Source organism: Brachycentrus maculatus, unplaced genomic scaffold (genome assembly GCF_059751285.1).
Source record: "Brachycentrus maculatus isolate JH-2025_06_01 unplaced genomic scaffold, ASM5975128v1 h1tg000060l, whole genome shotgun sequence".
Classification (NCBI taxonomy): Eukaryota; Metazoa; Arthropoda; class Insecta; order Trichoptera; family Brachycentridae; genus Brachycentrus; species Brachycentrus maculatus.
This window is the reverse complement of record NW_028280814.1, coordinates 473,115-617,293: the sequence shown is the minus strand read 5'-3', so window position 1 is coordinate 617,293 and position 144,179 is coordinate 473,115. Positions and strand designations below refer to the sequence as shown.

Genomic DNA, 144,179 nt, shown 5'->3' with positions numbered 1-144,179 from the left:
GGTGAGTTAAGTTTATAATCTAATAAATATTTTCCTCATCCTCAAAGGACTAGTACATCTTCGCGGTACCTTTCACAAGCTAATATGAGAAAAGCACTATGTATTTCCGCTATTCTCTTCCTATTTACTGTTTCTATTCCATTTTCCTTCCTATATGGCAGTGATGTCCTTCACATTAAGCTCCTTCATTTACTCCATCTCTACACTCCACTCCCAGATCCAGTAATCTGTAACGCAGGACCAATATGTCTATGGTAGTCAAATATCTTATTTGAAAAATATATGTATATTAAGCAATACAAAACTCTGTACGGAATTTTTTTTAACTATAATTTTATTTTTCATCATGGTTTTTTGAATTTATGATGGTAAAAGATATTTTGCCATGCTATTACAAATATTTTCAAATTCCAGGTTGCATATCATGGAACGGAATCAACTAGAGGAAAAGTATAAACTCGAATTGGCAGAGAACAAACAAATGTCAATGCAGATCGAACAACTTAAATACAAATTGCTGTGTAAGAAATTTGCTAAATGCCATCCTGAACGCCTCAACAAAACACTCCCGCCAAACTCCATGTGTCAGTCTATGCTGAGTGCAGCCAGTTACAATGAGAAGTCTCCGTGCTCCACCACTCGCAGAAAGAGATGGGATATTGCAAAGAATTCACTCAACCCAAAGTTTGGATCCACCGGCAATTTGAGGTCTGACCAATCACTCGACTCGGATGTAACTTTCAATTCACCTTCGGTCAAAGTTTACCAACTTCAGAAAAAGAGCAGTTCCATGTCATTGGGATTGAATTTGGAAGAAAAGTCACTTCATTACGATCATACTGATGAAAATGCTAACGTAAATGCTAATGTAAATGTTGACAAATCCAAAAGGGATAGCACTCTCTTGGAATACATGAAACCATTTGTGAATCTGATAGAAATCTAATTTTATAATTCCATTTTGTTTTTTTTTATTAATTGTAATAGTGAGAACTTACTTTGAAAGAACAAACCAGTAATCAAAATACTTCTCGTACTCCAAAATATATTTGTATAAACCTATACTATACATGCAAGGGAGTAAAAGCAGAGTTACTACAAAGGAAAGTTATGCAATAATTTATACTTCTTTTTTACAAGTAAAAGGACTTTTAATATTGTTCACGCATATATTCATTTTAAACTACAGTACAGTACATTTTACGAGTATATTTACACAAACAATTTCTTTTTATTAATTACTTTTATTTCGATTTTCTTTAAATTATATCGAGTCTACTATTAAATGAAGGTGTTTAGTTAAAATCAAACATTTAGCTTTATGGATATAACAAACAAACATACAGTGGAACCTCTCATAACGATCATAATTCATTCCTGAATCATATTCGTTAAGCAAAACATTCTTTGTTTTGACTGGCATGGAAGTCCCGGCTCACAAGTGAATGTCGTGAAAAAGAGACCCTTTCTCTGTAACTTGTTATGCGAAATATCTTTTGAAAAAAAAAGCACCCTTTTCACTTTTTTTGCTCATTGAGAGGTTCCACTGTACTTTAACCCTAGATAACTAAAGTATATTTGTAGATACAATGCCATTTGTGGATCGCACAATATTGACATATGTAGTAGCTGTGCGGAATAGCGATTTACTGTTAAATGTCTCTTACATTCATTCCTAATAAACAAAACTAAAGTGCCATGTAACCAGTTCCTATTTTTAATAAATACTTTTGATTATGTTTCACGTTTTTAATTGCGTAGTCCGCCAGATGAATGTTTAGTTATTAAGGGTTAAAAAAAAGTTTTGTACTATGTAAATGTAAAAACATGGTGAATGTCAAAACTAAGTATTAAAAAATTCACAAAGTTTGAATAAATGAGAGTACAGAGTAATATATTGTAAGTATTTTTTGAGTTAAAAACTATAAATGTATTGTAAATTGCATTATATAATAAAAAATACATATATCAATAAATATTTCATATTAATAAAAAAAATGTCTTTATTTTTCTTCCCCTTTTATTTGTTTCCAATCATATAGTAGCATTTTTAATTTATTATTAGATTAAAACCAATATTTTTAGCTTTTCCACTTTTTTATTTGACCAGCGACCGGGTTTCGTCGTTACCGACATCATCAGACTGGTGACCAGTCTGATGATGTCGGTAACGACGAAACCCGGTCGCTGGTCAAATAAAAAAGTGGAAAAGCTAAAAATATTGGTTTTAATCTAATAATAAATTAAAAATGCAATTCCATCACGAAGTGTCAGTGGATAATATAAATCTATATAGTAGCATATTTGGCTATCACAAACGAGGTCCCGAGTTCGATTCCCCGGGGATCATAAAAATAGAAGTGAAATTCATCACTATAAGATTTATTCAATATGACACTGGACTACTGTAGACTACTCCCAAGTCTAAAAGTTATGTAATTAACAAGTGAAGATTGGTAGGAAGAATGAGACTATAAAGAGATAAATAGGCAAGTATAAATACAACTCTTGGTGTTAAAAATTAATTTCCCTAAAGCTTTCCGCTTTCAACCATTTCTTTTAATTTGAATTTTTGTATTTTTCCACTCGGAGTCACGGGAAATTTGTCAACAATCTTCAAATGTCGAGGAACCTTGAAGTTTGCTATGGTTCCCTGGCAGAAGTTTTTCAAATTCTTGTATTCAAAGTTAGCTCCTTCCCTTAATCTCACACTGGCGCAGATCTCTTCCCCGAGGCGGTCGTCTTTAACTCCAAATACCTGAAACCAAAAGGAGACTGTACCACAGAACTAAATCCATCCCCCGACTCAATTTATTAAACATATCGCTTCATGGGCAGTATAAATTTTGATAAAAGTGATTGAAGCACAGACCTTTTCAGAGGTATCTGTTAACTATGTATTTAATATTCCATTTTTTTGGACTTGGCTACTTTTTACAGTGTACTAGAGATATAGTATATCTTATCTTGTTGAGTGGTAAAGAGTTGAGTGGAAAGTCTAGCCTTTGAGGCTATATGCTCGTTCTTCACCACGGAATTGTATTATCAGCCCCTATTATGAGGTAGAAGGTGTCTGACTTCACAATACATATCATGTGGTGTGTATATGCTATTCATACTTACGTGTGTTTCTATTATATCAGGATGCGTATTAAGAAAATCCTCAATTTCCTTAGGGAATATGTTCTCTCCGCCTCTTATGATTATATCCTTTAAACGACCTGATATTGTACCATATTCATCGTTATGTAATACAAATTGGTCCCTGTAATCAAATCAAATAGCTAAGTAATCGATAAGTTTATGTTAATTCGAGTTGAGAGTACAGCTAAATGACATTCTTTTTTGTATCAAACTTTTGTTCACCAAAAAAAAACATGTTTAGTGAAGGAGTCACAAAATATTAATATTAAATTTAAATTTAATTTTAAGTTTCAGATAAAAATATATTAAATTTATTTTTATAATAAAAGAGTTATTTGTACCACTTATTATTAATCACATTTTATTAACTAAATTCTTCTGTAATTTTTTTTTGTAAAATTTTTAGTTAAAAATTGTACTACATAATTTCAAACATTGTGTACATATTTATAATATGCCAATTTTTAATGTAAAACTTAGTACTTTAAAACTAAAAGTACTAAAAAAAAATCAAGTATGGCACAGGAGACCATGTGTCCATGCCACACAACAGGTCTAACACACCTATGTATGTATATGGAGAATCTCATGGGTTTTACATTTGGTTAATTACGAATCGCTCTTTCTCCCACTCTCATGCACTCGCACTTACTTACCATTTATTGTCTCAGTCTTACGCATACCTTCTCAACTCACACATTATTTTACCATTTTGTGGAATATAAATAATTAAGTGACATATCGCTCACTCCTTTCAACAACGTCATAATTCAAAAACTCGATTTTTCAGAAGATCGTTTTTAAAGTTTAAGAATATTATAAAATGTATTAAAAATAAATATCTATTGTATATTTATTTTTAATACAATAAATTTATTTTTCTTCTTCTTCTTACTAACTAACTATTACGCATCTTTGCAAAATATTCTTTACCTTTTCCACATTAATGCATCTCCTCATACATCGCTCACTCCTTTCAACAACGTCATATATAAAAAAAAATCGTCAATTTTCAGTTGTGCATGTTTTCGGAATGCCCAGAAAATGTACTATATCCCAGCAAAAGCAGTATATTTTTAACTTAGTATTTACCCGCTACAGGGCAGAAAGTGTTGTTTTTGCATTTTGAAGAAAAGGTATTGTTAAATTATTTTTTTAAATATACTAAATATTTTTCAAATGAAGAAAAAAACATTCAGGTTTTACCTAAAAAGTTCTGTTGCACAGTAAAAAGTTCAAGAAGTGGCTTGAATTTATTTTTAATACATTGAAATTTATTTTTAATTTATTAACTTTGAAAACAATCTCCTGAAAAATCAAGTTTTTTTATATATCGCTCACTCCTTTCAAGAACGTCATAAATAAAAAAAAATGATTTTTCAGGAGAACGTTTTTAAAGTTTATAAATATAACACAATATATTAAAAATAAATATCAAGCCACTTATTGAACTTTTTACTGTGCAACAGATCATTTTAGGTAAAACCTGAATGTTTTATCTCCATTTGAAAAATATTTAATATATTTAAAAAAAAATAATTAAACAACACATTTTCTTCAAAATGCAAAAACAACACTTTCTGCCCTGTAGTGGGTAAATATTAAGTTAAAAATATGCAGCTTTTGCTGGGATATAGTACATTTTTTGGGCATTCCGAAAACATGCACAACTGAAAATTGACAATTTTTTATATATGACATTGTTGAAAGGAGTGAGCGATGTGCCAATGCCACACAACAGGTCTAACACGAGAATCTCATGGAATTTACATTTGTTTATTTACAAATCGCTCTATACCCTCCAGTCCCATGCACTCGCACTTACATACTATTGATTGTCTCAGTCTTACGCATACCTTCTCATCTCACACATAACTTTACAACATATAACAATGTATAAATATTATTGTGGCATATAAATAATTATATGACATATCTCTATTTCATCTAAAAGCAATGAACGTCCTCATGTTACTCACTTATCTTAGCAACAAACCAAATTATTTCAATGTGATGGCAAGAGATGTCGCTAGTGTGATGATTCGAGATTAGCCAATTCACATTTATCCACATAGCAGTATCAAATAGTTGGCTCAACTTACCCAGTCTTTATCCACTTGTCAGGGGTAATCATTTCAGCCGTTTTTTGAGGGTCAGCGACATATTCCTGCATGATGGAGTAACCCCTAACACACAACTCTCCAGGAATACCCATTGGAACAATATCACCCTTCTCGTCTATTATCTAATAACAAAGTATAATTATTTTTAGTTCAATTATAATTATATTTTTGTCCACCTCCGTAGTGTAATGGTCAGCACGCTCGGCTACCGTTCTGTAGGTCCCGGGTTCGATTCCTAAGGGGGGTAAAATAAATATAAGTGATTTTTTCACTGTTATATTTATTCAATATTACCCTGGATTGGTACCTGAAGCGGAGGGCTGATCACCTTTCCTTCATGCGTAAACGATCAAGATAACACTGCGTTTATATGACGCAGTGCCCTATGCACCATTGGGGTTCGGATAAGGGTTTTATTATTATTATAATTATAAAGTTATGGGTTGTGGTCCAGTGGTTAGTGTCGCCGACTCTTAAGTCAGAGTTTTTCGGTTCGAACCAACTCTACCACAATTTGATACCTATTTCTAATAATGCCGCTAGATTTTGAGAATCCATATCAATGAGAAGGCGTGCAGGTCTGGTGGTGCCATTACTACAAAGGACGTCTACCATAGCGGTACCTAATAAAACTGTGTGTGAGTTTTGCATATCCTTTATTTTCGTAGACATATTCATACTACAAAGGTCTTTCGAGCTTTCAGTTTGTTTGTTTTTTTTTTTTAGTTTAGTTTCGTACTGTGGCGAAACCATTTTTGGTTTCTTTTCATTATTTTTATTTGTTTATTATCTTAATTTAATTTTATAAAAAAATGTTGTAAAACATATATGGCTGACTAAGTATTGCGCCCACCACTTAGTCAAGCTGGAATAAAGATTTATTATTATTATTGTTAGGCTCACAGTAATAGTATGAAATTGAAATATTTGTGTAGATAACAAAAACACAAATATTTCTATTTTTTTAATAAAAAAAAAATATATATACACCCCTGGACAAAAAAATTTACGAGTCCTCAAAAAAACTAAAATTGACACATAATGAATTATTCTTGATATTTAATTAGTTTTTTTTGTATTGTTTAACATATATGATGACTACTCGTTACTTCAAGGTTAAAATGAAAGATCTTACTCATGAATTGTACTTAGAAATTGCCATTATATACCAGGTATCAGATTATCCGAACCTTAGAGACCCATAACGGTTCATTTATGGTCGAGTGTTTGTGATGGAGTAATAAAAGACATGTAATTTTTTAATTCATATTTAAGAAGAAGGTTCTAATCGCTTTATTTTAAATTAAGGTATTTTACATTTAAACATATTTATAACATTTAAAAATATTTAATACTTAGTGAATTCACCTTTATTTTTTATAACATGTAAAATTCTATTATTTAACGAAGCGTAAAGCGAATCTTAAATTTCTGATGTTATTTCTTCTTCCTAAACTTGAATCAAGTTTTTTTTTAATTCCTCAATGTTTTTTTTATTTTTTTTCCCAACTTTTTTTTTCATAATCGCCCATAAATTTTCTATCGGGTTCAAATCAGGACTATTCCCGGGCCACGTCAACGATTTTAAGCCAATTTTATCCTTGTATTCAATAATCTGTAAGAAAAACAATAAATTATTTATCAAGTGGTCTACAAAGTGCATTAAAAAATAAATATTTGTACTCACAGTGCGGGCTCTATGGCACGGCGCAGAATCGTCCTGAAAAATCGGGTCCGCGGTATACTGCGTAATGTCCTCGATTGTTGGAATAAGATGGTTTTTCAACACTTTTTTGTACTGGATGGCATTCATCGTACCCTGTATAAAATTTAGAGGTCCCGAACCGTACGCTGTCATGCACCCCCAAATCATGACGTAGGGTGAATGTTTAACGGTTCGAGTGACGCACGACGGATGGTATCTTTCCCCAAGTTTTCTTCGAACTATCTTTCTGCCGTCTGGACCAAAAAGGTTGAATTTTGATTCATCGGAGAAAATAACATTTTGCCAATCCTCCAAGGTCCAATTCTGGTGCTCCTTCGCCCAATCCAGTCTAGCTTTCTGCATTTTGTTCGTCAGTAATGGTTTCTTTGCGGGACTTCGTGCTTGGAAACCATGCTCCAACAGCCGCTTGGACACTATTTTTACTGAAAATGTTGATTAGCTAGTAGACTGCACCTTTGCGTGTATTTTAAGTGCCGTTAAAAATCAATCGCGCATAACAATTTTTTTATTAAGCGATCTTCTCGGGCAGATGTCGCGCGCCCCCATCCGCTTCCTTTTTTCCGTTCTATGGATCCAGTTTCTTGGAATTTTTAAATAAAAACCTCACTGCACCTTCTGAATACCCAACTCGACGAGATATTTTACAATTAGATATGTTTTGTTGCGACAGTGTGATTATTTTGGATTTTATCGCAATCGACATTTGCTTTGCACTTTCCATGATTGTTGTGTTATGTTCCCTCAAACGCGGGTAAAACAAAATTGTTGAGACATTTTAAAATGTAAATATTGTAGAAAGGTGACACAAAGTGTCTTTAATTTATTGAACAAAAGAAAGAGGTATCGATAAAGGATTTCTTAGAAAAAGAGTTCAGTAAAGTCAAGGCGTGCGGTAGCAAGTAAACTCGTAAATTTTTTTGTCCTGCGGTGTATATATGACCGAAAGTACAATCTTACTATACATCATTCCAAAATAAGGTGCAGTAATCTTACTCATTCATTGAGGGCTGCCATTTTGGTATAGAAATTGAGGATTGGTACTTACTTTAGCTTCACAATGTCCATAAAGTCTTCCAACTGTATCAGTTGCTTTGAGAACATCATCTCCTGGACCAGATGAGAAAGCTACACAAACTTCTGTCATCCCGTATACTGACTGAAAAGTGTTAATGAAATAAATCAATAAAGGTGATATAGGTGTAGACTTATAAAATGAGTGACTTAATTGTTTGAAATATTAACCGTATAACAAAACGTTTCTTAGTTAGCGAGTTTATTTTAATTTTTTTCAATTCAATTTCAGTTTATTTATTTTATAGTTAACATACACATTACAAACTTAGTATCAGATCAGAGGTGTATCAGTATAAGTCACGTTTTTTTCTAAAGGAAACCTCTTATCGTCTTATGAATATCGTCCTCTTCCGTAGTGTATTTAATTAAATTCAATTCCATTTATTTATTTTCAATGAACATAAACTGCTAAAGGTGTAGAAGAATCCCGCTTCGGAAAACTCCTTCAGACACATGGAACTGATCAATATCCAATGAGATATTGTTCAACATAGCGGTAGCTTTTCTTACAGGCATAACCATCGGCAGGTTGGTCTTGTGTATAGGAATGTGAAACAATCTATGTCGACGCTGTCTTAGGTAACTATCGGGAACATACAGGCCAATGTTCCGGATAATTTCAGGATTATCGATCATACCGCGCAACAATCAATAAAAATGCATTATCAAATACACATTCCTTCTAGTCTCTAAACTATTGTAGCCAAGCATACCCTGGAGAAACTCGGTCGGGTAGAGCCAAGGATAATAGCCTAATATTTAATATACCTTGAGAGATTTCACTCTTAGATAGTCCGTGATTTGTTCCCCTAGATGCCTAGAGCACGGAGCTCCCCCTGTGATGGCTGTCTCCACTCCCTGTATGGGTCCATCCCTGCTGCCGACCGACCCTCCCTTACTACGCTGGTAGTTCACCAAATCCACATACATTGTTGGAGTACCGGTCAACACCGAACACCTAATCCAATATAAATAAAAACATGAAGGATATGTGTAATAATTATTATTATTTGTTGTTTTTTTTTTATTTTTAAATTATATACATTACATACAAGAGATACAATAATAATTAACAGCATAAAGGTTTTACAATAAAATAATTACACCTGGACTTTAATTAAATCACTTTCTACCTTGTCCCTTCCAATGCGAAGCAACCATCGAAGGACACTGTTCTTAAAGACCTGATCACTACTGGAATTCTTAATGGTTTAGGGCAGCAAATTAAATATCTTTGGCGCAAGGAATGAAAAAGTTTTTTGCGCAAAACTTGTTTTAACGGATGGGCCAACATAGTTTTTATTTAATGCTGCCCGGGTTAGAATAATTTGTTGAGTTCTTGATAATATAAAAACCTCTTAAGTTCACTTAAAGTGTATGATTTTTCTGAATAGTTATAATAATAAAAAGTACATTAGTAGGTACTTGAGTAAAGCCTAAAAATATTCCATTAATTTTTATTTTATTTTATAGTAGTATTCGGAAAGCGAGATGGGATTGGATAATTTTGGTGCAGAATACATCAAGAATGGTGGCAAAGACGTTCTCACATGGTTCTTTAAACCGTTGTCTCCTCTAGAGGACAGTTATACTCCTGTCAATTGGAGAAGGGTAGTCATAATGCCTCTTTACAAGGGAAAGGGATCTCGGGTGGAATGTGGGGGCAATCAGTCTATTGAGTGCTGTTGGTAAGATGTATGGACGAATCCTTATTGAAAGAGTAAGAACCATAACGAAGGACAAAGTGTGGGATGTTCAGAGTGGATTTATGAATGGGAGATATAATGGAGAAGTTTTTGGGTAAAACCAAAAGCTTATCGGCGTATTTGTGGATTTGCAAAAAGCATATGACCAAGTTGATAGAACGAAACTATGGAAGGTATTATCTGAGTATGTAGTATAGCAGTAAACTCATCCAAGGCATTGCAGCTTTGTACCAGGATAGTACGGCTATTCAAACTTAAAACACAGTAAGGGACTTTTTTTCGCATTTTTTGACTAAGTAGAATCTACTTAGTCCAAAAATGCAAAAAAAAAGTACTACAAAAAAAAAGTCCCTTACTGTGTTTTGAGTTTGGACAGCCGAGCACTGCATGCATTAGGGTAAGTGGTTCATTTTCATCCTGGTTTAACATCTCTAAAGGTGTTAAACAGGGATAATGGGTGTAATGTCGCCGTACCTGTTTAATCTGTACATGGATAATTGCATGAAAGAACCGAAAGGTTTAAATGTTGGACCTAGAATGAATAATTTGACTGTCTGATCCGTTTTGTATGCTGAAAATGCTGTTTTTCTGGCCAACAGCAGAGAAGACCTGCAGGTATTGGTGTGCAAAGAAAGTGATTTGTCGATGAAAGTTTGTAAATCCCAAATTATGGTTTTTGAAAGAGATAAATGTAGATCCGAGTGTGAAATATTGGTAGGTGGGGAAATTATGGAACAGGTAATTGATTTTGGGAAGTATGTTTTCTAGGGATAGAAAGATTGATACAGATATAGAAAAGAGAGTGAATGCTGAGAACAGAATAAATGGTGAACTAAAATCAGTTATAGCAAATAAAACCTATTACTGAAAGCTAAACTTGCAGTACACAATCCTGCTTAGCTAAGAAAGTTTGCTAAGATAGAGTGGTGCGGCGTTGTATTCTCTTTGCCTACCCTTACAGAGAAACGGCGTGATGGTTTGTTAATGTTAGTTTCATATTTGGAGTGTGTTAACACACAACACCATTCCAGATTGTTTTCAACCATTCCTTTCCGGGAATATGGGCGATATCATTACCCATCATGTTGGTTGATCAGCCACATTTCCTAGTTCAACTCTACTTTACTGCCCTGGTTGCCATTCTGTCCAGTAAATAATGACCCATTTGTTTGCATTTTTTCTTGATTCCCACATTTCTGATTCAGTCTCTTATAAAAATCTCTAGCATAAAAGTAAACCATGTGGAAACTTACTTTTCCTCTGCAATCGCTTGCAATGTTTTGATAATGTTATAAGTCTGTGCTGGGATGACAATAGTAGTTCCGTACTGAAGAGCTGCTGAAGCAGTTAAAAGACCAAATGCATGAAACAAAGGGATCTGTAAAAATACTTAGATTAATCGCAAGATGAGAATATAAATATGTATCATAATTTAAATTCACAAATACCTATGTTCAAGCTATAGTATAAACCAGTGATTATGAACCATTTTGAAGTCAGGGAGCACTTTTGGTCATAAGGAAAATTTGCGGTACACCAAAACTAAAGATTCAAAAAACATAGAAAGATAACTTTGATTAAAAATAAAACTGATTATTTTATAACAGACAATTTAAAAATTACATTAATTAAAAAATACATGAAAACGTAAATACTCCAATGAAACTTTTTGCGGCAAAAATAATTTAATACGACACCTGAGCTTGTCGGCATTTACAAATTTTAGCAAATTAGGTCTAATATTTGATATAGCTACTCTCATTTCTTCATCCAAATTGCTAAGCCTTTCGCGTTTTTTCATTTTAATATAGGTTAATGTCGAGAAACCTAGCTCACATGAATATGAGGTTGAAAACTGTAGTAAAATTTTCATTGCCATTATGGAGAGAGCTGGGTATTCATTTGTCTTAAACAAATATTCAAAATTCATGAGTTAATTCTGAGACTTTTATTTTAAGAGTGCGACCTGTTGATAGATAAATTAATTCTTCATCGTCTTGATATTTGCCAACATTAAATCTTGGTTTTCATAATTTATCGGAGTACTTGTAACAAGCCTGCGGAGCACCAGTGCTCCGCGGAGCACAGGTTAAGAACCACTGGTATAAACAATTACCAGAAATATTTACAAGAACACCCAATTCAATGACCTGAAAGATCACAATTTGTTACTACAATATTTCAGGAATAGATTATAATCTATTCCTGAAATATTGTTAATGTATTCAAAGAGAAACTGACAAGAGAAAAAATAATACTAAAAACAAATTTTTAATTCTGATGTTGACTAAAGTTTATCTGATTATTTATGTAAAAATGTATGTAAACATAAAATGTAATCGTATTCAATATTAATAATTTAATATATTTCCACTTTTACTCCATAATTATCAAAACATTTTAAATCCCTTAGACAAAAACATGTCTAATACCAACCACTATTACAGTTTCAACGAATGGGTTCCATACAAACAATAATATGACTGTGTCATCAAAACTTGATGTGATACAAGCTTGTCACCATATAGACTTAAGAATAATATAGAATAAGAACGATTAACTAAGTCCAAATCAGTCATCAAAATTTCAGTTACAAAATCATTGTTACGTTATTTAATACTTGTACTTTGCTGTGACCATTGCAAATTTGAATAAATGGACACTTTTGCTTATATTCACAAACTCTACAAATATTTAAATTAGCGTACGTACGATATGTACCTAACAATAACACATACCTATTAATTCTATTAATTCAAGTATTTTTACGTAACCTGTATACACATCTTCTGTTCCTTTTCTCCAAACTCATTCCTGTAACCAAACTCCCAGCTGTTATTTACATAAGTAAAATGTGAGAGTAGAGCAGCCTTGGGTTTCCCTAAAAGTAATTTTATAAATTATCCATAAGTAGTAACAACACAAACTTCCTAGATTTAACATTTTTTTAAACTATCAATGTAAACAAGATATCGTAGTCATACAAGAGAAAGTGACCAAGTGCATTTTTTACAAAAACGTGATTATTGACAATTTGATATCTTACTAACTTGATATTGCCCTGAAAAAGTCCCAAAGCGATTTTAAACTTCGAAGTATAATATATAGACTTGTTAAAACTGCATTGATGTTTATTTTCTTGCCAAGCAAAAGTGACTTAAATGGCTCTCTTGAACATTTTACGTTTTGTTAGCTGGTCACTTTCTCCTGTACGACTACGATATTCAAATTGAGAATGCCAATTCAATAACAATTTCATTCTCACTCTATCACCTTCAACATCTACCAATTGTGTAATAAAGTGCGTGCAGAAATATAGAAAAAATGAATTTATTATCATTTTTTTATTATTTTTTATTATGATGCCAAGGGATCTTGCATCCCTTATGTCACTGCGACCATATTAGATATATTGTGACCTCCCTCTGTATCATAGCTCACTCTCAAGACCTACATGAGTCAAGTAGCTCACGACCTGTCTTGGTGGTAAGAGATTCACCTTCTCGGAGTTCAGTAGTGGCTCTACAAGGATGTGATTTTGTTGGCGAGCGAGTGCGTCACAGTTATACAGAATGTGAATTGGTGTTTTGTTATCCTCCATACAAAATCTACAGACTGTATGTACGTATTAGCATACAAATACAAGTTTTTATTAATTTTTTATAATTCTGGCCAGAATGTATACTGTACAAAGGTGTGATTGTCAATTATCTTGTCCATTTTAAGTGTGATATTGACTTACCTGTAGTACCAGATGTAAACAAAATGACAAATCCAGAATCTGATGGAATAGAATTTTGCATGGGGGAAATAGTTTGCGCAAGTGTTGGACTGCCTCTTGATAAAACTTCCTTGTATGTGAGCACTCCACTGAAAAAATAAGCTTAATCAACCTCACCAATATTTCTTTCTAAATGTATAAAAATATATTTTTGTATTGAATGGTTAACACCACAGTTCTTCAAACCCTTATCCGCACCCCAAAGGTGCATAGGGCACTGCATCATATAAACGCAGTGTTATCTCGATTGTTAACACATGAAGGAAAGGATTCGACTTCTTAATCCCGCATTCATTGTTTTCCCGTATTCATAGTTTATTTCAATAGGTCCCTTTAAAAACGATAGATAGCGGTTTAAATGTATTTAATCGCTTTTGTCTGAATGGGGACATAATTATGATATAATTCTTTTATTTAGTCTTACTCTAATTTCTTATCATCCAAGGTAATGACTGACTTCACGCTTGGAAGTCTAGCACTGTTCAGCTCCCCGGGAATACATGTGCCGATCTCCGGAGCAATATTCTGAATCATCTCATAGTAATCCTGGTTCTTGAATGTGCATGATATTGCCAAGGCCTTGACCCCAACTTTCTTCAGGCAGAACTCCAGCTCTTTTTCTTGGTAAGCGGGATTTATCGGAACCTGAAAGATGATTTTATCTCCTTTCAAATCCTAATTACTGACATTATTAATAATGAAAATATTATATGTAGCATTTGTAAGAAGCCAACTAGAATATAACTCAGTAACCTAATTATAAAGTTCATGTAAAAAAAAACAAGAAAATACAACAACAAATTAAATATTCCAGTAGAATTTATAAATTAAAAAAGAATTAATATCCTTTCTTAGTAATCTTAGTATTCAAACTTTAGAAAATAGAAGAAAACTAAACGACCTACTATTTAAATTTAAATTATTAAATTCTATGATAAATTGTTTTTTGACTCCTGCAACTTATGTATAAACATTTGAGTACATAATAGAAGTACACGCAGCAACTCACTGTTTCATTATCGTCAAACTAAAACAAACTACAGCTTGCATCTACCCATTTTTTTTTTGAGGTCAAGGGATCCTGCATCCCTTATGTTACCGCGACCATATTAGGTCTATTGTAACCTCACTCTGTATTACAGCTCACTTACAAGACCTACGTGAGTCATGTAATTCACGACCTGTCTTGGTGGTAGGAGCGTCACCTTCTCGGAGTCCAGTAGAGGTCCTCCAAGGATGTGACTTCGTTTGCGAGCGAGTGCGTCACAATTATAGCGAATGTGGATTGGCGTTTTGTTATCCTCCATACAAAATCTGCATACTGGGCAGTCATGAAGTCCAATTTTCGTCATGTGTTTCCTCAGTCTGCAGTGACCTGTCAAGGTCCTGGTTAGGATTCATATTTGTTTTTTGCTAAGCTTTAGAGCTTCTGTAGTAAATTTCCGCGAGTACCCCATGATCAGTTCATTTGCGTGTTGCGCGTGCATCTACCCATGCGTAGAATTCAATTTCTTGTAAACAGTACTATAAATCATATAGATATATTCGACACTGACTTCACTCATTTCAAACAGCAATGTCTGATGACTCTAAATTCAAACGACATGTGAATATAATATTCTTACGATAACTTTGCGTGAAATTTTTTCAACACTTTATACATATTAATCGTACTGTGCTTTGTTTACTCTTTTTACCTTTATATGTATATATTTTATATTATGTTATGTACTTTAATCTTTAGACGCTCATGCGCCGCGTTCAATAAGGGTAGCGACCTGCCCAAATATTTTGTAAAATATTTTGAAAAATATTCGCGCGACTTGCCACCATGCGTAGCTGTTATAAAAATAAATACATCTCTAAAATTAGTCGTCCTATTTAGGTAAAATTAAAAGCATTATCAAAATAAAAGATTGTTTATAATTCACCGTAATCAAGCAGCTTTGTTTTATAACAGTCCACTTAATAAAACACAACGCATCTCCCAAGAGTCCACCTTGTAATGCAGGTATAAACACTAATATTACCGGAGTAAAATATTTACCGGAACAAAAAATAAAATGATGGATCGGTATCTCAAAGACATTATTTAGGTAAGGTAATATTGGGCGTAAGGTTAATATTATATAATAAATAAAACTGGGCCATGGACAAAAGCCAAGAGATCTGGTCCAAAAGCTCAGGGATGAAACACGCAAAGGAACTGATCGTGGGGTACTTGCGGAAATTCACCACAGAAGCTCTAAAGCTTAGCAAAAAACAAATAAGGATCCTAACCAGGACCTTGATAGGACACTGCAGACTGAGGAAACACATGACAAAAATTGGACTTCATGACTCCCCAGTATGCAGATTTTGTATGGAGGATAACGAAACGCCAATCCACATTCTCTATAATTGTGATGCACTCGCTTGCAAACGAAGTCACATCCTTGGAGAACCGCTACTGGACTCCGAGAAGGTGAAGCTCCTACCACCAAGACAGGTCGTGAGTTACATGACTCACGTAGGTCTTGGGAGTGAGCTGTGATACAGAGGGAGGTCACAATAGACTCAATATGGTCGCAGTGACATAAGGGATGCAAGATCCCTTGACCTCAAAAAAAGGTAATATTCATATTTTGAATACTATAGTCATAAACCAGTGTAATCCAATAGCGAAATTCATCACAATCACCGGTCCTGTATGGGACCCGTGGGCATTGAACGATGCAAATCCGCGGTCCCTCAAAGGACCACTGGGCGGTTAAAGGTTAATATGTATACTTACGTTGCATTTTATTGCTGTGATTGTGCATGTAAAAGGCATTCAGGCGTATATACCAATAAATAAATAAATAAAATAAATAATTACCGCAACAAGTCCTGCTCTTGAAGAGGCAAACAAGGTAGTGAGCCATCTTACTGAGTTTGGGGAGCAAATTCCAAGCTTATCGCCTTTTTGTAATCCACTTTCAATCAACCCGGCTGCTAATTTATCAGCCTAGAAATATTTACTTTTACAAAATGGTACAAATTTAAAACCAATTACACAAAATATACATGGTAAAGGTATCTAATAAGTAAACCAAATTAATTAGATGTTATTGTTATTTAACTTGATAAATATCAAACAAGTTTCAATTTTGCAGTAAAATACTTTTGGGTATAAATATAAGCACCGCAACGTCTGTTTCGATAACATATTCTTAAGTTAAAACATAATCAATAAATATAATTCAAACCTTATGTATTTCAGTCTCTAACAATCCATTCTTGCATTTCCTTATCCACTATATAAGTCCAATGTACAACATTGAAAGACTTTTTTTTTTTTTTAATTATTTATATAAATATATATCCAATGTCTGATGTTGAAAGCCTAAATTTTAAAATATACTTATTTTATAAACATCACAACCCAAATTGTCAAAATTTCTGTCAAAAATTAAATAATTGTGTGGAACCGCGTTTTTCTTTGAAAAAATGAACGGCTAGATTTAGAAATTATTCGAAGTTCAATAGGCACTTATTTAAGTTACTGATGTTGCTAGAAATAAAAATTAAGACGCAGTGCTTTCTATATCAAATATGTAGGTAGTAAAGTTTTATGCAACGCGTGTTTTTGTAATTATAGTAACTTTAAACACAAAGAGTAAATCCAATCACAAATAGGGAATAGGTTATAAAACTTATAAAGTTAAAGCCTAAGTAGGGCAATGATAAGCGGTAGCATAAGACGTAGCTAAATTTCAGTCACTTGGATGTTAAGTGAAAAAAATAGTTTTATGCAGTGATCTAAGTTTGGCAACATCTAAATATAAACAAACATCGACTTTAGAAATGATTATCTGCACTATAAACGTTAGTGTTTTTAAAAATAATTATTTCTTTTTAGTTAAGATAATAAAGAACAATCAAAATGAATTCGATTTTTTTTGGACAAGTCGGAATGAAATCAGCTGTTTCACAATCAGCTTATACCGAACCCGAGATTATCGTTAAATTTGATTATACATTATATTAAATCGACTGGATTTTTAGTCTCCTGACTTCGTCCAGCAATCTCAAAATAAGTAATAATACCTAGTGACTGATCTATTATGCACAATTTTCGATCTTTTTACTGGAGATGATTTATTCTTCGTGGGCGATTAAAAACAATGATTTTAGATTCAATGACAATACAGGCGATTATTCGAGATACAATTTGTATCAGGTTGAAATTATGTTTATAGTTTAGACCTAGACTTAGACCTAGACCCTTTTCCTTAAAATAAAATTTTCCTGAAAATAAAATCCTTGAAAAATCCCATAAAAAAAATCGTCATTGCCTAGAAGTATCTAAATTTATGTACAGTATCATACTTGAATTCATACATCGTAAACTGTAAACTAAATCATACATCATAAAATGTAAAAAAAAAATTAAACGATTACCGGCATCATACGCATGTACAAGGTGGCACAAAAGCGACCCGTTGTTTATTGGCTGTAATTTTTTTATGGATATGTAAAACAAAAAAAAACGTTCCAAATACAGGACTAAAAATTGTAACATCGGGTTACAACGTTTGTGCCACCTTGTTCGTGTATATTAAATTGTTGGCGTTGAAATAAGAAAATATATCATAAACTTCAAAAAAAATTACAAACCTCTTCGAGCACTTGACTGTAAGTCATAGAGATTCCCTCACTACGTGATATCACGAAAGGTCTGTGTGGCCATTTATTAGCAGCCTTTTGCAAACTTTGTCCCATATTCTCATACTGCAGGGGTCTACGACCAAGTACATTCAAGTAGCTTGGATTCCATTCCCCAGATCCACTTGCTCTGATAATTTAAAATTAATATCTGTCAGTATAAGTCATATTTTGAGATGCGCAGTATAAAAAATGTGTCCAACGACTGGAATTATTCATTAAAAGCATTGTTAATTTTGTGGTATGGTAATATAACACTCTCCTTATCATTCACAGTTCACTTTGTGTAATACCACTTTTAAAAAACACTACTTCTTGACTCCCGATTTTGGAATAATCATTCCATCATCAGGTTAAATGTAGACTAAAATGAACTTGTTTTGGTCTGATATTTATACAAAACTAAAATTTTAAAGAAAGAGAGAAGACAAATGAATGACAATGGAAATATTTTTACCGGTAGTTACGAAGTAGTGTTTTTTAAAGTGGTATTACACAACGATGAATGATAAGGAGAGTGGAATTACCCATATTTATGGGCCCATACAAAGATCATTTCCCTTTAAAAATTCACGTGGACATTTGTTCCCAGAAATCTGGGCCAGATTAGCAACTGCCAACTGGTATAAAATGTACTAAAAAACTGGAAATTACAAGAAACTGTATTTTTTACTACAATATAAAATATGTTTATTGTAACTTCTCGTAACGCATATTTTATAAGGTGTTAGAAATAAATTAGTAAAACATTTTTATTTTTGACAACTAAGTAAAAATAAATTAATAGTAAGTTGTGTAATTTTGGGATTGGATTAACAAATGTTATCTACCGCGAAAGTTATTATTATGAAAAAATATGCCAAGATTATGATATTTATATGAATCATGTAGACATTTGAATGGATTGTATAATATGTGATTATTTCATTTTAATCTTTTCGAATAGATACATCAATCTTACTCATTTATAAAATAATCATAATAGAAATATTCGGTAATAGGCTATTTTCACTTGGGGGGAATATATCGGATTTAACATACTCTAATCAGTGTTGAATGCAGTCAAAATGCGATCTCTCAGAAGAATGTGCGACAAAACGATTTATGATAGATGTGCGAATAGTGAAATAAGGAAGGAATGCAAAGCTGAGATAAGCATTATCGATAAAATAAAGAAAGGTGTGTTGAGATGGTTTGGACATGTAGAACGAATGAGTGAGGAAAGAACGGTAAAACAAATTTATGAGGCGAATGTAAGTGGAAAAAAGAGCAGAGGAAGACCGAGAAAAACATGGCACGATCAGGTATGCCAAATACTTGAAAGTGGTTAGGTTAGGAGTCGTTACAATCGGCGGGTATGTATGAGGAGATGCATGAACGTGGAAGAGGCGAAGAATGTTTGCAAAGACAGAGTGGTGTGGCGTTCTATTCTCTCTGCCTACCCCTACGGGGAAGCGGCGTTATGGTTAGTTAGTTAGTTAGTTTTTTAATCAGTGTTTCCCAACGTGGGGCGTACGCTCGACTGGAGGGCAATTTGAATGTCTTGGGGGGGGAGTTAATGCGAAAATCATTAATATTTGTTACATTATTGTCGAAAAATGCATTTTCCAAATTAGTACCCCACATAAAAACTCTTTGCAGCTCACATCAAACCCAAGGATCGCACTTATTTTCTTTCGAGTAGCAATGCAATATAATATACTCCCTTAAAGCACCCTTGAGGTAGTATTTTACGAAAATGGCGCTTTATAAATTATTCAAAATGATATTTATTAGTGCACTCGTATATACATATTGTTTATTTAAGAAAATTAAATAATTTTAATATATTGTGTTTGCGCATTTTTTATTTGAAGCAATTTTTTATTCAGAATATTTTAAGGTCAATAAAAATTTCATATGGGGGGGTGGGGGTGGAGATTTTCGAAACGTTGATATGTGGCATGGACCATATACTATCTTTTTTTAAATTAAAATATAAATAGTATTTTTTATAAACACCCGATATAAAGCATTATAAAATATCTCAAGATACAATATTTTTTATGTTTAAAGTAAAAAAAAACACATTTTTACGTTTAAAACATATAATTGGTTGAAACAATGTAGTTTTATTACATAATTATGCTATTTTAACTACTACTAATAAATAAATATTTTTTATATACGTTTTCGTACAAAATATATAAGGTTCCTTCATGTACTTTAAGGTATAAAAAAGGTCTTAAATATTAAATGCCGCATGGTATAAATAGGGTTAGGAAACCCTGCTGTAAATGGTATAAAATATTTTTGTAAATTCTGTCTGTATATTTTTTTAATTTACTGGCAAAGCATCCCATTTTGGGTGATACCTGATCTGTCTGTATTTATAAACATAAGAAATCTTGATAATATCCTTTACCATTTTCAAATGCAAAATTCGCTTATCGAAATAAAGCATTATGTTTTAACAACACATTGCATAATTACGTGTGTGTCAAAGTACTCACAGGAGTCAGTAACAGGATAATTCAACTCCGCGGTATCATCATTATTTCTTAATAGGGGTTACAAGTTCTTAATAGGGGTTACAAGCTTAGCTATTTTGAATCCAGATATTAAAACAACTCTTTTTGTCATACTTATTGACGTTACGAATTGTTTGTTTTTTTACATTAAAATGTAAATACCAAGTATTTTTTTTATATACACTCGATATATAACATTATAAAATGTTTCAAGATACAATATTTTTTTATGTTTAAAGAACAAAAAGCCATTATTATGTTTAAACCTTTAATTGCTTGAAACAATTGACTTTTATTACATAATTATATTAATTTCACTACTACAAATAAATAAAAAAAAATTATCCACGTTTTGGTACTAAATATATTAGGTTCTTTAGTACCTACGAGGTATAAAAAAGGTCTTAAATTTAAAATGTCCTACCTTCTTATATGAGCGATGCATTGGGATACAGTATATTTCCTTAAGATGGTAAACTCTTTACAGATGTTTTTCATTATCAATACTCCAATACTTTTACCGAAAAACATTAAAATATACACCGTCAAGTTTTCAGTTCACCGGAAAAAAAATTGTGCTCTTGATAGTAGGTCATCTCACTATATAAACCATCTGATGGAGAGCGATCATGATAAGACTAAGCTGAAGTAAACAGGAGAGATGTGTCCTACTGTGTATGAGCAGAGTAAGCAAAATACATAATTATTTGCTCAGCACCAGGGCCGCCTTGTCCGTGTGTGTAATTATTCGCAGACAAGTGATTTATCATTAGATTACGCTTACTAACGTGTTATGTGTTTTCCGGGGATTTTCTGAGCTACCACTACTGAAAACAGTGAAAACAAACAAACAAACCGCCCGAAAAAGAGCACCAACCATGTTTACAGTTTGTGAGTGTGTAATTTTACTTTAAGAATGACGCCATCTGCCATCGAATTACCTCTCAACTAAACCAATAAAAGATTCCAAATCCAACTTTTCAATCATGTTTTCTAAGACATTTTGCTTCTGAATTATCGATTACGATTATTTAAAATATACAAACGGCATTTCCAACTTGCAAAATAGGGATCTTTAATTAAACTTTATATGACTTCCAAAAAAATATGCATGTATAGATCCAATTCGTATTGTTTTTATTTTCTTCATTATTTTAATTTTTAAAAACAAGTAATTTTGGACAGAGGCGTTATTTTTCGCGCTTCTCGCGACGGCTCTGGCTAGCACGATACGAGATATGAGCAGAAAATATGAGATAGTGTCGAAAAAACCTAATATACGAGTTCATAATATAGTCTATTGTTATTATTATGATCCTACTATGCATTCGATAATTAATATATATTGGAAATCGTATCATAGAACATTAGTCATCGTCAACAGTAAGTGTTATGCTTCTATCAGGACCAGCAAACGGCTTTATAAAATCCACATTTACGAAATCACTTTCGATCATTTAGATTTTGTATGTGCATTAACAAACTTGCATATGGTATTTAAATAACATTCATCTCGAGTTCTAAAACAGAATATAATCTTATAAACATGTAGGTAAGTGAATTTAGAAAAATTATATCTGGTGGTGTCAAAAGGCTGCGTAATGGGAGGGCATATATTACGCCGAGGGATGTGAAGGAGGCGAGGAGTGTATGTCAGGACAGAAGAATGTGGCCTCCCATCCTTTCTGCCTACCCCTGCGGGGAAATGCCGTAATGGTAGTAGTAGTAGTATATCTGATAAACTTGTTATTTTTATTTTGTTCAACAATAGAATCGTAACTTCAATGGTATGTTAATTCTATCTTACCTTTACTTTAGAGGCTCTAAAGTAAAAAAATCAAGAGGCTCACATTTGGATTTTCAGTAAAAATTTTAAGTCGATTTGGTTGACACCAATACTGAGTTATGTCTATAATATACATTTTTAATGAAAAAACCCACTCGCCGTTAAGTTGTAAGAGTCTCTTAGGAAAAAAATGGAAGAGGCACGGAAAGTATGTAAAAAATATACAGAAAAACATCCATGTCACAAATCCTTCTTGGATTCTTTTGAGACTGGCGGGAATCAAACTGGACGCCAATTTGCAGTCAAGCATCTACTCAACTAAACGCGTACAAGGTATTAGTTTATTTTAAACTTATTTAGAATATATCGTAATATAATAGAATAAAAAATTGCATCAAATTAGTTTTGCACCAAAATTTTTATGAGCGCTCTATAACGATATATAGCAGGTGTTAATATTAACGAATTCGTAGAAAGGAATATCTTAATAGAATTGTTTCCACACAACTTAGATCGCTAAATAAATTGCTTTGGGTGCATTGGCACTAACGTAGTTTAGTAATTTAGCTCGAAACCATGTCTACAGGCTTCGCAAACAGGCAATTTATTTATTTGCCTATTTGCTACAAATCTTTTTAATTAAGAACTAGAGCCATGAAGGTATAAAAGAAAGGATCGATGGAATTCTCACTCGCACACACGGAAGGCACAGAGAACTACATCAAGCCTTTCTTATGCATTTTTAATTTTTTATATTATTTACGGCTAATGCCTTAAACAATATTAAACTCATATTGATAAAACGGGCACAAATGTGCAACAACACTGGCGGCAGCCGCTTGACGGATATCATCTTTACAAATAATAATATTTTCTGGAAATCTTTTTTTGGACCTTAAAAATCAATGGAATAAATTGTAAAGGTCCAAATAAAGATTTCTATCACTCAAAAACTTTTTTTTTTATTTAGCAAAAACGTTATTCAAAAACAAAATTAGACGATTAATTTTGCGCCACCTCATATTCGTTTGTATACTGCAACTGTCTAGTTTACAAACGTCAAATATGATTGACGTACGACGCCATTTATAAAAATTATAACATCTTCCCATAGGGTGATACATTTTGCGCCATCCTGTATGTTGGCATTCGTATGCTGGGTGAAATGTTGACAGATGTGGATTTTTTATTTGTGATGATGCCATCTTTTGAGAATCCACTAGATGAAAAATCCAGAGGCTGAAAATTTTTATTTAATGTTGTCTTTCTTTTGTAGCAGACCCCCAAAAACTTTATTTTTTTGGGGGTCTATCTAATGTTGTATTACTGTGACGAGTATTATTATATTATTGTGCGCCCCTGTATAATAATAATTTTTACATATTTTAATATTTATTATAAACTTTATTGATCCATAACGCCTTTCTTATAAATAGAATGTTCTATCAAATAGAACAATTTCTCGTACAATACACAATTATAGATACATATTATAATATATAATTTCTCGGTATTTGCCAACAGTGGATTGGTACAAATACGTATCATATTTAATTATTTTATTTCAGAGGTTTCGTCTTTATTCTGGCATTCGTAATACTGCTTGATAACAATTTCTAACTAACTAACCATCACGCCGCTTCTTCGCAGGGGAAGGCAGTGAGAATAGAATGCCACACCAATCTGTCTTTGCAAACAATCTTCCCCTCTTCTACATTCATGCATCTCCTTATACACATATACCTGCTTATTATTCCGACTTTACTGTTTTAAGTATTTGACATACCTGAAAATACAAAGTTTCCCTCTGCTTCTTTTACCAACCGCATTAACCTCAAATTTTCAGTTCAGAATTTGTGAGAAACAAAGACATATTATGTGAGAAATACGAGTATGGCAACAACCTATATCAACAATCTATATTCGCAAAAGGGTAGTACAGTAACCCCCCTATAACGTTGAGAAAGGAACTGCGTTATTGGATCCCTCCAACTGCGTTATTGGATCCCTCTAACGTTCCCACGTTATAGAGGTTTGATGTTTTTAAATTGTATTTCAATTTTAATGACTGATTTCAGTCATTTCCGCTGGTTAAAATGTAAAAATATATTTTATATGTAATATTAAACCCCTCTAACTTTCCCTCCGATAACGCGGTACCTATATCAGCATTGAATCATAAAAATTTCAAATAATATTTTATACAATACTACAGTAGTAAAATCGTTTTTTTTAGTAATAGATTAGGTATATTATATTTTACTAATCCGTAAAAAAAATCGTGTAGATATATGGGCATATATGTACATAATATAAATCTTTTAGTTGAAATTTTTACATAGTGACGTAATATGTACATTCAATGAAATTATTTTTATTATTTATTCGTATGAATGTATTAACATGATATTATATAAACGTGTCATTGTTTGAAGGGAATTAAAAGATATATTGTGTTCCGTATCAATAATACGGAGTATGTACAATTTTATACATAGATAATAATAACAAAATTCCCACATTGTTTAGCAACAAAATGATTCAAAGACAATTATGACAGCATACAAAATTACTGCGAAATGGTATTAACGATAAATCGGAAAAAAATACTAAGGTTTGTCGATGTCATAATCATCATCATGTATAATATTGAATTAAATGTATAATATTGAATTAAATCCTGTCCGCCTCCGTAGTGTAATGGTCAGCACGCTCGGCTACCGTTCTGGAGGTCCCGGGTTCGATTCCCAAGGGGGGTAAAATAAATAGAAGTGATTTTTTCACTGTCATATTTTTTCAATATTATCCTGGACTGGTACCTGAAGCGGAGGGCTGATCACCTTTCCTTCATGTGTAAAAACGATCAAGATAACACTGCGTTTATATGACGCAGTGCCCTATGCACCATTGGGGTGCGGATAAGGGTTTTATTATTATTTTATTAAATCCTAATAAAAGACGTCGGATTAAATTAAAAAAATTAATTACCTTGTCGAATTGTCCTCGAAAATCACTTTAACCGTTAGATTTTTTATACTTTCCTTACCCTTGTCTGCATCCAATGCTGCATAGGGCACTGCATCGTACTGACGCAGTCTTGACCGTCACTTATATAAAGCTAAGGTGATCTCTCCCGCTCTTCAGAGATCAGTCCAGGGTAATATAAAATAAATATTACAGTTTAAAATCACTAATATTTCCCCCCCCCCCCTTTGGGAACTGAACCCGAGACCTCTAACACGGTAGCTTAACGCGCTAAACAACCCGAAAAGCTTTCATTTGAGAGGCTTGTCTGTAGGTAAGATAGTGAGGATAGGGAAGGTAGATGTGAAAAATACATCAGAAACACCCAGAAAAATAGAAATTAAATCTTTCTATTTTATAATGATTTTCTTTTCAATTTTGAGTGGGATCTACGATTTACACTATCAGATAAGAACATTATGAATTCCATAATTTCTGGAAAAGTATTTAGTATTGATTAATAAAAATGATTTTTGCTCTATTTTTATCATTATCATAATGATATGATAGCCGACTTAGAACATCGCAACACAATAAAGGATAATCCAATTCAAAGTTTTTTAATAAAATCAAAATAACAGGTGATCACACTGATTGTTAAGCTAATAAAAATCTATGAATTAATTTTTAAATCAAACAGATTTTTTGAGTCTACCAAGTTGAATTTTACTAAAAATACATGAAAATAAATATTGTGACAATTGTTTCGCCTAGTTATGGCATTTTCAAATGAATCTTTGAAACATTCGTTTGAAAATGCAAAACTGTGTTTGATTTAAAAATTAATTCATAAATTAATATGGAGTACTACAAATTAAACGCCAAATCAATAAAGACTGATAAAAATCATCACTTTGACCATACAACATAATTTAATCTTTAAAAATAAATTCAGGGAAAAAATAAGGGTTATATTTAAATGGATATACTTATGGGGTATTATGTGAGAGAATTAAAGCATTTTTAGAGTATCAACTCCAATCAGAATCAAACAAATATAGTGTGTTTTTTTAGAGGTATAAAAATTAAAATTTTATGGTGACACCCGGTGTGTGGCATGTTGCGCCATCTTATTGAAACCACAGCTCCGTCATTTCAATGCCATTCAACTGAGGTCCGAAGAAGTCAGAAATCATGGTTCTGTAGCGCTCTCCATTGACCGTAACATTCTGGCCGGCAACATCTTGAAAAAAAATGTGGGTCAATGATTCCACCTACCCATAAAGCACTCCAACAGTGACTTTTAATTGATTTAAAGGCGTCTCGACTAAGGCTTCTAGGTTTTATCCACTCCGAATTCAGCAATCCTGCTTATTGACATATCCATTTGACCAAAAATATGTATCTTTGGTGATCAAAATTTTGCGTTAAAAAACGAGGATCAAGCTGTATATTGTTTTCGGCCCATTCACCGAACCTATGACGTGCATAATTGTCATTCAGTCTATTCATGGTAAATCGGCAAAACGTACCGACTACAAATCAACTGTCAACTGGTAAATTGACAGTCTGTAGAAACAATGTTGCCAGTTTAAAAACCAAACCTCAAAAAACACCCAATACATATATTTGTTTGGAAACAATAGTTAAATAAAAATAGGTACTTAAATTTCTTTTGTACTTGTACAGAGCTGTTTGCCGTCATAAAATTTTCACAAGGCTGACGTCTATTGAGAAAAACTCGTATTATATCACAATACTCGGAAAAGTGTGTTTTATCGTACCAATCTACAAAATATTATTCGAGTACTAATTAGTACTTGAATAATACTTATCAGATTTACTATGTAATATCATACAGTATTTGTTAATATGTATTGTGAGATATATTCTCATATTTTTGCATTTTATAAATGTCTTTTTACTACATTATGTGAGGAATATCGTTTTAATTTGGAATCAACAACAAATAAAAAGTAACAAGAGGTGAATATAGTTTTTTTAACGATCAAGTGGTCAAAAAAACCAAAATTAAGGCCTAGCAAGTCGCAACTTAATTTTCTCTAAATCCAGGCAACATTTTACCGTGTTTTTTTTAAAACACCGTTTTCGCATTGAAAAAGTAACTTTTTCGAAATAATTATATGGCTTTGAAAATAAAAGAGTTATTGAAAGGTAAGGTATTAAAAAATATATATATAGGATTTAAAAATATTTTCTATAAATATTCAAAAAACAAAAAATATCCAATATACATTATTTGAAAAATCGAGCGTGAACAGATATGTGACCTCTCTGGTGGTCTCTGGTGAAATAAAGTCTCTGCTTGCGAATATCCCCTTAATAGCAGGAACAATACCGTATTTAACAGGATACAACCCCCTGTGACTTGCTGAAAAAGAGACGGATATATAAACGTTTATAATTTATAGGGGCATATAATTTTTCGCTCCCTTTTAAGTAAGTGCATGAGAAATCGTACCTAGTGAATCTGTAGTAGGTCCGACACTGGGGGGGAATGGCATTTTTCAGTCAAAAATAAAATAATTAGTTTTTAGCACCTTGAACCGCAGCTATGGTTATATTATTTTTTGACATCTCAACATAGATGAAGAAGAACATGGGCAGTATAAAATAAGTCTGGGGATTTACGGGACTTACGACGGTGATATGCTAGTTAAAGTGATCACAGTGATTACACACGTGTAACATTCACCAATTCTACCCACGATTGACAATACTCTAATTCTTGATAATACTCTAATTCTTGGAAGTTCTATATATATATATATATATATATATATATATATATATATATATATATATATATATATATATATATATATATATATATATATATATATATATATATATATATATATATATATATATATATATATATATATATATAATATATATATATATATATATAGACACTTGAATCACTATAATTTTTACCAGAGATCTTTTAGTGAGATGAAGAAGCTTTTGTTTTATTAAGCAGAAACTCTTTTATATATTCTTCCATACTCTCTTATATTTTCTCTTTTATTTTTTATCCTTCCATAATTCTATAATTTTATCCTTCTATAATTTTCTTATCCTTCCATATTCTCCTTCATCTATGTTGAGATGTCAAAAAAAAGATAAATAACTCCTTTAATTGGAGACAATCCTAATTTGTGAACAAGACTTAGGATACACTCAAAATGTTGTTATGGTTAAAATTGGTAATGTTATGGTTGGTAATTTAGTAGGTAGGTATTGCATTCATGGGGTGAAAATTAAGCTCTGTTTACGTGTTCAAGGCGTTGTATAATATTAATATGTACGTTTAAAACATTCACTAAGGCTAAACACTTTAATTTTTATTTACATTTTCATACTGCATGCTGCATTGCATCAAAATTTTCTGCTTATAGCATTATGGCAAAAACTTTTATTTAAAAACGATAATTAGTGTATTTTTTTCCTATACACATATTGTCTAATTAATTTTGGGAGTGTTTTTTACTGTATTACTTTTTCCGTTTTCAAAGTGATATGTTTTAATATGTCGTAATAATAATCTACACGAAGTCAATCTTAAAATATCGCGATAAATAAAGTTGAAAATCGTTTCGCCATGAATTTATTGAAAATTAATATCAATCATATGTCAGTCTAGTGTAATAATTTAATATTTTTAGATTTATGTAATATTTTACGAAGTATCTTGGGGGAAACCAGTTAATTTACGGGGCTTTCGACTTGTCATTGGCTCGCTTAAGTGATCACTTTATACGCTTACACAAGTTGACCATTATTGAATGTATTTCTTTCCTGGATTTTCAGTCTTCTTTTTCTTTTATATGGTGTATTTGAAAAACTGATTATGTTCAATAATTGTAATTCCAAAACATTACGTAATTACTTAAACCAGACAACGACAGACCTCCATGTTCCTTTCATATGAAGGAATCATTCGTTTCTGTTTCAGTCATGTATATCTTGGTATATAATATATCATCATATTTTAAGGAATTGTATAATATAATATATACAAAAGATCGGGCGTGAACTGACATGTGACCTCTTCGGTGAAATGAATTCTGTTTTTGTGAATATCCTCTTAACACGACAGCTTTTTGTCCTAGCATATTTTTCAAATATGAACTTAGATTATTTGTATATTTTTCATATCTTTCCCGATTCCACCATTTCTTTGAGGATGAACTTCTGTATTTTTCCAGACGCGGTTTTTGGAAAGTCCTCAACAATCTTTAGGATTTTTGGTATTTTAAAGTGAGAAATATTCCCTTTGCAAAAGTTCTCCAACTCTTTACTTTCAATTTTCTTGTCGCTTCGTAACTTAACGCATGCGCATATTTCCTCACCAAGCCGATCATCTTTCACCCCGAACACCTGAAAATTTATAAGCATAAATATATTATAAATACACAAGGAATTCTAGGTATTATCTTATGATATTATCTAGGTATTACTAGGTACGTCCCATTTTTGAAAGGGAGAGACTTAAATTGGAAACAGAATGTACAAAAGAGGGTATTCAGTTGGCAAAAATTGATAAGGCAATGGAACATAAGGATCTATCAGATTTGGTGGTGTCTTATTTGAAAAATGTGACAAGACGAATAAGACAAATAAATGAGCTGTGAGACGGATCTTGATTGATGGATATAAATTAAATATGTATGCCATAAATCTTTAGTGCATTATTATTTGCCTATTGGCAAGGAAATTTCCAAGGCAATTATCAAATATGAAAAAAAAAAGTACATGTGCTTCTAAAATGTCTGGATGTGTGTTGAGAAAGTCTTCTATCTCTTTGGGAAACACGTTCTCTCCTCCTCTGATAATCATGTCTTTAAGCCTCCCGACCACCCTGCCGTAGCCATCTTCTTGGAGAATGAATTGATCTCTGAAAGCATTTATTGCATTTTAAGTTTTTTTTTTAAATCAGTCACTTTTCAATCCAATACATTTCTAAGACCGCGGCTAAGATACGAGCGGCGAGCGTCAAACCGCAAGCGGTAGAGTCGTACAGCGGTAATCTCAAGTTTTTGTTTGCACTTAAGGCCCTACATACGTTAAATAGCAACTTTAATTTCTATAAACCTAGGTAACTTTGACGCATTTGATTTTTTTTCGTAAAACATAGTTTTCGGATTGAAAAAATAAGTTTTTTTTGGAAATAAACATATAATTTTAAAAAGAAAAGAGTTATTGAAAGGTACGGAGAAGATTGGAACATTGTAAATGGGGTTGATAAACGCGAAAACACCGTAAAAATATGAAGTATCCCAATTTACAAATAATGAATAAATGGATAAAAAATTACCCTGTTTTCATCCATTTGTCTGGCCCAATCATTTCTTGTGTCTTTTCTCGATCTCCCCAATATCCCAACATGGTGCAGTAGCCTCGAATACACAGCTCTCCCGGAACACCATAAGGCACCACTTTACCGTTAGAATCGACAACCTAAAAAAATTAAATAATTGCAATTATTATATTTTTATTTCGATTTTATTCACAAAAATTTTAAACGTCGGTATTTGAATAAACTATTACGTTTTTATTTTAAAGATAAAGACTTTTGTTTTGAGTAAACACATTCCATACTATTTTCGTAGATCAATGTAGCCCATTATTAAAAATGGGAATCATGTTCTGAGTCCACGACATTAATGACGGGACCACAAACAATTCTGTTATATTGTGGCTTATCGGTTTACCTGAACCTCAGTATGTTCTTGTACGTGACCAACAGTTTGTGTAACTTGTTCTTCAGTTTCTTCAAACAATGACTGGAACGATACTGCAGAATTTTCCGTCATTCCAAATACTGACTGGAAAAGAAAATATAAGGTTATCTTTACGACCATAGTAAATTCTGAATTTAATCTAAAGAAAACGTCGCATGTATACGTATATGTAGTAATATTAGAATTAGAGGATGGATTTTTCTATATTTTTAATGATCCAATACATTAAATTACTTAGGACCAAGCTTTCATTTATTTTTAACCGCAAGGTTACAGGGTTATACAGTTTTTCTATGAAGTGGGAAAGTTGATATCCGTCTAGTGGATGCCACCGGTGTTGAAACATATTTGTGCCCATTTTATCAATCTGTTTGTTTACAATTGTCAAATACCATATGATTGACGTAAAACGCCATTTGCAAAAATATAACATCTTCCGTTAGGGTGATTAATTTTGCGCCACACTGTATTTGTCTATATTTCAATAAAATAATAAAAAGATACCTTTATTTTGGACACTCCAATGGAATTTTTTATTTGATTGAAAAGTTTTGGGGAGCACGGAGCTCCACCAGTTATAGCGAGTTCTGGAGAATTCATTGAAACTCCCATCTGTTGTTTTTTACTTAATAAATCCACATACATTGTCGGAGTTCCAGTTAATATTGTACACCTAAAAAAATATTAAATTATGCTTATGATGACAGATTTAAAGACATAAGGAATGAGGTGGAAGCAAGGGGTCAGGAAGAAAATGAAGACTTAGATGAAGTTTTATCTCCAACAGTGAATGAACACGGATTGAAGAAAAATGTGAAGAATGAATAATTTATGATATATATTATTAGATTAAAACCAATATTTTTAGCTTTTCCACTTTATTTTTATTTGACCAGCGACCGGGTTTCGTCGTTACCGACATCATCAGACTGGACCAGTCTGATGATGTCGGTAACGACGAAACCCGATCGCTGGTCAAATAAAAATAAAGTGGAAAAGCTAAAAATATTGGTTTTAATCTAATAATATATTAAAAATGCAATTCCATCACGAAGTGTCAGTGGATAATATAAATCTATTGAATAATTTATGATAAAATCACACCTCAAAATACACACTGGAAATCATTTGACCAATCTAAGGAAGTATTTTATAATATAATGATATTTTATTTATTTATTTAAACTTCATGTATGGAAATAATTACATTTAGAGGGTAGATAGTACCTACTTGAACAAAAAAAAATACAAATTGATGAAAATAAGGAAGGTAAAGGCAAAAATGAGTTTGAGGAAGGAGGTAGAGGTATTCATTACTTACTTCTGTTTTATGCTAGCCTTGACAGACTCCTCAGGACTGTAGCCCGTGGAAGGAAGAACAATGGTAGCTCCATGTTGTAAACTAGCCAATATCACTATTACCAGCCCAAAAGCATGAAACAATGGAACCTGATACAACAAATACTAGATTATCATCACGAGGATAAAATGAGTCATTTGTAAAGACAAATTATAAAAAGACTTGACTCTAATTAATTTATTTTGACAAACCTGAGTACATATAGAATGATGCTTCTGCGAAAGCTCGTTTCTCTTCCCGACGAGATAACTGTTGTTAATATAGTTGAAATGGGAGCACAATGCAGCTTTTGGTTTCCCTAAAAATATTTTTTTTTTATTATTTACAAAAATACTTATTTCATACTATTTCTGTGAGCCTAAGCGGCTCATTATTAGAAATAGGTATCAAATCGTGGTAGATTGGGGTCGAACAGTGAAACTCTGACTCAAGAGTCTGCGACACTAACCACGGACCACAACCCGACACAATTTAATATCACCTTAGACTGGTTTTGACTTGATTTTCCACTGTAATATTTATTCAATATTACCCTGGACTGGTACCTGAAGCGGAGGGCTGATCACCTTTCCTTCATGTGTAAAAACGATCAAGATAACACTGCGTTATATGACGCAGTGCCCTATGCACCATTTGGGTACGGGTAAGGGTTTTATTATTTAATTATTAGACTGGTACAAGAAGCGCACGGCTGATCACCTTGCCTTCGTGAAATTAACGATTAAGATAACACTGCGTCGCTACAATGCAGTGCCCTATACACCACAAGTGCGGATAAGGGTTAAAACAAAAAAAAAAAACAAAATATCGCATTACACTTTGATATCTCAACATACATGAAGAAGTATTCGGAAGTATGGGTATTACAGGGCTCGTCATAGGCTCGTCAAGTGATCACTTTACACACGTGTAACATTCACCATTCTATCCGCGATTGACAACCACACTACTGATTTTTTCGGAACTCCTACATATATCGTGATTCACATGACGCATTAGTGCGAATTCACTGGAGCCATCTATGGTTGGTTTGAGAAAACTTTTATGCAGTGGAGGCCTTTGTATTGAAATATTATAAACAGAATGCTTTAATTTGTTCGCAAACGAAATATTTTTGTCAACTCATTCTTTTTCTTTATACGACATGTAAAAAAGTTTGATTTTAATATTGTACCTGTGGTTCCCGACGTAAACTGTATGTTGCATCCATCGTCAGGTTGAATGGAGTTTTGAAGGTGAGCTATTCCTTGAATAGATGCTGGAGTAGCCATAGAAATCAATTCCGAATAAGTAAAAGTTCCTCTGCAAGATATTGAAAGAAATGTCAAATCATCGATAAAAAAAAGTAAATTTGAAACAATAAATGGGTGTATTAAATCAGCGTTCGTTAAGTCGCAACTTAATTTTCTCTAAATCCAGGCAACACTTTACATATTTTTTTTTTTCTTAAAATACTGTTTTTGCATTGAAAAATTAATTTTTATTTGAAATAATTACATGGTTTCGAAAAAAAATATTTTTCTCTAAATTCACGTAACATTTAACGTGATAGATTTTTTTTATAAAACACCATTTTTGCATTGAAAAATTAGTTTTTCTTCGAAATAATTATATGGTTTTGAAAGGAAAAGATAATTTTATGGTATTGAAAGGTGAGGAGTCAAAAAATTATAAATTCCGTATATACGAGTATATGTTTTCTAAAAAAAAAATATCCATAAATCGGGCTGAAGAGACATGTGACCTCTCCGGTGGTCTCCGGTGGAATGAATGCTGAGCCCTAATTGACAATTTGTTTAAAAATATATATATATATATCAAACCACTCACGGGAGTTTCTGATCATCCAGAATGACCAGAGACTTGAAATCAGGAAGGTTCGGACTATGAAGTTCTTCGGGACTGCTCTTCCTCAGTTCTGGCATGATCCCCATCATCATGTCGTAATACTGCTGCTTCTTGAAGCTACTCGGCATCACCAAGCACCTCACACCAACCTTCTTCAGGCAATAGTCCAGTTCTCTTTGGGTATAGGCTGGATTGATGGCAACCTGGGAAATGCCGAATAGAAGATTTACATCGTTTCAAGAACTTGATACACATATATATAGGGAAAATCATGAAATACGCAAAAAAATGGAAACATTTATTTGTTAACTATATATGTGTGTCGGTGTTCATGTAAATACATATACTCGTACATATTCATTTAAAAATCCAAAAACATAATTAACATTTTTTGCAGACACCCACCAAGCCTTGTGTGTCTTGTCTGCGGAGTTCTGAATGAAATGGGTGAGAAAAGAACGGTATAATAAATTTATGTGCGGGTTTATAAACGAATGTAATTGAAAAAAACGAGCAGAGGACGACCGAGAAAAACTTAATGGCATGATCAGGTATGTCAATCACTTGAGAGTGGTCAGATTAATCAAATTATTGATATTTGTAATTTTTTCTCTCCAGACGGTTTAAATGACACTTCATCAAAATTGTTAGAGTTATCTTAATCGTAAATTATGCCTTAATTACCAGAGCAACATAAATTTTAAATGTAAACATTATTTAGAATATTAAGTTCGGTACATTTAAAAATATATATAATAAATACCATGATGAGTCCAGCTCTAGCGGCAGCCATCATGGTGACAAGCCACCGTGCAGAGTTGGGACCACACAGTCCTAGACGGTCCCCAGGACGTAGTCCAATTTGCACCAGACCCGCTGCCAAACGATCTGCCTGTAAATGAACATTTTAAACCAAATAAAAGTAGAACAGACAACAATTATTAAAATAATATTATAAAAAATATCAACATTATCAACACAAACCTTTTTTGAAAAATTCCCAGTACTAAGGATGGCATATATCCACAAAATACATCAATCTTACAACTTCTTAAAGAAAACTCTCTCAAAACCAAAAACAAACATATCCCAAAGATATAAAAATAATTTTAAAATACCCGAATGCAACACAAAACAGTACCATCAAAATTACGTATAAGGAATAAAAAAAATGAACAGCCTCCCTTTAGAAATTAAAAATATAAAAGACAAAAAAAAATAAAAAGATACGAACACTACAAACATATACAGACTATACATCTATACAATAGAAAACTAAACATGATAACTACATCCCTCGTGCCGCATAAATATATAAGTTTTCCTGTAATATACTATTTTTTTTAATGTATTACGATGGTAATTTTTAGATGATATTTTTTTGAGGAATAATCTGAAGCAGCTGTTTATTACACCTATTTTTTATACTTATTGTCTAATTTATATAATTTACAGTCGATTTTCTAATTTCAACAAGCAATTTGATCTGAAAGTGATTTCATCAAACATGCAGAAAAGACTATTATATGAATCCGATGTAAACACCAATATTTTTGAACGTTGGATTTTAAAATCAAAGAAAGGTATACAAATCAAAATCGTCTATTTTTCTAAACAACCTTCTAAAACTGGCTTTGTCTCTGAGATATTAACTTATTTTCCAAGGTACCTGTTCTAGGACTTGCGCGAAGGTAAGATTCTGCCCCATCTGGCAGTCCACGAGACACTGGCGCTGTGGCCAGATGTCTGCAGCGCGTTGGAGAGTCTCCCCGATAGTCCGATAGATCAAGGGCTGCTGGCCCAGCTGGTGATGATAGCTCACTCCGGAGCTGCTGGCACCCGATGTCAAGCCTCGTCTTCCCCACACACATGCACTGTCAAAGGAAATTGCCACGTTACCTCATGACCGATTGACTTATGCCATGTGGAATGTTAACTTCGTGGTCCCGTGGTAAGTGTCGCGGACTCTTAAGCTAGAGTTTCTGGGTTAGAACTTACTCTACCACAATCGGAAACCTATTTCCATGTTTTTTTTCATGTAACGCGGTGGAACGGCGTTCTGGCATCTTTTTTCACAGATTATATAATTTTTTAATTAAAAATAAAATTTAAAATGATAAAATAATATGGTATTTAATTATTTAAATTAAATACTATATTTTAAAATGATATTTGAATACATATTTTTTTAGTAAAAACTTGACATGAAGTGAGTTCCGTTGTTTATTTCTAATAATGATCCGCTTAGGCTTACAAAAATTTATATGAAACATTAAAATGATATAATTTAGTATCCGGTTTTTCAGTTACATAGTTATAAAAACGTTCATTTCAATAAACACCAAGTAATACATAAATTAATTAGCATATAAGTGTTAAATGTTATAGTATTATACTGAAAAAATACAAAAATTAAAGAGAGTCATGAGATTTTAAATGTGGATGGTCTTGCGAATTGTAAGAAGTATTACCGTCAAGCTGCTTTCCCTTAAGAGTAAGCAGAGAGAATAGACAGCCAAACTACTCAACGTTATGTTTTTGCTTCGATTCCTCTATGTACATTAATACATCTCCTCATATATGAACGATGATTTTTTCGACTTCTGATTTGTTAAATTCCAATTATGTAGTGTACTTCATAATGCCATGTCTTTTTCGGCATTTATCAGCTTCCAGTTACATTCCTACATTCCAGTTACAGCTACATTCCTTTCATAAATCCCTTTCCCCGTTAATTGAATACGAAAATAGGTAAAACATTTTAAATCACAATTGGTCCCGGGGGAAGATTTATCATTTTTTTCAGAATCTAGAAAGTAGACACTTTAAAACTTGTGTGATAATTCATTTATGTTTTATATCAATACGCAGTACTAAGTTTAATTTCTCAGTATAAAAAGTGTAAGTTCAATATCATCAAGGTTCATTATAATTCGTTGACAAATATGTAATTCCTTAGTTTTACTGACATTCACAGTAATATTATACATTTATGATAAAATTACCTATTGACGATAGCATTAACATAACATGCATTTAAATATGTTGTGCATATTAATTTATCACGTGTTTGTTAACTGTCCCAATTAGAGGAGTACAATTACAAAAGTGATTATAGTATTATTGTATTAAATCTATTTTAACTACGTTACAACCGACTTTCTTTACTTAAATAAATAATAATAGAATACGATCAACATTTAGGAAAAAAAACTTAATGTACAAATGGTCAAAACTGTATGATAAGATGCTAAAAATATTGAAGAATTAACGAATCGGACAAAATTTAAATACAAAAAAGGTTTCAATTATTGTAAAAGTATTATATCATTTATTTTCAAAAATGTAATCGCTTATAATTATAAAAAAAAATTGTAGTTGCATATAATATGTATTTGGTTATGGGATATAAAAAAATATTCTTTAATGTAAATTATAAAACTTTAATATCAACGAACATAAGGAAATAATAAAATAAAAACAAAGTAATAAATCAAATGACAAATAATGACAAACATTTTTAAAAAATCGTTAAATATTTCGATCAATTTTTGGTTTAATATTTTCGTGCATTTATTGAACATTATTTTCAAAATCTAAAGACTGAAACAATCAATATTCACTTTTTCACATGAATATCTGTGGTTTTCAGGATAATTTTGAGCCAAACATTATTCTGTACATACTTACTCATGGTCCTTTTTTACGATTTGTCACCTTAACTCCTATTACGTATTCTATATATAATATAATTTTATTTTAAAATTTTATCCAAATCAATATTTAACATTCTTTACGACGACCGATTATATAAAAATTATCAATAGTAATTTGGTATCAATATATCATCATATCGATGAGTTTTCAGAAAACGAACATTTTATTTTGATTCGGCAAAAAAGTTTAACATGGTATTAAAAAAAACGTAAAGTTGTCGTGTTTAATTTACTATTGTAAAATTGATTGCTTATCTATTGTACTGAAAAAAAAAATTCACAATAAAGAAAATGTTAAAAAAATGTTACAAAAAATAACTACCGACATTATCTATATCGATTGTACTTTAAAGATTTTTTTAAACAAATATACTGACCTTCTACGCCTTGATGAAAACAGCCCTCGAAGAATTTTTGATACTGAAGCCATCATCGATATGTTATTCCATAAAATTTAATACTTAATTTCAAAGTTTTCTTTAAATTAAACACGCACTTCTTTCGATCTTTAAACACGATTATTTATTAGATTTAGATCACGAACTTAATTTTATTTAATACTGGACCTTCATGAACAACATTGAAAAACAAAACAATATTATGTTGTTTCGATGTATTCCCAGAAGTCACATACTTAGGTTAATAGTGTTTATAAACACATATAATTAAGAAACACACATTCAGTTTGTTAAAAAAATCATTTCGGTTTTAGAGGCAAATTGTAAAATGTCTCTATTACATATGAATTTTATCTTGAATGATTACATATAAAATATTTTATTTTGCTTCAGTATGACTGTGCGCTACACAACTGATAACCAGCTGATAGCAGCATTGTTAGAGTACTGAAGTTTGTAATTATGAACGTACATTAATTTACTAACCAGTTGATATAAAAATTATAACAGAAGTATTACAAACCACATAAGCATAGACTAGAAACAATTAACCTTCCCGATTTTACAATTTCTGAAATCAAATTATTGAAAACAAACATATTTTGACAGATGATAACTTATCGCATATAAACATAATACTCGTACATATATCAGCATTACATAATGATAAGAATTTGTAAAATTGTACTTTATTCAATTGAAATATATTTTTAGTAATACATATAGAAATTATCGCAGCATAAAAAAAAACAAAATCTACTCTTAAAAAATCCTTATCATTTGTTTGTATATGTGCATATAGTTTCCGGTAAAGACTGGAAGGAGGAACACCATATTGGTGAGAATTTTTCTCAGATCAATCATGCATCAGACGACGTGGTGTCGATTTGATAGTTTTTAAATTTTGCGCTCCAGATTTTTTGTTTAATATTTGGGATACCAATGACGTTAGTAAAGAAACTGAAGGACAGCAGTATTGGATTCACATATATGGGAATGGGAATGGGGAAAGAATGGTAGATGAGAAAAAGAGAATAACAACAAAGACTAAAGCATTCGGGGTCGTTTACCAATATTTCAAATGCATTTATAAGTTAGACACTACTAATGTTCACAAATTCCAATATATTTTTTGTACTAACTATGAAGTTTGTCTCCGGAATTTAGTGTTTAGTACGTATAGCTATCGTGATGGGAATCTCTAGTTCAATTCCGAGCGGAGTATAATAATAAATATATAATAATTTGAATATTTATTTTAAATTACTGTCACACATGACACATCACCACATTTAAGATTACTGTGCACACGACTGATCACCTTGTCTTCATGGTAATAAGTATCAAGTTAATACTACATACATCCTATGCAATGCAAGTGCTGATAAGAGTTAGAAGAAGAAGATGAATCGGATAGTAACGTAAATTTATACATTTATTTTTAGGTAAAAATAAAATTATAACCATTTATTCTGAACACCTTGTAGATGTAGATATCTATATTTTTATCAATTAATGATAGTGTAATTATTATCAACAAACGATAAAAATGCTATAATCACATTTATTATTTAAGTACAATATTTATTTACTACTGCTCATTTTTATATTTCGTATGAAAAAATCTTTGTATTAGAGTTATATTATGGTAATTAAATTTACAATACATCAATTATCTTAGGACATAATAAAAAAAACATGGAAGAGTTTTCTCTTGATTTTTAGTAATCTCTAATCAAAAATCGACTTTAAACGAGTAAATCTGTGTATTATGCCAAAGATGTTTGCCTCTGCTACAGAGACCGCAATACTCATTTCGAGATTATTTTTTTTCGGAACTTTTCAGAGAATTACCTTAGAATTAATTTAGGTAGTGTTTACCCTCCATTTGAAAATTTTAAAGTTTAATCTTTAATGACGATTTTTTTGTAAAGAAAACACCTGTTTTTTTACCACTTGAGTTATATTTATTTTAACGACTAGTTTCGGAAGCTACACATGCTTCCATCTTCGGGTCTAAATATAAACTGTTTTTATTCAGATCCGAAGATGAAAGCACCTGTACCTTCCGAAACTAGTCGTTAAAATAAATATTACTCAAGTGGTGTTTTTATTTACAATATCATCATGTCTTATCACAACGTGAATGCCGAAACAATAAAAAAAAACTTTTTTTTCTTAACAGATTTTAATAAAAATATTCCCAATTTGCATGTAATTCATGATCAATTTATTTCCCTATAAAAATGCCAGATATTTAATTTTTTAAATAATTTTAAAGGTGATTTGAAAAATACTTCCTAAAAGTACCGAAAACTTTAAGTGCAATCACAAATGACAAAGATATATAAGAAAGGTCGGAAAAGTGGGTGAACTTAGTATACAAATCATTTAACCCTAGAAATGTCTTGTGATAAATTTAACCCCATCTTTCAACACACCACACACACTTTTACAGCATTGTTCGTCTCTTTATGCTGGGTACGTTTTACAGCGGTTTTCCTTAAGACGGGAACATTCTAAGTGCGGTTTATTCTCATAATAATGGTTACGGATGTGGCGTGCAGACTTGCCCTAGAAGAAATTTCCCCCATTGTTCCTCTCTTTCACTCACATGCAAAAGAAACACAAAATTCTCCATCTCTTTCCCACGATCCGTCTAGAAATAAGCAAGAAATTATATGAATATCATGGAGATTTGTTAAAAGCACCACATCGTTGGAAACAAATTAAACAATTATATACTGCATTTTTTATAGAGTGCCATAGTTTCATATAATTTTTATTTCCATTTTTCAGCGATTGGGAAAATATTATCACGCGAATCATTTATTCAAATAACATCATTCTATATTTTTTATACAAAGTTTGGAAAAGAGTTTTCTTATTATATTTTACTTCCAATTTTCGGAGAGGCAATCTTCGTTTGTTTATGTCGAATTTAAAAGGACATCACAATGAACCTTTTTCAAATATGTTTATTTCGCCATCAATTGGCATCATTGACAGGCGCCGTGGCGTAGAAGGATAGACGTTCTTCAACTGCGAATCTGGCGTCGCGGATTCGACTCCCGCCAAATTCCGAAATGAATTTAAGCAAGATTTATTTTCAATTGATTTGAGTGTTTGTGATGTATTTTCCACATTTACCTATATTATCCTTACTATCCTAGCTGCAGACAACCATAAATAAATACTTAATTTACGAATCATAAAATTCAATTTAAAAAAACTGTAAATAAATACATATCCTTTAGCATATCTAAAATCCTTGTAAATAAATACATGTCCGCCTCCGTGGTGTAATGGTCAGCGTGTTTAGCTACCGCACTGGAGGTCCCGGGTTCGATTCCCAGGGGGGGTGAAAATAAATATTAGTGATGTTACACTGTAATATTTATTTAATATTACCCTGGACTGGTTCAGTGATCACCTTGCCTTCATGTAAGTAATAATCAAGATAACACTGCGTCAATTCGATGCAGAGCCCTATGCACCATTGGGTGCGAATAAGAGTTATAATAAAATCCTTGAGCCTAATTTTAATATCCCACTTCTGTTTTAAAAATTATATACGAGTAGTATGATTTTTTATTTTAGTATTATTGATATATGGAGTACAAAAAACATTAAAATATTACAAGTTTTTAATAACGGCAGTTCGTTAATGTAAATTGATTAACAATAATCTTTTATTCCCCTTTTTCGATCTTGTTTTATTATATCATAATATAATACAGTTATGAGTACTTCTTAAGTTTCAAAAATTAACTATTATTTGACATTTTTATGGATAAAAAATGAAATAAAAATAAAAACAAACAACCGGACAAATTTATTGACTATCTGACCTAAAAAAATCTGGTGGTGTCAAAAGTCTGCGAAATCGGAGGGCATGTGTGACTGCATATATGAGTGTATGTTAGGACAGAAGACTGTGGGGTTTCGTCTTCTCTGCCTCTCACCCCTACAGAGAAACGGCATGATGGTAGTAGTAGTAGTAGTAGTATATTTCTATAATTAACTTTCGCATTTGGTGGACGTGAAGTTAGTCAAACTCTGTTACTAATCAGATGGAGCATATATTATTTCATTTAGTATTCTATAAGGGCGAACATTTAAGGGTAGTCACGCAAGGAGAAAATTTAAAATTGAATAATAATAATTCTCATAATGATGTTCCGCATAAAGAGATGTTTATTGGGCGGAAATCAACTACGGTTAAACTTTCACCGGTTTCAGGAAAGGAAATTAACACAATCTGTTTTAAAATAATGTTTTCATAACATTTATAAAGCGTGATTATTATTCTACCAAAGGGAAAAACTAACCCCTTTTTCAACATTAGAAATTTTAAAACAAAAAGGTTTTTTTTGCAATATTTTGAGTTTATTCAAATAAAATAAAAAGGTATCTGCTAAATAAAAGCTTGAGTGATTTTTTAAGTGTTCATTTCAACAATGTTTGTGGGCATATAATAATGGTCAATTTTCTCCACGTTTGACTTTACTGCAAAAAAAATCTTACAAATCTTGAGGCAATTAAAGTAGACTATTAAATTGACTTTGAATAAATCAAACTAATAAAAGTGAGTTATATATATATATATTTCTAATATCGACCATCTCATTAACCATGGCTCAATGGTGTGAATGAAAGTCTGAAGAACACACCCCGGACGTCAATATTGTAAAGTGTAATCATTAATGAAGTCACTTTTTAATAGATGATACAGTTAAATACAGATTTTTTTACGCTCATGGTACAGTTTCGAAGTTTACTAAAATACGAAATCTACGATACAGTAACTGTCACATAAAAATATATTTTTTTAAACTCTCTTTTATTAAGATCAATCGCCAATTCGGCCTCTGCCAGCTAAACTTTCTAAGCTCAAACCTGCTGAGAAATACATATACGTATATGAGACTTAAACATTTTATAATATTTAAGTATTTTAAAAGCGTATTATATTGACATTGCGAGTAATTATAATTAAAATTGCAACATTTTTGTGTATTGTAATAATTTGTACTTCATCACAAAAACTTTCTGGAAATGAATCGATTGACCACGTTCTCAAGAACGCAAAAAGCTAATGATATGCAGTTTCCGACCTACCGGAGCAGTAGTTCTGTGACCCCTGTCTGGACTTCAGTAACTACCTACCACACGTATAATACGACATAATACATTTCAAAATACGTGTGACGTATACCGAGTGTAGTAAACACGTATCTATAAATCTTCAAATAACCTAATAAGCTTTTTCTCCTTATGAAGGCAAAAAGCTCGATGTATTTACATACTTGTATATGATATCGAGCTTATTGCCATGTCTTCCAACAAACCAAAAACAATCTACAGAGATAAATTCAAGATTTGTACCTTAAAAGCTTGTTGAAATCAGTTGGCAGATAGTGCTTATGCTAATAAATAATTTCATTTATAACGTGCGTGTTTTTAAAAATAAATATGAAAGTATTACGTTATGGTCTCCATACCATTATTTCATATACTATTTAGATAAACAATATACCATATGTACATCACTGAAAATAGTGTGTTTGTGTATGCCCAAAGAATAATAAATGCTTTAGTTTGTTACTGTTCAAAGCAGTTAACGCCATTCATTGTCAAGAATTTATACTAAGACTAAAATTTAATGGAAATAAAAATGATTTATTTGAATATTCGCTTTATATTCGTAAATAAATGATTGCCTAGTAATGTTAAGTTTAGATAATCAACACAGAAATATCTACAAGTTTCCGTAAAGTAATCATTTTTAGGAAACGAAACTCTTTTAGTTCTGAAAATTTGCCTTCCGGCTTTCAAAGCACTTTCCCGATAGGATTAATAGTTGTCATTCCTAGATTAGCATTTAGATTCTCATTTCCCAGAAACGCACCCTGGTCAGAGTTTCCTCGTCTCCGCACGCATCGATGACAGTTTTAAAATTATGTCATTTGTCAACTGTCAAATTCGGGAAAAGAAACCGAGTAAATAAATATTCAGAGAAGGTCCGGGGGCGGCGCCGAGTAGGGCGGACTTGCGCACCGCGGGCGGCCTCTCGGGAGGAGGAGAGAACTACTCCACCGGAGGCAGTCGGCTCTCGAGTCCGGAGCTGTACACCGCGCACACCATCCCGAGCACTCGACCACGAACTTCTCCACCACGCTTTCGCATACTTCTTCCCTTCTTTAGCGCGTATCATTACAGTTAAGGTGTACCAGTTGAGCCGATGGCACAGTTAGACCGACCTCTAGCCGATCCCGCTCCGTGAAAATTGAACGAGTCGATCGCGAGTTATTAAACTAATTGACCTCGAAGTCGCCGAGCTTATTTTAATATTAGTTGATCTCGAAAACATATTTTTGGTTTCGTAAATTATACATATTAAGCGTATTAATTTGCAAACGTTTTCGAGAGGTGAATATATAAAAAAAACGTAAAAAAACGAAAAAGAGCGGGAATAACGAGAACATAAAAAGGGGGAATCGAGGGTGCTGATTTAGTGTCGCAGACAGTGAGATTTCAGGTCCCGAATTAGGCCTAGTTTGTAGGAATGCGGGCCCCGGAGATGGCGCGCGAAGTGAGGCCGCGGTAGCCTCGGGAGCGTGACGAGACAGCGCCTCCGGCTCGCCGCAGGACCCACTGATGAGTGACCATGTCCACAGGAGGAGGCAAGAAGGGCACGGGCAAGGGACCGCCCAAGAAGGCCGCGGCCGAGGAAGAGAAGGCCAGCGCCGCCAAGGCGGACAAGGAGGAGGCCAAGGACGAGGCGCCGCAGAATGGAGAGAAGAAGGAGAAGGCGGAGGCGGAGCCACCCAAGCCGCAGAGTGCGGGCGCCAGCACGAGGGACGCCGCCCAGAAGCTGCTGCTGCAGGCGCAGAAGGCCGAGTGGCCGGCGCTGGAGAACACCCTCAAGGCGCTCGAGAAGCTGGTGGCCGCGGCGGCCGGCGGCGAGGAGCCGCTCCCGGCCCCGCTGGCCGGAGTGCTCGACATGGTGAGCGAGATCATTCTAATCAATCGTACAACAACGTATCCTCGCAATCCGAATCTGCATTTCGTTTTAAAATGTACCACGAATCACCCGCTTTATTCGACTTCTAACAAATGCATCAGACATGCATACTTCATATACTGTCATGTATACATACAAAACACACGCTTTCTTTATTGATAAAACGGAATGTTTTAACGCGCAAGGTTATTTTGCTAAACGTTACATCGTAAAATTTTCCCACATGCGAAGGAAATTCTTCCGAAATACTTAGGATATAATAATATTAATAATCCTAATATTTAAAAATTTTACTAATATAAATGCAAAAATTTCAATTTAATTCGGTATCAATAGTAAATCGCGAACTAAGGAATGCCGTTTATTTTCCATAAATGTTGATATTTTTGGAAAAACAGAACGGGGAGAATGTTTTCTGAAATAAAAGTGAGCTCATATTCCCGGAGTTAAGTACGCTACTTCACGCATTCGATGCTAACCTTCAGTCCGCAGAAACCTTCACTAGCTCGACGTTTATTATTTCTCCTAGAACACGCAATTTTTTCATCAATATTCTGCATATTATGCGAGTATAATACAACCGAGAAAACATCGATTCTGAACTATATGAAAGGGGAAAATATTAAATAGTATTCTCAAGCGTCTGCAAGTATTCGCAAATCGAGAAACTTGTGTTGTGACTTTTCTTGGGAGTAGACTCGTCCTACGCGATTTTTATCTCGGTCCAAGGACAGTAGTAGAAGGCTTTTCCACTCGCCCCATGCCTTTTGTTTTCACGAATTTATACCATGGCGAAATGAAATTTATACACATTTAAATTACACAGCAACGAACGTTATGTATGTTCATTTTTTCGCACGAATACGAGAAAGTAAAACTAATGAATAATAGAAAACCGCAGAATAAAACATTTTTTCTGTTATTTATATTAAGTACATTTTTAAATGATTTTCATGATAAAATATGCACTTTAAGTTACTGAAATTAGTGCACCTACAAATTCGAAACCAATTTTTTGCACATTTCAGGGCATTGCAGATGAAGATTGTTATTTGTATATATTTAATACTAGTATATTTCTAATAAATTCAACGAAGTAAACTTAGGTTTTTTAACAAATTAGTCTGATGATGTTGTTAGTCACTATCACTGTTCAAATAAGGTAAAAATAGAAAAAGCTATAAGTATTTATTATATGTATTTTACAAAATATGGTTATCATAAATCAATAAAAAATACGTTATTTTTTGTTGTTGATACTTTTTGATTGGATGGATTGTTTTTCAAATTGGCAGAAATGTCAATTTTTCAAATATTTTTGTTGATTAGCATTCGGCGAAAGACATTGGCATACCTTTTTTGTCGTTAATGCAATTTTTACAGAAAGTAACTACGATCATACCAATTTTATAAGTTCGATTATACAATTTATTTAATATAGTTTATATATTATAATGTTGGATAATGTTGTGATGATGATACTGATACATAAAAAAAAACAATTACCTTGTCGTCAGTCTCGGGGCGTCGAATAGGCGGAGCCTGAGGGGAGGGGAAGAGGACCCAGCGTATTATTACGCCTTCTTTTCGGTCTTCTTGGGCAAGATGTTGGGCGGGCCGCCTTAGCGATTGTCACGCTAAAGAGTAGCTTGTTGAACTAATTGAATTATATATTTAATATATTGCGATAACCAACAAATTACTAACAGATTAATAAAATTAATTTGATATGTTAATAAAATAATATTAATAAAATTAAATTACTCATCAATATGTCAGTGGGTGTAAATTCGTTAATTCGAACATCAATATATGGATTTTTTTTTGTAATTGGAAAAATGTTTGTGTATACCTGATATTGATATTTCGCACAACATCATTCGCAGGATTAAAAAATCAAAACGAATATAAAATCAATGTTTATAATGTTTAAGTATCAGAATATGAGGATTATTAAATTAACACACACTCTAAGCCGACACCTAACGCGTGCCGTTTTCGTGTTTTACCCCTAATTATTCAATGCGTTGTTGAAAAATAAACATAGAAATCATTAACATTCCAAATAATTAATAATAAACTTTTATTATATGCGTCTAAAAAGAATACGAGGAATACTATTTTTCAACCATTAATTTATGCTGCCGATTTATTAAGTAGCTTTTGTTAATTTTTGCGACAAAATTCATGTTTATTTTGAAACATTACGGTGCAATTATTGGTTCTATAAAAATAGACTTTTAGTCCCTTAAAATTTATATTAAAAACCCTGTACATTACGAGTTTATTGTAATTGTAATAATTCTTAAGATGTGCATTATTTTCCAATAATATCTTATGATGCCTCATTTTTTTATGATTTTGTCGAACCATATCAAGTCCTCATTCGTGGTGTAATGATAAGCGTGCTTAGCTAACGTGCTGGAGGTCCTGGATTTGGTTCTCAGGGGGGGGGGATAAAAATCAATATTAATGATTTTTCACTGTCATATTTATTTAATATTACCCTAGACTTGTCCCTTAAGCGCAGGAGTGATCATCCTACCTTCGTGTATGTAACGAACAAGATTTAACACTACGTCAAAACGAGCAGTGCCCTATGCACCATTGGGTGCGGATAAGGATTAGAATGAATATCGATATAAAATTATCTCAATGAGGCATCCCAAAGTAGTATTTTAATGTATATTTATTTTACCATAAACTTATATTTATTGTTTGTTCATGTATAAATTAATATGTATTGTACATATAATATGGATGTCTGAGTTACCTATTTACCACCCTTCGTTTCGTAGTGAGATCATCTCTGGGACCCGTCATCATTACGTCACCAACATTTGTAAACGACAATCTTAATGAAATCATTTTTCGTACGGTGGCAAGTGGAGTGTGATGTGGGGGTCATTTAACCTACACAAGGTGGAATAACATGGGGTGCAACCTGACCCCACGTTATTCAGTTTATAAAATATATTGTTAAAGGTAAATCACTGTATATAGTACAGCGTGTGCTTTTCAAATTTAAATGTAACTTTGTAAATTATTACTACACATGCATAAATACAAATTTATATATAAAAAACTTATTTTATATGTCTAGAATAACAAATAAAAAATATTAATAACTTCTCATATTGTCTAATTTAAAACGATTAATTACCGAAATCTTATAGAAAAACCAATCATGCATTTTGTATTTGACGTTCGAATTCCATAATTTCAGAAAACGTTTCAATTATTTTTAAATACCTTTATAAATAGAAATTAATGTAAACACCACTAGTTTTGTGTATATATATGTGTGTAGCAGCAACATATGTTCTCATCAAGAGATGAAAATACAAATCTGTAGTTTTGACTTTTTAACTGTAGTTTTATGTATATGTTCACCTGTTGATGAAAATGTCTGTGGTTCTCGAAACTAGTTGTGTTTACGTTAATAAACCTCAAAAGGTGGTATTAAACATCTGTTTTATTTACATATTAAAATCATTGAACATGATTCCACAACGCCCAATCAATGAATAATATATTTTGATTTTATTGAAAACCGATCCGATCTACTATCAAAAGGTCTAGTTACCTTGTTTCCGGGTAATTATGATTATGATAACGCTGTATTAATTTTTGACTATTATAAAAGGCGGTAAATATACCTAAAAATCTCATACACCATTTGATCAAATTGATAATGGGTTTCGATCAAGAAAAATCTCAAGCAAAATAATAAAACTTAATTTAAGGATGAACAAAATGAACCGCTTAGTATCTACAGAATACAACATAATGATCGGTATGTTCTATGCCGTAATATTATAAGTATAGAGTAGAGTGTGAATCATTTGACCCCTGCACGCTATAGCTGGGTTAAGGTGGGGCTGTAGTTGACCCCACGGCCTCACGCTAAAACGCGAATTTATATGGAAAAACCAGATGTTCGAAACAATTATGCAAACACCTTAGAATCTATTATTAAATAATTCGATCCGAATCTCAAAATCAACATTGCCAATATTGGAATATTATTATTAAGTACCATTTGCATATTTACATATGTAGAATGATATTTTTTATATATGTAAATATTATTTTAAATTTTAAGTAAACTACTGTTTTATTTAATTTTTAATGAGTTTTGTCCGAAGTATTTGTTAGATATGAGAATATATATATATATATATATATATATATATAAATATATGTATATATATATATATATATATATATATATATATATATATATATATATATATATATATATATATATATATATATATATATAATATATATATATATATATATATGAATCTCAAAATCAACATTGCCAATATTGGAATATTATTATTAAGTACCATTTGCATATTTACATATGTAGAATGATATTTTTTATATATGTAAATATTATTTTAAATTTTAAGTAACTACTGTTTTATTTAATTTTTAATGAGTTTTGTCCGAAGTATTTGTTAGATATGAGAATATATATATATATATATATATATATATATATATATATATATATATATATATATATATATATATATATATATATATATATATATATATATATATATTATAACACAGACCTTTTAGAAACCAACTGGATTCCATTAATTATTTCAATTTCTACTTTAAAATCAACCAATTGAGGTATTAAAAAATAAGTCGGGTTATTATACACTGCATATGTATTTATACACTACAGCATTTACAGGACATACTAGCTGTTACTGGCTGGTTTAAGCGATGAATTTATATACTGAGTATTATATATTTACAATTCTGTCCATGATCGAACATCCATATACACAATTTTGAATCATGAACGTATTCTGTGCTCAGCAAAACTTATTCGTGCGTTTCGAAAAATCATTGATATCTTTTACATAATAAATATTAATAAATAAATAAAAGCGTAGGACTGTTTAAGCATCCTTAAAATGTTTCAATTCTTTTATTCTATTATATTTGTTTCAAAATATGGGTTAAATTAGATCGCGCGATATTTTTTTAATAGTGTTTTATCGAATAAATTTAAACAATGATTTCTGTGAAAGACCTTCGAAAATAGTACAAAGAACATTTTTCCAAAAGAGCATTGCTAAATTCTCATTTTATATACTCCTATTATATGTATTTTTTTTTTAATGGAATTAAAATGTAGTATGAACGAGGATAATTTCAAAATATGCTTTTGGAAAAAATATTAAAAGGATTTTGTTTTTTTATCCTCAAAAATCATCGATGAAAATAGTTTCGAATAGGCCTGAAACACGATGTATACGTATATGTATTCTCAAATAGAGATCTCTGATAACCCACCCAAGAATAAGTAATGAAATTGACCTTCTTAAAAATATAAAAACTACAAAACGTTTTATCTTAAAATCTCTTAAATTTCTTGTAATGCTATGTTAGGTCTACGTAAACAAGCACCAGTTAACTAAATGTTATTCAATTACCCGATGAAAACTTTATTATTACGTTCTCTTTAGTGGTCCTCCCTTCGAAGTAAGGGTATTGTTTCTTACTCGACTTCGCGGCAGGTACGTCCAATAATATACATTCAAATAAAGGTACTTGGGCCGTTCACGTTACTAACTGAACACGGCGAGGTCATGTTGTATACATATATTCTACCATAATACGAGTATGGAGGTAACTATGTACATCATATGTTGAATATACCTAATAATATTTCTGGCCGCGACAAACTACTCGAGGACATCCTTAAAAGACGTCTAATAATAATCTCTTACCGCACCCCAATGGTGCATAGGGCACTGCTTTATATAAAAGCAGTGTTAGCTCGATCGATTACACATGAAGGAAAGGTGATCAGCCCTCCACTTCAGGTACCAGTCCAGTGTAATATTGAATAAATATTAGAGTGAAAAAATCACTTATATTTATTAAACCCCCCTGGGAATCGAACCCGGGACCTCCACAACGGTAGGCGAGCATGCTGACCATTACACTACGGAGGCGGACAGAAGACAAAAGACGTCTACGTATTATAAAAATAAAAAAAAATTAAATAATAAACTTCAGTAGTTATTTCATTACCACTAAAGCATTTAGTTATAATTAAGTTCAGAATGTAAAACAATATGCCACATTAACTTGTAAAACTGTTTTTTCTTATTACCAGCAAATAAATAAAACGCAAGAATACAAAACGTTTTTTAAAACGTCGTATATTCCTTAAATCAACTGCGAAAAATATTAAATTCTGAAGGGTTTAATTGGTTGCATGGTGTGGTAGTGATTGCCCTGACGAAGAGACGGGTATGTCTCGAATCCGGTAGATATAAAAAATCTCGGTGAGTGGTTATATACTAATATCACTAACATTTTTGTCAAAAAATAAATAAGTAAAAATGACTTACCACATAGCAAATGTTTTTAATATTTATAATTTTGAGAATATTAAATTCTCAGCAAAGGCATTTTTTTCTTGAAAAAAATTATTTTGAGACATTTGTTGTTTTTGTTTAATACCAATGACCGGATCATACTTAATACTTACTACACGTAATAAAATAATAGTATGCCACCTTTTAGCATATTACTTCACTCAGTAAAAAATTTGTTTCAAAATTCATTAAATACATCATTCACTAATTGTATAGTGTAAAGTGGGATAATTTTATAGGATATAAAGCAAAAATCTCATTACTTTTCTGAAATACCTTGTATGTCTTCGTACCGAGTTAGAAATATGATAGAACATTTAGTAATCGATTTTACACTTTGTCTCAGCTTGATTCCAATTTTCAAGAAACAACAAAAAGTTTCAGATATATTCGTATATTTCTGTAGTTAAATCGTCTTTTATTAGCGTTTAAATGGCCCCGTTCAGCCATTTACGTTATGAAACTTTGATGATAATAATAAGAATGGCTCTTAATCGTATAATACTGAGAAATAGGTTCGCCCATAAAACAAAAATAACAACCAAAAATATATTTAAGCCCAACTTTTACTTATGGGTATCATAGGTATTTCGGTGGGATTTGTATTTTCATATTTTTTTAATTGATACGATTATTTACTTACCATGAGTCAATTTATATTACATCCCAACTTTTACTTATGGGTATCATAGGTATTTTGGTGGGATTTGTATTTTCATATTTTTTTAATTGATACGATAATTAACTTACCATGAGTTATTTTATAATTAAGCCCATTTTTTACTTATGGATATCATGGGTATTTTGGTGGGATTTGTATTATAATATTTTTTAAATTGATACAATTATTTACTAACCATGAGTCAATTTATATATCAGCCCAACTTTTACTTATGGTATCACTTCGGTGAGATTTGTATTCTAATTATTTTTTAATTGACACAATTATTTATTTACTAAGTCAAGTAAAGTCAATTTATATTTTAACTGCCACGGAGAACATAGATTTTTCTGGAATATACAATAAATGTAAAAAAAAAATATTAAATATTTCTAAATCAATTAAAAATAATAAAATCACACATTTATGAACAAATATGTTTACACTCCTGATTTTGATATAAAATTAATTTTAAATTTTCTCATGCAAAAATTAGAATATCGACTTCAATTCTAAAACGTTATATATAATCTACTTTGTTGTTTGCGTAGTTATCCTTAGTCTTTTATACTTTTCAGAACTGACCGCCAGTCATCAGTTCACTTTTAACAACTTCAATTAAAGAAAGCAAAAATATTATTTGTAGCAATTATCAAACTTTATAATCATAAATCATCGCATGCCTGATTCTGAAAATTTCTTAGACTGCAGGACGTACAATATCAATCCCCTAAGAACGATGAGTAGAAAAACAACTGCACAAAATGCATTAATGGGATTATTCATTCCTTTGAATCTGGGTTTTTCCACAACATTTTGAGTATGTCCAAATATTTGTTGACAAGTTTTCTCCACATAGGAGAAAAAAAAATATTTTTGAACTCTTTACCTTTCAATAACTCTTTTCTTTTCAAAACCATATATTTAATTCGAAGAAAAACTTTTTAATACGAAAACGACGTTTTAAGAAAAAAAATCAATAACGTCAAATTTAATTTATTATTAGATTAAAACCAATATTTTTAGCTTTTCCACTTCTTTATTTGACCAGCGACCGGGTTTCGTCGTTACCGACATCATCAGACTGGTGATGCACCAGTCTGATGATGTCGGTAACGACGAAACCCGGTCGCTGGTCAAATAAAAAAGTGGAAAAGCTAAAAATATTGGTTTTAATCTAATAATAAATTAAAAATGCAATTCCATCACGAAGTGTCAGTGGATAATATAAATCTATTAACGTCAAATTTTACTTGAGTTTAAAGAAATTTAGTTGCTATTTAACGTATATAGGGCCTTAATACCCAGACTTCCACATACTTCTTCATATATCGCTCACTCCTTTCAAGAACGTCATAAATCAAAAATCGTCAATTTTCAGTTGTGCATGTTTTCGGAATGCCCAGAAAATGTACTATATCCCAGCAAAAGAGGCATATTTTTAACTTAATATTTACCCGCTACAGGGCAGAAAGTGTTGTTTTTGCATTTTGAAGGAAAGGTATTGTTTAATAATTTTTTTAAATATACTAAATATTTTTCAAATGGAGAAAAAACCTTCAGGTTTTACCTAAAAAGATCTGTTCAAACACAGTACAGTAAAAAGTTCAAAAAGTGGCTTGATATTTACTTTTAATACATTGTATTATATTTTAAAACTTTAAAAACGATCTCCTGAATAATCAAGTTTTTTGATTTATGACGTTCTTGAAAGGAGTGAGCGATATGTTGATATGTAAAAAATTAAGATAAATTCATGTATATCCTTCAGACGTTTAATAAAGAAACGTTCTAGAATCGATTGAAAGTTCGCGGAAATGTTTAGTTATTTCCAAACACTGGGACCTTTTTCTTGAGATACAATCTTCATTCATTAAGCCGAGGTCAACCGAAGGCAAATGGGGCACTGTGCTAAAGCAGGTGCTCACGGCCGGGCGGGGTGGGAACGCGGAAGGGCGAGAAGGCGACGAGGGGTGTCGATTGCCCTCACAATACTTTATACGTTGTGATTTTAGTTCTGCCATTATTAATAAATAAAAAATTGATAACGTTTAGCTGCTCAGTGATCGTACTTAATAAAAGGGGATAAGATTGGAGAAATGGAAAATTATTTTCAGAATTCTCGAGAAAATATTGAAAGTACACATTAGCTAAACGTGCGAACCATAATACTATGACGGACAATCGTAATATACTACTTATAGAGCGTTTGTGCACTAGTCCGGTTTTGAAAAATGAAAGCGACTACGACAGTTAAGCGTGATCGAATTTACGCACAACGTATTCACGCACCGATCAAGAGCACCGATCCGAAGAAAGATGGACTAAAGCATAAGCCAATCCAAGCCAATCATCCAGTTTATATGCTAACTGACGTGCCGGACAGTAAAATTCCGTGTAATTCCGTGTATTGCACACACGCCCATAGAATCGTATATACTACATACGAGTACCTATATATGGTATCTATGTTCTTCAATAAAATATTTAACAGTAACATGATTTAAAAAATCAACCTTTAGTTTTACCTGTTAAAAGTTGTTTTTAAAAAATAAATGAGTACATCATAAATAGGATATTTACTTTCGTGAATAATTTTTCATTATTTTATTTTCAGAAATGCATGTATGTAGTAAAAAGATATGACTTTATAGTACGTAAATCAAATTTCAACTATCAATACTCACAGAAATGAATGGGATCATCCGGTTTATCTATGATTTCCGTTGGCGGCAAGGCCCTATCACTACCAATAAAGTTCACTAATTATTTTAATCCTAAGTGATGAAGTGGTGTCACAGAGTAAATACCGATACAAATAAAAACTAAACGTAATGTACCAACAAAGATAAGATTTCAACGGTAACGGATATCATAGATAAACCGGATGACATATGCATTCGTTAAAGCATTTGCCTGTGCATAGGAGCTCTAAGATAACATATTTATTAATAGAATTATTATAATTGTTCTAGAAACGTAGACATTATATTTTTTGTGCCTTATTAATGATTTGAAAAATATTGCTATGTTTAAAGATATTACTTTAGAGCATTATCGACCAAACTAGAAATTCACGATAATTTACTATATACCCCTAGCCATACTTTGACTGACTTTAGCTAATATTCCTTCCCCTCCTTCAGCCTAAATCGTTAGTAAGTAATAAAAATTATCTGATATCCGAGTTTTTCTTCGATTTGTGACGACTCGCAATGAGAACCTTAACCCTTACACCTCCTGTGTCACATTATATTCACGTTTACACCTTAAAAGAGTTGGTCCACTTAAAAAACTACTTTATTTATACAAAAATAAAAAAAATTAACTATTCAAATACAATATAATAATCCACATTCCAATAAATAGTAAATTGGCGGTCTCTATGTTATTTTTTAATTCATAAATATTAAGAAGTTATTTTTAACACACTCTATCTTTCATTATTTTTCCCCATACTTTATGTAATAGCCGATGATTTAGTTTTTTTTTTCCAAATGTTATTCTAATACCTTATTATACTCTGGTTTTGTAGCCTGTTTGTGTTAATTTGGTGATATTTGACTCCAAAATTTGATGATCAGCATTTACCATTTTGTACATACATAAATATCGTAGTATTGTAAAATATGATTTAAAAAAGGGAGAACCCCAAAACCTCAATTTTCAAAGGCTTTTCCACTCCAAGGATAGCAAGGATAGAGTAGTAAGATGTTAAAAATATATCACAAATACACACTCAGACCAATTGAAAATAAATGTTTCTTGACTTCATTTTGCAATTGACGGGAATCGAACCCGCGACGCCGTTTCCTCAGTCAAATGTCTACTCAGCTACACCACGGCGCCTTAAAAATATCGTTTTTCTTCTCTGTGCTTGTCATGTAATGGACTTTTGGTGAACGAACATTATTTTTATGTATGTGACCACAACCTACAAGATGAAAACTGTATGAAGCGCAAAGCTCTATCTGATCGATTGACATCTAACTGACACACTTTTTATCGTGATTTTTGGTTTTTGTTTTTATAGAATAAGAACAATGTTTTTTTAGAGCGCAAAGGGTTAACTTTATTTCAATGCAAACTACTTACCCTTTAAATTGGAGGTTTTCAGCATTAAATCTTCCGACTCAAGATAAATTGCTATTTAACTATTTCTTAATTACAAGGAAGAAACTTACAAAATGAAACACGAGGCCTTTATATTTTTTTCAATCGAATTTTGTTTATTTGATATAATCACACAATTAAATTAAGAGGCATGTGTACTAATAACGTACCTACTAAAAAATGTTATTTAGTGCAATTTCGGATGACACATATTTAAAAATATAAAACTATAACCTGTGTTAATATTCGTTTGTTAAAAGAATCTTCTTAAATTCATTTGATTCAAATTCATGTTTTTTTGTTACTTCGACAGTGAAAAGTGTAATTTTTCGAAAACCATATTTTTAACTCAATGGCAGCGCCATCTGTTGAACGTGACAGCGATTAATGCAATAATAAATATTGCTCATGGCGGACAGAATGCTACTTGATAGCAGTTAAAATATTGTAACCCACAAACATTGCGAAATTAAACATATCAGATATTTAGCCAGGTTAATATAATTTATTAACTTTTTTGTTTATTTTACTATAGAATCTAATTTTAGTATAACCTACATACTGTAAATATACATACTGTTAATATTTTAAAAAAAATACTACTTCACTAAATATTGTTTTTTTATTATGTGATGCATAAAAATGTTATAACTTGACTTAAAAGAGCTTTTTTTACATAACAGAAATCTTAACTCGATCGCGTTTTTTTTTTTAATTCGTAATGGATTCCACGCGCTATGCAAGAATATAATTTGCGGCAAAATGAAAAATCGAACTGTTAACCTCAGATCAAAAGTCCACGAAATTACCACGAGACCACAGCTCGCCAATGAAATGAGCATGGTCGTCCATAATGAGAAACAAAGTTGCATTCGTCTGGAAAGTTTTTATTTAAAAGGTTGTTGACTTTGGGTTCAATGTTTGAAGTTTTTATATTCGTGCCTGATGATCTCGCGAAATTTAAATAATAACAACACGGGTTTTTTCGCGTAACAAATCGTTGAGCAAGGAAATTAATAATTCGGGTAGGTCCTTACTCATTACATAGATATTTATCAGTTTAATATTATTCGTATATTTCGTTCCAAATTTGAAAACTAATTTTCGGTTTCATTTGTTTTTTGAAACCATATTTTTTAGATGCTTTTGGTATTCTTTCATTTAAAATTTACATGTTCAGTGAATGGCTTATTCTGAAAATTTTATTAATATTGGTAGGTACTTACTCATTACTCATTACTCAATTCCGAATTTAAAAACTGACATCCCCCGCATTCGGTTTCACTTGTTTTTTGAAGGCATCTATATTTTCAGTTTTTGGTTCTCTTACTTTAAAAATTACATATTCAATGAAATGACTTCTTTTGAAAAAAAAAATATGATTTTGATTGGTAGGTACTTACTAATTTCATAGATATTTATCAGTTTAATATTACTAGTATATTTCGTTCCGAATTTAAAAACCCACATCCCTCATATTCGGTTTCACTTGTTTTTGGAAGCCATATTTTTCAGATTACACATAAATATAAGCTTACGTTTTTTTTTCTTTTAAAATTTACATTTTCAACAAAGCGACTTCATTTTAAAAATGTCTACCATCCAAGAATTTCTAGGATTTATTGTCATTTTTCACACCACAAAGTTAACAATGAATTTAATATACAAAATAGAATAATAATCTGAATAACAGAATAATACTCTCACGAAAAAACAAAGAAAATGGAGCATGATATGAGGTATTTTTAGAACTTTTCTTTACATCAGCATCGAAACTTTATCGACATCAAGATTCTAATACGTTTATGTATTGTAGAACATGGCTTGGTATGGATTAATACAAATTAGAACTCCGGTAGTGAGATTCGTCTAAACATAGTTTCGATTTGTGAGAGTCTCACAAATTTGTCTCCGATTATTTAAATTTCGCTTTGTTTGTTTTAATTTAACCTTGATGTTAAACTCCGAGCCAGGTGTTAAAGCTTCATGGTTTATTATATTTTTTATACATAATCCAACCATTTTATCAATATTAACATCACTTACATATATTACAAGCGTTAATTATATTGTATGCCATTTTTTTCACTGCTAAATTTCTCTCAGCGTTATAATATTATACTCTCAATGTTAATTTTGGTATTATATTAGTTTTCATGCAATAATACCCTCCCCTTAACACGGGATTTTTCGTTGAATTGGGGGTGAGAAATATACTGCCACTACACGTGTTCAATAAGGAAACAATTTTAAATTTTATAATTTCGAGTTAATGATACCATTGTGTGTAAGATTCATTATAATTTAATAAATAAAAATAAAATAACTATTAAAATCTTCAATTTTCAAATTGACAAAAACTTCGTATTACGTTATTTTTTAAGTTAAGTTGTCGAATTTAGAATAATTGATATTAATTAATGCATTTGACTTCAGGCATCAAAATTAAGTTTAAAACAAGTTTTTTACTAACTTATTTTTAGCCTGATTTCGCCAGGTATGCCTCAAAGAGGGAAAAGTAAAAACAGGAAGGATACATCATATATTTTCTGACCCTTACATTGGTGACTCCCTTAAATTTGTTAGCCTATTTCGTATTGATTTTTACAAGGCTCAAATTTCAAAATTGAATTCTGCAATTGTTTTAAATTCAAAACAATCTCAAACAGGAGTAATGATAATAAAAATCTTATGTAACGGACCAGCGCTATGAGCGATATTCCAGTTTTTTCAGTTTATTTCGAACCTTGCTTCTATATCAAAAAGCCCTGAAAACTACATATGATATTGTCGTTCTCCTGACTATCGTAAATGACATTTTTTCGTAATTTCCATTTCGGTTTATTTCACCAGTTGCCGAGTATTTTTCGAGTATTTACAAAAGTCATATCTATTTTATTTTTTCAAAAGTCAAATTTTAATTCTTTACTGTATATCGATAAAAAAGAAAAGTTCAACCATTTAAAAAAGGGGTCATAGATAAAATTATGAACAATTAACATGTAACATTCTTTTGTAAAATGTGTCCAAATGCAGTAATTAGAAAACCACGATTTATCAAACGTGTCTTCATTTTCTGGTTATAATGGCAAACACAAACAATAACATTCTCTTGTAAAATTTATACAAACGCAGATACGACAATTAGTCGGGGAGCCGCGATATATCGAAGGTGTCCTGATTTTCTGGTTGCATTGTGTAGTACAACCTTTGTTCGTAGACTGCATCAGGTTGTGTTCTTCCTTTGTCCGAGTGGGTTGCGTGCCGGCGTACCTACCCCGTGTAGCGGGTAGAGGGTAGACAGCGAGATAGCGCAGTACCTACCCTACTGTACCCCACCCGGGTCCCAGCCCGCACGAGACGTCTCCGGTGCAGACGAGACCGTACCACGGCCGCGCTGTCACCGCCCACCCCATAACATAGTATAAGAAAAGTAACTGGTGTGGCAAAAATGTCTCTACATATCTATTGTGACGAAACTTAGCTTTTAATAGAAGTTGTTATCTTAATTAGTTAAATCGACGCCCAGAAAAAACATATCAACGTCACAGCTAGGATTTGGAATGGAAGTTAACTCTTTAAATATTTGGCATATTTAAATTTAGAGAAATAAGAATAAGAAGTTCTTTTAATGGTAAATTTTCTGACAGAAATTTTCTAATATTTTTTTTTCTAAAATTCGACCCCTAGAAAAAAAATACTCCTATCTATGCTACAGCTGTGACTTGAAATGAAGTTAATTCATTAAATACTTGGCGTTTATAAATTTACTAAAATAAAAACAAGAACTTCTTTTGACTATAAATTTGCAGAACAGAAACTGACTCTTGATTTCTTTCTAATAATTATGCTCCAAGAAAATGTTTCTATTTCTCGATTATTTACTAAAACAAAAACAGTTATTAGAACGGTAGAAATAATTATTCTTACACATATTTTCAAATAATCAATCGAGACATGACAGATGAAACCTAAGTTTGAAATCTCGTGAAAATAAAACTCGTATTTTACTAGTCGAGACGACGTCACGCAACGTTTTCAAGTACGCCCCTCAAAATCGACTTGGCGAGTTAAAAATTACCCGATTTCTTTAAAACAGTACCAATATAATATATGTACGTGCCTAATCGTATTTTTTAGCATGCGTTTATCGTAAATTATAATTTTGAATGAAAATCTTGATTTTACTTGAATATTCAACACAAAAAATCAATATGATTAATTTTTCCCATATTATGTCACAATTAGTATGAAAAACTTTTGTTTTATCTTTACAAGAACACGAAATAAGAAAGGGAGATATTATTTATTTGTAAATTTTCTGAATATGGCGAATTATATGTACCTCATCTTCCTTAAGGAACGCTCACACATTACTGTGTTCAAAAATCTTATACGAGTACAGATATGCAACCCCCGATGGTCCTAGCCATTACTGCTATTCCTATATTTCCTATATCCTATATTTCATTAACCGTATAGCGGTGATATCTTTTACTGTGAGCTCCTTCACAGCGTCATCTATTTAAATATATTTTACTTCTTTCCCAGATCGGACTAATCAGATCAGACTAATAACCCTGCCATCGTATAATTATCGATTAAGTTAACACCGCATCCACCCAATTTGAATTGAGATAAGGGTCAAAGAAGTAAAAATAGTTTATTAAGATATTATTTAATTATGGATCAAGCATCTGATGTCAAAAAACATTTATTTCGTAAATATAACTTCTGATTTTCCATTTATAACCTTGGATATAATATTGAATTAACAGGCCCACTAGAAATCGTTTTTGTTACTTATGATTAACACACTTAAAATAAGAAAAGTGAATAATTATTCAAAAAGTTTGATATGCGACATAACAAGGGTTTGAAATAAATAAAATATAAATATTTTTTACAGATTTTTAAAGTACTTTATTTTGTAGCCGCCCGTTACATTCTCTTCCAACAAAACCGTTAACAAATCATTTTGTGGGGAACATTAGCTGACGGATTATCTTCGGTTTAGATATATGGACGTACAGACATAATATGATAGGATATAAAATCGATATATTGTATAAGAAAATTACTTTTATTATGCACATATTTATGTTTTTAAATATTATAAATACAAACTACTAAATGCACTACAATAATATCTTAAATAGTTACATATACATAAGAAATACAGAGTAAGATTGACCTTAGGCGAAGTTCTTTCTGTCGACTATTTATAATATACAATAATAAATCCCGGTATTGAAAAACAAAAAATACAAATAATTGTTTTGATAAATTAAAAAGGAATAATGACGTAAATAATAATATAATTTACATAAATCACTTCCATGGACACGTGCGAAAGCTTTTACGAGTACCGATATGCAACACCGGATGCACTAGTCAAAACGGCCATTAACCTTTTCCCATCTATCATACTTTTACTCCTCCATTTCTTTTCCCATATAGCAGTAACGTCCTTTACTCTCAAAACATTTATTGTGAATCTGAAAATCCCCAAAGTCAAAATAAAAATACCTGTAAAAACCAACAAGAAAAATAGCTGCGCTCTAACCTACATATTCCTTTCTTATAAAAAGTTACGTCATCTCTGTTTAGATATTTATAATATGTCATTCACAGTTTAAGTTTAAGGTAAATGCAGCATATAAAGATGAATGTCCTGGTTTACAAATTTGAGAAAGTGGTTTAACTCTACTGAGGACTAAATTAGTTAACCTTTAACGTTAAACATATTAATTGCATCTGACAATATGTTCATGAATTAAATATCATAGGGAAAAATATTTGAAATATTCTGTACTATTTTTTTCAATATATTCCAAGATTTTACGCTAAGATTTACGTTTACTCCTTATATGCAAGTAACATTCTACGTTGAATCATTTGCCAATTTCAATTACAGTCGTTTTAGAAAGATTTGAAAGTTAGATTAAAAAGAATGAAATTACTGAACAATTATTTTGCAGGGGTTTCCTTTAAACTTCCATAACGTGCATGTATCTCCAATCTTCACCATGAACCTACAAACAATAAATTAGATTTTTCTAAAAAAAACTCGTTTCGGGTTTATGGTATTTACTACGTTTAAAACGTTGAAAAATTTTTTTTTCGTTTACAAATGATTAAAGAACATGATATATTTAAGAATTTAATAATTAAGGTACGTATGAATAATATACAGATGTTTTGAATGTATGTGCATTTACTAAGTTGTTAGCTTTTAAATTTGACTTTTATTAGTATAAAATCTTACATAAAACATATTTTTAAATCTCTCTTTCATTCGATTTATCTAATTTTATTTGTAAAATCTAATCCTTATCCGCACCCAATGGTGCACAGGGCACTGCATCGTATTGACGCAACGTTATCTTGGTCGTTACTTACATGAAGGCAAGGTGATCACTCTTGTGCATCAGTGACCAGTCCAGGTCAATATTTCATAAAAATAGAGTGTGAAATCACTTTTATTTAACCTCCTGGGAATCGAACCCGAGACCTCCAGCACGGTAGCTAAACACGCTAACTATCATACCACGGAGGCGGATACTGGACAATAGTCTTCTTCTTCTTCTTCTTCTTCTTCTTCTTCTTCTTCTTGGTATAGGCCTTGTGGCCTGTTTTTAAGAGGGATTACCCTCCTGCGATGTCGATTCCCAGCTATCGATCTATCACTTTGGTGGTCTGCCCGGGAGTCGTCTATTATGGTGTTGGCCGTACAGTGCGATGCGGATGTACAATAGTACCTACAGTAAATAACGTATTAGTTAAATTCATTAATAAATTATGAATTTAAAAACAACTAATTTTAAGAAGCTTTTTCATGTTGTAAAAAACTTGAACAATACATTGGTTCAATTCTCAAAAAGGCCTGTTTTTCTACTTGTACGTGATGCGAAAGCCCCCTAGTTGCGAAGTATCCCTATTATTTCCCAAAAAAGGGAAGCGGGCGTGTGTTCATTTCTACCTAAAAAATCGACGAAAAGTTAGCAGCGACTAGAGCCCGTAGCGTGACAAAAAGCATTCATTCCAAATATTCGTATTTCCATCAAAATTCCGTGACCCGGTGCATCGCAAATGTGAATATCGTTTGTCGAATCCCGGTATTGCTATCCGCTAATAAAAATCTACCAAACTATAAAATAATAATTATTATTATTGTACAAGTTTTTCGTGATGAATCCCCATCCATTTAATGACAGTTATGGCGAACATAAATACAGATAAATTATTATTAAGTGTTTGGCGTTTTATTTCGCTGCAAAAAATCTTAATTTTGACTTAGAATAAATGCAAATGTACATACCTAGTGATGTCGTAATTTAACTGAATAATAAATAACACGTTTATTACCTTAGTAAGGCTTAGTTTTAGTAAGCCTGTTTTGCACCAAAGAAGTTCATATATTGTTTATTGTTTACATACATTCCTGATCATTATTTTGAAAGCACGCTACCCTTAGAAATATCGTTCACAATTTTAGAGGCTACAATAATACCTGCATGTTATTGAAATTTTCTTTCATAAAAGAAATTTAATTATTTTTATTTTAAAACACATTCACAAGTAAATAATATTCTTCGGGGAGATTTTTTTTCTAAAACGGAGAAATTAATTTGTTAGTGCTACTATTACGCCACTTCTTACAGTAGTAGATATAGAGGATGGAACGCTACTAGTGTCTTTCCTGATATAAACTCCTAGCTCCTTCATTCCCATATTTTCATATATTCTATATATTTCCATGTATACTATCATATTTTGGGTTCAGATTAATTTGGTCATCAATACCATATTTCGCTTACATACGTCAGTGTTGGTATTTGCGTTCCGTTACGTACGTCAGATTGTATAATATGGATATTTTTATATTAACGTTTGTCGTGTTTAACACACCATTCATTATATCCTCTGAATTTGCTTTTCTTTCAATATCTTAATGCACTTTCCCGTCTTTCTAGATATAATATTTATTTCCGTACTAACTAGATATGATATTTATGTACTATTTCCAGAAAGTCGGAGGCTCTAGGTTTAAATGCCCACTCCTTCAAACACAAAGTCGCTTAGCTTTGCTTGAAAATTGTGTTGAATTGAAATAATTTTATTTATTATTTGAAAAAAAAAACAACAAAAAAAGCTCCTAAATACCTTTGACTTATAATCATTTTTTGCCAAGTCATTGTCGTACTTACTAGGCGCTGTTTTTTGAAAATCTTCTTCATTGTTATATGGCAATATAACTGATTCAAATACATTTTTTTTATAAGTGCATATAGCCTTATGTTTAATGTTTGGGTTACTATTAAAACATTTAATACATGAAAAAAATATTTCATTAATGTTTTACTTAGTAAATACCACTATTTCTTAAAATCTACTGTATTAATGAAATCGTGAAAAAAATGTTAGCATACATGTATAAATTAAATGTTTCAGTGGACAGAGCTTTATGTTTAATATTTGGGTTACTATTAAAAAATTTATATACATGACAAAAATGTTTCCGTGTAAATTAATATTTCAGTGGATATAAAAAATATAAAAAAACACGTAGCAACAATAATTAAAATTGTTATTCTGTCCTTTTGAAGTAAATGGCAATTAACTTTGCTATTAATCTTCTAGATCTGTAGGGGTGGCACAACGCGACGTAGGTACTACTTATTTCACGGGTAACCATCGGTCATGGCGTGAACTTGTGTTATGTCATGCCCTGACTCACGTCTCACGACAGGCAAGAATTACGCTAATCTTCTAGAACTACAACTTCCATGAACCTGACTCAAAGTTTAATCCCACAAATTGCGCTTCGCTAATGACGCTTCTTGAATTTTTACGGCCACACAAAGCAACTGGGACGCGAGTGGACGACTAATGATTCCGTATTCCTTGTAATGTTAATAATTTACAATGATGTGTTCCGATTCGCGAAGCTGACCGCCATGACGCCATTCAGAAAGCTGATATTAATCTAGACATTCAAATAATTTGTTTTAGTTTTGTAAAGGTTAAGCTTTTCCATGGAAAACTTTTTTAAATCTTTAGGTAATTACGTAATATACCTTTAGAATCTACCAGTTGTGGCTCCATTTCTATTTTTTACAGATATTTCACTTGAAACTGGACGTTATACAAAACAAATTGGACGTTAAAACTATTTTTTTATAAAATACAATATAACGTCCTATTTAATTTGTAAGGCGTCCAATTTAGTATGTAATATGTCCGATTCTAAGTGAGAAACCTGTATAATTATTACTCTAATTACTCACATTTGATTTTCGTCAACATTGCATTGCGTTTAAAGAAACGGATATTATCATTTTTTAGCCATCTTTCTTCATATTTAATTTTTAATTTTCTTAAAAGTTTTTATTTCATTTCAATACTAGTATGTATATTGTCCGATTCCAAGTGAGAAACCTGTATAATTATAACTCTAATTACTCATATTTGATTTTCGTCAATTTTGCGTTGCGTTTGAAGGAACGGATATTCTCATTTTTTTAGTTTTTTTTCTTCATATTTAATTTTAAATTTTCTTATTATTATTTTATTTCATTTCAATACTATTTTTTTTTTTAAATATTTATTTGACCACTTTTAATTGTTTGGAATCACTCTAATTAAGGTTACTATGCACTGTACTTTCTGAATTTTCATTTCTGTATAGTTTTTGATGACTCATTCACTCCTCAGGTGAAATTAAATGTACTTATAACAAGTAGATGTTGAGTTTTTTTCTTTTCGTCAACATCAATAGAAAACTTATGTGCATTAGTGAAATCACATTAATATTCGATTAACTTTGAACTTTTCCTAAACCATAATGTTATTCGTACAATGTGTACTGTGTAAGTTTATTTTTGTTTATCAGTAATTTAAATTAACTTATTATTTTTTGCGTTGTAATTTTATTTTCTATAGGAAATTTGTATTATTGTAACATTGTGAAAAAACCTATTGTCAAAGATAATTAGTCATCTTAATGAATTTATTTCAATTTTTTTTTTGGTTAGTTTCTGTTGATACTTAATTTTTTAGAAAAAAAATACAGCTGTTTTCACAACACGACTCAAAAATATACCAAAACACAAATGTATAAAATAAAAATTTCTTCTTTTAAAATATAAATTTGTTACATATTTATGTATTTGTGTACATGTCCACAATAAGTGTGTTTATTTGAACCTCTTCTCAATTCTACCCTTTTGTTTTGTGACTCGACCTCAGTTTTTAATTTATACAACCCAAAACATAATCTTGACCTAATTTACTTTTTTGTAAAGTTCACTCATTTACGACATTATTCTTCGAAACGTGTAATTAATCTAGATGGCGTTCGTGTTACTAATAATAAAGTATTCATAGATAGTATTTTATTGTGTTAAAAAAAACTTAACTAAATTTAGATTTTTGAAAGAAATTCCTTTACTTAAATGAAATGTTCAATAACAATACTTAGCAATACGATGCTTGCGTCAGCGCTATATTTATATTTCAGTATTATTTTTCTTTTAAAAAGACTTTATTAATTTTTAGCTCAAAAGATTTATTGTCAATATTCGCGAAAAATATTATCGTTTCTTTAATTGCATTAAGTGTAAGATATCCTACAAAATGCAGTGAAATGGATTTGACTCATTTAAACATAAAACCGACGACCGAAAATATTTTTGCAATTATTTAAAAATAAATGTATAATCATTTAATTAAAAGTTGAAAATGTCAACTGTAGAAACGTAACCTAAACCACACGTAAATTCTACCAAGATCGTTAAAAAAAGAACGGTTAATAGCTCAATTAAGGCAATTTGTTTGAAGTGAATGTCTCCATTGATTTTCGCTAGCTTTTGATAGAGTGGATAGAAATATAAATGAAACCTAATGTGTTTATCAACGGCGATAGTTCGCATAGATTTAACTATGACAACAATAAAATAATCATTTTAGCTTTACTAAAAAAAAAGATCAATATCATACCACAAAAAGTGTCTAAAGTCACATTGATTTGATGTAAAATTATGTACATTTTAAAGGAGTACAGTATTATTGCGCTTTCTGATATTTGAGTCAAGCTCTTAAACCTGAGTTTAGTACTCCCATTGGGCAACCTTGCACTTCTTGACGAAGTCACCAGTGGCCAATGGCAATGTCAGGCAACTTGACGATTTGATCACAATCTTACTCATATTAAACAGAACCGACCTCAATGTCACACGTTTCATAGAACTACACAATGTAAAGAAAACACTTTCTAGTAGATATACTCGTACATTATAATATAAGAGCTACTTTTGCAGTGTATTAAAATAACTTCATTTCGAATTTATAAAAGGTTTTATAATATTAGTATTTTTTTCTTTTAACATTATCGATTATCTTAACTCTTGACTTGACCGCTTTGAGATGCCTGATCATGCCAAGAAAACTTGGCGGGAAAACCTCTGTCTTCATCTGGTCCTTTTTCCATCTACATTCGCCTTATAAATTCGTTTTACATATTCAAACAATTTCAACACACCTTTCATAAATTTATCGATAGTGCTTATCTCAGCTGTGCTTATTTCACCATTCGAACATCTATCATATATCGTTTTGCCCAAGATTCGTCTAGGGGATCGAATTACCAGTCAGAGGTATGAATGAAATGCCTTTTGCACTATTTGGGTTCGAACAAAACCAGAAGAGGAAAATAAAAATTATATTTAAGAAGTCAGTGACTTACAAATCCTTGATTACTCAAAAAATTTCATCGGTCGATAAAATCGTATCGTATCTGAATCGGTTACCCCAGGGTCGGTTAGTGCGACGGACCAAGTAGCGAGCAGTTGTTGATCTTAGATAGGAGGGGAAACAATCAGATAGTTAGGGGTAGTACATAGTGGGCTCGTAGTAGGTAGTATGCTAATGTAATGGTCGTAGTAATGTAGACACTAGACACCTTGACCTGAAGATATCGTAGATAAAGATACACTCCTATCTTAGAAAATTTTCACCCTTCGATTTTAAGCCAAAACATTTACATTTTTAGTGTTGTACATGAGTTTTTTCATTTTCTCCTTCGTCGTTCTTTTACCCTCAGAATGGTGGAATTAATGCAGCAAATTTGTAATGTCAAATAAAACAAAATAACGACTTTATAGTTTTTTTTCCATACACATTTTATTTCAAGGGTCACAACCCTCAGCAATGAGGATTAAGACGGAGAAGAAGACATTTTATTTGACTTTCAATGTGTGGAAAAAACTATATAATTGTTAGTTTATTTTATAAAATACAGTTCCATCAAGTAATGTCAGTACAAAACTTAACGTAACTAAGATGATAACCTTTATTATTTTGTAATCCAAAACAAGATAATTAAATTAAAGTGTTGAAAACATACCTTCAAATAATCGTCTTTTTTATTTTATTTATTTACCAAGTATTATGCCATAGGATACGTCATTCAATTAATCTTTTCCACTGTAGTATCAAAAAAACGTCATTACAATTATATTTAGTATCGTAAACTAAAATAGGTAATTTACAAATAATTAAATAAGTATGTACCTTTGGGAGTACGTATTACGTTTTGAGAATTAATGAACTTCCTTGAGAGCAATAAACTTTTAACGGCGAATCGTAAATACCTAGAAATATGTAAGAATAATTTAATGAATACAAGATATATCATAAAAATAACATTTATTTGTGCCAAAGCAATTGAGGAACTAGTGTTGAAATGCCCCAATCAAGTGTCATTTTGAAAATGAACTCGTTATAAAATTTATTCATAACACAGGAAGTTGTAATAAAAATTATTTTTGTTTTTAAGCATTTTTATCATTATTGTATGGACAAAAATGATGTGATAATTTGATTCGACGATTTCTCACCCAATTTAATAGTGACATTAACGTTTTTTGTACATTGTTCTGCAGTCTTAAAAAATCTGTTATAAATGTTTTTTAAAGAATAAATACATGTTTATTAGGTATAAAAAATAAACAAAGGGAAAATTACAAACACTTTTGAGCGACAAACATTGTTGAGATTGTTTTTGCAATTTTTTAAAATCAAAATGACAATCAGAATACAATTTATTAAGAAGGAACGTAAAGTTTCTACAATGAGTATTTTAAAAAAAAATCACCTGTAGAAACATGTAAAACATAACTGCAACGTTAATAACTTGAAATGAAAGCGAAATTTTTAACATTTACCAGATAAGTTATCCTTTATAAAGGTAAACCAGAAAACCAAAAAGTTTTTTTTTAAAGAAAATAAAAAATTACGGATTCCACCAAAATTTGATTTTTTTTAAAATAATTTTCAAAAATTAAAATGATACGCATTGAAGTTATCAATTATCAAAAAATAAGGATTTTTATGGTTCTTAATTTCATTTAATATTAAAATTTTGTATCAAAAAGAAATTATTAAATAAAATGTGATGATTTTTGTAAATTGTCATATTTAAAACAAAAAAAAATCTAGTTTTAAAAATATATATAAACGTGTATATTATATACATCGTAACCATAGTAATCCAATAGCCTACATCGATACAACCATCCTAATAACACAATTTTTTATGTCTAAGATAAACCGATATATTCCATCCGAAAATTCGTTCATCCCTACTAGTACATCACGACTATGTCATTGGGTACATCCGCTGTCTGTAAACTGGTTTTCGTTCCTCCCCACGCATTAGAGATCCACTGTGTCGCTACATCTGCATAGACAAGATAAACGGAAATAACTTAGAGCCACATTCAATTTGTCGTTGGACTTAATATTTATTTTGATCTTTAACAAACCTACATGTTTGAATATTTGAGAAAAAATAAAATATTGTGAAAAATAAACTGTATTTTATAAAATAAGTCAACGAAAAATATTACGACGGTCGCTTATATTTTGGTTATTATTCAGAATCACAAGGAGTGAGATATGTATTACGATTACAAATACGCTTTGTTTAGTTTTAATTAAGCAACATTTTGAGTGTGTCCAAATACTTGTTCACAAAATCTGGATTATCTCCAATTACAGGAGTTATTTCATATTATTTTTGACATCTCATCAAAGATGAAGAAGAATATGGAAGTCTGGGCATTTACGGGGCTGACGACCGTCATAGGCTGGTTTAGTGAAGTTCTAGTGATTCAAGAACAAGGTTTCTAAATTGGTTCATATATATAGAACCTCCAAGAATTTGAATAGTGGGGTTGTCAATAATGGGTAGAATTAGTGAATGTTACACGTATGTGAAGTGATCACTTAAACCAGCCTATGACGGTCGTCAGCCCCGCAAATGCCCAGACTTCCATATTCTTCTTCATCTTTGATGGAATGTCAAAAATAATATTTAATTAAGCAAATGGCTTGGATATTATCAAACTTTGTCGTCATGTTCGCTTCATAATTTGAAATAATTCAACTGATTAATAATTTCAACTGTTTAAATATCCATCCGATTGTTAATCGCTTATCTGTGTTACTTTCGTGATTCGATTCCCGTAATAGTCGATAAACAAAGAGAAATATCAGTTACGTTGACAACACTGAGGAAACATACTCACTTATCCATATTTGCGGGAGCAAAATGGATAAGTGAGAATACTCCAAGTAGGGATACGTGGATTATTTGCAGTCCACAAACTGCCTTCAGACTCTTATGTCCCCTGCCCCGCTTCCTGCAGTTCTAAAGAGAACTGCCGATTAATCTCAGTAATAGAATTCCTAGAAAAAACACTTTACGTTTTTGAAACGTAATAATTTCTCCAAAATTTCATGAAAAAATAAATAAATATACCAATTTTTTTATACACCTATTGATTGAAAACAAACGATAATTTTTAATATTAATTTTTTTATACAATAACGCAAAGTCGATAGTGAATAACATCAAAAAAGTTACAAGGTAAACAATTTTTTTCTTGTTTTTTTTTTATCTCTAACCTAAATATTTATTCGCCTTAAAAATTCGCTAAAGTACAATAAGAGCGTAAAGTCGAAGTAACATTATTACCTAAGTTCACGGAATAGTTAATCCATTACTTGAAAATGATATCGTCATCCATGCCAATATACAAAGCATTTTCGGCAATTTCGTACCATATCCATTATTTATTTTGCGGTGAGGGCCAAAAGGACACAGAGTTTGCAAAAAGTAAACAACCTAGAAATACTTTTAAAAAATTGTTGTTGCGACATCAATTGATTGTTGGCCGTGTTTGATATTATATTACAAAAATCTGATCTACAACACATTCCTCCATCCGCTATTGTACGAGGGCGCGCCTTGAATGCAAGGCTGTGGGGTCGGCGCTAGGCTTTTAGGGAAATTAAACTCACCAGAAAGGATGTGCTTTCAACCCCTTTCCTCTGCACTATCCCCGCATTGTTTGGTCTACGAAATTACCCATTAGCCTTGGCGGATTTTTTATCGGAATTTATAGACCGGATCATGAAATAACTCTATTTTCAGTAATGAAAGGTTACGATAAAAGATAGCGTTTATTTTAGGCTCGCTTGTGTATATTTTGTTAAATGGAACACCTCATAATTTTTACAAGATTAACGGTTATTGTCAAACATTTATGCTTCTTAACTATGAGATATATGAGCGGTTTTAGCAAATAATCCGCTTATTAATTTTCTATTCGTTTTAATATGTAAAAAAACACACTTTACAAAAGTGTGTGTCAAGCATTTTAACTTACCTATTTGATATTTTCGATAATTAATTAACACTAGACAGGCCGTTCATAAGATGGATATTTTATTTACCCGACAGTAAAAAAATTAAAATTATGTTTGCATTATATATACGATACACATTATTACTAAAATATTTAACGATTTTTCTTTTGCTATGAAATATATTAGATGTGACTTTATATAAATTTTGTTGATAAATACGTGAATTATCAGTTACCAGTATAATTCACGTATTTACATGTTTATTGTACAAAGCACCGCATTTTTCACATTTTCATACTTAATAGCAGAAAATACAGGAATAATTTTTGTTTCTGTTAGTAGTTTTAAGTTATTTTAAGAAAAAAATAGGATCTCTTATCTAACAGTGTTTTCATAGAATTTTTCATCGCCGCTAATGTGTTAATATCAAACTATCACGATAAAAAATTAATAAATCGGACGAAAGGAGAAAAACTCAAATTTCCGGCAATTTCACAGCGCGCTTGGCAATTTCCATTATCTGCTAATTATGTGGCCAGTAAAAGCGCCATCGTTGCAAAAGCTATTACGCCGACTTATGCAAATTTCCTGTCGAGTTTGATGCCGCGAGCGTGAATAATGAGTCAAGTGTGATTCATATCGGACCAACGTTAATCATATTAACGTTGAATTGGGTGTATGGGAAGGAGCATAACTCTTTAATAATTTTTCAAGGCACCTTCATTATCCAGTCGCCAAAATCAACATTCATTAATTATTTTTTTAGTACCTAGCTATTAACTTCTGTTTTTTCTTCTTTTGACCCGTTTATTCCTCATGTGGTGGTATTATCAGATCAGGCATTATTAGTAGACCTCACCTCGTCAGGATACTCACATAAGTTTTTCTAATCTACTAAGGGTTCCCCCTACATAGTGTAATGGTAAGCGCATTTAGCTACCATGCTGAAAGCTCCGGGTCCGATTTCCAAGGGGGTGGGGGTAAAAATAAATATAAGTGATTTAGTATTATAATTAAAATGTAACTTTGTTTTAAAATCACTATAAATATTTTATTATAACTTAATTATAATGTCTACCGGTTTCGAAGCTAACCGCTTCTTTATCAAGACTGATTAATACTCTTAATAACTAGTCTTTATAAAGATGCGGTTAGCTTCGAAACCGGTAGACATTATAATTAAGTTATAATAAAATATTTATAGTGATTTTAAAACAAAGTTACATTTTAATTTTAAAATAGAAAATCACAAAGTAAGAACATCAAATATTTAAAAAAAAAACTAGATTTAATATTACTCTGGATCAGTACCTGAACGCAGGATTTTTGTTTCAGGTGTTTTTTTTAAATGCATTCATTATTTACCTTGCTTATTATGTACAAGGTGATCAATCAGTGGATTTCAGTTTCTTCTCGCTAAAATTTTATTTTAATTGGGAACAGGAGAGATAATGTAGTATGATCTAATCAGGAACCTCTCTGTGTTTGTTCATTGCTAGAAAGCTCCTCATGAGAAGCCGGACTGTTGACTGTCATCAACAGGCCTTCCGTTTCACTAGAGAAGAGGGTTTGGCATTATGTGGTACCAATGCCCTTCACTATGTTTGTCAAATACAAATCACCTTGACTTCAGACTGAAGTAGTGATTATTTAACAATGCATTGTCCTATGCACCCTCAAGTGGGGTAAGGGTAAGTAGAAGATAAAACACGCACCGTGGCGTAGTTGGGTAGACACTTGACTGAGAAACTGACAGCGTAGGTTCAATTCCCTCCAATTATAAAATGAATTCAAGGAAGACTTATTTTCAATCGGATGTCTGTGGTGAGTTTTTCACATTTACCTTCCCAATCTCTACTATCCTACTTGCAGACAAGCCTCTTAAAGTATGGGCTTCGCGGGTTTTTCTTTTTTTAAATATTGTTTTTTTATAGTTTTTTAAGTTGATACTAAATTGGCAGTGGTATAGCGATACCCTGGTTTTTATTTCTTCAGCCTTCAGGAGGTTTGGAAGGACACCATCTTTGAAATTATGTGGATATTAAAATATGAACATCAAACCCTACTTATATTATAATTTCACACTATCATCATACATATAACTAGTACAGCTGAAGCAAATCAGGAAAAAAGCGGGGAACTTTTTTTCGTTAATTAATTTTAATTTGATTTGAGATAAATTGACTGCTGTAGGTATATGTACCTTCAACTTTTTCATAGGATTTATAATTTAATTTTTGAAAAAAAAATCATAACTGAATAAACAAGTTCAAGAATTAATGAGAAAAAAAACTAGCGTCTCTACAGTATTTAAGTTAGCACTACACCACTTATAATTACATTATATTATAAAACAAAAGAGTTTTATGAAATTGAAACATATAATAATCAGATATTGATTTTTAGCACATTGTTTCCTTTCAAACTTAGCCAATATTCCCGCATTACTTAGAAAAAAACTATATTTAAATGTGGGTATTATATTCCTATAATTGGATCAATACAAAATCGATTATTTTCTTTAAGTATTTTATGTGCGTGTATTGTGTAATTACGAATGAAAAGTTTTTTTTATCCAAATATTTTTTGCCTGATAATTTGTTAATTACTAAGGTTGTCAAGAAAATTTTCACACTGGTTTTTAATGACGAATCGAATCAGCCGTTTTTAGTAATACTTGTATATTATAATTATTATTCAACCAATTTTTCAAACATTTAGACCAGCAAAAGTGTAATAGGTGTAACCTCAATCTCAGTGGCAAATTACTATTTTCGTGCATAGTATTGAGGGTATACGCGGAACGCATGAACCCATAAATCACGTCTTAAGAAAAACGAGCTAAGTAGTATCGAAGTCGGTTACTGCTTAAAGAGTTTAAGAGGCATTGCGACGCAATTTTACCATAAACTCTTTACTTGCAAAATCAGTTTCAAAAATGGGATATACATTTTGAAAAAGAATGTGCTCGTTTGTTCAAAATCTTAAATCTTTTAAAGTTATCCAGCGATTGCTTTGAAATTCTGACACAACATTACATTCAATTACGCGCATGTTTTCACATATGACACGTAAAAATTTGTCCTTAAAAAAACTTATTTTTTTACTGCAGTGGCAGCACCTTCTGTTGAACGTTTTAACAGCTACTGTTATTCTAAAACATTTTAAATGTTTTTGGTTGCATATATGTATGTAATAATAACAATTGTGATATTTTCGCTTTATTTGTAAAACAAACAATATAAATAAATGTTTTTTCTTTTCCATTTAATCAGACTTACCAAACAGAAACGCGTTGTTGGGTACATCTAATCGTTAATAAAATTCGACTTAAAAATTTATATTTCAAATATCTTCATAGTATAAATATCAAAAATTTCGAAAAGAAAAATCATGAGTTGATAATGAAAATTGATTCCATATTCTCAAATTCAAATCATTCTTGAGTTATGTTAAAATAATAATTTTTAATACTACGTTGCGATCCCCTTAACAAAGTCAACGGTTCTATAAAAAAGCTGCCATAATTTGATTCCGATGTAGAATTATTATGAGCAACACAAAACACATTGCTTTTGCTAAAAATGCCATAATTAAAAAAGTTTATCAAATTAGAATGTAAATATTATAACGTCTATAATCTTACCATTTCTACATATTTTATTTAATATAGGAATACCATGTATATGAAGTGGGCAACTGCAACCTACAATTTTAAACTTCACGTATGAAGTGCGTCGATGATGTCATTTATTTAGACAAATTGCCATAAGAGAATTGGTGTCAACCAAACCATTCATTGAGCAGAGTTGGTTTGGTTATGTCTAGCTAAATCTTGGATCTAACCTTAAAGCTCAAGGTACTCTCATATTTTACCTTATGTCTGATAGGCGCAGTGGCATAGTTGGGTAGACGCTCGACTACGAAACAGGTATCGTGCGTTTGATTCCCGCCAATTGCAAAATGACTTCAAGAAATATTAATCTTCAATTGTTCTGAGCATTTGTGTTGCATTTTTTTACATCTACCTTCCCTATTCTAACTATTCTACCTGCAGACAAGCCTCTAAACCAGAGACTTTAGAGGTTGTTCCTTTTTTAATATTTATCACTAGTGCAATATTAAGTATGTAGCAAATGGCTATGCAGTGTGCGTAAATATATCGGTAATGTAATGGCCATAGGATATATCTGTCAAATTTTTCATTTTCTAAATTTGTTCTACAAAATGTCTAAAATAGTGTATTCCACAATCTGGCAAAATGATATAGCTGTAGTTGTAATACTTATTGCTTTTTATTAAGATATGTACATATAAACATATATTAAACAAATGAGTTATTTCATTTCACAAGTTTGTTTTTGCTCTCCTGTAAAATTTGGTCTTAGACAGATATACCCCTTTGCCTTTACACTACTGATATGTAGTACCTATTTTTAATATAACCTATTAATAATGTAGACAAAGAGTCATCATGGTAATAATTTTGTTAACTACCAAAATGTCCAAAGAAAATTTGTGTGATTTTAAATACGTGCATTTATGTAAGTATTTAAAACGGATTTTCGAAATGCTATTTCAAAGCTTTGTATGCTTTAAATAGAATTCTATTTAAAGCATAATGGGAAATCGAACACTACGCCAAATCTAAAATCCGCCACACAACCATTCAACCCAACCCAACTTAGAGCAACCACTTGTATGCGGCTATTTAGAATCTCTTGTATCAGTCGTCTTAAATAAGTAATATTGTTTATTAAATATTAGTTTTCTTCGTAAACAGCAAAATAAACATTTATTCGGTTGTAAACCTAAATAAAACTAATTTCTTTCTAGAATAGATTTTGGGGCGCTAAAATACAAAACTGAAACTAATTAAAATGGCGAAAACACGATTTGGACTACATTTTAATTCAGTTGCTTTGCGTCCGACGCCTAAAAGAACTGAAACCTTAATCCAGTATAGGAATTTTCATAAAAGGGATCATTTGATCACAAGGGGGGATGATGTATTGATCCAGTTTGGTTGAGAATTTTTCATTGGGAGCCTTCATTTTATTGTCGCTGCCTCAGACGGCCGGTAAGTATGCCACGGCCTCCTTAGGAAGCGGCCTCCCTTATCGCCCACGTCACGCTCCAAGATGGCGTCGCTTCCGGTCGCGCGGGAAATTTGGCCCACATTTCGTGGGAAAATCCATATGGACTCTGGGATTTACATCTCGAGAGATGCCTCGTTCATATTTATAACGGTATTTTTGATTACTTGTTATTTTAATGAATAAGATAATAAAATCTTTTATCATTGTTTTCCAACATATTACATAAAATCGCACTAAGGATAAAAAAATCACATATTACAATAAATAAACAAAAATGTTAAGCATGCAGAAAATTATTATATTTTTAATGAATTTACTATGTTACCATTATTAGGTATCAGTACTTTTTAATACTTGCTTTAAAAATTCTATTTCATCTCATTTTTAAAACCACAAATGAAAAAATTTTCTTGGGGAGCACGGGGATTTGTGTAAATATTTTTTTTTTCAAGTTAACAAGTTGAATTGGTGGCGAGTATTTCTCTTTTTCTTGTAAAATAGTATTTAATTAAATTTATTTTGCTTATATTATTGATGTATAAATAACGATCCACTTTTTTTTCATAATGTAAACCAGTGTTTCCTTAACTAGTTTCTTAAAGACTTACGAGTCCTTGTGACCGCTGAGGGGGTCTAAGTCAAAACGAAATTAATTTAGGGGTGCGCGAATAATTTACAAACATAATAACATGGCCACGATATATTTGATGCAAATCCGAAGTATGGTTAAATATCGAGTACATACATAAATTTGGTTACTAAATATCTTTAAGTAAAGTAGGTTATTATGACAGTGCATTTTCTTTATTTAATAAAATTCGTGTGTAATTTGAAGAAATTGTAATAATTAAAAACGTTAGTCAAAATCTACATGGTGTCTTTGTCTTCTACATGCCAATTTTTTCTAGACTGTTCTACGTATAGAGAAAAATATCAACACGTATCATTTAGATATGTAAATCAATTTTTAATTAAAAACTTCTAGTTCAGAATACTCGTATATGTACATTGGCGGGCTTAGTGCTAAGGAGTAATATTAACCAATTAAAAACAACCTAGTGATTCTGGTCTTCTTCTTCTTCTTTTTGATGGCTTTTCACCCTTCTTGGGTGTTATAGCCAGTGTCGAGTTATTTTTTATTTACACTTTTTACATTTGACTTATAAGTGTTAGTATTCCTGTTAGTGGGGTTAGTTTTATTAGTAATGTTAGTTTGTTTAGTGAGTTATTTTAGTAAGTTATCATACACCTTAACAATTTTATACAATTAATTTTAAGATATTTACAAATTATTTAATAAACAAGTTTGTTAGGGGAGGTTAATAAGGTTAATGATGTTGGTGGGAAATGGAAGTGATTCTGGTCAATGTTTGAACTTAACACAGACTTTTAAAATTAGTGGGTAGATATATAATAAAAAATAATAAAACCCTTATCCGCACCCCAATGGTGCATAGGGCACTGCGTCATATAAACGCAGTGTTATCTTGATCGTTTACACATGAAGGAAAGGTGATCAGCCCTCCGCTTCAGGTACCAGTCCAGGGTAATATTGAATAAATATGACAGTGAAAAAATCACTTATATTTATTTTACCCCCCTTGGGAATCGAACCCGGGACCTCCAGAACGGTAGCCGAGCTTGCTGACCATTACACTACGGAGGCGGACAAAAAGTGGGTAGATAGTATTTGTATATAAGTATAAATGAAAAATATAAATATTTCCAATGCATATATTGCATTATTAAGGTATTTGATTTAAAGTCGCAACTTAATTTTCTCTAAACTCAGGTAACATCTTACGTAATTGATTTTTTTCTTTTGAAAAAAATATATTAAGAAATAAGTTTTTTTTTTGAAATAAATGTTTTTGAAAAAAAGTCATTGAAAGGTAAGGAGTTAAAAAAATAAATTTGAAAATATTTTTCTGTATATCGTAGTCATACAGGAGAAAGTGACCAAGTGCATTTTTTTACAAAACCGTGATCATTGACTATTTGAAATCTTATAGCTTAATATTGCCCTGAAAACATTTCCCTGAAAGGATTTTAAACTTGGAAGTATAATATATTGACTTGGTAAAAATGACTAACTGCATTGATGTTTATTTTGTTGCCAAGCAAAAATGACTTAAATGGCCCTCCTGAACATTTTACGTTTTGGTAGTTGGTCACTTTCTCCTGTACAACTACGATATATCCTTAAAAAAAACAATTTGAACTCAGTTTTTAATTTTTGGACAGAATCAATGTTACATTTTAAACACCCTGTGCTTGATTACGACTTCAATTTTAATTCATGAAATACTTTTAGGTAAAAAAATAATGGGGTCGATAAGAAATTAACTTGACGTAACTATGACATGAAAATTAAAGACTTCAAAGTCAAATTTCTCGTGGCTGCACAGTACACAGTGCACAGCCGTAAATCGCCCTATGGTCACGCTCTAATTGCACCATTAAGTGCATTCTAGTGCGCGTTGCACTCGCCAGCCGGCGGCCGGGAGGACGAGAGGTCGCACGCGAGGACCAGGAATGTAGCCCGAGCGACCTGCGACCTTGGGGGGAAATGAAGGAAAACGCGATAACCATCTTCCCAAAGTCCTTAACTATTTAACCTTTGCCGTTTCTTCCACCCCTTCCCCTCTTACAAATGCACTTTTCGTAAAATTACTTTCCTACGTTGCGCGATACGATCAGTAATACCACATGTATGTTTGATTGAAAAATGGTTATGCTTGTTACAAACTTTGTAACCTCGTTTATACATGTGCCAGTTTGTACATATGAATTATCAAAATATACATAACAGCGTGCCACACCCACATTTATATAGAAGAAGAATTTATGTGTAATATATATATATATATATATATATATATATATATATATATATATATATATATATATATATATATATATATATATATATATATATATATATATATATATAAATATATATATATATATATATATATATATATATATATATATATATATATATATATATATTATATATATATATAAATATAATATAAATATATATATATATATATATATATATATATATATATATATATATATATATATATATATATATATATATATATATATATATATATGTATATATATATATATATAAATATATATATATATTTATATATATATATAAATATATATATATATATATATATATATATATATATATATATATATATATTTATATATATTTATATATATATATATATATATATATATATATATATATATATATATATATATATATATATATATATATATATATATATATATATATATATATATATATATATATATATATATATATATATATATATATATATATAAAGGGTCCGCCAAATAACTTTTTTTTTTCAAAAACAGGGCGCAAAACATCGAGTGTAGCTTCGGCTGTGTGGCACGTAGCGCCGTCCTGTTGAAACCAAATGTTGCCAATATCCTCCTCTTCAATTTTTGTGAACAAAAATCCGTTCAACATGGCCCGATAACGATCGCCATTGACTGTAACGGCCACTCCTTGCTCATTTTCAAAGAAAAATGGCCCAATTATGCCTCTGGACCAAAATCCGCACCAAACAGTGACTCGTTTTGGGTGTACCGGCTTTTCAATGTATGCGTGCGGGTTTTCTATGCCCCAAATACGACAATTTTGCTTGTTTACATACCCGCCAAGATCAAAATGAGCTTCATCCGAAAAGATGATTTTTTTGGCAAAATCGGCATCTTCTGTAAGTCGATCGCAGGCCCACTCAGCGAAGCGAAAACGCATTGGATGGTCAGTTGGCTTCAACTCTTGAACCAATTGGACTTTGTATGGCGTCATACCAAGGTCTTTATGCAAAATTCGTCTCAATGATGTCTCCGAAATGTTCAATTGTTGAGAACGACGGTGAATTGATGTTGATGGCGCTTCACGCACACTTTCTGCCACAACATCGATATTCTCGGGTGTACGCACTGTTTTTGGCTTTTCACGCTTTGGTTTATCGATGAGGATGCCAGTTTCTTTCACTTTTTTCACAAGATAACGAACATACGGAGCTGACGGTGCTTCTCTTCTTCCAAAAACCGTACGCAATTTTCGCACACATTCTGCAACATTACCATGATTTTCAAAGTAATGTCGCAATATTTCCCAGCATTGTTCAAGCGTATACACAACCATATTCGCTCAGCGGAAGGATAAAACTAATTATCTGTCAAATCAGACATGAGCTAAGTGTTACCATTCACGAAATAAGCACTAGTTGAAAAAAAAAACTTTAGATGGCGGACCCTATATATATGTATATATATATAAATATATATATATATAAATATATATATATATATATATATATATATATATATATATATATATATATATATATATATATATATATATATATATATATATATATATATATATATATTTATATATATATATTTATATATATATAAATATATATTTATATATATATATATTTATATATATATATATATATATATATATATATATATATATATATATATATATATATATATATATATATATATATATATATATATATATATATATATATATATTCTTATTATTCTAATCATCATAAGCACCCGATGGTGCACAGGGCACTGTATCGTATTAACGCAGTGTTATCTTGATCGTTACTCATATGAAGGGAAGGTGATCCCTCCTGCGCTTCAGGGACCAGTCTAGGAAAATAATAAATAAATATTCGAGTGTAAAATCACTAACATTTATTTTCTATTCGAGTGTAAAATCACTAACATTTATTTTCGTCCCCCCTGGAAATCGAACCCAGGACCTCCAGCACATATAAATGGTAAAATGTATTGAAGATGCTGAAACCATAAAGATTCATGTGACAAATAAGTGGTCGAAAATAGGTAACCGATTAAATCTGACGATTAATACATATAATGAAGGCATGGAGATCCAGATTCCAGAATTCTATGTATGGAAACGTCGAACTGTTAGCTTTTAAACGTAAATTTGCTTTCATCGTTAGATAGTCGATGATTGATCAATATTATTACAATATTATAAAGCTAAATATTTATTACAGAGGGTGGTATGTCGATGTAAAGTGTAATTAGGGAGACTCGGGATATTATTAAAAACCCTTCTGTCTATACGGCTGGCCAAACTTAAAACACAGTAAGGGACACCTTTTTTGAAAAACTGTTTTTTTGCATTTTTGGAATAAGTAGATTCTAGTCTAAAAATGCAAAAAAAAAACGTTTTTCAAAAAAATGTCCCTTTCTGTGTTGTAAGTTTGGACAGCCGTATATACCATATGCTAATATAAAAATGCTACAGGTATTATATAAAATTTATTTTATCGATAGTTTGACCTCTCCATATAAAACACAATAATTCGCTCTGCATCCTACTTATTTTATTTTCGTAATTTGGGATATATGGTCTTCTAATAAAACTCTTTGTATCCTTTTAATTCACTGAAAAAAATGAGCCTAAATATACCAGCGCGTTACAGCGCCTTAATCTATGATTAGCGTCTTTAAAAGCATTAAATATAATTGATATATTAAAATTGCCCATAAAACTTTTTTATTATTCGTTTTCTTGTACTTATCATTGGTGACTGAGAAATAAAAAAAAAATGCAATTTAATTTAATGTGGAAAGCGTATTCGAAATGTAAACCACAGCCCAGCACACACTGCGATTTGAATACATAAAATATCTTTGATTGACGAAAAATTGAAGAAGAATTTGGAAGTCTAGGCGTTTACGGGGCTTACGACTGTCATAAGCTGTATGATTATAATCCAGGATTCGGACCTCACATACAAATATAAGAGTGACGTCGCCCACCTTATCAAGCTGATATACCTTGGGAATATTAGAAGGAGGGGTAGGGAGATGAAAGAAAATTCTGCACAAAAAAATATACTTAAATTAATTTAATTAAAAATATAAAAATTATACGAAAGTGACTTTAACTTAAACTAATCTTAAATTAATTTAATTAAAAATATAAAAATTATACGAAAGTGACTTTAACTTAAACTAATCTTAAATTGCTATCTTAAATTAGCTTAAAATTAATTAACCCTATCTTAAATTAAACTTATTCTAACCTTTGGTGGAAAAGATGCGCCGTGATGATGAGGTGGCCTTGATCCTTTGTGAAAAAGCTGCGCCGTTGGATGCTGGGATGAGGTTCTTCTTATGACGGGCCGCCGTGCGATGACTCTTGCTTCTTATCTTCTTCTTCTCCTAGTAGAGCTTCAGCTCTTAATTTGAGGCTTATGACCCGGCGTGGGTCTGCTTTTGATACTCCGGATGAGTAACTCCCTTTTTTCTATCTTCTCTCTCCCTGCGTAGAGCTCCCGCTCTTCTCCTCACTTAAGTCTTAAAACCTGGTGTAGGTATGCTCCTTCTAACTGATTTCTCCCGACTGCTCGATCCCCCTGATCTCTCCCGACTGCTGCTTACAACTCCTCGATCCCACTGATTTCCCGAATGCTCCTTCCAACTCTTCTTCTTCTCTGCGTCTTCTGACTGACCAGCCGTCCGACTGGTCGATCTCCTCTTACGACTTACTCCCTCCAACTGATCCTTCCAATTGTTGGCTTCCAAGAGATCGATCCCACTGATTTCTTCCCGTTATATTCGGTTTCTCTCCTTGAAGGTCACGCCCTCGAAACCATTTTTCATTGGCTGACGGTGCGCTTGTTTCCACCCCCAAAATTTTCAACGTCTAGACATCAATTAGCCTTAATTTTATTTATAATATAATAAAGAATGCTCTTAGGATAAATGACCGCCGGCAAACATCTATTATCCCTCAAAGGCCAGCGGGTTGGCGACAGTTTTTTTATGATTCAAACCTTTTAAATACATTTTAGTTTTATGACAGGTAAATTATAAAAGGTCGGGGCCATAAAAAATATTTGCGCGCACAGAAAAAAAAATTTACCTAAGACTAATTAAATTAAACGATTGATAATTGATTATTTTTGCCAGGCTAGAGGAGAAACGTGGTTTCACCACGTCAAGAGTTTCTGCTCAATAAAATAGCTTCTTCGTCTCACCAATAGATATCACTAGTGAAAATTCTAGTGATTCTTGTTCAATATTTCAACATTCAATCATGTATATAGAACTTCCAAGAATTTGAGTAGTGTGGTTGTCAATCGTGGGTAGAATTGGTGAATGTTACACGTGTGTAAAGTGATCACTTAAACCACCCTATGATGGTTTAAGACCCGTAAATGTCCAACTACCATATTTTTCTTCATCTACGTTGAGATGTCAAAAAATAATATGATAAATAACTTATTTTTTCGTTAATACGTTAATTATTTTCAATAAAATAACTTTTTATAAAACAGCTGAATTTCTTTCACCTGGCCTTACATTCCTGCCACTACCCAGTTTAATTGAGTTGTATAATTTATGTGTATTCATTTTCAGGCTACCGGGATGACTCCTCTCATGTATGCTGTGAAGGACAACAAGACATCCCTTCTCGACAGAATGGTGGATCTAGGAGCAGATGTTGGAGCTAGGAACAACGTAAGTTATAATAATAATTTAGTTGTTAGTAAAAGAGATATTTTCACATAGAATATGAAAACCTATAATATCATTTTTAAAGTCGTGTTAGTATAAAGTAGAATCTCGATTATCTGGACTAAACGAAAACCAAATTGATGAGTAATAAAAATTATGAATAATTAATTCATCTATGTTTCTGGGTACAGAGTAAATGGTGCACTGAAAGCAGATATAGCAAATAAAAACCTATAAGCGAAAGCTAAATAGACAGGACACAAAGAAGTCCTGGTTTAAACAAAACCAAAATAAAAATAAAAGTGTTTTTTCTCCTTCTACCTCAAGAACGACATAAGCGACATGTTGGTACTATCTATCAGCTGATTTAAATATTCAAGATGTAACACAACCTTAATTTAAAAATAGTAAAAAAATATGTTGAAAACAAAATTACATATACTCGTACTTGGAACAACCTCCCTTCATAAATTAAAAATATGTAAAAGACACAAACAGTCTAAAACAGTAACTTAATTAGCACATGTACACACTATACAATAAAAAAAACTAAACAAGATAACTCCCTCGTTCCGCATAAAAATATGTTTTTTTTTTGTATAACATGTCACTATCAACAACAACAACAAAAAAGTCCCTCTCCAAGCACAAGAGCCCAGTCTCTTTTTTGGAGAGGCTCAGCGCAACTAAAATTATAATATTGTATTAAGTAGAAATGTATAGAAATTGTATTAAATTGTATTAAAAAAAATAACTATATTTCATTAAAATAATAAAATGTATGTAGTATGGTAACGAGGAATCGCTGTGACTGCTATAATGTGTCATTCAAACCAAGATATTAAAAAAATAGCCAAATATTGAATTACAAATGAGTAATAAATTTAAAATGACAAACGAACTCGTCAGGAAAGTTTGCATAATTTGAAAAAAAATACTCCCCAATTCGTGGTACGGTTAATTTGCTTATTAATATTCGTTGCCTTATTTGGTTTAGTAGCAGAAGCGTTTTTCGAAACACTTTTGAGCAAGAATGCAAATAAGGCTGTAAAATGAACACTTAACATGAAATAACAGTAAAATACCCAACAAACACACATGGCAGGACCTGAGGGGGTTGAAAAGGAATGCTAATTTCTTTTGCTGATTTACTGTCGGCCTTAGTTCGGTTCTACATAGCTTCTACATTCTAATAGTATTATGTACATTACTATTAAATGCTGTATTTATTTTTACTTGAAAAAGTAAGTCAAATAAACTTAACTGCTTATTACTGACTCGACGGTCCTTCGTACATACGTTCACAGTGAAACTCGGCTATAGCTATAGCGTCATTGTAAGTTAAAACGTGTAACCGAATTAATTCAATTTACGTAGATATATTATACTGTCATTTACCATGGTATTAGCATGTCACTTTACTAGTTGCTAATTCGATATTTAAAAATAAAACACAACAAACAGTTATCAGCGTTTATACGCTAACTAACATACACAATTAATTTTTGAACTTACTGACATTTCTTGATGGAACTACATTTTATACACATAATTAAATAACAACCATGTAAATAGTTTTTCCACATACAAGAATATTTTATTTGAGAAGTGACCGGGTTTCGTCGTTACCAAACATCATCAGACTGTGTTTCGTCGTTACCTACATTACCCAGTCTGATGATGTTTGGTAACGACGAAACCCGGTCACTGGTGAAATAAAATATCCCTTCCAACCCTTATCCTCACCCAATGGTGAATAGGGCACTATATCATATTGACGCAGTGTTTTCTTTATCGTTACTTACATGAAGGCAAGGTGATCACTCCTGCACTTCAGAGACCAGTCCAGGGTAGTATTAAATAAATATCACAGTGGTAAAATGACTAATATTTATTTTCACCTCGCTCTGGGAATCGAACTCGAGACCTCCAGCACGGTAGTTATACACGCTAACCATTACACCGCGGAGGAAGACAAAAAAACATATGTGGAAAAAACTATATAGTTGTTATTTTATTATTTGTATGGTATATAACATTCACAGATAAATAAATCTCTTTTGGAGTTATTTGAAGGGAGTTAGAAGTCAAGTCGAATATCGGTTTTACACAATCTTAGTTACAGTAAGTTTAGACTCCAAATCAGCAGCTTTATACACACGCGCTTTTTCGGGCGAATAATCCGTTTATGGTATCAATCGAAATAGCCCCATGAAAATCGTGGCTATTTGTAAACAACTGAATTTGGGGGAATCGTAGACAATACTGTATTGGATTTAAAGAACTGTCAAATCAACACGAAGGAAACGAAAATATCAGACTGCTGTTTAAAAAAAGCCAAATTACAAAATTCTGTACTATGCAAATCTTTATGCGAAGAAAAAACTTTGTTATATAGAAGAAAAAATAAAAAAAATATGCATTAGTTTATAATAAGTAGGCAAGGATACCAGTCAGTTTTGATACCAGTCTAGAATCATATCAAATAATGATAAAAATATAATAATATTATATTACAATAAAAAAACATTTATAATAATTTTCAGGCCCTTATGACCTTACTTATACGATGTACCGTTCCTATAGTAGGTACGTATCATATTAGTTTATCATTAAATATATATTTTTTCTGGGCTATACGCCAGACGCGTTCCGTCCATGGATGCTGTGGATACTCAGTATTCCTTGTTATCTGCCCAGATGTTGATATATGCAACCTACATATCGAGACACACACATCGCTCACTCCTTTCAACAACGTCATTTATAAAAAACTTGATTTTTCGGAAGATCGTTTAAAAATACAATAAAATGTATTAAAAATAAATATCAAGCCATTAATGAACTTTTTACTGTGCAACAGATTTTTTTACATAAAACCTGAATATTTTTTCTCCATTTGAAAAATATTTAGTGTATTCAAAAAAACAATTAACTATTACCTTTTCTTCCGAATGCAAAATCAACACTTTCTGCCCTGTAGCGGGTAAATATTAAGTTCAAAATATGCCACTTTTGCTGAGATATAGTACATTTTCTGGGCATTCCGAAAACACGCACAACTGAAAATTGAAGATTTTTTATATATGTATGACGTTGTTGACAGGAGCGAGCGACATGTGTTTGTGTTAATGTAATGCTAAATTATCAAATTTAATTAAAATAATTAATTAAATATACTCTACAATATACGTGCGGAAAAACGTATCAAATTAGTAGTCCAAAGAACTCTTTTATGAATCACAATGTTATTACATGCAGTGGAATTGAAAACTAAAAATTAAATCCAATGCAGGTACCTATTTTATTGATGTCATCGAATTAAATATTTCAAAAGCGACTTTTTGGTCGCAAAATAACTCGTGCGCACTCTGATGCGTTACTGTCCGCTTTTTATTTCCAATTCGTTGGACAACCCTGCGTTATTGGCTTTGAGCAAGGCAGAGGTCTTCAACCGATAAAAAAGATCAAAATAGTGTTCATTCTACTTAGTCAGTTATGAGGTAGGCATGTTTATTTGATGCCAGCAGCTTCCATAATATAAAAATTTATAATCAGATGTAAAAATGGCATTATTATTTTTGCCCAATCAGTATTTAACTTGGGACGTAACGCATTCCGATTCGTTACAATGGAAGGGGAAAATGTTATCCGCATGTCATCTGACCTCCGTCTTATCGAGGGAGAGACCTTACTTTTTTTTTATTATTTAGTAACCAATCTGATTACATGTCATTATATTTCTTATATATATGACGAATGACCTTAAATAAACATAACCACCTCTAGTCAAGCAGTTCTTGTTGTAAAAAACTCAATATTGATAATTTATATACGTAGTATATTACACTTTTATAATGAACCATATAGCCCGGCCGCCAATTGCTGCTACTCAGTCTCATTAAACGGAAAAGAAAACAAAATTTCTTGTAATTTCCTGAAAACACACAAAATATTTCAACATGCCATATTCTTGTCAAGAAACACACTGTCAGCCATGATCAATGTTTTGTATTGCGTGCTTTGATATTATATCAAATAGATGGTGCTGCCATCGCGATAAAACACTTTTATTATTAATGATTTTACCTGTCACCAGTTTCATTTTTATTTATATAGAATGCGTGGTGTTAAAATTTCAAAGCAAAACTTATTTACATTTCAAAAATAAAATTTAATATACCGTAATATAATAAAAGGCAGCTCTAACAATGTCGATTATGAGGAAACCTAATGACTGGTCAATAATGGTGATGTAAAAAAGTTATGCCTATTTATTTATTTAACTTTATTCCAAACTTTGAGGTACAGCGTGCAAGCTTCTAAGCTTCTATGGTAAATGTATTATTTCAAATACAGTTAAATACATTAAATATTTCATTTAACCTCCATCGGTAGGTGATACGACTAAACGACAGCTTACAGTAAGATGATTCTTTTATTATGGTCTTTCGTTTATAATGCATAACTACATAGATATTTTAATAATAATTAATATAGGCTCACGATTTGGCTGAATTCCCGCTAAAATAATATTCGTTGCAAGATTTTACTAGAATTTATTAGGATATGATTCGTCGATTTACAACAAACCTTTTCATTCGTGTAAGAATATATATGAAGAATGACGCTTCTACTGGTAGCGAGGGAGTTAGTAAAGCACCGTAATTATAATATTCCAAACATTCTTGCACTAATTTAGTAAAATATGGATTGTTAAAATATGTATTTCATTTCCCAGGATAATTACAATGCCCTCCACATATCGGCTATGTACTCCCGCGAGGATGTGGTGAAGCTGCTTTTATCCAAAAGAGGAGTGGATCCATTCAGTCCTGGAGGGGTGAGTTATTTCTTGACTTACTTCATTTTTTATAACTAACCTGTTTTAAGTAAAGTCTACAGCTACAAACTTATATTTTTTTATATCTACAAACTTTTTCTAGCAAAACATTGTCACATCAAATTAATCCTGTGTTTTATCAATTTTGCACATAACGTAGAATATGGTTGGGGTTGAACTGTACTCGTACCAGCTTGTGTGACAAAAAGCCACTGAGTATTAATGCGAGTTCCTTGAGGTAGTCCAGTTAGCTTTACTCCTTCAGAAAGAAAACTTTCTATTTTTAATTAATGTTTTACTTCGTAAATACCACTATTTCTTGAAATCTACTGTGACACGTGTTTTGATGCATTCCGCATCATTTTCAAACACCGTATGTGAAGCTAATTCTAAATTTTAGAGTTGGGTCCTTGGGACGTTGAAGGTTGAAGACGGGGTAGTAGCTGTTTCTTATTTTTATTTATTAATTTAATTTTTAATTTTTATTTCTTATCAGAGGAAACATATACAAAAGGGGGGAGGCTTTAGCCATTGTCATATTGTTAATTATGGGTTTATTGTTATTTATATTCTTATGAATTTCTATTGTTTCAGAAAACTTTCTGTTAAAAAATTCATATATACATAATATCAAAAGGTATTCGATAAAAATTCAAAAATAAATTGTATCAAATGATGTGTAACAAAATAAATACGAGTATATATTTCAAGGAAAGATGTTTTTTTCAATGGTTAAGTGTATATTGTAAGGGTTTGTGAGTAAACATGATTAAATACATATTTAAGTTTAGTTGCTAGTTACCTCAGTATGTGATGTTATTTGTAAGCAATGATAGCAAATCTTGAAAGCTTATTAAAAATATTTTACCAGGAGACGGAAAATTGGGTATATGAATTATACGACGGTATATTATGATTTAATGTCTCACAGAGTCGACAGCAGACTGCCGTGCATTTGGTGGCGAGCAGACAGACTGGGACAGCTACCAGCATCCTTAGAGCACTCCTAAACGCAGCTGGAAAGGACATCAGGACCAAGGCGGACGGAGTGAGTGAAATAATACCTTTTTTTTAAACACTCAACAAAGATGAAGAAGAATTTGGAAGTCTGGGCATTTACGGGCTTACGACCATCATATGCTGGTTTAAATGATCACTTTACACACGTGTTACATTAATCTCATTTACTATTATTATTATTCATCGATGTCAAAACAAAATATGAAAAATAACTCATATAATCGGAGATAATCCAAATTTGTGAACAAGTATTTGGACACACTCAAAATGTTGTAAACAATACCTTTGCTATTTTAAGTAAATGTATTTTTAAATACTTGTATGATACTATAAAATGTACTCGTATTTTTAAATAATAGTTAATAAAGTCTATTTTGGAAAGCAATATTATTATTATTATTACTTAGTATTTTAAAAGCATTTTTAACTTTGTGGTGTGGTTATATAACACTCTCCTTATCATTCATGGTTTTCATTTTTGGTAAGGTAAAGTGGTATTACACAAAGTGAACGATGAATGATAAGGAGAATGTTCTAATCACGTCTCTCCCAATGTCTCTGTTAACATATTTATTTGATCAAAAAAGTAACACATTATGTTTTAAAGACGTAGCTGTCATTAAAACTCTCGTTCGTATGTTTGTATATAATAACAACACAAATACACAGCAGATGTTTTATATTCATAAAATACATCAAAAGAAAAATAAAACATTTCACATTTCCAACAAATGTTGAAAAAATTATATTATATCCACAAGTTTTCTAACCCTGGTCTATCCATATTATCATGGCTCAGGGAATCATCTTATCCGCGATGGAAAATTCTGGAAACTCTGCATTATTGTATTTATCATATTTCTTACAGCTAGTCCGCACATACTAAAAATGTTATAGCTTTTATAATTTACAGTAAATGAATATATAATTAAGGCATCGTAAAAATGGCCCTTTAAAATTTTAATACGGTTTAAATTGCCCTGATTTTTATGGAGCTCTATGTACATCTGTATTACACTATAATGAGCCTTGAAATAACTTTAAAGTTTTTTTTACGAGGAATAAACTTATGTTTTCGTAAAACCTAGTATGTAAGTACGGACAATACAGAAAAGCAAAAAGGGTATAAGCGGCATTTTTATTTTCTTGTAAAAGTAAAATATTAATGATTTTTTTAAGGGAAAATAATTACATTTATATGAAATAACTGTATTCCTGGAGTTTTTGAGTCGAGCACTTAAGTTCGACTCCCGGAGCAGGCTCGTATTATTTTATAAGATAAATAGTTTTATTTGAAATTAAAAAAATATGTATACTTAGAAAGTTTAGGGTTATAAAACATTTAAAATATTTGTCCGCCTACGCTAGGCTACCTTGCTGGAGGCCCCGGGTGCGATTCCTAGGGGGGTTGTCAAATAAATATAAGTATTTATTAAATATTACCCTGGATTGGTGCTTGAAGCATAGGGCTGATCACCTTTCCACTATGTGTAAAGATAACACTGCGTTTATATGTTGCAGTACCCTATGCACCGTTGGGTGCGGATAAGGGTTGTGAAAACATATGCTTCGGAGACGCCTGATTTCGTATGACTACTTATTTTTGACATTTTTGATGAAAACTGCAAACAATTTCAGATGATCTTCCCGTAATCTATTTTTTTATTATTTTAAATCAATTACCAAAAAGATAATATCGTTTTTTTCACACTCCATCGTCAAATTTCCCCAACACATACCATATGTTGAGTTTGTTCTATCAAAAAGTATTTACTTTTGTGTGACTCATAGTGTCAAGGGAGATTGTTTACGAATCTCTGATCTAAATATATTAAATTATCTTCTATCAATCGAAAAGAAATATGTTGTAATGTATATTTTTTTACAAAATATTAATCTGTATATTATAATTTAGCATAATCCATCAATATAAAAAGAGACATATTGTTTACATCAACTGTCAATATTTAAAAAAATGTCTAAACCCCATGTGTGGAATAATTTTAGCCCTGTTTTAAAACGGATATCGGCCTGGCAACCCTGCTACATTTTGCGGTGATTTGGCCCATTGTCTACATAATATATACATCAAAAACTATTTCATGAATCCTGAATAATTATATTATCTATGCGGCTAATAGGTGGAAAAAGTGATACATTTTTATACGTGATGCGGAGGTAGCGGGTAGTTGTAGCACGCTATTTTGTTAAAGTTTCCCCGCAAACTAACTTGAAGGTTGCAAACTTTATAAATGAAGATTATTACAAAATTATTACATATCAAAGCTTTATATCCTAAAAGGCGCACTAATGGCGGAGAGTCAATAATAACAAAGTTTCGAGCGTTTTATGCGAACTGTAGGTAAACTAAAAGCCATATATTTTCGTGTTCACCGGAATAAACAACACAATAACACGATTTAAATAAAATATTTTAGCTTTATGGTATTTCATATTGAATTTTTCGATGATATAGAACTGAGTTCTTCGAGGAATCGTAAAAGAGGAGATATATCTAATTGAAATAATAAATATATAAAATATGATTAATATTCTGAAGATGCCCGTTACTAATGCAAATGGAAAAAAAATGAAAATTAATGATATGCTATTTTTAACGTTAAAATCTGGACCCTGCAGAGATGCGGTGTAACGGTAGTAGTATGCAGTATCTACTCAACGTTTATAATACCTGAAGTGTTAAACTGATCAGCTTGACGTTATTTATAGTAATGAAAAAATTGTTAATTATTTTGGTGCAATACCCTTTATATCGCTGGCTGCAAATAAAGAACAATACAAACTAAAAAGAAATGACTTTCTTAAAATATGCAAAAGAAAACGCAAAAAATAATATTAGAATATCATTGGTCTCGGATCAGTTCGTGACATGTCTGCATTTCAAAGTCTACGATCATCTTTAACAATAACTGCAATACGTGGTTATTTTAATGCATTCCCTGACAGGTTTATGTGTTTTCATTCCATTTCAACATGCATTGCTTTGATATATTGAAAAAGATTCGCAAAATATGTTAGCGGGGAAACAGGGTAGCTAGGTTTTAATATTGAAAAACTTGACATTTGTTGTAATTTGATCAAATTAAATTATACGGGAACTGGCTTAGAAAACTGTCCCACCGCATTCTTAGATCTGATACATAAGCATCTAGTCTCCTGACAGACCTCTTGAACATCTATTTTTTTGTTCGTTTTATGAACTAAGATGCGAAATTTATGGAAATTGTAAAAAGAAAGGTTACATTGAGCTCTCTTCTATACCCGGATCAGATTGAAAGATCTTTGGTTTTTCTCAGATCTACTCTTGCACTAAAAGTTTCCCGCCACTTTCCCGGATTCGATATAGGAGCCCCAAGCTTCTTGTCAGACCCACACTTGCAAAGCATTTTTAGTCGTTTTAATTTTATAACTAAAAAGAGAAATATTTGTGTTTTTTATTATTTCCAAAAATACTTAAATTTCGTATTATTTCTATGAGCCTAAGCGGCTCATTTTTAGAAATAGGTATCGAATTGTGGTAGAGTGGGTTCGAGCCGAGGAACTCTGACTCGAGAGTCTGCGACACTAACCACGGGACCGCAACCCGACACTTATGAACTAAGTATGAAAAATTTTGAAAGATTCTGCTACTATTTGTTTTAAAAAATAAACAAACAGTTTTCATATATATTTTTAATAACGATTGTTATTTTTGTATACTAATATTTCCAATCGTTCGCGGCAATAAAATTAGATTAGTAAATATTCATTATTTTACTAATCTAATTTTATTGCTGATATTGATGATTATTAATTATATTTCTTTTTCTTAGCTATACAAAAGTAACCTTCCCCACTTTACTATGTATCCCCAAATTTTAACGGTGATAAAGTTGATTAGTTACATAATTTTGATTCTTCTTCTTCTTCTTCGTGAGCTCTCTGTCCTCCACTGCTGGATATAGGCCTGTTCCCATTCTTTTTTCCTTCTTCTTAAATGCCAAACTCCTTCCAGATCAAATAATTTTGATTTGTTTAAACTAAAGGCACCCCAGCATTCTGCTCCACGCGATTCCCAATTTTTTTTATTATTCTTATATGTATTTCCTTACATATTGGTTTACTAAATTCATATAGTATGTGGGTAATATTTACAAAATATCTCTATGTATTTTTTTTATATTTATAGTTCTAGGATATGATATATTTTATAATAAATTATCTTTATAACAAAAGTTAATCGTAAATAATTTCTTTTTATATTTTTTTCGTTTGACAATTCGATAAGATTCGGTAAACAAACAGGATAACAAAATATCACCATGACTCACGCACCCACGAACCACAGGGAATATATTTAGTGGGACGTCATAAAAGGGCAATAAGTCAGTTTATTTTATTGAAAAAAAAGCAACTCGGAGCTGAAATATTTTTGATCACCCCAGAATAGAAAAAAAACTTTTTTAATTTTTTTTTTTAAATCCTAAAATCTCACAAACTATGCCAGGATGGGAATATTAAAAATTTTCTGGCATTTTTTTTGTTTGCGTTTTTTAATCATATTTTCTCAATTAGAACACGTAGCAAGGACCCCTTTAGGGATCGCTATAAAGGTCGTACTTAAATATGAAATAATTTTAACTCGATCTGCTTCAAACTCGGAAATGTGATTGTATCCGTGAGCTTATGAATGAATTTCAATTCATTGTGAAGTTTCCTACAAAAAATTATCTGTATTAGTTAATGAATTTCAAATCACATTTATTTATGATTACATTGTTAATCACAGATATTATAGACCGTAATAATGAAACATAATACTAATATTTCGACCAAGTCGAGTTTACGTCTTTCATTTATTTGTAATATTATTCACATAATTAACTCCAATATTGGGATAATTTATTACTGTCGTTCCTTCTGAATTAATATTGGCTTCATTTGCATCTTACGCACTGAATTCACAATTATATATACCATCGTGTATTAGGGCTTATAAAATAAACGCTCTCGTAAATTATAGAGACAAACTTCCTCGAAATTACATCGAAATAAGTTTATAAGTTTACGACAGCGCTAAAGCTCAGCGAACAAAGAGCGGCGCGACGCCTCGCTTTAGGCGTCTCTCGCGAGGGAGAGAATTGTCTCAGTCCCATTTTAGCGCACAACCAAGTGACAGTCTTCATATGTCGTGACGATTTCACCAAAATTACGATATAAAAAATAACAAAATAATATTTTATCATGAATAAATTTTTACTTCTTTATTAAAAATTCGTACCGTTTAGTATTATTTTGGTGTAAGATGGTCGTTAAGTGATAGTGATTTTGTGATGATAATGCGATAGTGTTGATTATCGTATTCCACATGATATAATGTGATTTCGTAGAGTGTATTTATATACTTTATTAAACAATATTTTTTATGAAAACAGATTATTAATAATATGTGAAACATATGTATCACATAGGTTGTTTAACCATGTAACTCCATCCGTTTAAATCAAAGTTAGGGTCGTAACCTCCCTCGTTATAATAATTGTTTTAAAAGTTTATTAATAGTAAAAGTATTGTGCTAAATTGAGATTTATATAATTAATCAGAATTATTAAATCCGTATTAAAAAAATATTTGCTTATTAACACTTCAGAACTTATTTTATCTACAATATTAACATAAATCTCTTTAATTAACATTTGAATTTTATTTTCAATAAAGAACTTCACATTTTTTTAAATTTTGATCATAAATCATTTTATTGAAGCCCAAATAATAAATTTTAAAAATACAAACTACCACAAAATTAAAATATTACATTTTCGGTATTCTTAAATATGTGTATATTAAATAAAAAAAATAACATTATTTCAACCGCCGGAAATGCGTTGGCGACACTAGCAAAGCTATGTACGCAGGGTCTATATAAAAAAAATAAACTAACAAAAGTTATTAAGAAAAAAATTCGTTATTTTTTTATTTATGTTAATATTAACAATAATTTAAAATACTGTGTGCCTAAAAATTAGTTAACTATTAATTAATTATAATAATATGTGGCTCGTGCGAATAACATGTATTTATGTTTTAAAACGTTATAGTAAACTTATAAAAGGAATTCTTTCGAAGTGCCAAACGTGGTAACTCTTTATATTTGAACTGTGATAATTTAAAAATATATTTATTTCTATAATTCGATAGTTTCCTGATTTGTATTATAAGTCAATATTTTTACGACATGGAATGAATACAGGTATTTAATAAATTATCCTTCCCGTACGAAGAGATATTTTATGATACCCTATTCTGTAATTTCGGTAAAAGTAGATCACAATTCAACTGCCAAAGAGTGATACGTATACCCGTCCTTATTTTATATCTGTCGAATAAGAATTTAAAATATGAAATTGTAAACAAAGATGTTGAAAATAATTGTTCTCATAAGAACGTATTTAGTTTTTTTTAAATTTTGTACGTTCATCAGCAAGGATCATGTTTAAACGCAATAGTTTTCATTTTGTGGTGTCGTTTTAATTTGATAAATTATTGTGATATAAAATAGAAAAAATAATAATTAAGCATTCATAATTGCAAAGCAAGTCTTGCTGATTAGTATATATTTTTGGCTAGACCATACAAAATTTACCGATAATGCGGTAAAATGAATTTGACGTTACACGTGTCTAAAGTGATCAGCCTATGACGGTCGTCAGCTCCGTAAATGCCCAGACTTCCATATTCTTCTACATCTTTGATGAAATGTCCAAAAATAATATGAAAAATAACTCCTATAATTGGAGATAATCCAGATTTGTGAACAAGTATTTGGACACACTCAAAATGTTTTTTAAACTTTTTTAGTATACAATTTCAGTACAACACCTTGAGGAACTCTGTTAGGGCAATAAAAACGTGGATAGAATTTAATATTGATTTTACAAATGTGTATTGTAGATATTGTTTAATTTTACGTTCTTCATGGAAATCGTTCAACTTTTAATTTACCAAAACCTGACAAATTAATAAAATGCTAGTAAAAATTAATTTTTTACTCACTTTTTACTAATTTTGGTCATTAAATTTGATATAAGTACAATTTTTCATTTTTATTATTCGATTTTATTATGTTGATTCATAATTTAAATAAGAGCAATAATCCACAGCGTTTAGTATCATAGCGACATTTAATGCTACTCAAATTACTGTACAAGGGACTAGCGAAGTTCATTAATAATTTATATAAAATATGAATAAACATGTTACTAATAAACGGTAAAGTTGAAAACTATACAATCAAACCGGCTGGGAATCTCCATAATAATAACGTTGATTTATAGATGAGATTTCAGACGTAAACGAGCTTTATGGAAATATTGCTATAGTTGGAAAGGAAATAATATTGTAACTCCTCCCCCTGGAAACCGCAACTATGAGAAAACTTACTTCAAGTAAATCCTATCATAAACCTGGATTTATAATTCATATTTATGTTTACGGCAAATCAACAAAATACATAAATATCGTAATGTGCACAAAAGTAATTTTAGTATTTAGGGTACTTTGTAGGCTTTCCTAAAATAGGGTTACCATATTGTTAAAGAAAAAAGCGAACGCAAAAAGGTTTTTCGACCCGAGTGAAAATGGGACTAGAATCGCAGATTTTTCTATCGCTTATTATTAATGTTTAATACTAAAATTGAAGTAAAACACAATCTAGAAAAACTTCTTTGTTATGTCATAGTTGAAACCCGCCCAAATGAGAGATTTTTATTATTTTTTTTAGTCACCTGCATTATATGCAAAATATACTAATATACAGGGCTTTTTTCTAACAAAAAATGTCCCGGAACTCACTTCATTTCAATTACTTATAAAATATGTATTCAAATATCATTTTAATATTCATTACAATACCATATTTTATCATTTTGATGAATTGTATAAATAAAAATTGTAATTACGTAAGCGCGTGTTTCGTCTAATTGATTTTGAATTTTAAAAAAATTATCCGTGAAAAAAGGTGCCGGAATTTCCACACAAATAACATTTTATTTCAATGACTAAAGAAAACACTTGTTTTTTACCACTTGAGTTTTATTATAGACTATATGTTTCAGAAGTTTAACTTCCATCATTCAGGTCTGTATAATAACTTATTTAATTATTATACAGACCTTCAGGTCATTCATGATGGAAGTTTAACTTCTGAAACATGTAGTCTATAATAAAACTCAAGTGGTAAAAAACAAGTGTTTTCTTTAGTCATTGTAACATGTCTTACCACAAAGTTAATGCCGAAACAATAAATAAAACATTTTATTTCTGTTTGAATTTTTTTTAGTCTTGTTACTTTTACACCTTCGCGGTAGCTTGAATAAATACGGGTATGCAACCTAATGCCTTAGCCATTACTGCTATTCTTCTTTTCCTTTCATATCCCACCTACTATTCCCCATTCTTTCTTTTGCCATAAATCAGTTATGTCTTTCACTTTGAGCTCCTTTATTTACTTGCTGTATCCCACAAAACCTATTCCATTCCTAAATAAAACAGTTTGGAGAGCAATGTTGATCATCTTGCCTTCGTATAATTAACGATGGAGTTTAAACCGCGTCGTTTTATCGCGGTGTGAAAGCACAAGGAAGTGGAATTGTTCGAATAAGTGTTAATTTCAGGGAATGTCGTGATACCGCGGAAAGAAGAACGTAATGTCGAGTCATTCTGGGGATCGTGATAATAACTCGCGATCTGTTTCCCCAGACGATTATAGGCCCAAAGAATTAGCGAAGATTTTAGAAAACTGGGAACGAGAGCCGCAATCTCTGTCCGACATTCTAAAGAGCAACGCGATATGGAAGAATAACGAGATCAGCTACTTGGAGCTGAACAAGAGGAAGGCTCGCTTGAAGGAGTTGGCCCCGTTCAGGAAGCTAATGGAGGATGTATTGGGTTTACAGAGAGGGAAGATTCCCCTTCTGCTGGCCGTGGAGGCGGGCAACCAGTCCATGTGCAGAGAGCTCCTATCTGCGCAGACTTCTGAACAACTCAAGGTGGGTCCTATGTGAATATTGCTAACACGTAATCATACATAAGTTATTTATCATCTATTTTGTATGTTAAAAGCATTGTTAACTTTGTAGTAAAGTAATAAAACACTCTCCTTATCATTCATTGTTCACTTTGTGTAATACCACTTTAATAAACACTTATTCGTGACTACCGGTTTCGGAATAATCATTCCATCATCAGGTCATTAAAATAAAATTATTACGATTATTCCGAAACCGTTAGTCACGAATAAGTGTTTATTAAAGTGGTATTACACAAAGTGAACAAATGAATGATAAGAAGAGTATTTATTATCTACCTACTTCAAAACTAATATTATGCACCTACTTGTTATTTAATTTAAAATAATGAGTTAAGATATGTATATGTTTTAATTTTTATTTTTTAAATATATTTTCACTTATGTGTATGAAGTGTGTCATATTTTTCAGATATTTCAAAAGTAGAACCGAACTCTATGCATACCCGTAGAAAATAAATGTTTGTACGGGTATAGCAGATTTTATTTACTAAAGTATGAAACTTAATTTTACTCGTTATTACTCTATGACGTTTCATAAGCTAGCCCTAAAACACGGTGTATATTTTCTGCAGATATTATAATGAAAGATCTCAGCAGATATTGTTGATGAGAAACACGCCATCAAACTGCCTATAAACATTTTTTTGGTTTTAAGTCATAAACTTTTACTTATTTATAGATTTGGAGTTTAATTTGTAGATATACATTTTGATTTACTTATTAAATATTAAAATCCAATACTGATTTTCAGAGTATATAAATTTGTATTTTATTATTAAAAACACATAAAGTTTCGCCTTGTTATGGCATTTTCAAACTACCAGTTTGAAAATGCAGTAACAAGACGAAACAAGTGTCACAAATTTAATTTTTATGTGTTTTTAATAATAAAATATTATACAATTTAGTAGACTCTAAAAATGAATGTTTGATTTTAATATATCGAATAAACTTTTACTTATATTATTTAATTTAGTAGGATTTTCTTCTTTTTGGGAATATTCCAGTAACTGATAACATTTTGCCTCCATTGTCCACCTCCGATATAACAACGATGATAACATTGTCCACTCCGTAGTGTAATGGCCAGCGCGCTTGGCTACCATGCTGGAGGTCCCGGGCTCGATTCCCAGGGGGGTTAAAATAAATATGGATGATTTTCGATCTCGTATTTAATTAATATCACCCTGGACTGGTACAAGAAGCGCAGGGCTGATCACCTTACCTTCATGCAATCAACGATCAATATAACACAGATGCAGTGCCCTATGCACCATTGGGTGCGGATAAGGGTTATATCGAAATATAGATAACATTCTAGTACACTACCATGATACACGATTTACCCACAACGAAAGTTTGATAGTAGTTAGATAGTAGATAGAATTAACAATAAATATGGGAGTCGAACACTTCAATATATCGTTCAAAACATTTTTAATTTGTTGCCGATGGAGGTTAGAGGTCAAAATAAAATATGGAACAAAGGCAAAATAAAGGAATGGGTAAATGATCAAAAGGTAAATCTTTGAAAATTTGTAAAATAGTTTATTTATTTTATTATTTTCTCTCTTTTTGTGTGTATATTAGGTTAAAATGCATAAAAACAATAAAAAAAATATGTAAAAAGAACTCCACCGACAAAACACACAAGGTGGCTTGCTAAAAATTATTTTAAATATGTTTATAATTGTTCTTTTAAATAAATGAATACAATTTATGTAAATAAAAAATAATAATTTAATTTTAAGAATTACGAAAAGTGTGTGTGTGTGTTTGGTCAGGCCACGACGACGAATGGCGACTGGGCGCTGCACCTGGCCGCGCGCCGCCGGGACGTGGACATGGTGCGCATCCTGGTGGACTACGTTATATAGATATACGAGTATATATAGATATGTAGATAACATTACATTACGACAAGTGTGTGTGTGTGTGTTTGGTCAGGCCACGACGACGAATGGCGACTGCGCGCTGCACCTGGCCGCGCGCCGCCGGGACGTGGACATGGTGCGCATCCTGGTGGACTACGGCAGCTCGGTGGACGCGCAGAACGGCGAGGGCCAGACGCCGCTGCACATCGCGTCGGCCGAGGGGGACGAGATCCTCGTCAAGTACTTCTACGGCGTCAGGGCCTCCGCGGCCATCACGGACCACCAGGGTGAGTTCTCCAATCCCCGTCTATCTCAACTTCGAACTAGGTAGCAGATTGGGGACATTTCCAGGGTAAGTTCGGACGGAATCCGCTAGATTAAGGCCTCACTCGCTATAATACAATTCATTAAGCGGCCGGCTGCGCTGAGAGCCGGACGTCAGGTCACGCCCAATGTATTGTTTTGAATTTTTTATTTTTGTTTTTTAAAATACATATTTTTTCACAACCATATATTTGTTTTGAAGAAAAACCATAAATTTATTTTTTCAATACAAAAACGGTGTTTTAATAAAAAAAAACAATTACGTCAAATGTCACCTGGATTTAAAGAAAATTAATTTGCGATTTATCGAATATAGGACCTTAATATTTGATCTAAACCAAATTAACTTCGACTCTTACAGTTCTCTAATATCTCAACTTATTTTGATTCTAGAGCCGATGGCGACTTTAGGGTTGAATATTTTGTATGTTTATTTTTACAAAAGTAAGAAAATCGCCAATTAATATGATTTTATTCACGAAAATTATTCATACATCGGACTACACACCGGACAAATCCCAATGACCTACCCCTGAAAACCGTAAATCGGTAAATTGATGTGATAGTTGACGGTAATTTCATCTTGTAAGACTCTTCTTCTTCTTCTTCTTTTAGGACTAGGTCCTGTCATTCTCGGGTCGCTCCTGGGAGGTGGAAGACCAGCTATCCTTCCATCGTTTAGGTGGTCTTCCTGGGGGTCTGATCCCGCTTATGTTGCTGTCCGCTGCCACCCTCACCACTCGATCCGAACTCGCTCTTCTCATATGATCTCTCCAGAAACGTCTTCTTTCTCTTCCCCATCGCACAACATCTTCAACATCGCAGATTTTTCTTATATCTGAGTTTCTTACTCTGTCGCGAAGTGTTAGGCCTGCAATGGGTCGTAGAGTCTTCAAAAAAATACACTGTGTCTATTATATTCAATACATGATTTCGGGTATTTTTTTAATCGGAAATTCAACGCAACTATTTTGAACCCCCAGTTCATTGATAAGTCAACTCCAAAACAAAGTGAACGTGGATTTAAGTACCTTTGCAGTTATATGCACGTTAAATTTTGAGCTTTGTTGCTTCCAAAATGCTACCAAAAAATCTAATTCCAACGTCTAATGAATTCAACGAAAAGAAAAATGTTTTATTATTGAAATTATTACAATATTATTATAATGTAAAAATCGAGAACAAATAAAGATTTTGTAATTTATGGTGACTGCTAGAGTATTCATTTTATTAAAAACAAATTATTTTGAAATGTCCTATTTTAATGACCTGGACGAACGGTTTATGAGTAAGAAACTATGGTAGAGTAGACTTATGTAGGTACATTCTTTTTGTTAATCACTACAAAATTTATATTACAATTTATAATATCATAAGGTTCATTACATATCAGATATTGCTCACTCCTTTCAACAACGTCATAAATCAAAAATCGACAATTTTCAGTTGTGCACGTTTTCGGAATGCCCAGAAAATGTACTATATCCCAGCAAAAGAGGCATCTTTTTAACTTAATATTTACCCGCTACAGGGCAGAAGGTGTTGTTTTTGCATTTTGAAGAAAAGGTTTTGTTTAATTATTTTTTTAAATATACTAAATATTTTTCAAATGGAGAAAAAACCTTCAGGTTTTACCTAAAAAGATCTGTTGCACAGTAAAAAGTTCAGTAAGTGGCTTGATATTTATTTTTAATACGTTGTATTATATTTTTAAACTTTAAAAACGTTCTCCTGAAAAATCAAGTTTATATTCTCAATATAATTAATATTTAAAGCATTTACTTTGTGGCTAGGCATTTTTACTTATTTTTTTTTTAATATGTAAAAATCTAGTTTTTTGATTTATGACATTCTTGAAAGGATGTGAGCGATATGATTAAATATATAATATAATTATTCTGTAAACATTCTAATATTTATATTTTACTCGTATTTCAGATCGAACTCCAATGCATTTAGCAGCGGAAAATGGTCACGCGGCAATCATCGAGCTACTCGCAGACAAGTTCAAGGCCAGCATCTTCGAGAGGACCAAGGACGGCAGTACTCTGATGCACATCGCCTCCCTCAACGGGCACGCCGACTGCGCCATGATGCTCTTCAAGAAGGGGGTCTATCTCCACATGCCAAATAAAGTAAGGACCAACTCGATACCTCTAATCCACGAGTCGTGATTTGCTTCATTTCGCGTCCTGGATCAGTCTTCGACACTATTCGGCTATCCAAACTCAAAACAAGTAAGGGACATTTTTTTCTAGTACGTTTTTTTTGCATTTTTGGACTAAGTAGATTCTACTTAGTCCAAAAATGCAAAAAAAAGTACTACAAAAAAATGTCCCTTACTGTGTTTTAAGTTTGGACAGCCGTATTGACTTTTAGATTTTTATGTAACCATTATTTTCAAAGTTAAGTTTTACTTAGTAAATACCACTTCGAGCAGACCTCCAAAAAAGATGGAGAGATAGCTGGTAGCCAACATCCCAAAATACATAGACAGATCGTAAGGATCAATAAAAATAAGAAGAAGAAAAAACACGTTTTTATATAAATAGTGTTATTTACTTAGTAAAACTTTAATTCAAAATGTATATATTTTACCACAAAGTGACTGCCGAATCAATTACTGAAATATATTTTTTTAATATTCATTCAAAATCTGGTAATAAAATAAACAGATAAAAGTATTTAACTATTATATTGCACTTTAAATTGAAAAATATTTAGTTTTTTTGTAATATGTATTTTTTTATTGTTATTTCGTCCTTTGAAAAAATTGTACCGTAAAAATATTCAGAGTTTCATGATGGAGCAATATGAAAAGTGCTCATTTTTTTGCCAAAAAGGCGTTTTGTTCCAGCAAAGTATGCATAAGCTATCTATTTCCATGTTAGGACACTACCCATAAAACCAACAATATGTATAAGGGATGCCCCGCTGAATGTCACCATTACGTGACACGTACGTAGGAGTGTATGTTACGTAATGTGTCAGGAAGAACCTGTCCGCGTTTTGACGTTTTTTATTCATCACAGGGTGGTGCCAGAAGTATACACACAGCAGCGCGGTATGGACACGTTGGAATCATCAATACTCTACTTCAGAAAGGAGAAAAGGTTGACGTCACAACTAACGTAAGTTCTATTGATGCCTATATTGTTGTTATTTTTTAGTGAACCAAATAATATCAGAGTGTATTTGTTATTTTCTTATCTCTAACGTACTATATTCAATACGCCAACCATGCGCTTCGAGCACTGAAAAAACAAAATAATAATTAATAATCTTTTATTATTTAATATATTTAAAAATACACTATGCAAGAAAATGTTAAATGGTGGTCAACAAACAATATCTAAAAATATCTGTCATATATTGACGATACATTACATTATAACACGTGAATTAGGAGATTTTTCAAAATAAACATTTTAGCTTGGTTTGGAATGAAAATATATAGATTGATCTAGACGAGAAAACTAATGAAAACGTGATTTCAGGACAACCACACGGCGCTGCACATAGCCACCGAGTCGTGCAAGCCTGCCGTGGTGGAGACGCTGCTCGGGTACGGCGCCGACGTGCACATTCGCGGCGGCAAGCTGCGCGACACGCCGCTGCACATCGCGGCGCGCGTGCCGGGCGGCGACCGCTGCGCGCTCATGCTGCTCAAGTCGGGCGCCGGCGCCAACCTGGTCACCGAGGACGGGCAGACGCCCGTGCACGTGGCCGCCTTCCACGGCAACCTGCCCACGCTGCTGCTGCTCATGGAGGACGGCGGGGACCCGCTCTACAAGTCTAAAGTACATATCTCGTCATTAGCGCCGTTCTAACGGTGGACTCCGAACGATATTACGTACTTTCTAACGCCGATTATGTGCTTACAGGCCGGAGAAACACCTTTACACTTGGCATGCAGAAGCTGTCGTCCGGATATAGTCGGTCAGCTGATCGAGTTTGTAACCAAGAACCAGGGCCCCGAGGCGACTACCGCGTACGTAAACACGGTGAACGAAGACGGAGCGAGCGCTCTGCACTGCGCCTGTCGCATCTCCCACGAGGAAGTGGAGAAGGTCGGGGCGGATCGCGAGGTAGTGAGACTTCTACTGCAGGCGGGAGCCGACGTGTCCTTGGAAACTCGACAGTCGAGAGAGACCGCATTCCACTACTGCGCGGTGGCGGGAAACAACGAAGTCATGACGGAGATGCTCGAACATATGTCCTCGACCGATGTCGGGAAGGCGATGAACAAGCAGTCTTCAGTGGGCTGGACTCCGTTGCTCATCGCGTGTCACCGTGGACACATGGCCTTAGTCAACACCCTCCTCGCAAACCACGCGAGAGTGGACGTATTCGATATTGAAGGCCGGTCCGCTCTACACCTGGCGGCAGAAAGAGGATACCTGCAAGTCTGCGACGCACTTCTTACAAACAAAGCTTTTATCAATTCTAAATCGAGAAATGGACGGACAGCTCTTCATCTTGCAGCCATGAATGGCTTCACTCACCTTGTCAAATTTCTCATTAGAGATCATAATGCAGTAATAGATATTTTGACTCTAAAGAAGCAAACTCCTCTCCACCTGGCCGCGGCCAGCGGGCAGATTGAAGTATGCAGACTGCTTTTGGAGCTAGGAGCGAACATTGACGCCACAGATGAACTAGGACAGAAGCCCATTCATGCAGCGGCTCAGAATAATTTCTCCGAGGTGGCGCAGTTATTTTTGCAACAACACCCCAGTTTAGTAATGGCGACCAGTAAGGATGGGAACACGTGCGCTCATATTGCCGCCGTGCAGGGGAGCGTTAAGGTGATAGAAGAGTTGATGAAGTTCGACCGGAATGGGGTTATCACGGCGCGTAACAGGATGACGGATTCTACACCGCTTCAGCTGGCGGCTGAAGGAGGCCACGCGGACGTAGTGAAGGCGCTCGTCCGAGCCGGAGGGTCCGTGACGGATGAGAACAAAGCGGGCTTCACGGCCGTCCACTTGGCGGCACAAAACGGCCACGGCCAAGTGCTAGAAGTTATGCGGACTTCCAATTCTCTTAAAATAGTCAGCAAGAAGCTAGGACTTACACCCTTACACGTGGCTGCTTATTATGGCCAAGCAGGTAACACATATTTTGAACTTCATTCCCTCATTCGAGATTTCAAGCACATACATATACTCGTATGTACAGTGTCATGTATATAAATGTCCACCTCCGTAGTGTACGTGTTTAGCTACCTTGCTGGAGATCTTGAGATCGACTCTGAGGGGGTTCAAAAATGAATATTAGTTCACTTTAATATTCATTTAACATCTCACCTAAAATGGTTTTTGAAGCGCAGCACTGAGCGTACTTAACAATCAAAATAATGCCGCTCCAATTTGATACAGTGCCCTGTGCACCATTAAGTATGAATAGGGCAAGAAGAAGAAGAATATATAGATATTTAAAGTACAATGACAAGGAATGACTGTAGAAGAATGATTTCAATTTTAAGCTTACATGTTAGATTTGACCTGTTATGTCTATTGTTTAAAACAAAAACAAAAAGATAATTAAATCAAATAATTGAAGACTTTTGGAGGACAAAAAAATAGATTCCTTGTCTATAATTGAACACAACTGTAGATGGGAAATATTAATTTTTCCACATTTGCCCTAAAATCACAGTAAAAAGTATGCTGTGCTTTGTAAAATGTTAATAAAATTATTCATCTTCTATAGGGTTTTTCGGTACATGTGTTGCTTGACTTCAAATTATAGCTCGTTGTAATGGTTACAGACACGGTGCGTGAACTGCTGGGACATGTACCAGGAACGGTGAAATCCGAATCTCCGAGTGGCACGTCTCTTGTGGGAGAGTTAGGAACAGAGTCAGGTATGACTCCTCTGCATCTGGCATCGTACTCGGGAAATGAGAATGTTGTACGACTTCTGCTCAACTCCGCTGGAGTACAAGTTGAAGCAGCAACTACAGAAAATGTAAGCAAAATATTTAATTATTAATTCAGGTCAATTTAGAGTTGTGTTGTGGTATATTTACAAATTTTAGTTTGATCTTAAGGGACTCATACATATCAGCAGTGTATTTACTTACACAAGCTGGTACGAGTACGGGTATCCAATCCCGAGTATCCTAGCCATTACTGTTAGCCATTACTATTTTCCTACTTATTTTATCCATTTCCTTACCCATATAACAGTAATGCTCGTCTCCCTGATCTATTTTACTTTCATCAACTGTGTCCTCTCAAATATATTTTATTTTACTGTATCTTAGTATTGACTATATCTTGAAATAACATTATTTTTTATCTTTTTAAATTAATTAATATTCTTCCTTAAATTGATAAATTTATATTTCTTTAAAAATCTATGTAATGTTTATGTAAAATGATCTTTCAATGTTTTAACAAGAATTATGATCCAGCATTAAGTACTGATTTATTTCATTTCAGTATATTATTGTCCTCAGAGATTTAACTAATTGAATTTTTGTGTATTTTTTATTTTAGGGGTACAACCCACTTCACTTGGCTTGCTTCGGAGGACACATGTCTGTAGTGGGACTTCTTCTCAGCAGATCTGCAGAACTCCTGCAGAGTACCGACCGCCATGGGAAAACCGGTCTCCACATCGCCTCCAGCCACGGGCACTACCAGATGGTAGAGGTCCTCCTCGGACAGGGCGCCGAGATCAACGCTACTGACAAGAACGGCTGGACTCCATTACATTACGCATCTAAAGCGGGATATCTAGACTGTGTGAAGTTACTTTGTGAATCAGGGGCGTCCCCCAAAAGTGAAACGACATTTAATTGCTCTCCAATCTGGTTCGCGGCTTCCGAAGGACACAACGACGTGCTAGAATACCTGATGCACAAAGAACACGATACATATTCCTTGATGGAAGACAGACGTTTTGTGTATAACCTCATGGTGTGCTCCAAGAATCATAACAACAAACCCATTGAAGAGTTTATACTCGTATCTCCGGCACCTGTTGATGCTGCAGCCAAACTCTCTAATATCTTCATTAATCTTTCTACTAAGGTAAATTTACAATATTTTATTTCTTAGGGCTTTTATAATAAATATAAATCAAGTATTATTACACTTGAATATTTTTTTAGGAAAAAGAGCGAGCAAAAGATCTCATAGCAGCGGGCAAACAGTGTGAGGCCATGGCTACTGAGCTACTAGCTTTAGCAGCAGGTTCTGACTCTGCGGGGCGTATTCTTACCGCAACTGATAGAAGAAATATGGAATTTCTTGATGTTCTCATAGAAAATGAACAGAAAGAAGTCATTGCACATACGGTAGTCCAGAGATACCTTCAGGTGCGCAACAACTTTTAATGTGTTTAAGGCAAAATAATTATCCTTCTCAAAATCTATCAATTTTATTCGTCCCAACCTAATGATCTTAAAAAATAAAGCATCTGAAATTTGATTGACCTTTTACAAAAATCAAAAATACTAAGCTTTACGAAAAACTTTAAAGGTTGTTCAGACCTCACAAAATGCATGCTCCTAGACCCCTCTTCCTGTCCTCCCTACTCTTTCCAACCACTCCTTACAACAGCAGGCAGTCAACTACCAATGGCCTCCGGGCATAACTCGCCATAACCTAGCCAACGTAAAAAAGTACAATGTCACCGCCACATTTTCAATAAAAAAGAGCTATTGCCGTTCTTATCATCCTCATGCATACAACTACTACAGTCATTCTTATCATCATAGTATGTTTTTTTTTAATGAGAAATATTAGTGTTTTTATTATTTACACAAATATTTCAATTTCATACTATTTCTGTGAGCGTAAACGGCTCATTATTAGAAATAGGTATCAAATTGTGGTAGAGTGGGTGTGCCCCGAAAAACTCTGACTAAAGAGTCCGCGACACTAACCACGGGACAACCCGACACTAAATCCCAAATATAAAGATCTGGATCAGCACTAACAATGCCAAGCGCCCAGTTTATCATCTCTGAGAATACAGGATCAAGAGATGTCTTTGCCGTTACCCAGGTTAGTGCCAGTTGCTGTACTGCTGTCATCCTCGTTCTCCCCATCAACATACAGTTCACTTTTCTCCAGCATCCACATCCAGATTCTCACCACAAACCTCATGCACGTCTTTACATTTAAAAAAAACTATTATGTTCTCATTTTAGTATCTTTTGAATATACAATGGGACTAAAAATAAAGAAAATATTGAACTTCTATTATTGAACTTTTACTTGCTATTGAAAATATTAATATGATCACCTAAAAATATGAAAGACTACATGAAATTTGTTGGGTTTGTTCAGGAACTGTGGCATGGCAGCTTAACATGGGCCCCGTGGCGAATATTACTGCTCTTTGTGGGCTTCATTATATGCCCGCCAGTGTGGGTGGTGTTCACTATGCCGGTGGGACACAAGTACAACAAGGTGCCCATCATCAAGTTCATGTCCTACTTGACCTCGCACGTGTACCTGATGATCCTCCTCATGGTGGTGGGCATCACGCCCATCTACCCCGTAGTACGCGCCAGTTTGCTGCCTTACTGGTACGAGTGGGGACTACTTGTGTGGCTTAGTGGACTGCTGCTTTTCGAACTGACCAACCCCAGTGAAAAGTCCGGTTTGGGATGGATCAAACTCATGGTCCTCATCTTTGGCATGTGCGGGGTGGCCACCCACGTCTCGGGCATGGTTATTGTGGAAAAGATCTACTGGCCTACGCTCATGTACTGCAGAAATCAGTGTTTTGCCTTATCTTTTCTACTTGCCTGTGTGCAAATCCTGGACTTTCTCTCCTTCCACTACCTATTTGGACCTTGGGCTATAATTATCGGAGACTTGATGAAAGATTTAGCCAGATTTTTAGCCGTGCTGGCGATCTTTGTGTTTGGCTTTTCCATGCATATTGTGGCCTTAAACCAGCCATTCAAAATTTTGACACCCGAAGAAGTGAGAAGCTTGTCCAGACCGAAGCCAACTAAATACTTCTCAGACGGTAATATATATTTCCTTTATACTTATTTTTATTTGATTTCATATTATATGTATTTGAAGAAGGTATGTCAAGGAGGAGGGGATTCAATAAAAAATATTTTTCTCATTATTGTATTAACATGAAACTTATGCAATAGATTCTTTATCCCCCGTACGAACCAAACGTGGAATACCCGAAGACGTTGAATGGATAGAAACGTCTCCTAAAAAAACAGATTACACTGATAGCTACAGAAGAAAACACAGAGCCGGGAGTAAGTTTACAAATCAGGGAGCCCCTAATCCGGCACTGTCATTACACATTTTACACACGTGTGGAGTTTGCTGACACGAGTCACATTCAGTGTTGGGCTCACGCATGTTTACGTTTCCTTCACAATCACAGATCGCTATGCCCTGACAGCAGACAGCCATGTTTGCTCTGCCAACATGTTCACAGAGTGCAGAATGTGTAGTGACTAGTTGGGTTGTGGCAATTAGATTGGTGTTGAATGCGTCCTGTCACCGTCCCATCTCCACACCCCTCATTATGGATTGTTACCTTCGAATGCTTTTTGGAAAAATCCATAATATTTTGCAAGTTGCATCTGTCCCTGAATGATATCATGGTCCGATCATAGCATGGAGTTATTTCCCTTTTATTTCAAGTGTTACAGCAGATTGCCATATTGATGTTAGATATATATTTGACCGTTTAGTGATTAGAATGTGCCGCTTTTTACTTTGTGGTATCCGAGTTGTCTTGTGTTATGTCGGTATCTCAATGATCGGAATGTCGTTGCGCACTTGATGAGCCTTGTATTTTTATTTTTTTAGTTATATTTGTTTCAGGTCGCACATTTTATGAGTACTGAACCGATTTAGACAATGTTTAGGCTGTTGGGTAGAGTGGCTGCCGCGCTCTTCTGCCGCATGGGGTATGCCAACACCTTGGGTATGCTCAGCGTTTGTTTTCATCGTCTGCCATTTTGTTTTTGTTTCACGCTTACGATTAATTTTTCATTTTGGGAATGAATTTGTTTTATTTTATTTCATTATGAGTTTGGCTGTTTACTTTACATTTATGTTAGTTTTGTTTTAAAGCATCTCTGTGTCTTAGAGCATTGTTTGGCCTTATCTGTCGTTGTTGTTTTTTCCTCACGAAAGAGGAACTCATGCCCTTCCTGGTGAATTGTCCGTAGCGAGAATGACTCCAGTGGACGCATTCGAGAAGTTGTTTTTTGCCGTATTCGGACAGACAACCCCCGATGACCTGAACTATGTTCCGGAGTCTCGCCCGGAGTGGACGCAAGGCCTGTTCAAGTTGGTGTTCGGCGTTTACATGTTGGTGTCCGTTGTCGTGCTAATAAACCTGCTCATTGCTATGATGTCAGACACTTACCAGCGGATACAGGTAAATTGGTTTCTGTTATGTTTGATATTTTATGATTGCAGTGAAAATGAACCCGATTCTGTCGTTTGAGCTGCTGTTTTTTGCCGTGTTCGGGCAGACGACTACGGAGCAGACGCATGCCAGTCCCGCTGTACAGCAACCCGCTTGGACAGAATATCTTTACAAAATTGTCTTCGGCATTTATATGTTGGTCTCCGTGGTCGTGCTGATCAATCTACTCATTGCTATGATGTCAGACACGTACCAGCGGATACAGGTAATGTTTGACACATTCCAAGAGGGACAACTCTCTTCTTGGGAATTATTCACTAGTAAACTGAAACTCACTGGATACCAAAACTAATCAAAACTTCTATCCTGAAATTTGGTAAGGTTTGCAAAATGAAACTATAATTTTGTGTCCGCCTAAAACATGAATTATATTAAAGCGAGAAACAATAAGGAATTTAGTTATAAAGGAACCTAATTGAGCCTTAGCCTAATTGTTACAGAAGTATACCTTTCATAAGGTAGCTACTTTTTAGTCCAGAAAAATTTAATCAGATTTCATTAGTGGAGATTTATTTTTTATTGAAATTACAATATAAATTGAGGCACGAGACCAAAACGGTGTTTTGTTAATCCATTTATATAAAGTATGCAACTTTTGAACAAGAGAGACTTGAATAAAAATACTTGAAGCCAATGATTCCAATTCTGTTCTCAATTATACTGATTTTAAAAATATCATTAATACAATATCAAAAATATTTAGATAATAACCAGTAGTCAATTTTAACATTCCTCTACATTTTTTTATTATTAAAAATATACAAATTGCAATAAACAACGTCAAAGATTTTATTTCTTCTCAAAAAAATCACTTGAAAAGAACTGCAATTTTTTATCATAAAATACACAAAAATAGAGACGAATTTATATTTTAACTACCGAGGAACATATTCTTACCTCCATGAGTAAGGTGGAGAAAAATATGGCAAGAAATATTAAAAACATATTTATTTGAAGAGTTCAATAACTAAATTTATTATAAAAGGTAAGGATGCAAAAGAAAGACCTGGCATGCCAAATAAATCAAAACATTCAAGCTAGTCATGTCAAGAGTCTTCTTTGTAACCAAAGAATATGTATGACTAGAAGTGCCCAAATTAAATAACTAGAACCGTATGCCAAGATGACATTGAAGAATTTTCACTGTCTACCTCTTCCGGAAATGGGATAATCATAGCATAGTATACAGACAGGGCTTGAAATAGTTCTTAAAAGTATAATAATTAAATTACAGAGGAATTGGTAAAATTTATTGTTTTAACCCCTGCAGACAGAATAAAACCTTTACAAGATAACTTTTCCTCTGAACGATTCGATTCCCGCATATTGCAAAACAAATTCAACAAAGATTAATTTCAATTGGTCTGGGTTTTTGTGATATATTTTTTTACATTTTCCTTCCCTATTCTTACTATCCTACCTGCAGAAGCACCTCTAAAAGTAGAGGTCTTGCGGATTATTATAAAAACTTAAAATGATTAGAATCTCCAAAGTCGTGTTTGACACGCATGACTTCCAGAACTCACACTAACTTGAGTGAATGAACATTTATTGTTTCAGCCATCAAAGTTACTTTGAATGTGATTTTATTTACTTTTGTTTGAGTTGTTGTTTTGTTTAAAACCTTGAGGCTTGTAAGTTATTTCCTGTTACAAAATCAACTCTCCATCATTTTCAAAATCAATTCTCCATCTCATTATTGTGGCTCCCATGTTGTAAGTTGGCAATTTTTAGTTTATCCGCAGCCGCTCTGAACAGCGAATTAGTGCTACAGTGAAATATTTTTCTCAAGTTTTTAATCTATATACGTCTTCTTCCTAACCTGTGTTTACCTTCCACTTTACCTTGTAATATTATACTCATTATTTTGTATTTCATCCCCTTAATTAAATGGTCAAAGTAATGTAGCTTTTTTTTCTTTATAGTGTCTATAACTACATCTTTGTTGCTAACTCTCTCAACCCATTATATTTTGGACATTTTTCTGTAGTACCGCATTTTGAATGCTTTAATCTTCTTTGTGGTAGCTTGGGTGAGAGTCCGTAGTTGGCTTTCGACGACACAGACACTAAAAATATGTAGCATCATACAATTCTCATGCGCAGATTGAGGTTGAAGTCTCAATTACTAAGGCCACGCATTTTGAAGAAGCAGTTTCTCACCATTTCTATCCTGACTTTGACTCTTGGGAATGGTTCCACTGGTCATCAAGCCAACAGCCCAGATATTTATATCGATATACCCTTTCTAATGCATCTGTTCCAATTCTGAGTGGTACAACTGGCAATAGTTTATTTTCAAATTTAACTAATAAATTAATATACATATATTATATATTAACCCATTCCCACACAGTTCAAAATGTTCTCTAACAACAAAAAGGCAGTATTGAGTTACTTATCTTATAGATGGAATTTTTTTTAAACTTATTCTTTAATCTTTAAGATATTTTTACCCATTCAGCCGATTGATGCTTAAGGACGGGAAAGGTATTTTTACCTTCTGCGCCGGCCTCGTTTCAAAGTCAGAATAGAAGGAATTACATATTTAATGTTTTTATATGAATGTTATGTACCAATCTCTTTGTTAAGGTCTTAACTATATGTAGACAATTATCAAATCCCGTCCGCAGGCATAAATAACACCCGTTAATTATAAAACAAGTGTTAATTATAAAAAAATAAAAAATCATATAGTAATTTGTTTACAACATTTTGAGTGTGTCCAAATACTTGTTCACAAAATCTGGATTATCTCCAATAACAGGAGTTATTTTCATATTATTTTTTGACATCTCATCAAAGATGAAGAAGAACTCAGACTTCCATATTCTTCTTCATCTTTGATGAGATGTCAAAAAATAATAGTAATTTGTTAATAAATTTTTCTTATAAAATTCAACATGCTGATGTTACTAAAAGATTGAGAGTCGAAAGTTTTTTTTTAAGTTTTCCTTTCCTCTCAAAACATTTTATTTGCAGTTGGTAATTAGCTAAAATGTATGATTTTCTATTATTTATTCATAGTTTTATCGAATAATTGAGAATTGAATATACATATATTAATACTATAAATACTAAGATACATTTAATTTATTATGATACCTACAGGCACAATCAGACATAGAATGGAAATATGGACTGTCAAAACTCATCAGAAATATGCATCGTACTACAACAGCTCCATCGCCTCTGAATCTGGTCACGACGTGGCTCATGTATCTTATAGCAGTGTGCAAGGTATGATAACATTTCTCCACCTCATTTTTACTTAAACATAATAAACCCATCTATGTTTGTTTTTTTAATCACTGAAAGTGTGCAACTAATTATTTCATTGGATATGCCACTTGAGTAGTCCACTTGCAAACCACATTATGTTAATAAATTAACTTTTTTAGCCAATGGTGCCAATTGGTAGAAAATAAAAATATAAATGTCTATATTTAACATAATCTGCCAAAACTCATTAAGTTTAGAATAAAATAGAAAAATCAATACTCTTGCACAACTCGCTATGACGATTGACAGTTTATCTTCTACCGATTGCCCCCATTGACTAAAAAACATTTTTTTTTAAATATGTAGCAGCATAAAATTATCAATGTGCACTGGTTAGTAACAAAAGAAAACAAATTCATTTATTACCTTTAAATATCAAAATTTACCCACATAACTTACCCCTCATGATATACAAAATTATTAATTATTTTTTTCATGAATTATATGCATGTGATACAATTAATATTCGTGATATACTATTTTAGGCACGGATGGCAAAGCGAAAACGTCCGAGCTTAGTACATCTCATCGGTCTTCAGAGGAATCAAATGAGTGCCAGAACGAAAGCAGGGGCCAAATGGTTATCTAAAGTTAAGAAAACTCAAGTGGAACCCAAAGGTATTGCAAAAAATATCTTAAACAATATGATCATGTGAGACTCGTACATATATGATTCTTCTAAATTTAAAATAATTCAAAATCGATTGTATCCAAAGAACAAAACTAGAAATTAATCTTTAAGTCATGTCAAAAGCTTGCAATATCCAAAACTGCAATCAGTTATCTTTTTTTAAATCCCTTTTCTTACAGCCTCCAACCAAACCTCGGTTAGCATAAAAGAGCATTGATTATTTCTACTTTCATCCTCTGAAGGAAGTCAGACCTGGGTTGGCACTCTATATAAAACTTAACACTTTAACTATATAGTGTAGATTACTACAAGATTACTTCTCGACTTTTAATTCTAATGCGACTTTGTCATTTTTAAACCAATTTTATCAGTTTGTACAATCAGGAATTAAGAGATACCAACAGCAATTTTTTTTTTACTGAAAATAAGTCAACTAAAGGTAGATACATTAAATGTCAAGTTCTGTATGAAATTGACGGGTCGAGGGGGGTGTGGAGAGGTATGCAGGAAGGGGAACGCGTTAGAAGCGTTTGACCGCAACCCCCATTTATTTGCCCTCCGTCTCCTGTTAAAAGTCCCGTACCACCTTAAGTACTTGTAAAGAAACCCCCTGTGTGCTATAGGATTTTAATCCATTAATCTCGAGTTTTTTAACTGAATTATAATACAAAGCGTGTTTATAAAACCTTTCATTTAACTTTGCTTCATTACAGCTGCTGAAAAAAATAACGTAACATTCTGTCCATCAACTGTGACAGGCGCTGTGGCGTATTGGATAGATGCGAAACTGACGTTGCGGGTTTGATTCCCGCCAATTGCAAACTAAATTGAATAATTATTCATTTTCAATTGCTCTGGGTGCTTGTGATGTATTTTCCACAACTACTTTCCCTATCCTTACTATCCTACCTGCAGACAAGCCTCTAAAATAGAGGCTTTGCAGGTTATTCCTTTTTTTTAATTAAATTTTAAAAAATTCTATGCCTGTGGATTTAAAAAGGTTGAACAACTCTGCTGTAGATAGATAAATGTAAAAAATGAAAAGTATTACCAAAGACCATCGTTAATTTCAGAATCTGTGGCACTGTCTGTTGTCCACTTGAGTCCTCTCGGCTCCCAGCTGAGCTTCTCCAGCACCACTCGGATAGAGAATGTTGCGGATTGGGAGACCATAGCCAAGAGGTACCGCGCCCTCTGGAGAGACAGCGCCGAGGGTCCCGCCAGGCCGGAATCCGAGGATGTCACATCCACCACCTCCGAGATAGCTGCTCCTGCTGCAGCAGCCGCCGCACCCGCCCCTCCGGCTGGTCAACCCTAAACAACTCGGTGCTGTGCAACTTGACGCTGTTGAAAGTGCCTGCGCTATTGATACCTTAATGACAACGGCTGATACATTTATCCATATACACATCTCAATCAAAATATGTGCCTTACACCGGTGTTAATCATAAAAAATATTCAGAACTACGTGTCAAAAAATTGTCAAAATGAAAACTAAGTCTTCTAACAAATAAAAGAAGCTTTGGGTTTATGACAACCCATACAAAATTTTAGAAGCAGTGTAAATTTTGAGAAGCTAAAAACACCTTACTCCATACAAAAGCTGAAAAAGATTTTTAAATCGCTCCCTACTCCTATACGCAACAACATATTTTGATGTTAGAAAGTGTGTAAGATTACATTCTTTTCAGTTTTTGATAGAATAAGGTATAATGGTCAGCAGTGTAGTGCTGCCAAATTTAAGTGTCGTGGTGCTGACTATTTTAATTGACATTAACAAACCCATGTATTATTTCAAAGATGGTGTGTTTTCAAACCCCCCTTAAAACCGAAGTTCAAATGAAAACTGAGGAACGCTCAGAGTTGAAAAGTGCTCCGACCCTACACCACAGATAATAACTATTCATTGTCATTAAACATGGTCGTTAAGGTGATAAAGTTGACACAATAAATGTTTGAAGAGACGAATCGTTTTTACATTAAAAAAAAAATAATAAAATATTTATTGTGTAGTAAATGACTTAAGTAATTTTATATAACGTGATTTGAATGAACTACAATGAATCTACTTATTTATGTATGTAAATAGTAGTGTGTGTTTTTTGTAAAGACAAATGTTTAAAACTTTCTTGTAAAATAGTGATCCTGTTTTGCAAATAATACTCGTACGGGTGAAATAGTGAAAATCCATCTGCACTGACACGGGGAACCAGTCACAAACCTTGATTTGGCTAAACAATATAATAAATTAATGTCTTCCGAGAGTTTGGAGAAATTGTTTAAGCAAACAAGCATTAGATTGCATAAAACATTGAAACATTTAGTAACAAATTCTGTCGAAAATTAATTGAAATAAAATCCATCTGTAAATAAATAATGTAAATAATAATAAATAGACCTAATATAAATTCATCGATTCAAAATCAACCATGTTGCCAATAGAAATACTACTATTACTAAATAAAATATTTAGAGCATTGTGGCAAAGTAACTATTATTATTTGTATGGATGAAGATTGTATGCGTATGATATTGTCACCGCAGTAACTTGGTTATAGAGTCACCAAAGGAACTGAGACATTAAACGCATAATAAAAAAATCATTAAAAAAAGATTAAATTTTCATATATTTTTTAAATTAGTTTGAAATATTATTTTTCTAATTATTTTCCAAATGTTGCCATGTGAACAACTGACCAAAAATTCTAACTGACTCTAAGTATGCTTGTTGAAGTTCGAAGATTGCTCCGGTACTGTAGCCAAATGTGCTAACCACTACAATATGGAGACAGACGACTAGAATACTACTTAAAGCAAATACGTTACAGCCCAGTTGTCGCTATTTCTGAGATTGCTATAACCAAGTTTTGCTGAATTATAAAAATTAAAAACAAATTTAAGTAATGTACACTTTATACCTATAAAGAAAGATAAGTATCTATTTGTTTTTCAAGAATTACTTTTTTGTAAAACTTGCCAAGATAATGATATAAACATTGTGTACTTACTCATTACTGATTTTTTATATCTAAATCTGTGGCTTCCTGTAAGTCATCCATCGTTACTACATACCCGCTAATGAGAATCAAATGTGTGTTACATGTTCAAAATATCTAAACGAGAATAAAGATAAATGTTGTTAATTAGGTTTGTATACTACTTAAACATATCGACCCTTTTCCGGCGAATTATCGTAACACCAGATAGGATAAATTATTGTTTTAGGAAATCTACTTAAAATTAATATACAGATAATCTGGAAAAGCCTAATCTTTTGAAACAATTCATTGAAGTCTCCTTGTATTAACCCAAAGTGTACTATTTTCCAGATCATGAATCTGTGTAGGTGTATGAATTTTCAGCAGGTTTACTAAAAACGATTTCTACCTTACTGTTTACTTTAAAATAATTTTAATAATTTTCCAGGAAAGAGTCAATATTTTATTTTACTAGCATTCTTACCAGGCTACTTCAATGATAATGTGTTTTGTGTTTTAACAAAATTGACCAAAATAGGCCTTCCTTTTCAATTTTCAAATCCATGTCACATTACACATTATATTATTAGCTAAAATATATTTTTCTGGTACAAGGAGTTACCTTTTTTCTTTATTTAAGACACCTGGATATTTATTACATACGGAAGTTAACATTTTAACTAAGTAATGTAGATAACTTTAAAATTATTTCTATTTTCTTTCTTTTTTCAACCAGTTCTTTTATTAATCTGTATCATTGGTATATTAATGTAACTGAAAGAAAAAAAATTGCAGCCAAATAATTAATAAAAAAATCATTTCGAGTGTCCCATCCAAGAATTGCGAGAATATAAACTTTAATGATTACGTTACATATGTACGGATAAAAACTGGCAATAGAACTAGTAAGATTTTTTTTTCTTATTTATTTACGAACTTATCTATTAATGAAAATGTTATTTCAAAACAGGCAGATACCGTTATTTTAATATATTAGAAAAATTATTCAAATTGCAGTTACACAATAAACATTCACCGCTAGCTTATCCATGTTACTAGAAAAGAAGATCTAATAATTAATTCCAGTGCTATTTGTTATTATTTGATATCAAGTTTCAAATTGATAAACGATGGTATTGACCTATGTTTTAAATCTGTATAAATACCTAAAAATATTTTGTTATAAAATGCCAAGTTATTCAACACACAGATGTATCGAATGTTGATTATCCACAGTAAATGTTGTTTTTATTAAATACCAATTTTTACATGTGATATTTTTTTACTCCTTGTGTAATGTGTGGTTACATCTTTAACTAATGGTGTAAACCCTCAAATGAAACTAGTAATTGATGGTACCTACTTAGTTTTTTTACCATTGAAAAATAATCTCAATTTTTATGTTAATGATCCATGGAATTTTCTAGTCACAGTGGCAGCTGATATGTTCAAAAGGTACATTTATAATGCTTTGCGACTACATCAGCCACAACTGCGACCAGAAATGTTGCATGGGGATGGGTTCATAGTTTGAATTATGCAAACGCTGACTATTGTAACATATCACATATTTGTAATGTTATATTACAATTTACTTTCAATCACTTCCTTTATCCTTAAAAAAAATCCTGAAATTCTGTCGCACTTTAATTTATGATTTTTCTATAAAAATATCTAAATATGTGCTTACAACGGTTCATTGAAAACAAAAATCATTTTAATGTTTATAAACATTTACTTTTTTAAAAAACAATGTTACTTATTGAGAAAAAAAAGAAAATGTGACACAAAAATTATGAGGATTATCTGTTTGTTAAAATTTAATTGAAAATAAAGAATATTTTACAAAAAAAAAACATTTCCTTAATATTTATACCACAGCATATGCAACGTGAATAACCCACAAAGCCTCGATTGAGGCTTGTCTGTGGGTAGTCAAGAAAAAATGCGAAAGGAAGATATAAAAAATACAAAATAAACACCAATAATTGAATTTTTAGTCAAGCGTCTACACACTTATTATTGCGCTGTGCTATTATTTTTCATATGGTTGATTAATTTATTTTTTATTATAACATAAACCCTAAATTATATTGTGAACCCTTTTTTAAGCATTAAGACCAAATAAAAATTCAAAGTACTTTTTCAGTAATCATTAATATGTACTCATTTGAAAATGCATTGAAAAACTTTATACACTAGTAATATGAATAATCATTATTCATATAAATAGTGTATCCGCCCCAACTGATAATGATATTACATTCATAATAATGAATGCAATATCATAATAGTAATAACTAACCAGATGTCAATCTTTGTTATGGCATAAAGTTTCAATGTTGAACATGCAAAAAATACTAAATTGCCTTTCACGACGCCTATGTCCTTAGGCAGCTTGTGCACTACATGGAATTTTGCCGTCCAGCAGTGTGGTTTTGAAAAATAAAAGCGACTACGACAGTTCAGTGTGATCGAATTTACGCGCAACATGTTCACGCACCGATCAAGAGCACCGATCCGAAGAAAGATGGACAAAAGCACAAGCCAATCCAAGCCAATCATCGTTTTAAAACGCTAACTGAAGTGCCGGATGGTAAAATTCCGTGTAGTGCACAAACGCCCTTAGAAAGTGAAATAAAACTTTTTTGAAACAGCCACTTGAAGTTCCGACACAAACTGCTAAATATTAATGTTTGTAAATTAGATAGTTTTTAATTTTAATTAGCCTTGTGGAACCAGCTATTTGGTTCTGGGGCAGTCGACAATATGATTAAGTTATACTATAGTTATTTGAACCAAAGTTATTTTGTTAGTTGTAAAATGGAAAACCACAAAGTTAGTGCTTCAAATATTAAGTAAATAGATGCCATTTTAAAAAGTACATAGTAAAGGGGGAATTTAAAGATTTGTAAAAAAACCATACCTAAATTGTGGATACGGAAATAAAACACAAATACCTAAGAATACATTTCACATACCATCCGATCCAATTCAGGATCCTTGTGACAGAGCGGTGGATATTTACAAAATAAAGAACTCTCAAATTTTCAGTTCACTTTTAGATCTAAATAAATGAAAAATAAAAAGAATACTTCATATACTGAAAGCATTATTTATTTTGTTCTGATTACACATATATTCATATAACAACATTTTGTTCATTGTATTGCACACAAAATCCATGATGCATGAAAATTAAGCGAGGAAGGACTGTACACTGAGTTTAATTGAAATTAATACTCTTATCCAATATGGATACACTACTACACAACAATGCCTTATGTATATTTACAGTAGCGCTGTTTAACAGGATGATAGAACATCAGAATAATAGAACAGACATAGTCATGACTTAACATTACATGAGATGAGACTACATTTGCGATACATTTCCTCTAAATAATAAGTATCCACATGACCGATGAAATATGCTCTTGGATATGTGAAAAATCGGACCAGTTTTAAATTTTCAATTCAATCTTAATTAGTCACATAGCCAACTTCGATGCTGAACACAGGAATAAAACACAGATGGTTCCTTCAACCACACATGGTCCATTCAACTATTTGGACAGCAGTACAAATATACCACCATGCGCTTCGGGTCAATGAATAACATATGGTAATTATTTAATTTCTTAGTGGTCCAGAATTAATTAAAATCCTTTTAATCTCATACTTTTAATCCACTTAGTTTTAAGTTTGTTTTCATTGACATTTTTACAATTAAAAAGTATCAATCTGCCAGTTAATTAATTTTTGCTGGCACTAATTGTGACACATTATTATGCTATATTACAGTATATTTCACCAAACAATTTTTTTATATAGATATCTCAATATGATACTCTGGCTTTCTTAGAGACCGTGGCGCAATGGAAAAGATCCTCAAAGCGAGAAACTGACATTCCGGGTTCAACTGCAGTGAATTGAAATAGAATGTAAAGTTTTTTTATTAGTCCGGGTATTGTGATTTATAATTCATACCTTTCCTAGTAATTTTTTCTCTCTCATTTCACTCACTCCTTTCAACAACGTCATATATCAAAAATTTACAATTTTCAGTTGTTTTTGGAATGCCCAGAAAATGTAATATATCCCAGCAAAAGCGGCATATTTTTAACTTAATATTTATCCACTACAGGGCAGAAAGTGTTGTTTTTGCATTTTGAAGAAAAGGTTTAATTATTTTTTAATTATTATTTTTTAATTTTTTTTTAATAAACTAAATATTTTTCAAATGGAGAAAAAACATTCAGGTTTTACCTAAAAAGATCTGTTGCACAGTAAAAAGTTCAATAAGTGGCTTGATATTTTTTTTTAATACGTTTTATTATATTTTTAAACTTTAAAAACGATCTCCTGAAAAATCGAGTTTTTTGATATATGACATTGTTGAAAGGAGTGAGCGATTTGTGGACAAACCTTTCAATTGTTTTTGGTTGTTTATAAAAAATTGCATCACTAATTGTATAGCATCCCTGAGCGTGAAGTTGTCTACCTTTACTGCGAATGATTCCAATAACGCATGTAACCAACTGTGTATTATCTGTATTAAAGTCAAAGACAAAGTAAAATAAGCTAGTACGTTATATTAGAACATCAATAATAATATGTTGCAATATTGGCCTCGTTGGACATGTATGCATTTGTATTTTATATACTTTGAAAAATATTTAACACCTACTTACCTGATATTACATATTCAATAAAATAACCACACATATTCTTACAAACTCATTAATTTTCTACAGATAAATTTCATTACTTAACAACTAAATTTTTAACAAGATAATTAAGGGTGTGCCACCACTAATATAATATATAACGTTTATTTTAGTATTGTGATATCATTTTACAACAATTTGATACTTAAAATAGGTGAAAATATGTTGCAACATTAACTCTATAAAAACAAGTACTGAATTTTAACATAAAAATGAAAATCTATAACACATCAATAATACCGTGTATTATTTATGTTTATGTAAATATTAAAAGTACGTCTTATAAAAGAACATGCTCAAATAAAAGAGATTTGTTTTTTTACAAATACATGTATTATTTAAACAAAACATGTCAAAGCCTGTGGTTAAAAGCATTCTTACTGTATATGCATTGGATGCCTTCACTTAACACCATTTTATGCAGATAAAATCAAACTGAAAATGTCATTCCAGTGAAGTCACCAATTAAACAGTGAATTTTGATTAATGCATCTATAAAATATAGTAACTCTTAGTGTAACGAATAGTACTTTAAAAAATATTAAACATAAATAACCAGATATTAATGCAAACAAAGGAACTTGATATCTATTATCAAAAATATAAAAGTACATCATTTTTTTATATTATAATTATTTTTGCAGCCAAATAAATGTGCTGGCTTATTTATCACAAAAAAAAAATTCAAAATATCTTTGGTGTATAATTCTCACAGGCAAAGAAACCATAATTTTGAATGCGATGGTTTCAGTTGTAATTAACGAAATTTTAAAAAAAGCATGTAAAATGCTACTTGTCATATGAGACTGAGACATATCGCTCACTCCTTTCAACAATGTCATTTATCAAAAATTGTCAATTTTCAGTTATGCAAGTTTTCGGAATGCCCAGAAAATTTACTATATCCCAGCAAAAGCGGCATATTTTTAACTTAATATTTACCCGCTACAGGGCAGAAAGTGTTGTTTTTGCATTTTGAAGAAAACGTATTGTTTAATTATTTTTTTTAATATACTAAATATTTTTCAAATGGAGAAAAAACCTTCAGGTTTTACCTAAAAAGATCTGTTGCACAGTAAAAAGTTCAATAAGTGGCTTGATATTTATTTTTAATAAATTTCATTATATTCTTTAACTTTAAAAACGATCTCCTGAAAAATCAAGTTTTTTGATATATGACGTTGTTGAAAGGAGTGAGCGATATAGAACAAATTACCAATAAACATAATGGAATGTTGAAATAAAACAATCCTCCTAAAAGAGTAGTTATACTCCTAGAGATCACAAAGACACAAAAAGGTGAAAAATGAATCACTTTGTGAAGTACTATTATGGAGAATAATATCACCTTATGTAAAGATTACTTATACTATTCCAGAAGCAGTGCAAGAACAAGTTAGTAAATAAACATGTTACAAAATTGCAATTACATAGCAAATAATTACATTTTACAAATCTGTACTCAAGAGACATACGGATAAAAGCATGGCGCCGTTATTGTGGCTAGAGTATATGTGGAGGTCCTCACCAAAACGTTACATTTCCATTATAAATGATTTTAAATTATAAGAAATTCTAGCTTGTAAAATTTTTGCATTTTGGTGCAATTTAATGATTTCATATTGGTTTAACACAGGATTGGTCACGTTTTGTCGCAACTTTAATTAAGATTTCGATAGAAAATCGTAAACATAACAGATTTGCATTTAAAGGGTTTTTTTTGTACAATATTGGAAATGTAACTTTTTGGTGAAGACATTCACATATATTCTGTTAGCATCAGTGACTGTGAAGAATCTATATTCATATGAAATGCTGTTTCTAAGGAGTCACGGTTATGAAAAAAACAACGACTCAGCAAAAATATTTATAATATCCATAAACATGTAATAGACTGTGAAACAAAACACATGTAAAACTTGACTAAAAATTTATCACTTGTTATGAAAGGTCAGAGACCACATATTCACAAATCCCAAAGGCTTTAGCCATATTACATGACCAGCTAATATAAATGCAATACATGACATAGCGAACAGTTGTTTTAACATAAAACAATTGTCTTTTGCGTTTTGTTGTTTCACATTGCGATGGATACAAGCGTCCAGCAGAATCTTCTTACTTCTGATTTCTCCATTTTGGACTTATAAAAACTGGTGTGTTTGGATTTATTTTTATACAGGTGATTCATTATGACCTTTTTTAAATAGACTTTTATTCAACTGACAGATCACTCTTGAGTCGTGTTGAACTGTCATGGTAGTTTTGTTCAGTATCGTTTGATATTTCATTATGAAAAGACATTTATAAAAAATAATAATAATCACCTTATATATCCTAGTTAAACTGCTTCCAAGTTAAAGCAATCCCAGCAAATCGAACTACTGTACTTTAATTTGCTTTATTTTTTTGTAGTAAGACATCCCTATCAATAAACATAGCAATGAACTATAGGTTTTTATCAAATTTATTCAGATTTTGAATCTGTATTCGTACGCAACATAGGTATGGATACAAATGTAACGGGATGTTAGGCATATTATAAAGTAAGTCAAAAACAAAATTATAAATTTCAAATGAGAGATATTTAAGGTCGGGGACGAGCCGGAAGAGGAGGGGGCTGAGCTTGTCTGGAGGGCACGGGAGGAGGAGGGGGCGGCGCAGAGGGCGGTGCGGCAGGTGGCGGCGCGGGTCGCGGGGGCGGAGAAACGGCAGCGGGGGGAGGGGACACAGTGGCGGGCGGAGGGGGCGCCGGGCGCGGGGGCGGGGCGCGCGCGGGCGAGGGGGGTGCGCGCGCGGGCAACGGCGGGCCCGACTCGCGATGCAAGGGAACCGTATTATTGCTGCACAGCGCAATCTCCTTCTCTGTGATCTCCCACCAGTCCGGCGTCTTGAGAGACACCGACAAAACCTCCGAGCCGATAGTCAACTCCCCGCTCCTCGCCGCTTGCAGAGCGCTCTGCCCCTCGCGAAACGTGATCCAAAGCGTATTCTCGGTCGAAGAATCGGCAAATCGAACGAGAGTAATTTCACCGAAAGAGTTGAGGTTCTTGAGCAATGACTCCATCAAGTCCTCATTGAAGACTCCCGGCTCGTCGGGAGCGAGTTGACGTTGCGGCTGCAGCACCACGGCGGCGTCGGGCGGCCCCGTGTCGCGGAGCACCTGAGCGAAGACCCGGCGCCGAGCCGCGAGGTCCAGCTCGCTCACCTCGGCCTCCAGGATGGCCACCACGGGGCGGTGGTCGCTCTGCTTGAGCTCCGCGCGCCCGTAGTGCAGCAGACGTCCGGCCCCCGCTGCCGACACGGCATCCGGCTCTGTGCTCGCTCGCCGGCTCTTCCACAGAATGCGGTCGGTCCAAGCGGGAGCGCGACACTTGTCACTGGTGTCGTACTCTTCGCTGAATACGTCGTATTTGTAGGTGGGGGGGAACGTTATCTCGCCCTCGAAACAATTTTTGAACACGTTACCGGCGAGCTTCTGCTTATTGAGCTGGTCGTTTTCTAGAATGGGCCCTAGATTGTTCTCCCTGACTAGATCTTTGATCTCTTCCTTGTCCATGTCTACTCTGTAGTTGAAATCGCCGCACCAGAATACGTAGTCGTGAGAATTGAGGGTCCGGCCCATGGGAAATGCGATCTTTCTAGTGATTTCGGAATAGTCCGCATTTCTCTCGGTGACTTGAGACTGCCCGGCTGCAAAATGAGCGCACACGAAACAGAGCGAAGTGCCGTGAAGAACCATGCGGATGGCGGCTCCGCCCTTATTACCGGTGGCCCCCCCGAGGCCTGTCTTTACGCAGTCGGCTGCCACGTCCCGGATGTACGGAGTCAGCTCGGGTCGCACGAACACGTACAGACACACTCCCACCAGCTGTTGGCTGCACAGCAGAACGTACGGCCTATCCCGAGATAGAACCCGCTCCAGTTCTTCGGCCCAAATCTTGGCATTTTCCGAACTGGCAGCGACGATATTTCCAGCATTGAGGTCCACAATTTCTTCAAAACCGACTGCAAAGATATCTGTAGGAGTATCATTGATGTCCGCCGTTGCAACCAGAGATGTTTGCGGGGAATCTAGGAGCCAATCAGCCAAAGAAACATTTTTATATGCGACGCTTCTAAAATGTTTTCCCCCGTTCACATTATATGTTCCTATAGTTATTCTTATTTTGGTGGGGGTGACGTATTCGCAGTATCTCCGACACATTTCTCGAAGGATGGGAGTAGATATGTGAAGCATATTTGTCGGTAACAGAATTCTGGTTCTATCGGCAAGTTCAGTGTTCAGGGTGGATCCGAGCAGAAGAATATCGATGGCTTCCTGTTTGGAGTTGTCCAGCAAATTATTCTGAATAGTCCTCGCAGCCGACCGTGCTCCGTCGATTATCTTGGAACCGCCTTGAATGGCGCCGGTCCCCGCATAAATCTTGCTTATTTCGTTACCATTATTTATCCACATTTGCCTGAATACTTCTTCAAAACGAGCAACTATTTGTTTCTTATCGTCAATTTCTAGAAGAGCGAGTTGTTCATTTAGCACTTCCAGTCCGATGAAAGTTTGTACGCAATTAGTTCTATCCAGACAGTCCAAGCAATTGGTTCTTATGGTTCCTTTCTGTTTCCGCTGGACACTTCCATTCTGGCTGAAAAACAGACCTACCTGACCGATGTACACATCCGCAACTGTCTTAAACTTGGAAAGGGCATTAGGAATCCCGGCGCGAGCTTCCTGGTGGTAATCGAAGATGAGCTGATTTATATCCTTATGAGGAGATTGCGCCAAATGTTTCTGGAAAGCGTTACTGAGCACCGCCTCTCCCTCGCTGCCTCCGATAAGACTCGATCCCAACAAGTTTACGATAGTTACGGAGCCGTAGTTTGCCTTCATTTGGTCAAAGTGCCTCTCGAATGCACACTGCGACGCTCCGAAACTCCGCGACATCTTCACTTTGTGAGAACCCACTTGGATTCCCGGCTGCTCCCAGAAGATGGGAACTGACCCGCGAGTCTGGATGTTGGAAGTCACGTCGTTATCCAGAAATATGGCCTGCTCGGTCTCCACAAAGTTGGCGACGTTGCCCTCGTCGTTGGAGCCGCGCACATTGAAGCGAGTGCCCGCGCGCTCGCAGCTGAGGCGGGACACCAGCACCACGCGCGCTTGGCGCGGTCCCACGTACACCGTGCGGATCTCCACCGAGCCGCACATCGCTTTCAGCAGCCAGCCGTCACATTGCACTCCGAATCTCATCAGGTGAATAAACAATGTTCGATTCCAGAAAAATCTATTGTCAGTTGTGGCCGTTATAGTTCTGCGTTGCGCGCAGAGAGTTAAATCTAGTAGCGGCTGAGCTCCTCCAGACCCCCCAGCCCAGGAGAAGTAGAATGTTCCGGAATTCAAGAGCTTCCTTACCTCCGAAACCCTGTCTTCATTCTGCGACTGGTAATACAACGGACAGAACTGAGTCTGCGTGATGCGGAATATCTCCAGCTCGCCCACCTTCCCGATGGAACAGCAACCGGTCACCAGCACGAGGTACAACAGAGTGTTGTCTCCGGCGTTCAATTGTAACACTCCGAGGCATCCATATGCATCAGCGATCTTCGTGTAGTTCTTTTTCATGCTTTCCGCCTCTTGAGCCGTGAGCACGACGACCGCCTGCGATTCGAACATGAGTGTTTCATCTTTATTTCTATGCTCCAACAGAATGCTGTGAGGATTGGGCGGCGCGGACTTTTCTAACACTTTGAAACCTTTTGACATGGCCATAATGACAGTACAAACCCTTAATTCCTTCAGACACTTGATAACTCAATCAAGAGGCGAGTCTGAGAGATCGATTCTCGCTCCCTTGGTATTCCCGTACTAATTTCATTTAAAATTGAGAGTTTCCAATTACGGGATAAAGTGTAGAATGACGGAAAGCGAAGAATTTCACAGCGCTACGTACAAAACTGATTTTGACACATTCAGTTTGACAGATCGATGCACACGATCAGCTTTACCAACTGAAAGGCCAAAAATATGTAGGTAGAGGCGAAAATTTGGGTAGGTAAGGAAAAAAATCGGTGAATCAATAAGCAGATCCAGGGTATCCTGAAAAGTGCCAGGATTACTATCCCGACGCTCTTGACAATAACTCGACACTGGCTATAACACCCTAAATGGGTGAAAAGCCATTAAAAATAAGAAGAAGAAGAAGACGCTCGTGACTCCCAAAATTGTTGTTCGACTCATATCGATTATAATAATAATAATAATAATACCCCACTTTAATAATAATAATAACCATATCCGCTCCCTAGGTGGAGCATATGGAGTCCACAAACTGTCTCCAGGCTTTTCTGTCGGCTGCCAGCTCCCTTGCATCCTCCCAAGTCAGATCCGCGTCGCGAAGTTCTGACGAGAACTGCCGACGAATTGTCAGCAATGGTCGTCCTGGGCGGCGCGAACCTGATGCCTTGTAAAAGAGGCAAGCTTGATTAAGGCTCTCAGGAGGCATGCGGAGTACGTGGCCAAGCCAACTGAATCGCCTTTTTTTGACGACAGTTGTGACCAAGATTTGCTGCGTCCTACACCTTATCTCTTCATTCCTCACAAAGTCAAACCACCGCACGCCTAAGATTCTCCGCAAACACCTGTTCTCAAAGCTTAGTACACGGCTGCTTTGGGCCCTTGTAAGGTGCCATGTTTCACAGCCGTATAAGAGAACAGGAGCAATGCAGGCATTGTATAGGCGGCATTTGGTTTTCACCGAGTATAAATCCGATCTCCAGACAGCCTTCATACTGTTGAATGCGGACCCAGCGAGTCCTAATCGCACTCCCAGTTCCTTTTGAAGGCTGCCATTTTCAGTCGCGTACACTCCCAAGTACTTGAAACTCTCGACCCTTACCCCACTTTACTGTTATATAAGTATTATTTATTCGGCATTAACTTTGTGCATTCGTCATTTATTGATTGGGCATTACTTTGTGGATTGACACGTTCATTTTTTTTTTTAAATGGGTCGTTTTGTGGTACTGTGGTTAGTGCACTGCATGTTGATGGGGAGAACAAGGATGACAGCAGTACAGCAACTGGCACTAACCTGGGTAACGGCAAAGACATCTGTTGATTCTGTATTCTCAGAGATGATAAACTGGGCGCTTGGCATTGTTAGCGCTGATCCAGATCTTTATATTTGGGATTTAGTGTAGGGTTGTCCCGTGGTTAGTGTCGCGGACTCTTAAGTCGGAGTTTCTCGGTTCGAACCCACTATACCACAATTTGATACCTATTTTTAATAATGAGCTGCTTAGGGTCACAGAAATAGTATGAAATTGAAATATTTGTGTAAATAATAAAACACTTTTTTAAAAATTAAACACTAGAAATAAACCACTTAAAGAGTTTTATTTTTATTATACAGGGCAGGTTTCAAATACTTACAGATGTTTTCATCTACAGGTGAAAATTAAAACTAACGAGCAAAAAATATTTAGGGGAAGGTATATATAGAGGTTGATAGGGTAATAATTATAAGGTAGGGTGGGTTAAGGAACGGGATTTTTTGTAAAAGGAAATATAGATAATAATGGCGACGTATTTTGAAACAGTATGTTATTAATTAAAGTTTTATCTGAATTTAAATTTTTTTGTCTTTCTAAATTTTCTTAACATGAAACATGTATATATATATATACATATTTCATATATATATATATATATATATATATATATATATATATATATATATATATATATATATATATATATATATATATATATATATATATATATATATATATATATATATATATATATATATATATATATATATGTATAAATATATGTATATATATATATATATATATATATATATATATATATATATATATATATATATATAAGTACTACTACTTCTACTACCATCTTAATTAATTCGTAATTTAAAAATAAAAATAAAAACTAGAGGTAAAATAACTTTTATATATATATATATATATATATATATATATATATATATATATATATATATATATATATATATATATATATATATATATACTGTATATATATATATATATGTATATATATATATATATATATATATATATATATATATATATATATATATATATATATATATATATATATATATATATATACTACTACTACTACCATCTTAATTAATTCGTAATTTAAAAATAAAAATAAAAACTAGAGGTAAAATAACTTTTAACAAAAATATGTTACATTCCTTGTAGGTATGTATGAGAAGATGCATGAATGTGGAAAAGGTGAAGAATGTTTGCAAAGACAAAGTGGTGTGGCGTTCTATTCTCTCTACCTACCCCTGCGGCGAAGTGGCGTGATGGTTAGGTTAGGTTAGGCGTATACATACAATATAATGTATTGTGTACTTCATGTTTATTCTCATACCCCCACCACTTAACGACTCACTTACACATCATGGGAATACCGGAATAAATGGTTTTGAAAGAAAACCCGCTTGAATTTTGCGCATGCGCAATTACTAGCGACGACGCGTAGATTCGCTATTATTTTGCATAACTCAAAATAACAACTGCAGAAGAGATAATGTCGAAATATTTACATTTTTTGAATTATAATAGACAATATACGAAAAAGGCATAAAGCTAGGAAAATCATTGACCTATAAAAATATTCAAAAATTATGGTAGGCATATAGAATATAAACGAAAATATGAGGCCGATAAGCTGAGTGAAGAAAACGTAAAATAGCTTAAATGTACGTGGCGGGGGAGTTAAAAATCATTACTGAATATCTGAACGCCTCAAACGTGAAATTGTAAATTTCGTGTTTGAGGCGTGAGTAGTCATAGTCTAGATATTTTTTAAAGTTTGTGAAAAAATTAATAGAATTTGGCGATATAATACCTTTTTGTAACGTTTTTTATCGTCGTCTAAGTAACTCACACAGCAAATTTGAATTTGAATATATTTTCACTTAATAATTTTAATTTCAGCCGCCGGTTTTCATATTTTGACGCCGAGTTTCCACTTCTAGCCGTGAGCGAAGTCACATCAGCCTATGGGTTTTGGGAGGAGTCAATCGTCTGTATCATTAGGATATTTGTTGTCTGTGATCAGATGTATATAATCCAATATAATATTTGTCTGTGGTTTCACGACATTCTACGTCAAAGTCGCTAAATATTGGACGTGACCGTATCGCCAAATAAATCTCGAATATCTCAGTACAAATAATCAAATATGCCACGAAAATGTAAGTTCAGTATCTGTTTAATGCACGACATTTGTTTTTACATATCTTTATGTTTTTTCGAAGCATATTGTAATATAAACAGTATTGTGTATGATTCAATGTTTTGTATTGTTGTGAAATATTTGCAGAGGTTTTTTTTTGGTACAGCACAAAATTGTCGTATTTAATGTGTTGTACATTTGATTTATTTTAAGGTGAAATAAACAAAATACCTAATTGGAAAAAGTATGTAGGCATAACCGTAATGTTATTCTATTGTTCCCATTCTAATTCTGCGTATGTACAGTTTTTACTGCTTATCGCCAATAATGCAAAAACACCAGTGGCATAGTGGGTTTGGGGCACAACCCCAACACCTTTCAAGCCTTAGCGTGCCCTGAGGATAACATACAGAAGTTAATGTTTTGATTAAGTAGTGTGGATAACTTTACATAGTGGGTCCGGGGCACAACCCCAACACCTTTCAAGCCTTAGCGTGCCCTGAGGATAACATACAGAAGTTAATGTTTTGATTAAGTAGTGTGGATAACTTTAATTTTACCTTAAGAATTTTATCTTTAAACCTGCTATCCATCAGTCTTTTCATAGTTAAAACATCAACTCCTATATAGAATCCCAGCTCTGGAGAACTTAAGGCTTCAAGGGGTTCAAACCTAAACCGATACCATCTTTGGAAACATTAAATAAAATGGTCAAAATCTAATACTATCTGGAAAAAAGGTGAAATAAAACAGTAGAACCAAAACTTCACGGACGTATATGCATAGTTAGGAACCTTGATTTCACTGTTGATAAAACATTTTGTAAAGACAAATCTGTAACAGAACTTAGGATGTAACATACTGTAATGGCCCTGCCATCTGCCCTTCACAACTTTACCAGCCCTTAAAATCCTATCAAGGGGCTTGCCATTTGATATTTCTAATATCATAATACATGAACATAACCGCTTTGCTTATCAGCAGCTATATAAGGGTAGTCTACCCTGAATCAAGCATTAATAATTCACAAGAGACGCGATGTAACTTCACGACATAACTGATTTGGAACACATGAGTATTGACTGCTGAATTGTTTGTTTCTCAATAAACATATAAATAGTCAACATCATGTAATTAATACTACACTCCAGTCCATCCTGGCTTCTGGCGATAGGATTCAGCGTCCTTGCTAATATACATGTCTTGCATTTTATTGCTTAAGGTCGAAAATGTTTTAAAATATTTACAACATTTTAAAAAAGATGATATCTTTTTGCTCGCTATAGCCGAGTCCGTTCTGGAGGACCCGGGTTCGATTCCCAGGAGGGGTAAGAATAAATATGAGTGATTTTTTCACTGTAATATTTATTCAATATTACCCTGGACTGGTACTTGAAGCGGAGGGCTGATCACCTTTCCTTCATGTGTAAACGGTCAAGATAACACTGCGTTTATATGACGCAGTGCCCTATGCACCATTGGGGTGCGGATAAGGGTTTTATTATTATTATAGCCAAGAAGTTGCTCGTTATAACCGTGAATAAATGTATGGAGAAAACCAGAAATTAAAATTTCAACGAATGTTTCATCGTTATATTTGAAATCTTGCTTTAACCTTGCTCATAATAACCGAGTTTGACTGTAAACAATATATATATATATATATATATATATATGTACACATTTCCTCCTTGCTGCCTAATGCAACCACCAAGTCACTATTTTTGTCACAATCACATATTTAACTTTTTTTTCTAGCTAAAAAACATGCCAGAGATCGAGCTCAAGCCTCCCAAGAAGCCCCATCTGTCCCTGAAGCTGTGCCCGCTCAACAGGACCCGCCTCCTCAACAAGCCTCACCTCAACAAGCCCCACCTCCTCAACAAGCCCCACCTCCTCAACAAGCCCCACCTCCTCAACAAGCCCCACCTCCTCAACAAGCCCCATCTCCTCAACAAGCCCCACCTCAACGAGCCCCACCTATGGTAGAAGCTGTGCCAGCTCCTCAACAAGCCCCAGTCCCCCAACAATATTCAGCCCCCCAGCAAGTGCTGTCCCCTCAACCGCAGCAATCAGCTCTAGAATCGCAAGGTTCATCACAGGTTATTCGAAAAAAAAAAAACAAGTTCAAGAAATCAAACCTTGCACAAGTTGGTTCGAGTGCTCAGGATGCTCAAATTCAGAAACCCCCGCCGGTTCAAACTCCACCAACCCAACCTAAGCCAGTATGGAGTCCACCGCCCCAAACTGCACCACTCCAACCTCTACCGACCCAAACTGCATCACTTCAGTTTCAACCGCCCCAAACTGCACCAATCCAATCTCGACCGCCCCAAACTGCACCAATCCAATCTCGACCGCTCCAAACTGCACCAATCCAATCTCGACCGCCCCAAGCTGCACCAGTCCAATTTCGGCCACCTCAAACTGCACCAGTCCAATCTCGACCACCCCAAACTGCACCAGTCCAACCTCTACCAGGCCAAAGTGCACCAGCTCAAGTTCCACCAGCTATGCAGTCTGCACCTACTCCAACAGCGCAACCTACTAAGACTGTATGGGGTAAAAAAGTAATTGACCCATCAGTTGATACCGCTGCCGAGTCAATGAAGCAGCTCACTTTAAAAGTTGAACCGACTCCAGAGGAGCCATTCGTATCCCAGACAAGAGGTAAAGGGAGAAAAGCCCAGCCTTCGGCACAAGCGATTCCTGCCGTGCAAGGTGCGTCATCGAGTTCTCAGATTCTTCCCGTGACACCGGCATCGGGAGACCACCGTTCTGTAGGCAGAGAATGTTCTCAAGAATTGAGAGTGCCTAAGCGAAAGCCCCAAAATGCTGGAAAGAAAGAGGGCAGAAAAATCATTGTAGAAACCAACTATTTGCCCCTTATTATAGGCGCTAAACAAAATGGTGTAAGTATTTTTTACTAAATGGAATCGACAAATAATCATGCACTCCTACCTACATACATACATATATATATATATATATATATATATAGCAAACATACACAGCAAACCCCTCTATAATGTTGATATAGGTACCACATTGTCGGGAGTTAATATTTTTAAATTGTATTTTTACATTTTAACCTGCGCAAATGACTTCACTCGCGTGACGATTCAATTTTTCCAAAATTTTCGGGCGGGGAAGTTCAACGTAACAGTTTACTAGTTTATTTTACAAAGTGGTTTAGCATTGATGAATAAATGTTATAAAAACTATTCTGGCAATATGTTTTATTTCTCAAAAATATGCATATTATTTTAAAATGAAATTCATATTAAAAATCAAACGAAAGTTGTCGAAAGCAAAAAAAAACCTACCATCTTAAATTGTGTAACCAAGCATAGTATCATCTAACATCACGTGCGATTGAGACGTTTTTCAATAACGGTTGCACAGTTTTTTCATTATTCTGATTATCAGCTGTATTACAATTTTCTTTATTGTCAAAAATAACTTTTGCCGGCATTCATCAATTTTATAATATAGGGCTTTACATATTTCTGTTTCATTGGTCAATATTTGAGTTGACGTCTGCTTTACTTATTTATCATTATTATTATATCTTGCTTCAAGGGAAAATACCTTTTATTTGTTGTTAATAAGTATTATCTACATCGAGAGATAATGCGTATGACTTCTACCGCGCGAACGTTTGACCAGTTGCGATGTTAGTGTATTGTAATGTTATAGTAAAGTAAAACGTATGTATTTACGTTACGTACTTGTAAGTAAGGGTGAAGACTGACCGGAGCATTTCGTCGTAACGTAACATGTTACGATGCGAGCATTCAGGCAGTAAGTACACCGAGCCGAGCTGCTCGCTGCTCGTTCCGAATGCTCCATCTGAAGTCGGATGCAATTTTAGGTCATTACCAAGGTTGCCAATCTGTGGGAAATTCCCCAAATTGCGGGGAATCTTTTTATTTTCTTCATCTGAGTAAGCTGTAATTTATTAAAATCACAGAACCAAGAATCACGTCTTCGTCGTCCGACATTTTAACTACGAATGCAAAGTTGCAAAGATTCATACCGATTTTGAGTTATTAATTCTATACAAATTTAATACAGATTTCTAGACTGTAATTCAGATTTTTTGGTGTGACATATGGCAACACTGAGCGCAAGACCACAAACGAGCACTGATCGCGGTCAGTCAGCAATGCCGGAACGACATAACATAACATGCTCGCCGCGCGCGATGTTACGACGTTATGTTACGACGAAATGCTCCGGTCAGTCTTCACCCTAAGGTTGACCACACCCCAAAACTGGCATAGTCAGCATTAGGATTGTAATCAGTTGGCCGTTTTTTAGTTTTCTTTGTTTATTTAAATATGCATTATTTTATATCATTGTTTATGACCACTTGGTACCTTGTTGGTGCTAGTTAATACTATTAATAATAATAGCTCGCCCAAAAGTGATAGGGACAAAATATTTATCAAACAATGGCATACAATGTTAATAAATTGTAGAACACACTTTTACAAGTTCAGTTTTAATTAAAATAAATGTGTATCGATCTACTTGATCATAATTTATTCCAAGAAGAAAATATTTACTTACCGTATTGTGTGAATATCCCTGGGATACAGCAGCGATGTACCGACGAGTCTCCAATGTAAGTTCCGCTGAACATGACTCTCAAGGTCAAGGCACATGCGCCTACTGCGTTATACGGGGACCACCTTTATAGGAAAAACTGCCGTAAACATTATAGGAGAAAACCCTGAATGAGTGAACATTATATGTAGAGGGTTTACTGTATATATATATATTTATAAATAAAAAGTAATGTGGTGTATCTGTTTTATTTTTCAGATGCACTATGATGTGTCCATCGTACCAGATAAGCCCAAGGGAATGCTTGTGCATGTAATGAGCAAATTTATCACCTTGGTTTTCCCTGGAAGATTCCCTGCTTTTGACGGCCAGAAGAATTTATATAGTTGTGGACCTCTTCCAATACCATCGGGTTTTGTAACAAGAACGGTGAGTGCCATCTTTATAAAAAAAGTGCATACTTACACCATACTAGAAATATTTTTGGAGTTAAAACCAGACAAACTTTGTCTTCCGACCCCCTTTACAGGTAGAACTAAATGGTGCAAATTCTAATTGTCAAAGAGTATAGTAATTTAATTCAGTCAAAAGTTAAGAAAGAAATTATAGATAGTTTGTCGAATTGTAATACAGCAGGACCATTATAATCCGAATCCCTGTTAATCCAAACACATCTGTAATCCGAACGCCTACTCATCCCTCCCGCGCTCCTTAAAAATGGAAGTGACAATGAAATAATAAGGCAAGTACCACAACAGTGTGACGGTGAAAGTGAAGAAATATTTGACACTGAAGCAGTAGCACGGTGTCTGCCTTAAATACTTGCCTAAAATGGGCTGACCGAGTGGATATTCCTGTACATTACGAGACAAAGCTTTTTATTTGTCATTGAATAAATCTCTAAGAACTAAAACATTTGATTTTGAAGTTGAATTAATACATTTAAAATTTCTCAATACATCTTTGGTTATAAAAAAATAAATAAATAAATAAAAAAAAACAATGTTCGGATTTTAGAGGTCCTGCTGTAATTTATAAAAATCTTTGAACCATTGTAAATAACCACCGACATATGGAATTTTTCAGATCGAAATGTTTGAGGATGGAGCCGCTAAACCATTGCAGTTTGAAGTTACTGTGAAGTGGGCGGCAAACATTGATTTCTCTTCTTTATCAAAGTAAATAAACATATAATATATATAATTAAAATGTAACTTTGTTTTAAAATCACTATTTACATTTTAATTATAAAATGGAAAATCACAAAGTTAGTGCTACAAATATAAATTATAAACAAACATAATTTAATCAATTGATTCGGGAGTCAGTTTATGGTTCTATCTATCCATTGTAAATTTTAATTTTACTTGGTAATTATCCCTATTTCTTAAAAATTATTTTAAGAAATAGTGGTATTTACAAAGTAAAATTACCTCCTCCATAGTGTAGTGTTCAGCGTGTTTGGCTTTAGTGTTGGAGGTCCCGGGTTCGATTCCCAGGGGGGTCAAAATAAATGTATGTCATATTTCACTCTTGTATTTATTTAATATTATTCTGAACTAGTACCTGAAGCTCAGGGATGATCACCTTTCCTTCATGTATTTAGCAATTACGATAACACTGCTTCTATATGATGCAATGCGCCATTGGGTGTAGATAAGGATCAGAAGAAAAATAAATTTTAAATGAAAAATAAATCAATAATCCTCATAATCCATATCGTTTTATAAAAATGTGTAGTTAGTTGTATGTTTTTTATTATATATTTTTTTATTCTCCGCATTGATTTGGTAATTTAAAATATCTACAATTTTGTGTCATTTTTATTGTAGCTTTAGACTGAATTCGACTTTTGAGACCGCTATGATATTTTTTTTTAAGCTTTCCACAATATTTATTTATGTGTTGATTATATGTTATTTGCACCCTATTATCATTAAAATATTTTTTTTTATAATCTCCGAGATTTTCATGACTAATTTTAATATGACGGTGTTTTTTTCCTGGATACCGCGTGCCAATTGGCATTTCTGAGCTTAGATTATGCATTCTTTATCGCAGCATTTTATGTAGATGAAAATTTCCTATTAATATTACGATACACTGCTTAGACTATTGATAGGTTGGAAAGTATAGAGGGTACTTGTGGAATTTCTTTGGCTCAACCTCCATTGTGATACTGTAGATATTAGGTTTCTTCATACATTAATTGTTTTTATGTCGTAGATACATGGTACACGGAAGTTCACAGGATGCTCCCCAGGCGGCCATTTCGTGCCTAGATGTTGTCCTGAGATACGCTCCACTGCTGCGTTTTGTGAAGGTTTAAAACAATTATTTTTTTAAGAATAACATACTTTACTATCCTAAAACTATTACAAAAATAGTCACGTAAAATATGCAATAGGTCGTATTTCATTATTTACGATGTGAGCCATAACAAAGTGTTATCTTGTACAGGTTGGTCGCTCATTCTTCCGCCAACCAAGCGGTACAATCGTACAACTCGGTGGAGGTCAAGAGATGTGGTACGGAATCTTCCAAAGTGCTATCCTTGGATGGAAACCTTATATCAACGTAGACAGTTAGTATACCGACCAACATATATTTGCTTATTTAATACAGTTTTAGCTTAGTTACAGTGACCTCGGAAAAAGAAAAAATAACTATATTGCAGTATCCAAATATCTCATGTATTTTGTTTTTTTAGTTGCCCACAAAGGTTTCCCAAAAAGACAGAATGTGGTGGAGCTCATCCGTGATCTGACCAGGAATAATATTAATGATGGAAGACCCCTAGATTCAAACACTATATCAGAATTAAAAAAATTCCTCAAAACATTAAAGGTACAGGTTTTTATACACAACAGTTAAACCCTTTATTCACGGGAATGATATAGAATATTGTAAAATTGAGGATATGTGTGAATAAAAATAAATGTTATACATATTGTATTTAAGATTGAGGACGGAATATTGAACTGTTTTACCAGGTCAATATGTGTTGTTCAAATTGTTTTCCCTTCATTTCATCAACACGCCCTATGCCCTATGGGGATTAGAATATGAATTGAAGTGTAATAAAGAGTGTACTGTCCAAATCAGGTGGAATATTCAATTCCTGGAAATGCAGCATCGCGGCGCTCGTATAGAGTAAATGATGTAATGCCACCCCCTGGAGACATTACCTTTGAACTTGATGATGGCCGAAGGTTTACAGTTACCAAGTACTTCCAAGTAGAGCGCAATTATCGGTAATCCATTAATTACTCACTCGATGCAACCCTTTATTTCAATTGGCCAGAACGCTTGTACTTTGATGGAATATTGATTTTTTAACAAAAAAACTTACTGTATTCATTAAAAATTTTCTCAGCCAACTATTAATACAGCCACAGTTTTTTGTTTACTCCATTTTCTATTACTCCACTATTTTATATTAGTGCCACCGAACATTTGTAATATATTGTTTGTATATCACACAGAATAAAGTATCCGAATCTCCCCTGTTTGTGGGTAGGGAGCCGCAGCAATTCCCGGAAGATCTGTTTCCCCGTAGAGCTCTGCACAGTATTACCAGGACAGGTGAGACTTCAAATTCAATATTACCCTCTTTCTCATCACGCATATAACGATATAAAGCAATCTTTCCATTTACCTTACTCCGTCCTGATATATGCTGATCAATTTGCTTTATTCAGGCAATGTAATAGTCTATGTTAAACATATTTTCACATTACACGTAAGTGACATATCGCTCACTCCTTTCAAGAACGTCATAAATCAAAAATTGACAATTTTCAGTTATGCATGTTTTCGGAATGCTCAGAAAATGTACTATATCCCAGCAAAAGAGGCATATTTTTAACATGATATTTACCCGCTATATGGCAGAAAGTGTTGTTTTTGCATTTTGAAGAAAAGGTATTTTTTAACTATTTTTTTAAATATACTAAATATTTTTCAAATGGAAAAAAAAACTTCAGGTTTTACCTAAAAAGATCTGTTGCACAGTAAAAAGTTCAGTAAGTGGCTTGATATTTATTTTTAAAACATTGTATTATATTTTTAATCTTTAAAAACGTTCTCCTGAAAAATCAAGTATTTTGATTTATGACGTTCTTGAAAGGAGTGAGCGATATCACAAATATTCCCTTGAAAACACAACATCAAGCCAATAGATGAAGCAAGTAATGTATCTGGAATAGAAAGTGCCCCTCAATAATTCCGATTTAACATCAGTGTCTCATATTATAGAGAGTCTTTCAATTGTACCAAAACCTGAGAAATTAAGAACTTCATGAGGTTTTTACAGGCACTGTACTGTTTTTTATTTCATAGTCTGGTACTGGGTCACGATCTGTGTTTAAGAAACAATGCTTTAAAAATTGTATATAAACACCTAGTTATTGCTTATTTAATTTATTTTGCAGATAATTGTCCGTAAATTGGATGGTAATCAAACTTCAAACATGATCAGAGCATCTGCAGCTCCCGCCGATGAAAGGAAGAGAAAAATTATGGATGCCATAAAAAGTGTATGTTACAATACCGTATTCTTGAATGTTTGTATGTGTATTTATATCGGTCCGATGAGATTCCAGATGTAGATAACAAATGTAGGTATGCACTACATACATTTATGCTAGAACGTACTTTTGCGATTAGACCTGACAACTTCAGAGGACCTGACCTGACTAAGACCTGACAAAGGAAAAAACAAATCAAATCAATGCTCTTTCCTTTTTTGAGCCAAAGGTCTCACAGAGAAATTTGCAGACCTTTGTATTGTCCGGAATTCAAAATAAACTTACAGTTGATTAATTTTTGTAAAATAATAGGATAATACAAATTACGGCCAAAGCCAGTTGAATAGCTAAACACTAATGTACAATATAAAAATTATTTTTTCATCTTTGTAAAAATAATAGATTAATACCTGTTGTTATTTAAGCATTTTAATATTCGACATCCAATTTCTGATTGTGTGGTTACCATAGAAAATATTAAATTTTGTTTATGTAGTAGATATTTATTGTAAAAATAAACATAATTAAAAAAAAATCTTACAAAATAATGTATTCATTTTTTTTTAATTAATGTTTTACTTAGTAAATACCACTATTTCTTAAAATCTACTGTGACACGTGTTTCGATGCATTCCGCATCATTTTCAAACACCGTATGATGCGGAATGCATCGAAACACGTGTCACAGTAGATTTTAAGAAATAGTGGTATTTACTAAGTAAAACATTAATTAAAAATGGATAGATTTTACCACAAAGTGACTGCCGAATCAATTAATGAAATAATGTATTTAGATTAGCATCTGTTATATGTATTTATTTTTTACTGTTTTGATTATTACATTATAAGGAAGAAAGGACAATGTTAAACAATACCGCTGAATTTTCATATTAACCGCCCTACACATGCGAGAGTACGTGATACGTGTCTTTTTTCTGTACCATTGCGCTAACCCTGTGCCAAAAATATTTAACGCGAGACAGAGAGAGGGACATGCTAACGAAAAAGTACATCAGTTCTGTCCTAAAAGCACCTATTATGGCAACAACAAAAAAAAAACAGGTATAATAAAACAAACATTGTTTTCATAAATTCTGTAGAAAAAAAATATGTTTTTTTTTCTACAGAATTAACTCGGAAAATAACCCGAGAGTAGGGTGGTTAATGTACTTCTCCCAATAACCAATATTTTTATTAAACTTAGAACTTGCTGAATAGTTTCTATTTTACCAAGATTCCTTTCTGAGATTTGTCTCCTATAATACTGATTCCATTACTCAATAAACTGTTTTTACCCGAGAACTTTAATTTTCAGTAGGAGGCGTAAATTACAGTAGCGAGATGTTGGGAAAAGCTCAGATGAAATATGCAATGTTACTGTTATTTCCAATGCTAATATATTTTTTTGTCACATTGTTATTTTGTTTCCAAAA

The 144,179-nt window shown here is 32.9% G+C and overlaps 5 protein-coding genes across 5 annotated transcripts in view; 2 read left to right on the top strand and 3 right to left on the bottom strand.

Annotated features, from left to right (window-relative positions):
* Window positions 1-2,388: 2,388 nt before the first annotated feature.
* On the bottom strand, window positions 2,389-16,787 carry LOC148311646 (medium-chain acyl-CoA ligase ACSF2, mitochondrial-like). The gene is made up of 11 exons (XM_088256347.1): window positions 16,782-16,787; window positions 16,412-16,540; window positions 13,979-14,199; window positions 13,516-13,643; window positions 12,548-12,654; window positions 11,027-11,151; window positions 8,836-9,025; window positions 8,039-8,149; window positions 5,247-5,389; window positions 3,124-3,265; window positions 2,389-2,758 (listed from the first exon to the last, which is right to left on the bottom strand). The coding sequence occupies exons 3-11, from the start codon at window positions 14,086-14,088 to the stop codon at window positions 2,531-2,533; spliced, it is 1,284 nt and encodes a 427-aa protein (XP_088112473.1). The 5' UTR covers window positions 14,089-14,199; window positions 16,412-16,540; window positions 16,782-16,787; the 3' UTR covers window positions 2,389-2,530.
* A 12,330-nt stretch (window positions 16,788-29,117) lies between these two features.
* LOC148311645 (medium-chain acyl-CoA ligase ACSF2, mitochondrial-like) lies at window positions 29,118-39,039 on the bottom strand. Its single transcript, XM_088256346.1, has 12 exons — window positions 38,570-39,039; window positions 36,146-36,350; window positions 35,240-35,368; window positions 34,459-34,679; window positions 33,803-33,930; window positions 32,820-32,926; window positions 32,590-32,717; window positions 31,773-31,941; window positions 31,239-31,352; window positions 30,842-30,984; window positions 30,280-30,421; window positions 29,118-29,904 (listed from the first exon to the last, which is right to left on the bottom strand). The coding sequence occupies exons 1-12, from the start codon at window positions 38,623-38,625 to the stop codon at window positions 29,677-29,679; spliced, it is 1,770 nt and encodes a 589-aa protein (XP_088112472.1). The 5' UTR covers window positions 38,626-39,039; the 3' UTR covers window positions 29,118-29,676.
* Window positions 39,040-45,260: 6,221 nt separating this feature from the next.
* On the top strand, window positions 45,261-118,310 carry LOC148311644 (uncharacterized). The gene is made up of 18 exons (XM_088256349.1): window positions 45,261-45,599; window positions 85,106-85,207; window positions 89,946-90,047; window positions 90,979-91,095; window positions 100,022-100,114; window positions 102,103-102,316; window positions 104,292-104,488; window positions 105,386-105,484; window positions 105,851-106,153; window positions 106,238-107,465; window positions 108,127-108,326; window positions 108,860-109,396; window positions 109,477-109,683; window positions 110,660-111,350; window positions 112,531-112,742; window positions 115,904-116,032; window positions 116,560-116,692; window positions 117,779-118,310. The coding sequence occupies exons 1-18, from the start codon at window positions 45,261-45,263 to the stop codon at window positions 118,021-118,023; spliced, it is 5,148 nt and encodes a 1,715-aa protein (XP_088112475.1). The 3' UTR covers window positions 118,024-118,310.
* An 8,503-nt stretch (window positions 118,311-126,813) lies between these two features.
* LOC148311643 (polyphosphatidylinositol phosphatase SYNJ1-like) lies at window positions 126,814-130,382 on the bottom strand. Its single transcript, XM_088256322.1, has one exon. The coding sequence runs from the start codon at window positions 130,178-130,180 to the stop codon at window positions 127,001-127,003; it is 3,180 nt and encodes a 1,059-aa protein (XP_088112448.1). The 5' UTR covers window positions 130,181-130,382; the 3' UTR covers window positions 126,814-127,000.
* A 3,171-nt stretch (window positions 130,383-133,553) lies between these two features.
* Window positions 133,554-144,179, top strand: part of LOC148311642 (protein argonaute-2-like) — a 17,864-nt gene continuing 7,238 nt past the window's right edge. Inside the window, exons 1-10 of the mRNA XM_088256321.1 lie at window positions 133,554-133,664; window positions 135,404-136,557; window positions 138,476-138,646; window positions 139,304-139,395; window positions 140,444-140,540; window positions 140,678-140,801; window positions 140,928-141,064; window positions 141,323-141,471; window positions 141,703-141,802; window positions 142,651-142,755. Coding sequence (XP_088112447.1) covers window positions 133,652-133,664; window positions 135,404-136,557; window positions 138,476-138,646; window positions 139,304-139,395; window positions 140,444-140,540; window positions 140,678-140,801; window positions 140,928-141,064; window positions 141,323-141,471; window positions 141,703-141,802; window positions 142,651-142,755 — 2,142 coding nt within the window. The 5' untranslated portion in view covers window positions 133,554-133,651. The remainder of the gene's footprint in view (window positions 133,665-135,403; window positions 136,558-138,475; window positions 138,647-139,303; window positions 139,396-140,443; window positions 140,541-140,677; window positions 140,802-140,927; window positions 141,065-141,322; window positions 141,472-141,702; window positions 141,803-142,650; window positions 142,756-144,179) is intronic.

Excerpts from the sequence above, each read along its gene's own strand:
- LOC148311644 (XM_088256349.1), top strand. The coding sequence starts at position 45,261 with ATGTCCACAGGAGGAGGCAAGAAGGGCACGGGCAAGGGACCGCCCAAG. Across the intron at positions 45,600-85,105 it reads TGGCCGGAGTGCTCGACATG|GCTACCGGGATGACTCCTCT; the intron begins GTGAGCGAGATC and ends ATTCATTTTCAG. Across the intron at positions 85,208-89,945 it reads ATGTTGGAGCTAGGAACAAC|GATAATTACAATGCCCTCCA; the intron begins GTAAGTTATAAT and ends TTCATTTCCCAG.
- LOC148311645 (XM_088256346.1), bottom strand. The coding sequence starts at position 38,625 with ATGATGGCTTCAGTATCAAAAATTCTTCGAGGGCTGTTTTCATCAAGG. Across the intron at positions 32,718-32,819 it reads ATCATTCTATATGTACTCAG|GTTCCATTGTTTCATGCTTT; the intron begins GTTTGTCAAAAT and ends TTGTTGTATCAG. Across the intron at positions 31,353-31,772 it reads TTGGAGTGTCCAAAATAAAG|TCAGTATTTGGAATGACGGA; the intron begins GTATCTTTTTAT and ends TTTCTTTTCCAG.
- LOC148311646 (XM_088256347.1), bottom strand. The coding sequence starts at position 14,088 with ATGATTCAGAATATTGCTCCGGAGATCGGCACATGTATTCCCGGGGAG. Across the intron at positions 3,266-5,246 it reads GACAAGTGGATAAAGACTGG|GGACCAATTTGTATTACATA; the intron begins GTAAGTTGAGCC and ends ATTTGATTACAG. Across the intron at positions 2,759-3,123 it reads CTGATATAATAGAAACACAC|GTATTTGGAGTTAAAGACGA; the intron begins GTAAGTATGAAT and ends TTTTGGTTTCAG.
- LOC148311643 (XM_088256322.1), bottom strand. The coding sequence starts at position 130,180 with ATGGCCATGTCAAAAGGTTTCAAAGTGTTAGAAAAGTCCGCGCCGCCC.